We start from the raw sequence: 142916 nt of genomic DNA, 5'->3' as shown, positions 1-142916 counted from the left end.
AGAGGAGGCCACTAGCCGAAACTGGGCTGGATTGGGCTAGCCCCAGGTTCGGCCGAACCTGGTTCGGCCGAACCAATCCTGGCACCGTTGGATCCAGGTTTTGGCGTGGACGTCCAGGATTGCATCCCAATGACGGTTGGAGGGCACTTCAGACAATTCCCCTTCCACAACCATCATACCTACCTCTATATAAGGAGCTCACTCTCTTCACTTCAACACATACCTCAAGCAAGAACTCTCTCATTCCTCTCAAGTTTAGTTTAGTAGTATCTAGCTGGTGGAATAGAATTAGAATAGGAATCAGGAGTCCGGAAGCCTTCGGAAGAGTTCGGGTATGGCTCTAGTAGCTTTCCTTTCCTCTTTTGTAAGCCTTGTACTTTTATTAGAATACTCTTCTAAATACATTTCTGGTATTGGAATACTTTCCGAGTATATGAGTACCTACTTTACATTATGTTCATGTTATACTGAATATGCTGCTAGCTTATCTGGGAGATGCGTTGGTGCAGGTATAGTGTTTGCTTATGCAATTACTCTATGTCATGATGATGATATTAGAGTAGTATCTGGTAGTTTAGACGTGGTGTCTAGATTACAGGATATTATTATTTGGGGTTATATACTGCAGATGAGAGGTGGGCCGCTGATGGTGACAGCTCAATACGGATATTCCTCCGCGCCTATATATAATCCTAAGTTAATTTCCTGGGGAGGGTATTCCTCCGTATTTAGCCCCGGTTGGATGGTCATGACGGGCTGTTGTAAGGAACTCGGCAGTCAGGGGTGGCTTCTCGAAGTACCAGGAGGGCATCGGATAGAGGGTATTAGCTAGTATACCAGTTAACTAGAATTTATGTATACTATGTATATTGGAAGTATAGGAATAGATTCTCTTTCTCTTTTCTTTCCACCTAGCTTAGATTAATTATTATGAGGATGAGTAGTAATGCTTGTGTGTCACTCTACCCTTGGATTTATCTTAACCCCTGCTTAGAATATGATTATCACAATTAATATATAAGTTATTAGTTGAGTTCTCTTTACATGATCTTCCCACGGGATAAAATAAATACGATACCCTTGGAATACTCTTGGGTGAAATGCTACAATATTATATCCGTGCGCTTGCGGATGAACTCTGTAACCATAATATACCAGAAGTATTTCTGCGTCATTGCTGGGAATTATATTTCTAATAATGTCGTTAAGAAATACCAACACTTGTCTTGTCGTATGTTGGCTTGCATGTTGATCTTGTGTCTTGATCTATTGTTCCGTGTCCCCTCTCCTCCTAAAGGGCTTTGTATTTATACCCATAGGTGTCCCCTTGTCCAAGTAGAACTAGGGAACCAATATGGATACAATCCGAGTAGTCCTTGTCGTTTCCATGTAGAACTCTATTCATCCTTCCTTATGCGGAACTCCTCCTATATTCGAAGGTTGTTTCCGTATAAGACATGGTATGTGGTGGGTCCTGCCGAGATTTAGTCAACTACTATTAGGTATGTGGTATCCATAACCCTGACAGTAGCCCCCGACTTTAATGCAAATTAACGAGTTCATATTCTCAATCCGAAGACCTCGGAATAACTGTTATCGAGCTCACATGACCGTTCTTGGTAAGTTCAGAGATAACGTTAGACTTCCCTTATCAGCCTCGTGCGGGCACCATATATGTCACGCCCAGAAATTCACGAACCAGAATTTCTAAGCTGAATGGGTATTAAACCCCTGTCCAGGACCAGCCAGGGTACACAAACGACAATTGTTGACATACAGATCCACGTCTTACAAAAATATAAAGGATTACAAATGCAGCGGAAAAGGTAAAAGCGAGCTAAGCCTGAAGACTTGACTCCTGCAGCGGGCGATTCCATTCCACGGGCAACCCTTGACGGCAGCGACGAAACCAACCTCTTCAAGACACCTCCAACTGAGAAGAACTTCAACTCTGGTGTGGGGGAAAAGAGCAAGACTGAGTACTACCCACTGTACTCAGCAAGTCATACCGGAAGAGGAGGCATGATGCAGGATATAACCAAAGGAGGCTACGGGGTTCATTTGCATAAAGCAGGCATTTAAAACCAGTAGTTGAAAGATTTAAACAGTTGTAATAATTAATTAGTATCAACTATCCACTGTCCAACACTAACCCACGTTGCGACAGGCCCAACCATCCACCTAAACTATCCAAATTCAAAAGATTACACTAGGGTGAGACTAATCACGGTGAATCTGGTTGACCGCCCATAACCGCGGGCACGGCTATTCGAATAGTTTTACTCTGATCAGAGGTGTACAACTGTACTCACAAGACACAGCCCCACGACACGTTTCCGTGCGCTGACATGCCACCACGACATATCGGAAAGAGGCCGTGACAGGACCCTTCGCATAACCCCCTCTAGCCAAGCACACCACACCTCAGGTTTCACCCCCATCCCCAGTGGGCAACGGGCAGTCCCCTCTCGTGCCTAGGTGAATCCGGAAGCGACAGAGGCCGTCGCAGGGCCCGCCCCGCTCCATCACGCCCACCCTTGCCTGGATGCGTCGACTAGAGGAAAGCTACACTACAAGCCCAGCCGTTGCCCACGCTGGCTTGTGGTAAGTACGATAAGTTCTTCCAGGGCGTCCCGCGAACCGGTCCTTAACTGCCATGGGTGCGACCAGCAAAACCATGCACCCACAGCCCACCATGTGATTTATTTTAATTAACCAACACCAAAGCGGTGTCACTAATCCAACAAAACCATTAGAACCAACAGTCTAAACATTAATAGGATTTTCCCCAATGTGAACTAGTTGAACTAGGCATGGCTAAGCAATCCCTAGTCCTAACTCTAATCATGTTAGAACCCCAAGTTGACAAAGAAACATGGTACATCAACAGCATGGCTACGGCAATAGGTAAACAACCCATAGTATCATTATAAAACAATGCAATATTTGAAAGAAAACAATAGAGCATTTGCAATATAGGATCAACATGTTCAAGTGACAAGCATGACTTGCCTTGCTCTCGCACTGATGGAACCACAGCAACGTCTTCGAGAAACCACGAATCGACGAAACGGGCGAAATCTACGCGACAAACAAAGCACACAAGCAAAACATGCTATAAGACTACTGAAACAGGAAACAAAACCATTTTTAATGGATTCTATACATTTTTATGAATTTACTGAGACTTGAATGGACTTAATCGGAGCTCGGATGAATTAGTTATGATTTTTAGAAGATTATCTGTGTTTTTACTAATAAAGAAAAACCCTTAATCAATTTATTGCGCAATAATTCATCCCAGGGCTGACGTCAGCACAAGGAGGGGTGGCGCCGACACGCAGGCCCCACTGGTCAGCGGCTCAAGGGGGAGGGAGGGGTACTGGCAGGCGGGGCCCTCCGGGCGGCGGCTCCTGGGGGAAGGAGGAAGGTGGCCTGGCTCGGCTCGGCTTCAAGCCGGCCGGCCGGTTATGGCGAGGGCGGCGGCAGCAAGCGGCCACCGACGGCGGCGGCCGACGACGCGGGCGACGGTGCATCGCGGCGACGCGCATGTGGGGAGCGGCGGCGCGCGCGGGAGGAAGAGAGAGGGAGTTCTCACCGGGGTTCGGCCGGCGCGGGAGGAGACGACGGCAAACGGCGACGGTGAGCGACCGAAGGGCGACGGCGAACGGCGGCCGAGCTCCGGGACACCTTAAGAGAGGAAGTGTGAGAGGTTAGAGGGAGAGAGGGTGCCCACGACGAGCGAGAGCCATGGCCGACGGCGGCGGCTATGGTGGTACTCACCGGCGCGCGGGGAGAAGCGGGCCCCGACGGCGGGATTGGATGGGGATGCGGCGGCCGGGGTAGCTTTGGCGGCGGCGGATTGGCTCGGCGGCGGCTCCAGCAGCGGCGAGCGGCGGCCGGAGGAGTGGAAAAGGCGGCGGCGGCGGGTGTAGCGGCGCGGGAGCGATAGAGGGCACGGGAGGGAGCGGTGGAAAGAGGAAAAGGTGGAGGGGAGTGGAGGGATGGTTTATATGGGCTCGGGAGGGGCGGACGAGGCCGGGAAGGTGGCCGGATTTCTCGCCGACGTGCGGAATGGAGAGAAAGAGAGAGAGAGAGAGAGGGAGAGAGAGATTCGAATTCGAATCCCTCCGTTGCGGGGTGCACGCGCGAGTGGGAGGAGTGGGGATGGTGGGCGGCGACGTGGGCACGGGGCGCGGAGTGGGGCGCGGAAGGCGGGGGAGGCGGGCGGCGTGGGCGGCTCGGCGGTTGCCGGCTTGGGGAGCGGCGGCGGGAGGTTAGGGAAAGGGCTGACAGGTGGGCCCCACCTGTCAGCGCCCGAGAGGGAGAAGGAGGCCGGGTGAACTTCGGGAGTAGGAGGGAGGAGCGGGCCGGCGCGGGAAAAAAATGGGCCGGCGGCCCAAGAAAAGGAAAAAGGAGGGAAAAGAAAAGATAAAAAGGAAAAAGGATTTTCCCAGGGATTTACTATTGCACTTTGCTTATTTTAATTGGTTAAAATTATTTCCAAGGCTCTGAAAATTCCACTAAAAATCCTGTTAGCATATTTTGACACGTAGAATTCAAGAAAAATTCCACATGTCGATTCCGATTATTATTTGCATTTATTAATTAGGGATTCATCTCTAGGTTAAATTAAACAATTTCTTCGGACGATTTATTTTATGAATTTAGAGCAAGGGAGGGGAACTTCAGGGCGTGACAATATAGGGTTTATCTGAGTCAATCTCCGACATCAACCAAGAAAGTACAGAGCATACGACTAAGTCTCTCGTCTTGCTGCAATCGAGAATTTGGATTGAAGTCAAAAAATTTTATCTCGGCGGGTACACCATCTTTTCATTCTGTATTTCTTATCGAGATCCACCAACCGTTCTCGAATGGTCGAGAAGGCGCAGAGTCTGCGACGAAGCCTTGTCAACATTTGTCGCACTCACCTTAGTCGATCTTGGTGTAGAACCATAGAGATATGGAGTCTTCGACAATGTCGAATAGAATTTTCCTGAAATCAATACTCAGAAAAGAATATTAGATAGAAATAGCCCCCGAGCGAACGCTCAAAGGGTGACATGTTATAATATGTATGGAAAACTAGAAATGAATTAAATTTACAGACCAATGTTTTGTGTACGAGCATCTTCTCTTTTATCGACTTCGATCAGTCAGTTTGTTGAGTCATACACTCTCCCTAGCCCCCAGCCTTTCATCGGAGATAAGTTCTCGGAGGAGAATGCTCTTGGACCGTTGACCTGCCTTGGTTGAAAAAACGCTTACCCTAACCCCCAGCCGTGAAGTTGGAAAACCCAATTTCCGAATATACGGCGGAGGGCACAACACCACCATGGCTCCGATAGTATTCTCTAATTAATTCCTCGACGACTAGCTAGCTAGCTTGATTCAATTCACTGAATGGCTAGCGATCGAGCTGGATCAACGATCACTGATGCCTGGCTGCCATGTTACTACTACTCCCATCGCGAAATCTATTTCGAGAGCGCTTTTGGTTTAGCTCTATAGCGCGGCGTATCTCAGAGCCGTCTAACTGTGCACGTCGTCATGATGTCGATCCACGTGGGTGTCTTTTTCCTTTCAAATAAAGTTCACGTGGGTGTCTTTTTCCTATTCAAATAAAGTTTCCTCTCAAATTACTTATCCAATCTACAATCCGATTACACCATTGTGTACGTTACAATTAAATCTTCACAACAAGATCTTACATGATTATGTTACGATGAAAAAAATATTTATATTTGTAAATTACTTTTATTATATACATAAGTTACTTTTATCATATATATATATATATATATATATATATATATATATATATATATATATATATATATATATATATATATATATATATATATATATATATATATATATATATATATATATAAGTTACTTTTAGATTTGACTAAATTACTTCTTAGACATATAAAAGTAAATTCAATAAAGTCTAAAAGTAATTTACATATATTGTAAAAGTAACTTAAAACAAAACGGAAGTAACTTTGTCACGACATTAGAAGTAAATTCGTTGTAGGGATAAAATATGACTTTTTAGTTAGTTCCATAATTTGTGCTGATTAATTTAATTTTTAGATAGAGTTATGTTTTTATCTCTACAATGGATTTATTCAAATGACATGCCAAAGTTACCTTCGTTTTGTTCTAAGTTACTTCTATAATATATATAAATTACTTTTAGACTTACTGAATTTACTTTTATAGTTTAAGAAGTAACTTAGTGAAATGTAAAAGTAATTTAGACATATCATAAAAGTAATTTGTGATTTTTCATCAAAATATAATCATGTGAGATCTTGTTGTAAAGATTTAATGCAACGAACACGACGGCGTAATCGGATTATAAATCGGATAAGTAATTTAAGAGAAACTTCTCTAAGAAGGAAAAAAATATATAGATATTGAGTGTACTAGTAACTTTTTTTTTTTGGAAAGAAGGGTGTCTCTCTAGCACTATCCAGCTAGTACTCTCGGTGTAGTCGCGTCCTACTCCAATACATATAGGATGGAGAAGCTAGCTTACAGCGATCCGCTTAGGAGTCGAACGCTACTGATCGCTTCGGACTTCGACCGTGTACCGGATGGACGTCTACTATATATACGCTTGGCTCGTGTGGTATTCCTCGACTATAGATGGCCATAAGACCCGAGACCCGACCCAAGTATGGCACGGCATGATTGCTATCGGACCCGTGCCGGCGACGGCGAGGCCCGACGGCCCAGCCGATGTCACAGCACGGTGGGCTGGCTCAGCACTGTACGGTCAAAGTAAAATAGTTGAGGGAGCCAAAATAAACTTAATTAAGCTATATAACGGCATGGGCCAAAGAGTAGAGGGATGCAAAAAAGTCTTATTTATCCATATAAGAAACTCGCCAAAGAGTGAGAAAGGAAAATTAGACTTAATCCATAAAGAAGCACGATGGGCAGCCGTGCCTTCGGGCCGGCCCGAGTATTATTGGGCTTGGCTATGCCCAACAATTGTACAACACAATAGAGGTGATTGTTACATGTAACGATCGATAAGTTTAGGCTCAAATCTCTGTCAGAACGTGAGAGGTAGGTGACTAACTGGACCGACTGTCACAAATTCATCGTACCTCGCTTAACTTGCTAACTGGTTGCTATATGTTCAGACAACGATTTCAAAATAGCATGCACCCAGTGTGTGAAAAACAAGGAGAAAAACAGTGGCCACATCTCTGAATTTAACACATATGTGCTGTACACAAAACTTTGACGATTGATCGTATTGGAACTGAGAGAGACAGATTAGAACTTAGCAGAGATCGAGAGGGTCAAACACAAAGGTATTAGACACACGGCAAGCAACCTTCATGCATGCACGAACCAATTCATTATGATCTGACTCCTCTACGAACCTGCGCTGCATGGAGCCAAGTCTCAGAACTATTTACGAAATGTATTTTTTTTCTTTTGTGAAATTTTTATATGAACTGGTCCAGTTCCTTGCAAATCTCTCCAAAAATTCCTCTGTTCCAACGGATGTTTGTTTTTTTTAACGAAGAAAATATAACTTTTGGTCTTTTTACCAACTTCATCCCGGTGCAAAATTTATGGTTTGTTTAGACTATGGTAGCTACGAATATGGATGCACCTGTTTAAAATTCCTATAAAATCTATGAATTTAGACAAACTAGTTATTACACCAAATTTCGTTTAATTGTTCAACAAGAGTTTGACCACGATGGTTTTGCCCACTGGCAGGTGATAGATAGCTCATCCAAGGAGATGCTCTCCAGCCAATTGCATTTTTGTAAGTAAAATAAAAGACAGGTGGCACCAAGGAATAGTGGAAGCCATGGAGAGGACCAAATCGGAAGCAGTGAGAAGAGGCCGGAGAGATGAAAGGGAGATGTCAGCATTCAGCAAAAGAGACCAATCTCCAAAAGCAACCCGTCTTCTTCTCCTCCACAGAAGTTGATGCCCTGGAGCCCCCCAAGCATCTACCCTCTTGTGCCTTGGATCTTACATGGACCTAGCTCATGGACCAAATGCTGATTAGTTGATTTTCTCCTTTATTCCGCTTAATTTGCTGTCTATGCAATATTGCAATATGCTTGTGGTTTATATAGTACTCCCTCTCTCTGTCCCATTTTAAGTGCAGCTATAATTTTCTATGCCCAACTTCAATCGTCCGTCTTATTTGAAAATTTTTTGAAAAAAAAATTAAAAACATAAATCACGTATAAAAAACTATTCATGTTTTATCATCTTATAACAATAAAAATACTTATTATAAAAAAATTCAAATAAGACAGACGATTAAAATTAAGCACGGAAACTTATAGTTGTACTTAAAATGGGACGGAGGGAGTACATAAGAGATATTACACTTGTAAATTTCCTAATAACCACATTTAAAACTTGTATTATTGGACTTGTTGCTAATGAAAGTATGGAGCGTGGATTTTCAAATACATCATCATATATTGAGGTACTCGATAACGCTATGCAGTGTTGCACAGTAGCTTACAGCACTGCAACAACTTCGTAATCATGCTAGCACACTGCACCAGCACAACACTGTATAGCGCAACCGAACAAGTCCTATATAGGTGGGTGAAACCATGTATGTTTATCATATCGCCAAGCTAGTTGGCTGCTTTGGCAAGTCACTGATAAAATCTAACAAGCGAGCAATTGGCATTAGAGAATTGGAATTTTCTATAGTACATGTGCATTTAGTACATGTATTCCTTTAAAACTTTACAGTTTACTGCTCAGCGCTTAAAAACTAAGTTAAAATTCTCATAAATTTGAAAATTAAACCACATACACGTAAAATTTAGCTAATTTAACTTGTGCCTATGAGCCTATCACTATATACATACTTTATCACTTGTGGAGTTTAACTTGTACGGTTTTCTGAAACCTTCCATTTAACCTTGTCCATAGACAGCGTCCACCCAGCAGATTAAGCAGGTTAACGGCCAAGAAGAGTCCCCGGCGTCCCCGCATCTGAAACCAACGCTCACTCCTCCCCCTCCACTCGCCCGCGGAATCTTCCTTCCTCCGATTCCCTCCTCCTCTTCTTCTTCCCCTCCTCCACCTCCGCGCCCTCCACCTGTTCGACGAAATATCCCACCCACCCTCCCCCTCTCGCCGCGCACCGCCGCTACTTATACCCGCCATTTTCACCTCGCCCCCCCGCGCTTCCCGCCACTAACATTCACTGACTTAGCTCGTGGTAGTTTGTAGTTTGGAGTCGTACTGCGATGCTCAGGGCGCTCAACACGCCGACGCCGCCGCTCCGGCTCCGCCCGGCATGCCGCGTCGCCTCGCAGTGTGGTGGGCGGCCGAGCACGAGGCGCAGGGGGGCCGGAGGCGGGCCGCGCAGGGCGGTGCCGCAGCCGCCCGTGCGCCGGCCGTCCGGGGACCGCGCGTGCACGCCGTGGCGCGGCGGGGTGGGTGCCGCGGCGCCGGCGCCGGTGACACCCGTCGCCGCGGCGGGGGCGAGGGATGAGCTGGAGGCGTTCTTGGAGGTGGTGCCGGCGAGGATGAGGCGCGGGCTGGCGCGGCACCCGGAGGTGAGGGAGCTGGTGGAGGTCGTCATGGACCTCGGCCGCCGGCCGCTCGCGCGGTTCCCGTCCGGGGACTGGGTGATCTCCGAGCAGGCCGTCACCGCCGATGATCTCCACCAGGCCGTCTCAAAGGTGTGGAGGCACCAACTAATTCACAAAGATTTTGTCAATCTTGAAATGGGCTTGAGCTCTACAAGTCTAGATCAATGATCATGATGTATGATAATACCTCAGTACCTCAGAATTTGCTAGATAGTTAAGGTCATATCAATTGTGATTTTCCCCCCTTTTGTGAATATGTTGTGTTTGCTCATTTTGAAGATCGGTGATTCTTGCAGGTAGGCGACTTCTCTGAAGACAACCGATCCGGGATCAACCACTCGTTGCACAGGATCAGCGCCATCCGGAACCGCAAGGCTCATATAATTGGTCTCACTTGCCGTGTGGGCCGGGCTATATCTGGAAGTGCAGAGATGATCCGTGATCTGGTTGTGGGAGGCGGTTCAATATTGGTGATTGGACCTCCAGGGGTTGGGAAGACTACTCTGATCAGGTATATCGCTAGTTAATGCTACTAAAATCTTGTAGATCAGGCAGTTTTTGTTGTCATGTAATTTACATCATAAGCTAATTTGGCACTTTAGTTGGAAAGTTCGAAAATAAGTTGATCAGTGTTGTGATATGATGCTAACAGTTTGAGATGCTTTCAACAATACAGGGAAATAGCTAGAATTTTGGCTGATGAGGGTAAGAAACGTGTGATCATAGTGGACACGTCAAATGAAATAGGAGGTGATGGGGATGTGCCTCATTCTGGCATCGGGCGTTCTAGGAGAATGCAAGTTCCCAAAGTTAGCATGCAGCATAACGTAAGTTTTCAATATTGTTTTATATGCTTTATATTATCAAAGAATTCCCTGAAAATTTTTTTGAATAAAGTTATCTCTTATTAGTGAAGTATAATGATATATAGGAAACTTTCTTTCTGTAGGTAATGATTGAAGCTGTTGAAAATCACATGCCGGAAGTTATTGTTATCGATGAGATTGGTACTGAGCTTGAAGCAATGGCAGCCAGCACCATTGCTCAAAGGGGTGTTCAACTTGTTGGAACTGCACATGGGGTGACAATTGAGAGCATAATTAAAAACCCTTGTTTGCAAGTGCTTGTTGGTGGAATTGAGGTACAGTTTTTTCATCAATGTTATCTATTCACTCATTGTTTGTATTCTGTTGAAGCATTTACTATCTTCTGCAACAGAGCATTAAAGCACCATTTGTTTCAGTTAATTTGATAGTGAAAATAATAATCATAAGTTCATTATACAGAGTGTGACTCTTGGCGATGAGGAGGCGAAAAAGCGTAAAGTTCAGAAAACAATTCTTGAGAGAAAAGGACCTCCAACATTTTCATGTGCTGTGGAGATGATTTCAAAGACTGAGTGCCGAGTACACCACAAGTTAGAGGCTACTGTTGATGCTATTCTTGCAGGTAATCATCGAACTCTTTACTCTTTAGATGTATAACACTCCTAAATCGACACCTCTTACATGAAGTAGAACATTTATATATATGTTCAGGTTTTCATGGCCATCAATTCATTTTTTATTTCACACTATTACAGGGAAGCCTCCTAAATTTGAAGCACGTAAGATGGATTACAAGGCTACTGAGTCAGGAAGATCGTTGGTGATACCTGAAAGAGAATATGAAACAGAACCCTTGCCTTCATACCAGGAACATCATTTTGCCAAGGCAATGCCATCCGAAGATAACTTCGATGATGATTTCAGCACCCGGAGAACAGAAAGCAAGAGTGTACCATCAAATGATAATTTCAACGATGATTTTGGCTCTACAAGAAAAACAAAAGGCAAAACATCTGTACCTGGAAAATCTCCAGTCCATGTGTACACGTACCAGGTAAGTTTGAGATAAAGAACATGAAGTTCTGGATTTTACCTTTTTATTATTGGTTATTGTATTCATGTAAAGACATATTAAATACATCATTGTTATATGACCTCAGTAACTAACAGTCACATCCTGGTTGGGAGCTCACCACTTTGCCTTAGATCGGCCTTGTTGTGGGCTTAGGACTGGTGCAATGCCCATGGCAGACATCAACTGCATGTTCTTCTATACTGTTTAAATTCTTTCTTAGGTTCTATAGTTCGCAGTATACATTTTTTTAATCTTGTTTACAATTGAATGCTAGCCCCTTAGAAAAAACATAACTTAGGAAAATCTTTTATTTGTTTTCTAGTACTTTGGTGTCCCCAACTATTAATGTTGAATGATATGGTTCTCCTATATTTTCTTATAACGGATGTTTGAGTTATACTATAATCTGGTTCCTGATTTAGTGAGAGATAACAAAGATCTATTTCTATTTTCTTCTTTCAGATTTCAGAAGCTGATATCTTGCAAGTAGCAACAGTGATGGGATTCGATGATGAATTAGATGTGACGGATGACATTGGAGCTGCCAATGTGATTCTTGCATCGAGTTCTGAGATGAAGCAGAATCACTGGATTCGCAATGTCGCCAAATACCACAAGCTTCCCATATTTGTTGTTAAGGTCATTGCTTGATCTTTGTATTTTGTGGTTTCAAGTGTCAAACTCTGTTATGCTCGTTTTAACATACTCGGTTTTACATTGGCACAACAGACAAACACAATGGCTCAGATAGTAAAGGCTGTTAGAATGATTGTTGGGAGGGATAAACTCAATGCACCAACACGCAAGCAGCCTAAGGTTGTGGTGGGAGAGATAGAGATTGAAGATGATGCTCCAAAGAGGAAGCCATCATTGGAGGAAATTGATGCTCTGGAGGTAATTACTTTGCCATACATTGTCTTGAAAAATAACTAAAACTATTTCAGGTTCCATGTAAGAAAAACTGATGCCATGTAGAAGTACTATAACTTATTGAAAGATGCAGCCTCTGTAGTACAGGAATTTTCCTAACAACCACATTTCATTCACTACACTCGCAGGAGGCCCGCCTCGCAATCGAGTACATTGTAATCCCAGGTGGAGAGCCCGTAGAACTCCTCCCAAGATGTTCAGAAATAGTTGCCCGGCAACTGGAGCTTGTTGAGAGCTACCAGCTCCTGGCCGAAACCTTTGGAACTGACTCCAACTCGAGGTTGCAGATTCTTCCGGTGAAAATAACCAAGAAGAGCTCAAGCAAAGGCAGTGCAGGATCGATGCCCAAGCAAGGCAGCTCTGACCTGATCGTCAGCGACAACGGAGGCGGCTCCAGTTTTTCTCGGCTGCCCTTTCTGCCGAAATGACCATTGCTAGATTGACACTCTGATCTGATCACCGTTGCCCCCAAACTGTACATCATTCTTCTTTCCTCTGCATTGTTTTTTTGTTGTACATAATACATACCTGTGCAGTGTTGTAAATAGTGTTTGAATGTTGAAGAATCGAAAGAGCAAAGCTAATTGTAATTGCCTTCCATTCTTTTACAGAAATAAAAATATCACATTTCTGGTGTCTTAGCCAGATTAACTCACAGTTGTACCCTCATTTTTGTTTGGCTGATGTTTACTAACGCTCTTTGCATTTCTTTTGTTTGGATACCCGGATGACAACGCACACACTGTTAGGCCTCCTTTGGAACACAAAAGTTCCCCGCATCACAGCAGTCAGCAGTGACATCTTCAATTTCCCAATAAAACGAATATTTTACCTTTACGAAACCCGTAAAACGAATATCTCATTATCTAAAAAAAATAAAACGAATATCAGTATTCTTGTATATATGTATGTAAGAAGCAAAAAAAAGAAAAAAAACTTTTTTTTCTTAGGAATGTCTCAGGAGTCTGCAGGAACATTGTTTTTTTATTCTTTGGAGAAATTCAGGAACATTGTTTATGTAAAGTAGGAGAGTAAACAGTGTAAGACCTTTGCTACGAAAGCAAAAAAAAAAAAAAGGTTTCTCAAAAAAAGAAAAGAAAAGAAAAACTCAAAGTAGAAAGAGGTAACGTACCACTCCCGTGGGCCGGACCAACACTCCTTCCCAAAAAAGCCCAAAAATATCCAATCGTCTCGTAAAGGGGGCTCAAAACAAAAAGGCCCACGAACCAATTTCGCATGTGCGACCCGTGCAGCCCATCTCACGACCATCTCTCTCTATATATAGAAAGCCCCAGATTTTTCTCCTCTCCTCCTCCTCGCCTCATTCCATTTCATCCCCTCCTCTCTCTCTCAAAACCCTAATTCCCCGACCCGAGCAAGCCCTAGGTCGCCGCCGCGCCGCGAGGTAGGTCTCGCCTCCCGGGAGCTCGCGGAGGCGCGAATTGGTGCCCTGATTGGTTGGTGCGCGTTTCGGGTTCTGAGGGGTTATTTGGTTTTTTTTTGGTGGTTTGTGTAGGTTGGAGGAGTTGGATTTGGGTCTGATTTGATTCGGATTGGGCGTGGTGGAGATGGCGGAGAAGGAGGTCGGGAGGATCTTCGTGGGCGGGCTGTCGTGGGACACCACGGAGCGCACGCTCGAGCGCGCCTTCAGCGAGTACGGCAAGGTCATCGAGACGCAGGTATAATGATTGAAATAAATTTTGTTCAAGCGGATGCGTGTGAGCCTCTTTTCGTGCGGGAGGATTGTTTTGTAGGGTCGAGGAACGAAGGTTCTTTTTGCTTAATTTTTGTCCAATTCTTCTGTCTGTTTATGCATCGCATGGTTCCTAGGCAATTCCTCATGGATTTCAATTATGGTTTAACTTATAACCTAGAGGTAACCTCTTGCTAATTTGTCTCTTTTGATGAAAAGATGGTAAGTGTGGTAGATCCGCTTTTTGTTGGCCCGATTATGTGATAAACAGAGTCCCGGACTATACCTTAACTTGAATAGAGTATCGATGAAAACCGTTTTTAGCAATCAATTAATTTTTCATTAATAAGGAAAAAAAAGAAGAAAAGTAGCAGTGGAACCATGTTTATTGAGATTCACGAAAAAGGGTAAACTGTTGCCTACCTGTTGGTAACTGATATATTAGGTTATTAGGTGGATAGCTAATAAAGTCCTATCGAATTCACGATTACAGGAATAAATGCTCTACGAAGCTTCCAAAGATGGAGCACAGGGTGTTTATTTTGTTTCTGCTTTTAGTAAATGCTCTTTTGGCTTTCTTCATTTTCATTCTAATAGCAATTATTGATTTTCAGAGCCTGCAGTCCCTTCCAGTTCTATATTTTAGGAAGTTAATGAAGTTGAAGGGAAAAGAAACACATTAATCAATTGGGCCCATGGTTATACATTTTCGGGGTGATGGGTTCAGTAAAAATCAATTTCAAGTATCCACACCGTTAGTCAATTGACAGCTGTGCTCTGTTTTGTGGGCAGAAGCAGAGATCTGTCTTTGCGATGCTAGTTCTGATAACTGATGTCAGCTTAAGATTGCAGCAAATGAATTATCATTGCTATTATTAATGAATTCAACAGAATTAAACATGACTGCGAGTGTGGATGTGACATACTGCAAAAAAATTCTGCATAATGGTTCTGGATCCGTTTTGATAAGAAAGGCAGAGGCAGATTTGTTTGAATCCTATGATTAGTCAGGTGGTACAGATGATGCTGATGAATGAGTGCTATATGCTCTTACATGCTTCTCATTTGCCTGGAAGACAATTATACGGTGCCTTGACATTGCCACTTCCTTGAAATGGACATGCTTAACTGTGCACGACAAAGAAACAGCAGAAGATAAGAATTAAGAATTAGTTTAGATACTGCAAGTATTTTGCCTTGAAGGTATATGGCAGACCCAACTAACATATGACCATGTTCTTATTAGAACTTCATCTGTAACTCCTTTCTTTGCGTCTGTAGTGCTGGCCAAATACTTGATCTTTGTGTCAGTTAGTTTGATGGTGAGCTTACCTGTTCCTGCAGCACATAAGACAAAGAAGCCTACATGTTGTTTTGGCAGTGTGCAGTGCCTACCGATATCCTCTAGACTCTGGCACATACTTAAAGTTCTGATCTGGAGATCACTAGCATACTGTACCATTGGGCAGTTAACAGATTTGAACTTCCATAGGGTGTTTGAGCAGTGGTAAAAGGGGATTTGCCTGTTATCCTTTCAGAGTTGTCTGAGATGGTTTGACTGGTTGCATGCATGAAATTTGCTTCAGCTGTTGTCACTTCATGTGTCCCAATTTGTATGTGCATGCCATTGTTAGCGTTTGATTTTTTAGGTTCATTATCATTACAGTTGCTATGTACCCATCAGTTCACTTTCATTGTATGTATAGGTCGTATTGGAAAGAGACACAGGCCGCTCCCGTGGATTTGGGTTTGTTACATTCTCAGAACCTCGGGCTGTGGATGCTGCAATTCGGGGAATGCATAATGGAGAACTAGATGGCAGAACCATTTCTGTGAACAAGGCTCAACCTAGGATGAACACTGATGATGGCTATGGCTATGGTGGTGGTGGTGGTGGTGGTGGTACTTACTCATCTGGTGCTAGAGGTGGATATCGTGGTGGAGGTGATGCAGTTCCCTCTGCAAATGATGACTGCTTCAAATGTGGCCGTGCGGGACATTGGGCTCGTGAATGTCCTTATTCCAGTGGAGGTGGGGGTGGTAGAACTGGAAGGTACTCACCCCCTTCCAGATATGGCAGTGGAACTGGTGGTGGACGTGGTGACCGCTTTGGAGGATCAGACCGTTTTGCTAACCGCTATGTTGATGACCGATATGATGGTGGGCGCTATGTTGATGATCGCTATGGTGGTGGTGGACGTGATCGATATGCCACTGATCGCTATCCACCAACTGCCGATCGTTTTACAGGTGACAGATATGGTGGTTCTGATCGTTATGCATCAAGTGGATTTACCAGGGAAAGAAGCTATGAAAGAGATGGAGGACGGTCCGGTGGAAGTTACTATCGTGATGAACCTAGAGGCTCTGGTGGTTATGACAGAGGTGGCATGCGCATGGGGAGTGGTGACAGATACGGGACCGGTGGACCTGCTCGCTTTGCTGGGAGTTACAGAGATAGGCCTGCCCCATATGATCGTCCCAGCCGGGCAGCAGCACGCACTTATGATGACCGCTACTGATGGAGGTTACTTCGGAGCATTGCAGAAGACCAGAATTACAAATATATGTTCCAGTTCGCAGTTCCTACTTTATTTGCCTTCCTGTATTAGTACATCGACTCTTTGAGTGTTGTTCTTCCATGCAGTTTGTTTAATTACTAGTGAGACAATAAGGCAGTTCTTGAATTGTTAGTATGTTGGCACATTAAGCTCCAGGCAGTGGGTGATTCTGATTCCCTGTTATCGTGGTACTGTGTAATTACCCTCCAGTGTAATAATCGTGTTCCGAGTGTGCTGTCTTATATAATTTTATTCTGGATAGCATTGAAGATTACTGTGACACATGTGGTTTCTGGAACCTGGATAGATGTTACATCTGCTGGAAAGAAAATTCATACTGTTCTTATCTGAAATGCTCATTTGGCATCAACATTCCGTAGTCCATACTACATCAGATTTGCTCTTTTCTGATAGATATTATGGGCTGAGTAGAAATGGTGTTATCAGGCCTTATTTTTGTGAAGACAGTGGTAATCAGTGAGGAATGTATGTCTGCTTCCAGTTTTAGATGAGAACAGTTCGTTGAGATCAGAAGGAGCAAACAGAATCATGTACATTCAAGCATATGAAATGCCACACTGCCAAGCTTCAGCTTCACGCATGCATCATTGAAGTAGTGAAGTATGCATCCCGCAAAACTGAATGAAGAAAAGCAGAATATCATGGTAGAATTTATTTCTAGTTGCCAGGTTCACATACTGGAGATGAGTACATGTACATCCGACAACAGCACATCCGAAACTGTTACAGCACCTGAAATTTATTAACTTGCTGGGTTGGCTACAATCCAGTGCCGTTCTAACTGTTTATTATTGTAAATCAGTTGAGTAGTGAGGCAGTCTCTCCCGCGATCTCTCTGTCCATAATGACTAACTTCTTCGCAATCACCATCTTATTCTCTCGAGGATTGTATTTACTGATTTGTCTTCTGTAGCTCGTAGTAACCTGCTGGTATATAAAATGAACGCTGGAATGATTAAAAAGCACGCTATTTTGTGTTGGTTGGTAGATGGCCGATGTAAGAACAACGGAAGACTTACCGTTTCCAGCTACAGGACGGACTGTGGGAGAACCTTGTAGGGGTTCAGGATTGAATTTGGGTCGAGCAACTTCTTGATGGAAGCCATCAGTTGCACCTGGCAACATTAGAACATTAGTTGCACAATTAAATGGCAATACATAGCTAGAGCTTAATGGAGAATTCAATGTCAAAGTTAGGTTGGTCAAGTAATGCACAATGAGGATTACTCTGAAGAAAACAAACAAACAGGCCCTAAGCAGGACGAACAGCCCTTAATTGAAGTAGTTTGCCAACATAAATAAGCAGTCCATGGTGACTTATTGTTCACTAAGAAAAAAAACATAAATAAGCAGTCCATGATGACTTATTGTTCACTAAGAAAAAATGCAGTTCATGCTTGCATAAAATTCTTCGAGACAGACCTTCCACACAACGACTTATTGGTGGATGCCAAGTTGGAAGGTAACACGTAAGGACTTACTGCCTCAGATGACTTGCTGTAGTGAATCTTCTCGGCTTTCATTAGACCCAATCCATGCTCTGCACTAATGCTCCCTCTCTGTTTGGAGGTCCACTCGTAGACAAATGGTTCAATTTGTGCCAGCATCTAACATTTTCAGTAAAGCACCCAAAATAAGCAGGCTGTCCACAATCTTGAGATACCGAACTAGCTTGACTACATCTAAATTAAGTTACGAACCACACCTTGTCGCTGTACTTTGTTGATAAGATGTTCAGATGCAGGTTCCCATCACCAAGGTGCCCATAGCCCAATACTTGTCCCATATCACCTACAAAAGAAAGGTAATCAGTAGCTTATACACTATTAATGGCACAACCAAGTAGACAATTACCAACACGGCTGCGCATTTCTTCAACAATATCATATAGCTTCTCTACGGGTATGGACAAGTCATACTTGTAGACAGCCCCAACTTTGACGGATGCTTCTGATATACCCTACAACAAAGACATACTAATTTCAATGATTTTTGCCCATTATTAGACTGATTACACGAGCAATCTTAAAAGGTGAGGACATTTGATACAACTAACTTTGGACCTGCATTACAAGGTGGTAAGGACGTAAGGTTTCATTTGTTTATTAGATGCTTCAACTAAAGAGAAAAATTACACATAAGGCTAAACATATGATCACCTCACGAATTCTCCAAAAATTAGAGGCTTGGCTAATATCTTGTGCTATAACTCCATCAGCTACCAGGCCATCTTCCATTGAACGCAACAAAAAAGCTTCAAGTTTGGCTCTACAAAAGAAATGCAACATAATGACTGGATGATAGCACCTCTGCGATGTGGAAATCTACATAAATTGTTTTCCAGCATAGCTGCATTTATGTTATTTCAAGTAGAAATAGTAAATGTCAGTTCATAATGACTGATATGTTAAAAATTCAAACTAGAATATGCTCCACGGACCATTGGCTTATACACTCAGGACCACATTTTTCTCAAATCACTTTCTTTGCAGCCCAAAAAGCACTAAAAGAAGAGAAAAAAGACACCCTACACCTTGATGAAAGTCTTAAATAGATCAAAACGTCACAGGAAGAAAACAACCAAGTTAAATTGCAGTAGTGTTCTCCTAAAGATAAAATCAGTGGTAACTTAGAATTAGCAGTAGCAACTACTGACATTGTTAGTTTATTACGGTAATAAAGAATTAGCTACAAGAGCTTACTTACTTATCATATGACTCATCACTTCCTGTCGTCTCGATTAGAACATAAAAATTGAACGGTGATACAGGTAGAGGATTGTGAACTCCTTCCAAATATTTCATAGCCTTCAAAACCAAATAAACTATCAAAAGCCAATCTATATACACAAGCATACATGATTAGTGAAACGTATTTCTTATGTAGAGCAACACAATAAAGAAGCGCAAGTAGTTTCTTCTCGTCTGCTAATTGCATGAATAAGGAACCCAATATATAATAAATTACATTAAATTGATCAAAATTGGTAATGAACTCACAACTTCCCTACTTTACAGAATGTCAACATGGGACTTAAAATGAATATATAAACATATTTGCATGTAATTTCTTCTCTATGATGTGTACTATGCGTAAAAATTTGCTCATGTAAGTACCAGATTAATACAATGACGATCCATGAACTCAAATGCAGAGAGAATCTCACCCAGGCTCCTCCTGGCTGCCAGTAATAATTTCTGGATACACAAACAGTAAGAAATCACTATCTTCAAGATCACATACACATGAAGATAAAGGGCAAACAGAGCCTAGAAACGAACCGCCTATCCAGACCTGACAGCTTATGTAGTCATTGCAGGAAAGAAATGCAACATTAGTTGATGGTAGCTTTGCAGGAGTAAGTATTGCAATTTTAGTGACAATTCCTAGTGAGCCTTCACTTCCTGAACAGCTGGAATTAGTTAGTGTATTCATTACTAACCATTGAAAATAATCAATGTAAGCATATAGAGAACAGTTGAAAATAGTTATTGTATCCAATACTAACCAATAAATAAGTGCTTCAGATCATATCCAGTGTTGTCTTTCCTTAAAGTAGTAAGCATATCGAGAACAGTTCCATCGGCCAAGACAACTTCAAGACCTGAATAGGACGAAATAACTCAAGGATCTCCTCACAGTTGTCTTTAAAAAAAAGATAAACGTGCAGAAATTTTATACTTGCAAATTGCAATTCAAAGTCTTAGGGGATGGGTGGAGGGGGTTCTCTCCAATCCCATGCTGCCATGCATCAAGAACTTGTTTCAATTGTAAAATAATTTAGAAAAGGATATTTCTATAAGAATAACAGAGAGAGAGAGAGAGAGAGAGAGAGATTATGAGGAACATAAAAACCCCTTTCAAATGGAACAAAGGGACAGCAAAAGTTCAAAATACAACTAGCACTAGGAAAAAAAAAGGAAGGAACTACTTTAACTTACCAAGTACACTTCCATGAAGTGAACCGTAACGTATGAAACGTAGGCCACCGGCGTTAGTTGAAATGTTGCCACCTATGTGACAACTACCTTTTGCTCCCAGGTCAAGCGGCATAATAAACCTGAATAAGTGATAGAGTATCTTGAGTTTTCTTTCCTTGCAATAAAAATAATCATAGATGGATCTTACAAAAACACATACTGGAGTAACAAGAATGACAAAGGTACTGACAGTGGCATACCACAACCATCAGTTGACTATGAGCAGACTAATGAGTATGTGTGAGTATTATGAAATCCAACAACTCAAAATAGCCAACAATATATTTATGAACATAAGAAATCCAGTGAACATAATTTCAAACAAAATAATAATGGAAATAAGACAGGTTACCCCTTATTTTCCACATAGGAGCTTAAATTCTCCAACACACAACCAGCTTCACAAGTAAGAATACCATTTACCTACAACATATAATAGCCATGCTCAGAACTTGACAGCTGCTACGTGAAATTTTTCTGTGATTGCTCATAACAATGGATAGATAACATCAATCTCAAAAAACCAATCGATGAGCAGATCACAGAATTCAACATATTGAATACAAACTGTACCAAGTACCAACATTGTCAAAGGTTATTATTTTGTCCATACCACCAAGGCTGATGATAACCTGCAAACAAGGGGGGAGCACTTGTGATCTCAGGGCTTAAACATAAGAGCAGTAGTAAAACAGAGAATGCAATTGAACTGAAAAGGAAACAAAGATGTAATTGATATGCATGTTACATCGACAAGTATAATAAGAGATTCTATAAACTGGATTGAATTTTGTTATCAATGAAGTAAAGATAATATTAATCACAAGAATGGAAACTGAATGAGTTCAAATAATATATACTGTGTTTCTAAAAATCTAATAGATCATGCAAAATAAACAGTTCATCATGTGTCACAGTACAGGACAAAGTAAAAAGATCACCAAGGCAGCATCAGCAACTGAAAGCAATTCGATAGAAGTAGGATAAATCCTAGAGAAACAAGAAAACTAGCTGAAGCAAATTCGGACCTAAAATAATTACCAAATAATATATCTTATCATTAAACAGAGCTTGTGCTTTATAGTTACCTCATCATAAACAGGCACACTGCCACCTACAAGACCTGTGTTCCCACCCTGAGGGACCACAGCCAATCGTCTGGAGTTGCAATAAGAAAGGATCTTAGAAACCTGGAATAGAAGAATGGTTTAATAAACAATCTGAACATGAATTTTGTTGCGTCTGAATCTTAATACAAAGATACGCAAGTCTTAAGCATATTCCCCCAAAAAAGAAGATTTCTTTTATTGTGTCTAACCATGAATAGAACTGAACTAGAATAAGGGAGTGTTTGAAGAGAAGGGGATTGAGGAGATTGGGAAGATACGCAAAACGAGGTGAGCCATTAGCTCATGATTAATTGAGTATTAACTATTTTAAATTTCAAAAATGGATTAATATGATTTTTTAAAGCAACTTTCCTATTGAAATTTTTTGCAAAAAACGCACCGTTTAGTAGTTTGAAAAGCGTGCGCGCGGAAAACGAGACACAATCTCTCCTATCTCCACCTAAAGAACACTCCCTAAGTGAGCTGGAGAAAAAAGGAAAAATACCTCCGCAGTACTTTTTGGTAAAAGCAATAACTGACTTGAACCCTTGTATTTACCCATCCAATCCATATTTGCAACTGATACTCTGTCTTCATCCTGAACCACACCACTATCACCCAAGATACTCTTAAAGTAGGAGACATCATCAGAATTCAGCACTGAATATGCAGGATTCCTCTGAACGTGTGCTGCTGCAGAACTGAATGAACGCTTCTGGACTTCAAAATTCATGCGTGCGCTTTGTTGTGTGTCATCTGTTTCCACATTAGTCCTGAATCCATACAAAGAGCGTTGCTGACCTTGAATCGAATAGAATCTGCTAAAAGCATGGTTTGCGGCTCCATATTGTTTAGGATACATGCCTAGAAAGCAACATTGATCATAATATTTCAGGTAAAAGCATCTCATGAAGTTGCAGGTATCATCCAATATATTTATTGCAACTCAACTTTGGAGTTTTAACAAAGCATGGAAACTAGTGATTTTCTGTCTGATAAAATAAATTATAGGAACAAAAATGCTATAAAAATAATTAAATTGTACAAGATTATTTAGGAAATCTCAGAAACCTTAATGCTTTCACCATGTCGAAAACTAGTTGCGAACCTACTTCAGCTAGAAAGATTGGAGCATGGATAGTGCAAACAAGGATATGCGACTGTTTCAACATAGAACTATACAAAGGCAATCGTACTTGCATTATTTCCAATGGATGTGATGCCATATATACACATTTTTACCAAGACATTTAACCAGCGAGAACAACCTCTCCAAGCCCATATACACAAAATTCGAGCTAATAAAACACACATTATAATAGTTTCTAGTACACAATGTACACTTAACTACTTCCTTATACCAAACTAGAATCCGGTCGCAAACTAAATCCCATTTAAAACAACAAAACACACCCGAGATTTTTCTCCTCGAGACTAAAGTGAAATCATCCGAGATCACCAACCACCAACTGCTGTTTCAGATTTACAGCGTATGTGTTGCTGCAACTCAAAGTTAGTAGTTCACAGCAGTTCACGAACCACTACCACTCCCCAGTCCTCACTTCCCCGCACCACACACACAGCGAGCGAGCGGCCATGACCGACCGGATCGTTCGAACCCTAGCAGGGAGGGGGGGAGAGCGAGAGGGTCATGGGCAGGCGAAGAGCAAATTAAGCCAATCTCACCTCGCGCCTGCAGTGTCTCGCCGGCGGCGAGGGGCCCCAGGTGGCGGCGGAGGAGCCCCGCCGCCGCGCGCCTCGCCATCCGCGCGCCCTCGGAAGGAGGAGGGAGAGGTGGTGGTGGGGGGAGCGAGCTCGAGCGTCGAGGGCAGCGCGCGCGGCGTCTCTGCCCCTCTCTCTCTCGAAGAAGAAAACAAGGAAGTGAACGCTGTGGAAGAGAGAGAGAGAAGAGGCGTACGGCTTTGTAGCTTGTCCAGCTGGCATGATCTACTAGCTATTGTGTCATTCTGACGTGTAAAGCCCTTATCATTACTACTAGTACTACTCTTTTCTAATTTGATTGATTCTATAGTTTACCCGGGGACAGTTGGTCTCAAAATAACCAATTCCTATGTTTTTTTAAAAAAATTTACCTACTACTACTACATAAAAAAACGAATTTCTAGCTATAAACCTAGACACATGTGTGTCTAGTTTCGTAGATAGAATTAGTTTTTTTAGACGGATGGGATACTTATTAATTAATTGTGCACTATTTAGGTGCCTAGGAAGGGCCCCAAACAAACATGGCCTTATTTTTATTTTATATATAGAGTATCTTAAGATTAAAGAGTCGAAAATGACACTCCTTCCGTTTTATATTACAAGTTGTTTAATTTTCTTCTAGTAAAACTTCTTTAAGTTTGGTTAAATTTATAGAAAAGTATATTAGTATTTACAACACAAAATAGACATATTATCAAAATATATTAAATGTTGAATTTAATTAAACTAATTTAAAATTTTTAAATGTTGTTAATTTTTTCTATAAACTTGATCAAACTTAACAAAGTTTGACTAGACAAAAAGTCATACGACGTATAATATGAAACATAAATAGTATTAAACTGGTTGGCTTATAGTCATAGCCGAATTTAAATTTTAAAATTGTTGATTTTGAGTGTTTTTATAGTAGTTAGTTTTTTTAACATTTCTTTAATTGCTAATATCACACATCAAAAGAATTATCTATAAATAATTATAAGCCATAGTGCTTATTACAAGCAGTTATTATAAACTGCGGTCCGGGTTCTAATTGTTTTGCCAACAGAAGATTATAATCCGTTTAGTGCAAACAAATAATTTACGCCACTAATAATGTTTTATGTGACATTTGATTATTTATCTTATCAAAAAGTGTTGCTTATTTTGTTGTGACTTACCTTATCATTAAATGAACTTTATGCATGATTTATATTTTTATATATTTACACTAAAATTTCAAAAAGATGAATGATTTTTTTAAAAAAAAATCAACGGCGTAAGACAATCCAAAAAATAAACTATTTCCTCCGTTTTATATTATAAGACTTTATTGGCATATATGCTTAGATTCATTAACATTTATATAAATATGGACAATGCTAGAAAGTCTTATAATCTGGAACGGAGGGAGTACGATGACAAATATTGAAATCAATCTGTACGAGAGCTCGGAATCGCTGAAGTCCGTCGAGCTCGTTCTTGCGTGGATCCGGCCCTGACTCGGAATAAGCGAGATACACATATATATTGCATCTGGTCGATTGTTTTCTACCTTATATTTCTTCGTCTTCCTCTTGATCGAGAGATAACAGTGTGTGAGAGCGTACGTACTGTGAGGCGGCAGCATGATGATGACGACCCTTATCGCCCCGATAATCATCGCCGCCGCGACTACGCCGTCGTCGGTGCCATCATTGTCGCCGTCGTCTACGCAGCTGCCGCCGCCCCAAGTTATCGCCATCGCCGTGGCGCCACCCATTTGTCACGTTCTATGGGCCGGGCTTCGAGCACTGGGATTTGGTCTAGGCAAATAGGGTGCATACTTTTAAAAGAGAAGGCAACAGCAACAGATGGGGCATCGATAAAGAAATCAACACAACTGAAGCCAAGGCTTCTTCCTCCTCCAATTTCCTCTCTTCTCTTTGTTCTTCTAATCCTAGGCTCTGCTCTCTTATTCCCAGTCCCCTGCTTCTCTTCCCAATCTACATTGCTAATTCCTTCCAATTATATCCAAATTACTTGAGTGATTAATGCTGTGAATTATCGGTTGCTTCCGGTGTTGGGCATTGATCGGTGGGTGGGTTGAGGATCGTAACATTATGGTATCAGCCACCGATCCGTGGGATTCCAAACAAGGACACTATGTGGGGGACACGGGATGGAAGGGGCGACCTCTGGGAGCGGGATTTGAGCCATGGAAGTGTTGGTGCTAGTGGTGCCCGCCAGGTGTTCGGTGAAATGCCGAGCTGGCTGGGAGGTGGCGCAGGCGCTACTCTTCGTGTCTAAGTGAGTCAAGTCCTTTACCCAGTGACCGGCGAGGTACTGCATCAAATTTATAACACCTATGGAGCGGTGGTGGTGCAGGTCCTCACCACGAGCTCTTAGGGTGTTGAGGCTTTCGTGTGGTTCCGGTCATGCTGTGATGCAGAGATGACTCTTTCTGTCACCAATGGACGCAACATCTATGATGGGTGTTACCTGCTTGATGTCCAGCACGTGCATCCTTTCAACGGGAACGGTGTCGACATGACGCCCACCAAGTGTTTGACGTTGGGACCAAGCAGCATCACCACTAGGCCAGCAGTTGAGAGTTCTCTTGCTGCACCAGAACATGTGTTTCCAGCCACTATGAACTCATCCACACCCTCAACTACCGCAGCTGCTATTGCAACACCGTCACCATCCATCAAAACCAACAAAGCCGAGGGCGACATGGCTCAAGTTGAGATGAAACCAAAGGATACATTCCAGGAGTTGTGTGCCAAGATTATTGCCACGCTCAACAACATGCTTGTGACATGCCGCAACATCAAGCTTGAGTCAATCACGAGCGTTGGTATCACCAGAGTGGTGACAGCTAAAAGCACCAACACTAAATCTGTCCCCAACACATTGGAGGTCAGTGATGAGGCCAATTCAATCAGCTTGGTTGATACTAATGAGTTCTACATGGTGACAACTACCAAGTGTTTGACGAAAGGCAATGAACAAATGATCAATGATGATGACGATGACATGGCCACCGAGGATTTAGTTGAGCTCACTAAAGTGAATTCCAAGTTCACACTACTGCAAACAGGTAGCTCTCCACCAGTATCACCTTGGAGAGCGGCAATTCCATGGTACAAAGCTGAGATGACCTTAGGTTATCGTCCTTTACCATGGCATGATCCATGGTTGAGTCAAGACAGCGGAAGCGTGGTGATGACGAAGCTCTTACATCCCCAGCAACCACCTTCTCAAGCAGAAGTTAAAGCTGAAGTTGGAGCACTACAATTATTTGGCTGTGTACACTACAAGAAATTCCATTGAGGTTGATTGTCAAGGTGAGGCTTCAAAGACACCGATTTCAGAGAGGACGTGTTATATTGAGTTGAGGCCATGGCCACCACCTTATTTCCTGCTAAATGAGGTGATCAAGGAAGTATTGGAGATATGTCATCAAGTAAATATGAATGGGATTTCCAGCTATGTATGGGAGAATATTCAAGGACTATTAATGCTGGATGATCAAGTCTTTCAAAGCTCGACACAGTGGCAATCTGCTATGTATAAGGAAATGAACTGCTTGGAATTGTTGATTGGATTAGAGCTATTGCGTGGACAAATACATTCTTGTTGGAGGGAGATGGCTCAGCTGAAAATACCATGGACACCTCCTCTTAATGCATGTGTTGTTACATTACTTGCGCATGCTAGAGAGAGTTTTTCATGCAAGTGCAAGATCAAAGGAAGTTATACTATCGTGGGGTTATGGAAGCATGAGTTCTGGCAGGTAATCAGGTGTCAACAGAAGAGTGCAATTCCTCTCTTAGCTGGCAAAGTGCATAATTGGTATAACCTCAAGTATTCTTGGTCGCGTGGAACTTTTATAGAGGTTCAGGATTCAGTTTTCACTCTCTGGTCTGCAGAGTATAATGAGCTCCAACTAACAATACATGCACTCAATCCATCCTTTTGCTCCAGTTCAGTAGTTGTGCCAATGGTGTGGTTGTGTAGCAGATTCCTTGAAATATTGATGGCTTTCCATGACAAACGACAATTCTTATTGGTGAAGACTATGGCATTGTTTGGAGATGCTGCAATTTGGACATTACAATGTGAGTTTCTCTCTAGTGCAGTATTGCAATGTCTACAGCCTACTGTGAAGACTAGTGACTGGTATACAAAGAGTTGCACATATTCATGGGTATCACTGAACTCCAAGTTAATTAATCTGAATGAAGTGATTCCAGTTGACATGTTGCAGCTACCAACTTCAGATGAGGAGTTTGTAATATGGCCCAGACCCATTGGATGGTTTGCAACAAGTAATCAGTTTGCCAATCTCGGGTTGGGCTATTCTTCTTATCATCTAGTCAGGGTAACAACTAAGATTGTTTCACTGAAGAAATCTTGGTTGTGGGAAATTGTTGAGGAGCATTCCAAACCAGGACCACAGGACAAACATTGGAAAGGCAGGATAACAAGCTCTGGGAGTCACTGTTGCTTAGTGATCCTGATACACTATGCTCCTTGCAACTAATATGGGATTCTGGAGGCATCAAAGGCATCGGCTTGGGGACAAGCTGAAACTAAAGGAAGGGAGAATGTCACGTTCTATGGGCCGGGCCGAGCACTGGGCTTTGGTCCAGGCAAATAGGGTGCATGCCTTTAAAAGAGAAGGCAACAACGATAGATGGGGCATCGATAAAGAAATCAACAGAACTGAAGCCAAGGCTTCTTCCTCCTCCAATTTCCTCTCTTCTCTTTGTTCTTCCAATCCTAGGCTCTGCTCTCTTATTCCCAGTCTCATGCTTCTTTTCCCAATCTACATTGCTAATTCTTTCCAATTGTATCCAAATTACTTGAGTGATTACTGCTGTGAATTATTGGTTGCTTCCGGTGTTGGGCATTGATCGGTGGGTGGGTTGAGGATTGTAACACCGTTGCCGTCGATGATGACCATCCACCGGCCGTTCCACGCCGGCACCGCCGGAAGTTGGGCGAGAAGATACACTCGCTCCTCTGCTGCGTCTCAAGCGCAGCAGCATGAACTAACCATGAATACTTCACTTGTTTTCTGTAGCTTAGCAATAGCATGCTCAGACAAGCTAGGCGTTAACCCTACAATTTGAATTCAGTGTTTTTGCCATGCTAATCCATTCGATTTCTCAATGAATCCTTGCAAAAAAAAAAAACCTGAATGATGACAGGGCACAAGTGTTTTTTTTTTGTTGTTGTTCAGCCTTTCAAGTTCACATAGGCTTGGAGTTTGAGCTGCTGTGTTGTAATTCTAAAAGATTCAAAGATATTTTCGGGAAAGTGATTTCATCCCTCGAGGGGATATCCCCTCGTTTCGTGCATGTAACCTAAATAGTCATAAAAAATATGAAAAAAATTGGCAACATATATTAATATGAAATATATCACTCCACAAACATACAAATTTAAATTCAACTTCTACAAGTTGTAACAAAAATAACAAATATAGTTACGAATGTGCGATGACTATTTTCAGTTTAATTTGTTATTTTTGTTGCAACTTGTAGAAGTTGAATTTAAATTTGCATGTTTGTAGAGTGATATATTTCGTATTAATCTATGTTGCCAATTTTTTTTTTCAAATCTTTTGATAACATTTAGATGGCATGCAAACAACAAGGAATGTCCTCTGGAGAGATGAAAATCCACATCCGATACTCTCTATATTAGCCTTTTTATTTTGCTAGGTCAAGGTTGCGCAAGTGCCCACCTAGATGTACTACGTCAAACGGTATATTCATAAAATAAACCTGCTGTGTTATTGGATTCAAAAACTGCAAGCCAACGTCATGATTTATTACGTTCAAATATGTAATGTGTAAACTTTTTCCCATTCACACTTTGATTCATCCATCACCTCAATTCATTGGTGGAGTCCGGGCGACGAAAAGTGTTTATGAGCAATTGAATTTTTTTTTTGCATGTATTGCCCAAAAAAATTAGTGAATACACTAGCGACAGAGCTAAGAAGGCCGCCTAACTACTAGAAAAAGCATTTTGCAGATGTGGGGCTTTTTTTTCACAGGCGGACATGACCATTGGAGCCAAATGACCACCTACAAAAAATATAAACCGGGCTGAAACTCGTTATCCTCCTGCGAAAATAGAACCACTTAACTGGTCCGCCTATAAAAATACCCTCTTATGTAGTCTGCCTGTGAAAATTGGCGTGGAATATAAATAGAGGCGACATCGGCCGATTTTTTCTAAGTACCATTTCTCCTCTCATCTCCCGTTCCCACTTCCCCCTCCCCTCCACCTCTCCTCTCCTCTCCCCTGCCGCCGACCGGAGGCGGCTACTGGGTGGTGGCGGCGCACTCCGGCGCGGACGGTGGAAGGGGCGGACGCGGGGTGGCCGGCAGCGGCTCCCCTCCCTCCTTCCCTCCCTCCTAGATCTGGCCGGAGGGGGGAGGGGGAGGCCGGTGACCGGCGGCGGGGTGCGTCATGTGCTTGTCGGCCGGCGGCGGCTCCCCTCCCTCCCTCCAAGATCTGGCCGAGGAGGGAGGGGGAAGGCTGGTGGCCGGCGGCGCGGGGGGGGGGGGGGGGGGGGGGGGGGGTTGCGTCTGTGCGGCGGCGACGGCGAGGAGGGTGGAGGCGGTGGCATCTCCCCTCCCTCCTAGATTCGGCGGCACGGAGGACGATCGCGGCGGCAGCTACTGGCGGTGACGGTGAGGAGGGTGGAGGCGGCGGGGTTTGTTTTGATTTTCAAAGTTAATTTGTGATGCGTTTGATATGATTGTAAACTACTATGATGTTTCTATGTTAATTTGTGATGGTTTTGTGAATTTGATTTGGTTTGACGGGGAATGAAAACTGGATTGGATGGGGAATGGGAGGAGAATGAGAAGCTGCTAGTACCGGCCGAAACGGTGGTGGGCGGTGGCTGCCCTTTTTTTTTAATGCTGGAAGCTATTTTCGCAGGCGAACTAGTTGCCCGCCGCAGGCGTTTTTTTGCAGGCGGACAATAGTCCGCCTGCGAAAACCTGTTTAGTCCGGAAAAAAAAAAGCTTTTTCTAGTGGTGGTAATTGACCAGCCCCGGAGGTGGCTCCACCGTTGCCTTGATTCAACAACGAATTTCATTTGTTCTTGGTTCTATTATCCTCCATCAGACGTGCATCATCGTATTTGTAAATTATGACGAAAACGTATCAATGGCTCAATGCCACCAAACAAAACTCTAGATCCCATCAGCGCGTCCCCTCTCATCGCAATTCTCTTACCCCCTCTTATTCTCTCTGGCTAGATTTTAGTACTGCGACATCATCAAATAACTCTCCCTCTCTCCTTCTGCGCCACGACCTCGCTCGGCCGTCTGTGGACCATGTTCTGTGTTCCTCAACTTTCTTGCATTTTCTTCTCTTCTCAATCATATTCAATGTGGAAGGTCGTGCTAAATGGATATAAGGCACTAAAATGGACAGTGAGTGAAAATTGATGTTATGCCCCACCAGTCCCTTTCAATTGGGTGTGAGAGAGTTTTTTTTTACTACAAAACATTAGTATATGTTAAACCTACCTTGCTATATTTATGGCACCATATTTTTTAACAAAAAATAGTCGGCATATATTTACATTGTAAGTTACTAAATTACATGTAATTTTAGTATATTTACAATGTAAGTCTCAAAATTTATAGGTGTAATTATTGTGTAAGTGAGGTGTAAGTGTGGTGTAATTGGTGTGTAAGTGTGATGTATGTGAGGTGTAGATCTGTATAAAAATACAATTAGAGAAACAAAGTCATCCATTGCTCTTAACCAACGTGAGCTTTTGCTTCAGATAGCGGCAGCCATGCTTGGCTTGGGTAACGAGCAAGTAAAGCACAGCGAGGAGAGGACCAACTGGTGCCGACCATCTGTGTCCAAGGTTGGAAATCTCGATCATTTCGGTTACTTCCGATACGATATTACTTCAGTCGAATTTTTTTTAACTTTTTCATAAATTTTGGTAATATTTATTCAAATTCAACTAAATTTTGTTCAAAATTTTGGACCGAAATTTTGGTATTTCGATGAGGCCCGATCAAATCGGCCTAACCGATAGGATTAACCCTGTCTGTGTCAGCCTCGGTCAACAGCACGCATCTGAGCGTCAATTTAATGGGTCTCGTACCACTTCGGTCGATAGCACATATCTTAACACAAAGATCCAACGCACCAAAATTTGACTGAAATCACGTAAAAAAGATGCCGACATAATTTTAGCAAAGCTGTATATATATTTAAAGAAACATAGTATAAAAATAAAGCTCATATACACGTGCGCACACATGCACACCCTATATCCCTATCCCTATAAGAATCTCCGTATGACTATTGGGGTGGATCGAATATCCCATTGTCACGCACGGGCAATATGGCTAGTAAAAAGAATAATTAAATCCTATAAAAAAAGAATAATTAAACAAATCAATTTGCTCACCCCCGGCTCTCACACACGTACATGGGCCTTTGGTTCATCCACAACATGTCTCATATATACCAGCGACAGGTAGGCCGCCTCGGCACAGGCAAATACCAGGAAGATCAAGAGGAAAACCCATTCCAACGATGCAGCAGGAAGCATCATCGAAATACGGAGCAGAAAGGAGACGAGAACGAACGCCACGGCCATCACCATTCCCCTCTTCTGCACCTTGGTTACGGCGAGTTTACGGGCGGCCGGTGCCAGGATGGAGAAGATGGAGAGAGCGAGGCTCGTGAGCAGGCCGAGGCAAATCAATGCCAGGTTTACACTATAAAGTGCGCCGCCGGCGGGCAATCGCGGCGGCGGCGGTGTCGTCGTCGGTGCTTTGCCCGCCGCCGTGAGGTTGGCGAAGAGCAGAAGCGACGCCGACGCCGCGAAGAGGGACACCGTCTGCACGCTCTTGGAAACGCGCTTCGCGTCGGCGTCGGCGTCGTCGTCGTCGCGCGCCACCTGGTGATCACCAGCTGCGGCTGCCTCGATGTCTAGCGCTTTATTGCCGCTGGATGTGGCCGTCGCTGCTGCGCGTGCCTGTGGACGAGATGCGGACGAGGATGATGATGCCCGGCCCCTGCTTCGTTCAGCTTGGTCTGGTTCCCGAAGGAGACGAAGAAGCTGATGACGACGCAGAGCCTGCAGCTAGCGTAGGTTATTCGAGAGGAAATTGAAAGCTAGCATAGCTTGGTCCGGACTTTTTAGCTGCGTGCCTATAAACAGAGGTCGGAGATGTAACCCATTTCCATTATCTAAAAAAAGAGACAATTGAAAACGTAAGATCGGAAAAATGATACACCCATATATAGAGGGGTGTGTAGCCAGAATTTCTTAAGCTTAGAGCTAAACTAATCTTTATCTTACATATTCTGAGGTTTTAAAATGTAATTTGTAATGGATATATAGGCTCAGGAGTCAGGAGCAGGACTACCCTACTCCTGTTTCCTCCACTGCATATATATCACTTATCCATGACAATAAGACTGGTTCTTCTGTATATATGATGGGAGTATATATCACATATCCATGGCAGCAAGGCCGGTCCTGAACATACGGGGCCTAGGCGAGATAAAATTCGAGGCTCTGTATTTGAATGTATGTATGCACTAATAATGGTTTTATTCTAGTGGAAAAAGTATTGCTTCATGAAACTTGAACTGCATATGCTAATCATGGGAATATTATAGTTCCTTAATTAAAATTTTCTGAGGAAAATATAACACACTAGCTTAGCTAAAAGGAAAAAAGAGCTGTAGATCATGTTAGTGTATGACATTAGCTAAAGACAGCATTTTCGCACGAATAATTAATAGTATAAGATTTGGTAGGAGTAACTAAAGAACAAAGGCACACCTGGATGCTCATGGTTATGTAGAAATCAAAATAGTACAAAGAAGAATATGTACCTAGAAGCCAAAATCCTCAATCTTAAATAATCTGTGAGAGAAGTAACAAATATTACAAAGAAAAAAAGGTGCATTACCTTGAGAAAATTAGTGCAGAGGAGAATTACAAGAAACTTTTGGATCGAATCTCTGGGGTTGGTCTTACCTTGGAGAATTATTAACCATGAAGATAAGAAGGAATTACTGGTGTTGATCGTGCAAAATTGACAGAACAAAAGGCCCTTCAACGGAAACGCGGGTGGAAAGGAAGTATTGACCCATCTCCCAACATGAACGCTTCTTAAAAACAAAATATATAGAAAAAAAAATGGAGCTTCTTTGCGACGGGAGAGTTAAATTATTCATATGATCTTTTTCTTTTTGTGTCATAAATTGGATAAGGGGTTGCGATCGCATGGACGACGTACCATACGCCGTTGAAGTCGTCGGAGCCTCGTAGCAAGGGCGAGAGGCGCAGCACCGCCGGGACGGGGTTCAGCAGCGCCGACCGCAGCGCTCCGGCCTCCGGCGCGCCGCGATGGATTGATGCCCGTCGTGTTGGGCATCTTCGGCGACGACCCTGAGATGGCGGGTGACGATGAGCTGGCCATGGATCGAGTCATCGAAACGCGCAGCAGGTGTGTGCGGGTCTAGGGAAGGGATGCTTTGGCCTTTTTATAGAAGCAGTACTCTGCTCTCTCTGTGTTCCTTCTGAAGTCCGCGCGCCGTTTCGTCTCTTTCTGAGGTACTCCGGGACTGCTCATATTGCAGTCAAAATAAATCTTACCAATTTTAGTAAGATGGTACTATTGTTAAAATTTTAACAGGATTTCTTATGTATTTATTAAATTTGGCAACAAAGTAAACGCAGACATTTTTTTGAAAACTTTAAAAAAATGGTATGGTTGAAAATGACATCAATCTGAACAGCCCCTCCCTCCGTTTCGTCTGATTTTTTTTATCAAATATTTTGAAGTTTGATTAAGCTTATAGTAAAATATAGTAACATTTTTAACACAAAATAAATATTGTATCAAAAATATATTCAATGTTAAATTGTAGTAAAATACAGTAGCATTTTTAATATAAAATAAATATTACATCCCTAAAAATATATTCAATGTTAAATTTAATGATACTAATTAAATATCATAGATGTTACTATTTTTTCTATAAACTTAATCAAATCTAAAATTTTTAACTAATTAAAAAAATCTGACAACTTCTAATATAAAACGGATATAGTATTTATAAGGAAAAAAGAATGCTAAGAGACACGTAGACACAGCTGGGTCCCAAAAAACCGATGTACACACTGCAATCACACTCAGAAAAATCGATGCACATCTTACATCGATTTATGGATATCATATATGAGAGCAGCTCCAGTGTCAACCCAAAATCGATTTCGGTCAGCACCAAAAACCGAACCGTGCACATTGTGGGGGGCGACCAGGGTTTGTTTTACCGCCAACCGCACGGTTACCGTGGTTACCGGGCTTACCGCGGGGTACGGTAATATAAATGCCACGGTAACCTCCTTAAATTTAAATAAATTGAAAAAATAATTTAAATTTTTGATAAATTTTATACGGTTTTTCACGGTTACCGCGGTTATCACGTGGTAACCCTGGCTCTGGCAGTTTGGGAAACTTGTGGGCGACTGGTTCGTGTCAGATGAAAAATCGAGTTCAAACGAGAGGTCGAACACAGACCATAAAAAAATATTTGTTGCTACCGGATGTGAGAGCGAGAGGAAAGGTGAGATCGAGTTTATTTTTTCTGTGGGTCCCAGAAACATCAAACTGTGAGACATAATAATCGAATCATACCACTGCAGCCACCGAACCCTGTTGTCTGACAACCAGGAGCCAACTCAGGTCGAGTTAGTTCTAAAATTTTTCTTCCAACTTTTAACTTTTCTATCACATCACAACTTTTCTATACACATAAACTTTTAGCTTTTTCATCGCATCGTTCTAATTTTAACCAAATTTTTAATTTTGATGTAAACTAAACATATCTCGGTTCGAACCAATCAAATAAAAATATACTTCCTCCGTCCCAGAATATAGCAACTTATGATGGGTCTCCCATATGGAATACTACCATATGGAATAAATAAGTATTATCTATCTCTAATTATCTCTCTTTTCCTAATATTACATTGTATCTTTATACATTATAGCACATGTATGTAGGTCTAATCTATATGGTTTACTTTGGGGGGGCCTAATGGGCGATCGATCGCCAGGGGATCGCCCAAGCGATCAGATCCGCCCCCTCCCCTATACTACTCGATACACTCCTCCCTCCTCTCCCCCCTTCGTCCTCCCCTTCTTCTCTTTCTACTACAGTACACCACATAAAAAAATTTTAAAAAACAAAAAGTTAAAAAAATTTATGTATAGAAATACTATATATAAAAAATTTGAATTCAAATTCAAATTTGAATCGGGTATGTAAACTTTTGACTTATAAACTTTGGGTCTATAGACTTTAGGTGTATAAACTTTAGATGTATAGAAATACTATATATAGAAAATATTTGAATTCAAATTCAAATTTGAATCGGATATAATTCAAATTCAAATTTGAATCGGGTATGTAAACTTTTGACTTATAAACTTTGGGTCTATAAACTTTAGGTGTATAAACTATAGATGCGTAAAAATACTATATATAGAAAATATTTGAATTCAAATTCAAATTTGAGTCAGATATAATTTAAATTCAAATATGAATCGGGTATGTAAACTTTTGACTTATAAACTTTGTGTTTATAAACTTTAGGTCTATAAACTTTAGATGTATAGAAATACTATATATAAAAAAATATTTGAATCGGATATATAAACTTTTGACTTATAAACTTTTGGTCTCTAAACTTTAGATGTGTAAACTTGAAGTGTATAAACTTTAGATGTGTAAACTTGAGGTGTATAAACTTTAGGTATATAAATTTACTAAAATAGGAAAGTAATACGGTGCCAAAAAAGGAAACCAGGTGGATGGAGAGAGGGGGATTGATTGCTACCCCTGTCCCCAGGCGATCGATCGCCGATTAACACTTCCGGTTTACTTTTACTATATATATATTGGTGATGCTCTACTTCTTACATCCTACTAAATATAAGAGATTTTGAACGGATAAGATGCTCTGTTTAGATTCGTAGTAGTAGAAGGTATCTTATCTGTTCAAAATAACTTATATTTTAGGACGGAGAAAATAAATGTATCAGCATGCAAGGGAACCCCTATAACCCTCTAGGGGCATCCACAATGTGGTGAAAAATTCAGCCAGCTAGTTCTATTGTGCACCTAGTCCATATGAAAAAAAATATACACATAAACTACCTATATGAAATAAATAATATTATCTATCTCTACTTCTCTTTTCTTCTAGTGTTATCTTGTAGTATCTATATACATTGTAGAAATTGCTATTGTTAAAGTTTATATATATGCGATCTCATCTATATAAGATCATTTTTTGCATTAACGATGTCCTTACCGTCCGATTGCTCCATCAAAATACCTCTCATCTGGGTGAGGGTGGTCGTGTGTCAGATAATGCGATTTGAATATTCGAGCACACAGCGTAAACTATTCGAGCTCTACTGCCTCTATAAATTTTTATCAGCATGAGGGACGGAGCCACAGATCATCCGAACTTACCGAAGAAAACTCTATTAAATTTTTATGTTGTTGAATTAATTGATGATAAATTTTTTTTAGTAAATACTAATTATAGTGAAGTTTGCACATATTCAAATATCCACTGTCTACACAGTACGTACTAGGCATAACGAAATTAATCGGCCTCGTTGCCAACCCAACCGATGGAACATGGAAGTACACGGTTTGCTACGCGCTCTTGCTTTTTTTTTTATTCTTTTGGTTGCAGAGCCCGTCCGTCTTTCCCCATCTCTGTTTGGTTCGGTACTTCGGTTGCTAAAGTGGATGCGCGGCACGCCGGCACACGACACATTGCTTCGCGTCGCGTGCAACTGCACACGAGGGACCGCGTTAAACTCACTGGCCATTGTTGACCAAGGGTGAGTTTGAGAGGAGGGGAAAAGAGAAGATTGGGAAGATACGTAAAACGAGGTGAGCCATTAACATATGATTAATTGAGTATAAACTATTTTAAATTTTAAAAATGGATTAATATGATTTTTTAAAGCAATTTTCGTATATAAATTTTTTGCAAAAAACACACCGTTTAGTAGTTAGGGAAGCGTGCGTGCGGAAAACGAAACAATCTAACTCACAAACTCCTCCTGCCGAACGCTCCCCAAATGTTCATCAGGTTTCATTTAGGTTAATAAAATATATCTACACATATCATAATTTTTAGGATTAGAAACCAGTATTAAGAAAGTAGGTATAATTAAATAGGATAATGTTATGATTGGTTGAAAAGTGAAGACATGTGAGAAAATGAATGGTACATGGTCATAATTGTAGAGAAGAGAACGTTGGTGAAAAAGCTATTATATTTTAAGACAAATCTTATGAGCTAGAAGTTGTTATATTTTGGAGTTGTTATATTTTGGAACGGAGAGAGTATATAAGTAAAAACTAGCATGGTGACCGACGCAATTTACGCGGCTAGCATCTTTATATTTTTTTCCTCACATATTAGCATATATATTTTCACTTTTTAATTTTGAATTTTAGTTCTTTCTAAGTGGTATTTTTATATAGATTCGAACCTCTACTCGTAGTTTCCTTATTATTTAATTGCGAATTTCAATTAGCTCTAAATTCTATACTTTTATGGACATCTACTATTTCAATATTCTTTATTTTTTAAATTTGTAATTTAAATTATTTTTAAATTATATTTCTATATGGACTTTATTTTCTTTTTTTCTATGAATATGAGAATTTCTATGACGAGAGAAAGAGAGTGAATGTGGAAGTTTTTTTTCTGTTACTTTAATAAGTTGATAGATTAGAATCGTGCATATTAACATCATTGTTGGCGGATGGCATGAGGCCCTTCGACTAAATCTGCCGAAACCCGTGGCGAAGGCTATGGAGTAAGAACGGCGTGAGGCGAAGAGTCGTACGAGTGCCTTGCCAGGCCAGAGGCGTTTCAGGCGAAGGGTGCAAGGCGAAGACTACCTGCCGAAGGAAGACGACTTCGCCATGGCAAGTTCGCCCCCGCGAGGGCCGAGGAAGCCTTTCCGGCCCATCAAGCCTAAGGGCTATAGGGCCGGCGATCGCTAGACGACCCATCAGGGGCCCATGAGCCCCTGTAACATTATGTACCCCTATAAATGTCCCTTTCGTAAGGGTAATCATGTAAATTCCCCTGTACAACCTAAACCCTAGTAGCAAGAACCTGTAATAGGGCTATAAATAGTCCCCTAGGGCCATGTAATGGGGGGATCCCCAAGTGAAATTCGAAATTTAATACACTTAGTTTTTCCAACCACTGTTGAGTAACCACGTCTTTCGATGTATGCGGTTGTCGTTTCGACAACAGCTGGCGCCGACCGTGGGGACCTCCGAGCGAAACCACTAAGAGCGAATGCCACCGAAGAGGGTCGTGAAGGAGAAGGTTACCAGGCGGAAGGAAAGCGACGCCGGACCGGACATGGCCGCCGAGGAAGGAGCAGAGCCTTCGGCGCCCGTGGCTGAAGATGGAGGAGGACAAGCGCCATCACAACCGCCTTCGGCCCCTGCAACCTCTATGCAAGTGCCGAACGCGGTCGACGTGGTGAAGGCGGCTGCGGCGGCAAGGGCACTCCAGACCAGGGCGGAGATCCTTTCGACAAGCCAACCGGTGGTGCCCCAAGCCACTCCATCGCAGCCGGCAGTGGCCCCAATTGCGCTCGCCGTTGTGCAGGCCCAAGTCAGCCCTGACCCCGAAGCACAAGCCGAAGCCGACATGGAAGCCATGCGACAGAACATGACACGGCTCCAAGACATGCTTCGCCAAATGCAAAAACAACAACAAGCATACGAGGCGGCAAGACGGACCAAGGCCACGTCGGCTCCAATCCTTCAGTATTCGGCAGGTTATGTCCCACCTCAAGTCCATCCGCAAGTGACGACCCAGCCCTTTCCGCCACAAGCCGCTCAAGCGCCGGTGTACTTCGCCGGGCAGCAACCGGCCGTAGCTGTGCATCTGGCCCCTCACGTGCAACTGCAAGCTCAACTAGTCGCTGCCCAAGTACACCATCAACCACCTGGCCAAGCGCCACAAACAGTGGTGGAAGGGGCTTCGGCTCTGCAGGCGCAACTCCAAGCTTTCCTTCAGCGACTCAACCAACCCCACTGCATTTCAACTACAACCCCATCGGCCCACCCGGAGGGGAATACAAGTCAAGGTACGCCTAATTGGTTGCCACTGATTCAGCCGGGCCTGGGAGTTTCGCCGTGGAATCAAGGACCGCAGTTCGACTTCGTCAACGCTGCTCAAGCGCCAACCGTTCGGCAGCAAGCTCCGACTCCAGGCTTCGGAACAAACCAAGCACCAATCCAAGCTGCCATGACGTGGTCACAGCCGATTTTTGACCCATCCATGGCGGCTCAACAAGTACCTCCAGTTGGTGCCGGGCAGCCGAATGCCATGGCCCAACCTCACGCACAAGCTACGATTTCGCCCTTCGCCACACCGTACCCGCAGCAAGGTGCGGTAAACAGGGCGGGAGGCGAAAAGGGGCTACCGCTGAGTGGGGGAATCAAGACTCGTCCAATCCCACCCCAGTTCAAGTTTCCACCCGTACCGCGCTATTCGGGCGAAACCGACCCGAAGGAGTTCCTCTCCATCTATGAGTCAGCGATCGAAGCGGCTCATGGTGACGAAAATACCAAGGCAACGGTAATACATCTCGCTCTAGACGGCATCGCCCGTTCTTGGTATTTCAATTTACCAGCCAATAGCATTTACTCATGGGAGCAATTGCGCGATGTTTTTGTCCTTAACTTTCGAGGCACCTATGAGGAGCCGAAGACGCAGCAACACCTCCTCGTCATTCGCCAAAGGCCGGGGGAGTCGATAAGGGAGTACATGCGTCGCTTCTCGCAAGCCCGGTGCCAAGTTCAAGACATAACCGAGGCGTCGGTTATAAACGCCGCATCGGCCGGTCTGCTCGAGGGCAAACTCACAAGAAAAATCGCCAACAAGGAGCCACAGACGCTCGAGCACCTACTTCGCATCATTGACGGGTTCGCAAGGGGCGAGGAGGATTCCAAGCGACGACAAGCTATACAAGCTGAGTACGACAAAGCCTCCCTCGTCGCTGCTCAAGCTAAAGCACAAGTTCAAGTTGCCAAACCACCTCCCCTCTCTGTTCGCCAGTCTCAGCCGGCGATCAAAGGATAGCCGCCAAGGCAAGGCCAGGCCCCCATAACTTGGAGAAAGTTCAGAACAGACCGTGCGGGCAAAGCTGTGATGGTGGTCGAAGAAGTGCAAGCCCTCCGCAAGGAGTTCGATGCCCAGCAAGCGAGCAACCATCAGCAGCCAGCTCGCAAGAAGGTCCGAAAAGACCTCTACTGCGCCTTTCACGGACGCTCTTCGCACACCACGGAGCAATGCTGAAACATTAGGCAATGTGGCAACGCGCAAGACCCAAGGCCGCAGCAGGGAACAACTGTCGAAGCACCCTGCGAAGCAGTTCATGAGCAAACACCCCCAGCCGAACAACGCCAAGATGTACAGCAAAGGGTAATCCAAGTGATTACAAGAGCTGACCCGCCAAGCCAGTTGTCCAAACGGCAGAAGAAGATGCAGACCCGTATGGTCCACAGCATCACTTCGGCGGGTGAAGGGGCGCCGCAGTATCTGAACCAACTAATTTCTTTTGGGCCGGAAGACGCAGAAGGAGTTATGTTCCTGCATCAAGATCCCCTGGTAATCTCAGCTGAGATAGCTGGTTTCGAAGTCCGATGAATTCTGGTCAACGGAGGGAGTTCGGCCAATGTTATCTTCGCCGAAGCATACGCCAAGATAGGGTTGCCTACCCAAGCCCTTACCCCAGCACCAGCATCGCTCCGCGGTTTCGGCGGCGAAGCAGTTCAAGTTCTCGGCCAAGCACTTTTGCTGATAGCCTTTGGCTTGAGGGAGAACAGACGCGAAGAGCAAATACTGTTCGACGTCGTCGACATCCCGTATAACTACAACGCCATCTTCGGCCGTGCAACCCTGAACAAGTTCGAAGCCATTTCCCACCACAATTATCTCAAGCTCAAGATGCCCGGCCCGACAGGGGTGATAGTAGTCAAGGGGCTTCAGCCTTCGGCCGCTTCAAAAGGCGATCTAGCCATAATCAACAGAGCAGTGCACAGTGTTGAGACCGAACTGCATGAACGGCCGAAGCACACGCCAAAGCCCACCCCTCACGGCAAGATACCAAAATGCAGATTGATGATGCCGACCCCACGAAGCTCGTATCACTGGGGGGCGACATGGGCGAAGAGGAAGTTGAGAGTATCCTAGAGGTGCTCAAAAAGAACATCGATATCTTCGCCTGGAGCCCTGACGAGGTGGGGGGTGTCCCGGCGGATCTCATGATGCATCACCTAGCAGTCAACCCGGACATTAAGCTAAGAAAACAAAAGTTGCGCAAGATGTCTGCCGATCGCCAAGAAGCGGCGAAAGCCGAAGTACAAAAATTGCTCAGGGCGGGGGTTATCTAAGAGATTGACCATCTGGAGTGGTTGGTGAATCTAGTGCTGGTGCGGAAGTCGAACGACAAATGGCGCATGTGTGTCGATTTCACAGACCTGAACAAAGCGTGTCCAAAAGACGACTTCCCCTTGCCGCGAATCGACCAGCTCGTGGATTCAACAGCTGGATGCGAGCTCATGAGTTTCCTGGATGCATATTCCGGTTACCACCAGATCCACATGAACCCGCTCGACATCCCCAAAACATCCTTCATCACTCCATTCGGCACATTTTGTCACCTCAGGATGCCTTTCGGCTTAAGGAACGCAGGAGCAACTTTCGCCAGGCTGGTGTACAAGGTCCTTGGCAAGAAGTTGGGGCGGAATGTGGAAGCTTACGTCGACGACATCGTCGTAAAAAGCCGCAAGGCTTTCGACCATGCGATCGACCTACATAAGACATTCGACAGCTTGCGCGCGGCAGGCATAAAGCTGAATCCGGAGAAGTGCGTTTTCGGCGTCCGCGCAGGCAAGTTGTTGGGTTTCCTTGTTTCCGAAAGAGGCATCGAAGCGAATCCCGAGAAAATCGATGCCATCCAGCAAATGAAGCCTCCGTCAAGCGTACATGAAGTACAAAAGCTTGCAGGCCGAATTGCGGCACTCAGTCGATTCCTCTCAAAGGCGGCCGAAAGAGGTTTGCCCTTCTTCAAGACCCTCCGGGGCGCGGGAAAGTTTAATTGGACACCAGAGTGCCAAGCAGCATTCGACGAGCTAAAGCAATACTTGCAAAGCCCGCCAGTTCTGATAAGCCCACCCCCAGGAAGCGAACTGCTATTATACTTAGCAGCTTCGCCGGTGGCGGTCAGTGCTGCACTCGTCCAAGAAACAGAGTTCGGACAGAAACCGGTCTACTTCGTCTCCGAAGCACTGCAAGGAGCGAAGACAAGATACACTGAAATGGAAAAGCTCGCTTACGCCCTAGTGATGGCTTCGCGCAAGCTTAAGCACTACTTCCAGGCCCACAAAGTCATAGTGCCATCACAGTACCCCTTGGGCGAAATACTCTGAGGCAAGGAGGTCACTGGCCGGCTCAGCAAGTGGGCGGCAGAGCTATCCCCGTTCGACTTACATTTTGTTGCACGCTCTGCCATCAAGTCTCAAGTGCTAGCCGACTTCGTAGCCGAATGGACACCGGTACTTGCCCCCGACCCCGAGCCCGCCGAACAATTCTGGGTGATGTGCTCTGACGGCTCGTGGTCGCACAAGGGAGCAGGCATTGCGGCAGTTCTATTTTCGCCGAATGGTGTGCCGATTTGGTACGCAGCAAGACTGCAGTTCGACACAACCAACAACGCAGCAGAATACGAAGCCATTCTCCTGGGCCTAAGAAAGGCGAAAGCACTGGGAGTCCGGCGCCTGCTAATTCGAACTGACTCCAAGTTGGTAGCAGGCCATGTTGACAAATCCTTCGAGGCAAAAGAAGAGGGAATGAAGAGGTATCTGGAGGCTGTTCGGTCCATGGAAAAATGCTTCACCGGCATAACGGTTGAACACTTGCCTAGAGACCAGAACGAGGAAGTAGACGCCTTGGCGAAATCCGCTGCTTGTGGTGGCCCACATTCGCCTGGCATCTTTTTCGAAGTCCTACATGCTCCAAGTGTGCCGATGGACAGCTCCGAAGTCATGGCAATCGACCAGGAGAAACTGGGCAAAGACCCATATGACTGGCGAACCCCATTTGTGAAACACCTTGAAACTGGCTGGCTTCCGGTAGACGAAGCAGAAGCGAAGCGTTTACAACTCAGAGCCACGAAGTATAAGATGGTCTCGGGTCAGCTTTACCGCTCCGGGGTACTTCAACCTTTACTTCCTTGCATCTCTTTTGCCGAAGGCGAAGAAATGGCAAAAGAGATACACCAGGGGCTATGTGGCACGCACCAGGCTGCAAGAACAGTGGCCTCCAAAGTATTTACACAAGGAGTTTATTGGCCCACTGTGTTGAAAGTCTGTGTTGAGCAAGTAAAGAAGTGCGAAAGTTGCCAGCGTCATGGCTGAAGCCAAGCCGCGCCCCAGTATGATCTGTAGCCCATTGCGCCAATATGGCCCTTCGCCAGATGGGGACTGGACATCATCGGGCCGTTCCCGGTGGCGCGAAACGGGTATAAATTCGCAATTGTAGCTGTGGAATCTTTCTCTCGATGGATTGAAGCCGAACCCCTTGGGGCAATCACTTCGGCAGCAGTACAGAAGTTTGTATGGAAAAACATCGTTTGTCGTTTCGAAGTACCAAAAGAGTTCATTACCGACAACGGCAAGCAGTTTGACTCTGATAAGTTCAGAGAAATGTGCGAAGGGCTTAACCTGGAAATCAGGTTCGCGTCGGTCGCACACCCGCAGTAGAATGGGGCGGCCGAACGTACAAATGGCAAGATCCTAGAAGCACTAAAGAAAAGACTCGAGGGGGCAGCGAAAGGCAAATGGCCAGAGGAATTGCTATCGGTTCTCTGGGCCCTTTGGACGACCCCCACAAGACCTACCAAGTTTAGTCCGTTTATGCTTCTTTATGGCGATGAGGCAATGACCCCCAGCAGAGCTAGGGGCTAACTCACCAAGGGTGATGTTCTCTGGGGGCGAAGAGGGACGTGAAGTATCGCTCGAACTCTTGGAAGGAGTAAGAGTCGAAGTGCTTGAGCACATGCACAAGTACGCCACAAGCACTTCGGCAACTTACAACAAAAAAGTTCGACCCACGGAGCTGATGCCCGGTCATCTCGTCCTAAGGAAGAAGGCGAACCCAGTAGCGGTTGGCAAGCTTGAATCAAAGTGGGAAGGACCATACCTCATCAAACACAAGTCCAGGACGGGATCTTTTCGCCTAGCGACACTCGAAGGCGAGGAGTTCGACCATTCCTGGAACGCCGCCTCTCTCAAGCGCTTCTATGTCTAGAATGGGTGTCACCCAAATCGCCAAATTGTAAAAATGTACATACTGTCATGTAAGCCCTTCGGCACTATGTAAGCCCTTCGGCACTATGAAAGCCTTTCGGCAAGAAAAAAAAAGAAAAAAAGAAGAAGAAAGAGAGAAAAAAGAAAAAAGAAAACTGGATGTAGGGCTATTATCCAACATGGAGGCCCGAACCAGTATAAAATCTCTGTGTCCTCCGCCTTCTTTTTATTTTTCGTGTGATTGATAATTTGTGGAAAAACCTCAAGGCAAACGCCTGATCAGCGAAAAAGGCCAGGGGGGCGAAACGAATCGGCCAAAGCATTGCTCGCCGAACGTTGAAACCGCAACAGCTTGTCTCGGAAAATAAATAGCCGAACGACGTTACGTCCAATCAGCATAAAAGCTACAGATCAAAAACGAACGACGAAAAGCTGAAAAGTCAGTACACCTATTTCGCTAATATATGCAAAGGGGCCGGCATGTTCCGACCTAACAAAAGCACAAAAAGTGACGATGCAAACAATAGCGAAAAGGAAATAAAACACGTCTTTATTAACTTCGAAAAAAAATAATCGAAGAATAGAAGTTTCACAACACGATACAATTCAAGTAAATTACATCTTCATCCCCATAATCACTATCCCTCCCTAAGGAATGATAAGGCGAACTAGGTTCGTCATCACTACTAATATTGTACACAACCTTAAGAGGAGTAGGGGGCGAAACACAGACTAAACTGTAACGACGCTGAAAGATCGTTTCCTGACGTTTAGTCTTCTGATGGTTTCGCCAAAAGCGAGCCATATCCTCCAAACGTCTTGAATGAACAAGGTCGTAATCTTCTAAGGTTCGCCCGGGGTGCGCCCGCAGCCAGTCGGCAACCTTGAAAACCTTATAGCTGCGACCGTTTATCTCCATTTCGCAATAAATAGGCCGAAATGGACATCGCACCTTCGGCAGGTCCTTCAATGCCACAAATTTCTCGTTTTGACTTCGCCAGCTCCCGGAAGGGGGCCGAATGCACAACTTTCGGCGAACCCCCTGATAGACAGCGCAGAAAAAGCAAAACACAGCTTACATAGTAAGAATAGGCGGAAGAAGGGGGAGGTATGGCATAATGCGAGATGAGCGAAAAAAATAATATGCCAAAGACCTCGATCATCAAAAAGCAATTAAGATTGTGTCATATATTCCAAATGTACAAAAAAACCTTTTTTAAGGTTCAGCGGCAGCCTGCTGAATGTACATCATTCGCCTCTCCAGGCAAACGCAAAAGAGGGAGGAAAACTACAAAAATCCAAGGAAAGGGCGGAGGGCCTCACACCTCTGGGTGATCCTGGGCATCGCCTCCAGCCTCTTCGCCTGCCGCGCCCTCTCCTTCGCCCCGATCTGCCGCCTCCGCCTTCGTCAGTTGCTCCAGAAGGCGCGCTTTGGCAGCGGACCGGCCATCCTTCTGCCAGAACTGTTTTCGCCACGCGCGAAGAGCGGGCGAAATGTTCTGCGCACTAATCTCCCAGTCCCCCTTCGCATAGGTAGGGAACTCGGCGACGTGCTCGCAGCCGAACTGTTGCAAAAGGCCTAAGGTAAAGGCCGCCGATACGCGCGCACAGCAATTGCCGTACGTGGTGGCACAGTCCGAAACCGATCCGCCAGCCTGCTGGGTCCACTCAGAGAAGTCGAAGGCTGAGGCATACTCGGCAGGGACCCCCCGCACCTTCGCGCCCATGTCGGTAAGGGCGAGGCGGAGCGTTTGGCAAGCCGTTCTCGTGGATTCGGCGGTGTTCGCCATCTCCCGTGAAAACCGCTGCGACTCCTCCGCGGCGCTCGCTTCGACCCTGCTAGCCTTCTGGCGAAGAGCCTCCATCTTCGGCTCAGTAAGGTTGTAGTAATCGATGAGCACCGCCGAATGGTCCTTCTCCTTCTCCAGTTCGGCCTTGAGGCGATCAACCTCGGCCCAGGCCTCTTTCCCCTTGTCCAATTCGGAATGAGGCGTTTGACTTCAGTTTTCGCCTCCTTGAGGGTATGGGCCAGGGACTCCACCTCCAGGTTCTTACGGCTTATTTCATCATCCTTGGCTCGAAGACGGCTCTTAAAACCGTCAAAACGGGCCCGCACGGTTCGCTCTGTCGAACAGTGAGCCGCAAGAATCTAGATGAAAGATAGGAGCGGGCGAAAAGAACAAAAGGTTAATTGCGAGACGTAAAAAAAAAGAGAGGGAAGAGGAAAACGAAGAAAGAAGAAAAGGCATACCCGAACCGCCAAACTTTTAATGGTGGAACACCCCTCGTCGAACTCGTTAAGTTCGGTGAACAGGCTCGGGGTGCCGACGGGCAAGACAAGATTGCTTACTCCCTCCACAAAGAGAATAAGGTCTGCCCGGGTCTCGAAGTCACCAGGGGCGAAGTGGGGCGCCGCAAGGGAATACTCCGAGGCAGATGCTTCGACGGCCGTACACTTCCCTTTCGCCTTGACCAGCGGCGAAATGGCTGGCTCGCGCACAGGGCTCCCGAAAACCCTCGCCACAGCCGACACGATCCGTTCGGCGGAGGTGGCAGCTTCGGCGGCGGCGCTACCGCCTGCCCCAGCAACGCCGAGCAGAGCAAGGGGAGCAGTCGAAAGGTCCAAACTGCGGCCAGCAGGTGAAGTCGGAGTCTCGACAGAAGACTCGTCGTCGCTGAAAACGCGAGCGATGTCGACGAGTCCCTTCTTCTTTGAGATCTTCTTGACCAGACCTCCTTTCGCCGCCTTGCCCGACGAGAACGCAACTAGGGCCTTCGCCCCTTCCAAATCCTTTCGGCGAAGGGGAGAGCTGTTCGACTCCACCCCGGTCTCGTTGTGACCTGGACTTGGGGTAGGAGTGTAGCCGGGGGTGTTGACGCGGTCTTCTATCGCCTTGTTCGCGGCCTTATCAGCCACAGCCTCCACCTCCTCTTCTTCCTCTCCTTCCTCCTCGCCGTCACGTTCTTCGGCATCATCCTCGTCGTCGGCGTCGGAGTCCGACGAAGCAGGAACCCTTCGCTTCCTGGGGGCAAGCTTCACTTGTCCACGCATCCGCTTTCGCGAAGGCCCTACATCGTCGTCGGCTTTTTGGGGATTCGCCCGGGGAGGCAGTTCGCCGTTGTAAACCCGGTTCGCCCGCCCAGCTGCTTGTCGTGTTAGCAGCTGGCTATACTCGACGACCGAAACGTCGCCGATCATCCTGCGGGCTTTGGCTTCAGCCTGGTCGAGGGTCGACACTGCAAAAGTAAAGGGTGTAGCTGCGTTAAAGGTCAGACAAGGCAAAATAACAAAGCACAGGAGTGTATAGCAAAAGAACGGTCTTACTGTTCGTCCCCTCAGGAAGAACCAAGTTCGGCAAACCGTTAGCCTCTTCGCATTGCTCGACCGTGACTTGCCATGACTGGGAGAGGGGAAAGATGCGAAGCATACAGAACTCCTCCACCAAGTCACGGCAGCTAAGGCGGGAGCAAACCTTGCGCAGCAGGACGAACCGCGCCTCCATAGCCCCGTCCACGGCGATCTTGGGTTTCCGGTTCGGCGCAATCGCCCTACGCCGGCACCGAAGAGCTTTTGCCGAGTCAGAACCAGCCGCGAAGGGGATGGTGTGATAGAACCACCTCGCCATCCAATGGCGGTCCCACTTCGACATGGCAGCGTTCACCGGCCAGAGATCAGACCGCTCGGGGCGAACGTTAAAGTTCATGCTCCCGAACACTGTCTTCTTCGTTCCAGCCGGGGTAATCACCGTCTTCGAGTTCATGATGGCGAAAAATATGGCGTCGAAGAGCTCGGCGCTGGACTCAAACCCGGAAGTCCGGCACGCCCAGTCAAAGATGGAGATCCGAACTAGCGCCGATGGGCTCAACTGCGGAAGCTCCACCTGGAAAAGGCGAAGGATCTCCGGCAACAACACGTTGCACGGAAACTGTAGCCCCGCCTCAAAAAAGACGGCGAACACCACCGTCCGATTGTCGACAAGCTTCGGCACCACGGCTTTCCCCGGGGCGAAAGCCTGCCCCTCAACCAACGCCCCAGAGCTGACCAACTTCGCCAGTTCGACGTCGTCCACGAGAGAAACCCCCAAAAAGGCGGTGCTGTCATCATCGACCCGGCCGGGATCCGGTCCTTTTGCCGAAGCTGGGTTTGGCTTGCGAGGGGCCATGGCAAACGGCGTGTATGCAGTGGCGAAGGAAGATAATGGGTGAAACACCTGAGGGGTCAAGAAATGCTGTGGAAGAGGGGAACAGAAGAAGAGAGCGCACGCAGTAAAAATGGCAAGTGTACCAGTGAAAAGAAAAGAGGGGTGGGAATATATAGCTCACCCGAGCGACCGTTCGCCTACCCACCAGTAATAAAGCGCCACGTGTCGCAAGGATAGGCGAAACGGTAAATTCCCACCGTCTGAGCAGCACAGTAAAAAGCCCACGATGGGAAGGCCCAATACTGTTTCGTTCGGCCCGAGAAAAGAAAATATATATAACCACCAATCGCAGGAGGCGAAGCGCGGCAAAATAATACCAGCCGCACAAGTAACAAACTTCATTCGTAGGAATAATGTAGGTTTCGGCAGGAGCATCGGTCGAAAGGGGGCGCCGCATACCATACCACATGGTTTGCACGGTCTCGGCCGAAGCTCCAATCTCACCCTTGCCCGTGAGGGGCTTGTTGGCGGATGGCATGAGGCCCTTCGACTAAATCTGCCGAAACCCGTGGCGAAGGCTATGGAGCAAGAACGGCGTGAGGCGAAGAGTCGTACGAGTGCCTTGCCAGGCCAGAGGCGTCTCAGGCGAAGGGTGCAAGGCGAAGACTACCTGCCGAAGGAAGACGACTTCGCCATGGCAAGTTCGCCCCCGCGAGGGCCGAGGAAGCCTTTCCGGCCCATCAAGCCTAAGGGCTATAGGGCCGGCGATCGCCAGATGGCCCATCAGGGGCCCATGAGCCCCTATAACATTATGTACCCCTGTAAATGTCCCTTTCGTAAGGGTAATCATGTAAATTCCCCTGTACAACCTAAACCCTAGTAGCAAGAACCTGTAATGGGGCTATAAATAGTCCCCTAGGGCCATGTAATGGGGGGATCCCCAAGTGAAATTCGAAATTTAATACACTTATTGAGTAACCACGTCTTTCGACGTATGCGGTTGTCGTTTCGACAACAATCATGATCACGAATGGCCCTTCTTAACAAAGAAGTTCTTTAATTAAATTAGTAAACTCGTGGAGTATGGACTAAAAAGTTGGGCAGCAAAACATGGGAGTGTGTTGTAGTTCAAGCTTAGTGTTGTAGTTCAAGCTGAGCTAGGCGCCTAGGTGAGGTCCGTGCAATTCTCTACATTGCATATCTTGCAGTCGCGACATGCGAAGCATGATATTTCTTTCAAATAAGTGTCACTGAGAGGGATGAAAATCCACATTCCTTTAAAAAAGGAAAGTGATTTCATCCCTCAATGGGATATCCACTCGTTTCGTGCATGTCTCCTAAATATTTATAAAAAAATAAAAAAAATTGACAACATAGATTAATATAAAATATATCACTACACAAACATAGAAGACCAAATTCAACTTCTACAAGTTACAACAAAAAGAATAAATTAAGCTGAAAATAGTTATCGTACATTCACAACTATATTTGTTATTTTTGTTATAACTTGTAGAATTTGAATGTAAACTTGTAAGTTTGTGGAGTGATATATTTTATATTAATCTATGTTGTCAATTTTTTAAAAAAAATTTAATAACTATTTAGATGACATGCAAACAACCAGGGAATGTCCCTTTGAGAGATGAAAATCCACATATCCCTCTCAGAAGTATACATTATTTGTTGCGAAATCTATATCTATATACCTAATAAAAAATACTTAAGGTTTTCGTTGTATTTTTTCCTTCGGTGTTTGGTTCTGATTCCTATTTCGTCGCTGATCCGGGCAATACAAAATTGGGACACACGTGACCAAAAAAAAAAAAAGGAAAGCTAGCTAGCAACTAGCTAAAGCAGCAGTAGGCCAGCCCAGCAAAAAGCACTCGGAGCCCAGCAGCAAGCCAACATAGCCCCTGTTTGGAGAACTAGTCTAGAGTTATTTTAAGAGTTATTTTTTAGCACAAGAAAATAGTCCTCCAATAAAATAGCCCTAAGTTGTTTGGATCCAAGGGCTATTTTGAAAGCTATTTGGCTTTTAATGTACCTTCTCATGGAGAGAGATAGAGATAAAAGACACTTTTTCAGTGGGCCGCACCTGAAATAGCCCCAATTAGCACCCTTTGGGTGGGATAGTTTTTTTTGGGTGGGCTATTTCCAAATAGCCTTCAAATAGCTCACCCTTTTGGATCTTTTTGAGCTATTTTGACTATTTGAGGGAGGGCTAAAAAATATCCTTTGGATCCAAACAGGACCATAGCAGAGGAGCAGTAGCCCAACACAGTACTGCACGACACTGTAGCAACTTAGGAATTTTTTACATTCTTTTATTAAAATATTTAAAAAATAATTTTTTTTCAAAATTTTACAAATCTAAATGCCTCTCGCTCTTTGGGAGGGCGTTTTTAAAAATCGCCCTTCCAAAGGGCATTAAGGGACCTAAATGCAATTTTTTTATTTGAGTTCAAACCCTTCCTTTTTAGTGTTTTAATTGCTTAAAAAGTTTTTTTTGACGGCAGGCAAATAAACTTAAAAACTAATTAATAATGCTTATTCGACACTCTAGATAATGTTAAATAGAAAATTAATAAACTCTAAAATTGTAGATCTCATTGAGATCTATAACTTTTATATAAAGTTCTAGAATACCCTATATAGTTTGCTATATATTGGAACGGATGGAGCATTTTACGTGTGTTCTTTTGGAGTATTTTGCCTCCTTAAGTAAAACAAAGAGACGGATTAATATATGATTAATTAAATAATAGCTTAAAAATTAAAAAAATAATTAATATGATTTTTTACAGTAACATTTTATAAAATATTTTTAAAAAACGCATTGTTGTGTAGTTTGGAAAACGTGCGTGACAAGAGGAAGTGAATTGGGAACTATGAGTTAAAAAAGAACACAGCCGAATTCATCGTCTTCCTCTCGATCGGCTGGCGAGCGAACGGACGTGTGAGGCGGCAGCATGATGCTGACGATGACCTTCGTAGCCCCGATAATCGCCGCCGCCGCAGCCGCCACGCCTGTGCCATCGGCCAATCGTCGCCGTCGTCTAAGCCGCCGCCGCCACCAACGCCACCGCCGTGGCGCCACCCGTCGGGTCAGAGATGAACAAGGAGGAGGAGGGCAACGTACGTCGGTGACCATTCACCGGCCGTCCCACGCCGCCGCCGGATGTTGGGCGAGAAGATACCGCTCACTCCTGGAGAAAACCAGTAAAACAAAATTTTCATCTCCCACGTCCTGTTCTACCGGGCACACTCGTCCTGCGTCTTCTTCATGTGTCTCGTCTTCTGAACCATCTTCTTCCGCCGACGATGTGCCCTCCCGGCCGGACTGGGCCCAACGCACCTCTCTTCCCGACGGGGCCTTCCATTGTTTCGCCCTACATCCAAGGAGAAAATGGTCGATGAAAAACCATAGAAACTATTGGCGAACCCATAAAACAATTCATCCTTTCTTCCATTGTTCTAGATCTACTAGTTCTTCTCGGCTGCAACTGCAATGTGGGTGTGGATGGAACGAAGGAAGCCGAATCTCTTACCTGGGGTGGGGTGGGCAGCGCCGTCGCGGAGCGCCGGGATACGTCGTTCTCCACCGGCGGCAACCCGTCGGCGCTTCTTGTTCGGTTTGGCACGGCCGCGGAACGTCCGGTGGAATGGGGAAAGTGGAAGTGAAAGGGGTAGGGACCGTCGGGAGCACAACCTTGCTGGCTTGGTGGAGTGGGCTCCACGCGTGGGGCCAGGCCAGTGTATTTCTCGTATGCGCTGGGGAAAGTATGGAATACAGCAGATATTCGCTGATATACCTCGTCCGTATAGAGTGTACGCACGAATCTTGGAGCCATCTAATGGCGGTGAGCCTAGGTGCAGCTGCACCTAGGTTCAGAAAAGACTTTCCCGCTCACTCCTTTCTTGTCTCAAGCGCGGCAGCATGAATATTGAATGCTTCACTTAGTTTTGTGTAGCTACCAGCATACTCAGACAAGGGCATTCATGCATGCATGCAGAGCAAGATGGTCTTATAGCAAAATGGATATATATATTATGCACTGCATGTTATATACTGCAAATTAATCTGATCATTATGTAATAATCATTTTCTGCGAGGGCGCTAACCCTACAAATTCAGTGTGTTTGCCATACTAATCCATTCAGTTCTGAATGAATGGATCCTTGCAAATAATAAAAAGAAAATCCTGAATAATGACAGGGCACAAGTGTTCTTTTGTTGTAATTCAGCCTTTGAAGTTCACATATGACTGGGGGAAGCATCAGTGATGTGGTGGTGAATTTGTGGATGCATGACTCCACCAACCAGGGTACAAATCCTGATGCCCACGAATATTACACATATGTAGATGGGCTTTCAATAGGATTTTAGTGAAATCAGGGATGTGCGCTGGTTTTCGTCTCTTAGAGCATGTGTGAGGGGACGTATTCGCGGGGGTGTGAGTGTGGTGTTGCGTGTATAGTGGAGTGTGTGTGCATCTGCTGTGTAATCTCAAAAAGAAAAAAAAAAGTTCACATATGACTGGAGTTTGAGCTGCCGTGTTGTAATTCTAAGAGATTCAGAGCTACTATAGTTATTAGTATTACTCTCTATTCCGCATAATGGGTCAGAATAATTTTCATTTCACAGGTTTCGCAAAATAAACCTCCAGTGTTATTGGATTCAAGAACTGCCACTATTGCAGTGTGTGGCATAAATTAGATGACCCTTCAAAATTGCATTAAAACAGATTAAGACAACATTTTTTCTTAAGAAAGCCTCCAATCCGATCCAATCATGAAATTTCATACACAGTTTATCATGCTTGTGAGGGTAGCAGCGCGATCACGGGTCTCCGATGTAGGGGATGTGCCGAACAATCCACCGATCGATTCCCTCTAACCTCCTGTGGAACTCTTCAGGCATCAATGATCCAATGCACAGCTGCTGGAGTGACCTAAGATGCACAAAGCCCTGTGGCACAGATGTTAAGCTTTTCAAGCTCCAAAGCTCAAGTCTCCACAAGCTTCTCATGGCGCCATCCTCAACCTCAACCTCCCTGAGCTCATTCATGGAGCTCAGGTACAGGTGTTTCAGGTTAGGGAACCATCCAGCGCGAAATGTCAGTTTCGCCCCGTCGAAGCACCGGTAAAGGTTAAGATGGCCTAGATTCTGGAACATGGCAGCAAAAGAAGCGAGCGGATCTTCATGAAGACCAGAGAAGCAGAGGCTCAAGCTTCTCAGTTTGGTGAAGCTGGCAAAAACGGGAGGAATTGCTCCTTTGTGTAGCCTGCCACTTATCATCAGCTTCTCCAGGTGAGATAAAGGTTTTAAGTTGCCGAGATCAAGGGCGTATCGATCACGATCTTCTGCGAGAACAGACAATGAATTCAGAGATGTCATCTTGCTGATTGAGGTCCATAGATCAGTGTTGTGGGACTCCAGCACCTTCATGATACCGACACTTCTCATCCTTGTCAAGCATCCAAGGTTTTTCACTATGTAGCTATTGGCTTCTATGCTTCTCAGAGTCTGTAGATGTTCCAGGCAACTTATTTTGCTACTCGCTGACTTCCCAAACCGCCCGACATCTATAAGTAGATGGTGAAGCTTAGTTAACATTGTGGTCTCACTGGGTAACTCCAGCACAGAACCATTGAGATAAAGCGTTTGCAGATTGCTAAGCTTCCCTATCGAACTCGGTATCTCTTTCAGTTTTGTGTATCCCAAGTCTAGGTAGTGCAAGTTAAACAGCTGAGAAACAGAATCTGGTACCTTGTGAACATTGCAATTTCTCAGGCACAAGACCCTTAGCAATCTAAAGCTTTGGTAGCAATCTGTGAACCAAGACAACGATATTTCCTCTGTAAACATGAGCATGGACCGAAGCTGAGATGAACATTTTGCTGCTTGGACTAAATTGCCATCCTTTTGTAAAGAAACACGCCGTGATCCATCGGTAACTCCATCTGAGTTAGGACAGTCCCATGTAGTAGCAAATTTTTCCTTCTTAGATATGGTTAGGGATATTTCCCTAACAAGATCATGCATCTGGAATCTCTTTGGCCTTCCATATTCATTCCTATTCACAACCTGAAGCAATGATCGACTAGCAAGTTCCTTCAGGTAACATGCAGCTACATCTGTCAATGTTGTCTCAGGTCCTCTATCCTGAACAAATCCTTCGGCTATCCACAATCTGATTAACCGTTTTCTCTCAATTCGATAATCTTCAGGGAACAGGCCGCAGTAAAGAAAGCAATTCTTTAGATAACTAGGGAGATCATTGTAACTGAGATTCAGAACACTAGCGACCCAGCTCAGCTCTGGATTGTTACTGAGCTGCCACCTAAGTTGATTATAGAACAACTCCCACTCATGCTCATCCATTTCTTTGTACGATAAAAGGCTCCCTATAGCTACAAGAGCCAGTGGCAAACCTTGGCATTTCTCCACGATTCTTTCAGCGACGGTCTTCAGATTATGGGGGCAACTTCTGTCATCTAATCTTGAGAAAGCCTTTTGACAGAAAAGAGTCCAGGCTTCCTGCTTTGGTAGAAGTGTAAGCTTCAGTTCATAGTTTGCATCTGCTAGAGATGCTACCGTTTCGATTCGAGTTGTGATAACTACTCGGCTGCCATTGTTGTTCTTAACAAATGCATTATCTAGTAAAGGCCAGGCCTCCCTACTCCATACATCATCCAGAACAATTAAGTATCTCCTCCCTTTTAGATATCTTTGAAGTTGTTCCACAAGACTCACACAATCCATGGTATCAGCCCCATCCATAATATTTTCAGTTTTGCTCATGAGTTGGACTAAGATCTTTTTCAGGAGATTTTTAACACCGTGATTTTGTGAGACAGTGATCCATGCACGGCAAATAAATGTTCTTTTAATTTCTTCCTTCTTGTAAATGCTACTAGCAAGAGTTGTCTTGCCCAACCCTCCCATTCCACATATGGAGATTACACTGCGATCTTTTTTTGCATCACATAACCATTCTATTAATCGCTTCATCTCTTCTGCATTACCAACTAAATCATCATCATCATTCAAGTATGAATATTCAGATAAATGATGGTGCCTACTTGGATAACTCGCTGTATTCTCTCTTCCACTGCTTGCAAATGAGATATCAAATCTATTTTTCGCTTCAGAAATCTTTTGTAGACGATCCTCTACTAGTTTTGCCTGAGCTGAAAGCTTGCGCCATTTCTTAACTTCGATTGCTTGGTTGAATGCTTTCTTTAGGAAACTGCCAGTCCCTTCCGTTTGGCCAACAAGATAAGTGTATTCATCGACAATGTCCTCAGCTTCATGCGCTGCTAGCCTTACCTGTTCCATCCAGGCCTCAAGTACCATATCATTGGACCTGTCCACAGCCACTTGAGCTATGAATGCTTGCAACATTGAGAAGTCGCTTTGAAGTAGTCTCATTTTATTGGTTACTTCAAGAAGGTCAGGTGCTTGCTTCTTCAACTTAGAAGCAAGTATCTTCGATCCTTCTTCTGCAAGTGCCGATGAAATCTTTTGAACAACTGCTATGACCAAAGCTTCTACCATGTTCAAATTTTAGCTTTAAACCTATAACTGGAAGTCTGGAACCTTGGCTATCCTTTTGCGGGTTTAATCCTGCAACCAGAGAAAACCAATTTACATGAGTAAATGTTGAGAATAGGAGGCATTCCATAGCTGGACATTGTGGATTATGGAAAAGCCAGCACCCTTATGGACTTATGCTTGCTTGAACAAGTATTCCTTACCTAAGATTGGACCCTGAGAAAACACAACTAATACTAGGTTGGCTTTTTTTTCTTAAGACTAATATTAGATTGACATAACCTAGATAGTGAAACACTGCCATTAACTCATCACATAAACACAACTGACATCGACACCGAACGAGATAGTCTCAGCAGGTGTATCATCCACAACACTGATCATCACCGCAATACTCCGATCTCCACTGAAATGCATGTGAAGCACCAACAAAGGACTCTTCATGTAGCCTAGTGGTTGCAGTGACCTGAATAGCACCTCAAGGTCCTGAGTTCAAATCTCTATAGGAGTGAATTTCAGATTGGGTTATTTGAGGGCTAGTTCCTTGTTCGATAGGCTAAGTTCCTATTAGAAAAAAGGCTGCATATATCCGGTTGGATATAGAGGCCGGGTAAAAAATACTCTTCTCTAAAAAAAAAAAAGGACTCTTCCAATTTGTGTTTCAGCATCAATAACAACTCCACAGGAATAAAAATTACTCATCTACAGGTGATTCTTTAAGCCCCAGCATGCCATAAATTGCATAGAAACAAGAATCAACATCGCCAAGCCGATACAACTCTCCCTGCAACAGGAGGATCTCCAGTGAGATCCCTGAATCAAACCCTTCACTCACTAGGATCCACCAAGTGGAAGCCAAGAAATTAAAACCCAAACAATCTTTTCTCTACCAGCCACTCACTACCAATTATCCCACTAATAACAGGCAATCCGCAAGATCTGATCTGGTTCTTGAGATCATCTCGAGGACAAGTACGGCCACAAAATTTGACAACCGTTCAACAGATGCAACCAAGGAGAGGTGGGGAACCAACCAACAAAATCTCTATACCTGACGCTGCAGCTTCCGTTGCCTGTACGTGCTACCGGCGGCGGCGGCGGCGACGGCGGACCTCGCCGGAGCCATCCACGCGAAGGGCGGGGGATTGAGTAGACGACACTACAGCAGTGTGGCTGCACTGCAGCTGTCATCTCTGACTTGCAGAAAAGTAATCGCGAAATGTCGGCTTAATTGAATTTCCGGACATAATTTGGGTCAACCTAACAGTTAACACAGATCGAATTTTTTTCGTTTTTAGATTTTTTTTTAATATTTACATAAATAATCTATCGGCCAAAAAAAATCGCAAAAATAGACCGTGCTGCCCCAATGGTGGGCGGCAAGCTGACGTGGCAGACGGTGGGTCGACCGCGCCGTCTGCCGCCATCGGCCAAAATTGCGATTAGGCCCTTGCCGCCCATACAGAGGCCGGCAAGGGGCTAATTACAATTTTGGCCGCCCATAAAGAGCTTGCGGCCGTACTTTTTGCATCTGGGTCCCTTGCCGCCCCAGTAAAAAGTACGGCCAAAAGATTTTTCTATGTTATGTTAATAATAAATAAAGAAGTATTTATTGGTAAAACTTGTTAATATTGTTATAAAAATGTATTGAAGTTGGTTGTTGCGCAATTTCATATGTTAAGTGAGGTATTATTTTGTACCTCATTCGACGTATTAGTACTCGGATAATTAATATAGGCCTATCGCAATCTCGGTCGTAGAAACATTATATGGACTTAAACAAGGAGAATTATGTAACATGAAGAAATAGTAGTACAATTTGAACATGATACAACTATTTTCATTACGGTTACATAGATGATATTAGATTTGAACTAGGAGGGAGGTAGTGCAATAGTTGAACACAACGACGATGTAGTAATGGGACAAGGAAGCATGACAGTAGAAATTTCAATATGCCAAGTTGTCCGATAATAGCTAACCCCTACGTGAGGATCCCTCTCCTCTCTCAAACCGCGCTTTAGTAACCCTGTATTGTTCTGGTAGTTCAAACTGCACAACACGGCTAGGTGGAGTTAGAACCCTTCTGGTGTCTATCCATTCTCTGTATTGACATCTCCTTGGTGGTTCCTGGGAGGAAAGAATAGATGTAAAGCGAGTAAAGTTAGTAAATGTTGTGAGAAAATAAGGATTCATGTAATCAAAATATTCTTACCATGAAATCGTCGTCAAGAATATTTGGACAAACAAAGAACCTTCGATCCAATGTTGTAGGATTTATGGAACGAAGAACCTGACAACGATCACTACACCTGCATCTTGGACGGGCTTCCCATGGAGGGAGTGCCGTAGTTAGCACCCGCCAGTCGCTCTGTTGTTCACGACATTGTCGTTCATAAGCCGCTTTTCTCTGTAAGTATTGCTCAGTACTTTCGGATGCGAAATACCAGCGACCTTGTAAACAAGTGGTTAGGTCGAGAACGGGATTTTCTGTATCGACCCACTCGATGTATGCGCAAGCCGTAGACTATAACATTGATTGTTATGTCACTTGTCTGTGGATCAACTCTCAAGCCCCTCATTAACCATCCTTTTATAGAAGGTACACTCCTCTCAGCCGGTCTATCAATTCCCCTTTCTGATACAATAAAATCTGACAGATCTACCCCAGTTGGCCCGTAACGGACGTTTCCTGGTCCATGGTAAACTTGGAATATTTGTTTGTTCGACATATCTGTCAACGAATTAACTAGATCATATTACTCTTTCATGCAATAAACATCTACAACGTAATATCTTCTTGTGTAAGCCAATGCAACGGTAATGTATTGATTCCAAACTAGCAGATGTACGTAGTTACCGATATCTACAATACGCACTTCTAGATTAGTACAACTAAAACCCTAAAAATATAATGCATTTATTCAAACAAATTTTTAAAAAATACACACTATTTAACTCAATAGTCACATATAGGATCTATGAATATTACCTGAAATTGGCGTCTGAATCCGGCAGGGCTTCGCCCCTTCTTCTCTTCTCCTCCCCTCTCTTCTTTTATTTTCACTGGATTTGAGGGGGGAGGAATGAGGGCTGGGGGCTGGGCGGCAGGCCTTTTATAGGAAACGAGGCCTGCCGCCCGGCCAGAGGGCGGCAAGGGGCCGCCTGCAAAATGCCCGGCCCCGACTGGCTTTTTTGCATTCGGGCCCAGGGCGGCAAGGGTTTTCCTGCAAAAAACCCTCCCTCCGTCACCGCCCGTTCCTCCCCCGTTTGTCACGTCAGCTTGCCGCCCTAGAGGTGGGCAGCAGGGTCTATTTTTGTAATTTTTTTGGCCGATAGATTATTTCTGTAAATATTAAAAAAAATCTAAAAACTAAAAAAATTCAACACAGATCCAGCATGGAATTATTGCGGCCATGGTGCTCTCGGCCCGATTAAGGACCGGGCTGACCGCTGCACTTTAGGCCCATTAGGAGGTAAAATCAGCCCACTCAACTTTCAGGTAAGAAAGCCGTTGCTCATCAGGAACTTGTTCTTATGGTGTGTTCCCCTTCTTGGGGAAAAAAAACATATCAAATTTATTACCAAAATCAACCTTATCAACATTTAGCACTAGGGGTGGACAAAAAGCTTGGACTCGTGAGCTCGGCTCGGGCTTTGGCTCGAGCTCGTGAAGCTCGGCTCGGCTCGAGGACTAAACGAGCCGAGCCCGACCTCCCTCCACAGCTCGTTTGCAAATCGAGCCGAGCCCGAGCTAGCTCGCAAGCCGCTCGGTAGGCTCGTCGAGCCTATGAAAAACATGACCTGACCTGGCCCATTAACAAATTGTCTCCGTCTGGCCCATAAAAAACAGAGAACCCTACCTTAACTGCTCCGTCCGACCCTCCCCATTTCCCATCCCACGCAGGCGCAGGCACGCCGCCGCACGCGCGCACGATTGGCGTCTGGCGGCGACTAGCGAGAGGAGTTGCCGGCCGCCGTCTCCGGCTCCATCCCCTGCGCCGCCGCCCGCCGGCCCGCCGCCTCTCTCCTTTATCCCCAGTCGCCCGTCTGTGCCGCCGGCTCGCCGCCTCCCTCCCCTGCGCCGCCTCCCTCCCCTGTGTGGCTGCACAGCTTCGGCCTTCCTCCCCAGCGGCGCTCGACGGTCGACGGCTCGACGCTCCCCGTGCCGCCGTGGCGCCGCCTCCCTCCCCCGTCCCCAGTCGCCCCTCTGTGCCACCGGCTCGCCGCCTCCCTCCCCTGTGTGGCTGCACAGCTTCGGCCTTCCTCCCCAGCGGCGCTCGACGGTCGACGGCTCGACGCTCCCCGTGCCGCCGTGGCGCCGCCTCCCTCCCCCGTCCCCAGTCGCCCCTCTGTGCCACCGGCTCGCCGCCTCCCTCCCCTACGCCACCGGCCCGCTGCATCCCTCCCTCCCCTGTGCAGCTGCGCTGGCTCTAGCCTCCCTCCCCAGCGGCGCTCGATGGTCGATGGTCGATGGCTCGACGCTCCCCGTGCCACCGCGGCGCTGCCTCCCTCCCCTGCGCTGCCTCCGGCCTCCCTCCTCAGTGCCGCTCAGCCTCCCTCACAAGCTGGCTCGAGCCGGCTCGAGCTTTTAAATGAGCCAAGCCGAGCTGCACTTTTTGCTCGTTTCATTTATCAAGCCGAGCCAAGCCAAGCCTGTTCTTGACCAAGCTTTCACGGCTTGGCTCGGCTTGGCTCGTTTCCACCCCTATTTAGCACTATAAAAATTTGGTATATTTTGATGCTACCAAATTTTGATAGCATTGGATATGTTTAATTTGTAATCTTTTTAAAGTTTGGTAGTGTTTTTGTGAGAGGAAACTTCGAAAACTTACAGTAAATTTTAGTAAGGTAGAGATGAGAACATGTTTATTTTGTTACCTTAATAAAATTTGGTAACACAAAACTGATAAGGTCAGAAATGAAGTAAATAGCCCCTTAATAAGATAAAAGTAAGGTTAGGTGATGTTTGGTTTAATACCTCACAAATTTTAGTAGACTTTTGTGAGTGGAAAATTTCAAAACTAACAAAATTTAGTAGGATTGTACATTAGTACTACCTTACCCAAAATTTGGCTGGTGATGTCAAATTTTCATTTGGGCTGAGTTTATTTCCAAACTTTTTCTTTAAACTTTCAACTTTTCCATCACATCAAAACTTACCTACACACACAAACTTTTAACTTTTCCGTCACATCGTTCCAATTTCAACCATACTTCTTAAGCCATTTCTCGCCCCCGTTAGCTGACTACCCACACAGAAATGCCTGCATTAATTACGAAGCGTCTCGAAAAGAATCAAAGTTCACATGATGGATTGATGGTACAAGAATTCTCCAAAGACAAACGCAGATGACAGACTCAACTGCATCCAATGTAGTATCAATGTATGATCAGTGATAACATCCATACGGGAGTCCTAATGCCCGCGAGGGGCTTCATCACCCGACTCTACCATGCTAATTCTGACGCTGCTAAAAACATCATGCAACAACAACAGGTCGTGTCGTCTCCTAATACAACAGTCTCAGGTTGAAAAGTTTATGTACACCATGCGACTGACATTACAGGAAGGGACTCTCGTGGTCGTGGGTCACACACACTTGCCATGACAAATAAATAGCATTACACCAACTTGAGAAGGCTTTGTACATCCAGGTGTATCTCGTCAATGAATCTGGGGGGCAGTCACCTTCTCCGTCTTTTTGACTCCACCTGCTGAAGAGATTAGTCCAAATGAAATGTTTGTCTTTCAGAATCGCAGAATGGTGATTACCAAATTAAAAAAGAACTAAATAGTGCATGTACCTTGGATGGGTTTTATTTACTGTATGATTAGATTATGCATAATATAAGAGTGAAACTGTACAAGCTAAAGTAGGGCAAATTGTGCAGTATCCAAAAAAAAGGTTACAGCAATTGCCACAGTAATCAACATGCAAAAGTTCCCCAATCCTTTATAGTTGTAAAATCACACCAGACTTTTTACTGCCATATGAATAAATTGGTACTGTTTCCCAACTGGTGCTTTGTGTCATTAAGTATTGGAAATTTGTTCAACTACAGTAGCGATACAACAGGACAGACATCTCATATATTATAATAATATTATTAAGCAGCATGCCTCAATATCATTGAAAATTATGTGTAGCCTATGTTATTAAGACGACATGGTGAACCCGGGAGACCCTGGCCTTGATGTATTACCATCGCACTACTGATAGCTAAACAAATCATTAATGATAATTCAGTAATCCCAACATATCATATTTTACCTTTTCTTCGGATTGCGCTGTAGCTTCATGAGAATTCTCAGCCATCTTTCCATTTTCCGCAGTACAGCTCTGGCAGAAAAAATGCTCTAGTTTTTTTGCATCTTTAATAGTCATTCCAATGCAAGAAGGGTGAAACCTGGAAAGCAAAAGCAGCAGATATTTGTTGTGACAAAAAAATGATAAGAAAGTTCATGCAAAAGTAAAAGCAGAAGACAAAACAAATTAAATGTTTTATTATCTCAGGAAAAGGTCCATTTTACTCCAGTGAACCATCCTCTTCCCAACTTCTTTTTGCTAGTACTTTTAAGTTCAAACCACGATGGTTGATACTATCATATTCTATGCTAAGAAATATTTTCAAAGTTGTAATAATCATTTGCATAGAAGTTCATATCTCAGTCCTTAAACCGGTATTAGGTGTTTCCAACCAAGTGAAATAGTCAGGAAAAATCTTAAAATATTATAGAACACAATAGTACGAAGTAATCTGTCATACCTCAAAGTTACTACTTGTACAAGAAAAACAAAATAGACAAATGATGTTGAGTAGTAGTGTGGCCTAGTTTTAATAGTTTGCCATGTGCAATGAACAAAAGAATATGGGCCTGTTTGACAAGGCTCCAACTCCTAGTGGAATCTGGAGTGGAGCGGTGGAGCGGCCCAAGCCCCGCTTCACCCATCTAGTTCATTTTTTGGAATCAATCCAGCCCATTCCACTCCCCTTTTAGGTGGAGCTGAAACTGTTTCGTTGGGCTCCAGGTCTAGGAAAGGTGGAGCTGGATATATATATTAGGGGGTTAAGAGCTCCAGAGAAATAGTTTAGAGTAGAGTGGATTTCTTTCTTCACTTGCTAAACCCTTCCTCATCTTTTGGTGTTCATATATATATTGTACTGAAAAGTGTATATGAAATGTGAAGCCTACTCAAAAGCAATTCTATTAACTTTTGATGGTGGATTCCATGGACATGTAGCTTGAGGTCATGAATTTCTTTCAGAGCGTGTGGGGGTTGGGGTGTGTAGAGTACTATAACCGCCAAGGTTCTACAGCTAGCAAAAAACAATAACTCAGTAGGCCATATGGGGTTTAGCTTGTTTCCTTATGTTTGCTAGGATATATATCTCTCTATAGTTTTTACCAGCGCATTAATTGTTTCCTTATTTTAAATTAGAATTAGGACAAGCGAACAAGGAAATTTTTTCCTTCGTCTCTGCATTGCCACAGCAAGGAAAGAGTTAAGAGAGTCTAGTGTGGCAATTGTAATAGTGCTTATTCCCATTAACAATATATAAGCACGACCTACATTATTGGCCAAAACATCAGCCCAAAACACATGTTTCAACAAATTAATATGGCGATGTAACAACAAAGACATGCCATGCATATTGAGAGGCCCACTTTGTAGCCTTGCTCTCAGGAATTTAGAGTATAGACATTATGCAATGGTTATGCCTTTATATCTGCACAAATCTCTTTGGGGATTGTGAATAAATAGAGCCAATGAGTGATTTGTTCTGGTGTAAAAAAAATGGAAAAGCATTTATTTCTCTGACGGCTAACTAGTTGCCGCCCATCCCAATAGGCAAGAATAAGATAAGGGCAAGACACCCAAATCCATTAATAGGTAAAAAAAATTGGTTGTCCTATTCACCCAGTGGCAAGAGGGATAAAACCATAAAATGTACACCAGCGCAGTTCAGGAAAAAGATGAATTTAAATGAATTATTTCATTACTCACCAATCAGAGCATTCCTCACATTGGATCATAAGGTCATCAGGATTGTATGGCATCTCACACTTGCAGAACCTGTCATATTGTTAGTAAAGGGATGAGAAAATCAAATAAAATGATGATATTAATGCAATACATAAATCAATTTAATAGATAGCATAGGCCAGCAAAGCATAGCAATATAAGTGATATTTGGTTGAGAATGTAGCAACAGTAAATAAAAATGGTCGCAGTTCATCCACTACAGCCAAAAATCTTTATTCATGTTATTCGGATAGAACTACCATAATAAACAAGACATCCATTTTGTAAAATGAGGAATCATGGTCAAATAAAGAAATAATTGAAACCAACTAACATGATAAGGAAACACCCAGAGTGGCATACAGCATTACAAAGTGTCATATATGCTTAGGATTTGGCAACACCACAGGCTCTACCGAACAGGTACGACCATGCTGATGGTTGGCAGCAGCATCGCAAGGGCAGGGAGATAAGAAGAACGAAGGTAAGGAACCATTTTGTTATTTCTTGCTTAATACTAATGACACAGTCACGTGTCCTTATATAAGCTAGCTATGCGCCAAACATCCTTGTCAAACTTATAGGAAGGATAAGAGATATGCCTATCCAAAAGTTAGCTAACAATCTTAATGACAGTACGACAGCAATCTGTTGCTTCAGCCTATGATGCATGGATACAGACCGTAAACATGGCATGGTACTGATACAGGGAATTCGCCATCCCCCCCCCCCCAACACCCACAGACAACACAAAACGCCCACCCACCCACCAAAAGGAAACGACAATATGGTGACACACTACATATTTAAATAAAAATATTATGTATACATTATTTTCAATTGTTTGACACTGAAATAATGTATGGCAAGCTGTAAAAAAGGAAAACTTATCTCAAAGACAGTCCATAGCTCCTAGAATTCAGTCAATACTCAATGCATGCCCATATGTTCCAAAATTCCATTAGCCTGGTGAGGGCACACAGGGATGGGATTAGGGTTGAGTATCCTGGCTATGTGGGCTGGGCCGTGTCGCATACGAGTCAGAGAAAAGTTGACCACATATTTGAGAAGAAAACTAATTATTTTTTTATGTATAATCGACCAATACTTGGTCGATACCTATCTGAGTTGAACATGTCATTGGACATTCACGTGCACTGTGCACACCAGCTCCTAATCTCTTGATGCGTTAGCCAGTCAGCGGCTTCCGACAGAACCATGCACATTCACTACTGCTGCTGCCTTCAGAACATTCTATAACCTCTCACATTATGACATTGCACCCCTCCTTTCGAGCAGCTCATCCTCAAGCTTCTAGGTGGCGGCTATGGCTGCAGTCCAAGGAGGGCCCCTCATGGACAAAAAGGCTGCAGCACTGGCACCCTACCACATGAGAGCACCAGGTTGTCCAGATCGTGTCTCTAACAAATACGATTGGAGACAGCCCTAACAGGCAGAAGTAATAAATCATAACCAATCTTATCTCTAACCTCGCTAACACTACATGATCCGGACTAATCTAGTACTATGGCCAGCACAACCTATAGCCTCATCTCAAACACCAACAGCTAGATGGAAGGTACGGCATGAGCTGCTTCCATGAGCCTGGCACGCTGACCCCTCATAAGCCTTCTACCAGCCGTGATGCATCATGCATGTGACTCGAAAAGAATAGTTTTAAATGGGGCAAGGTGCAGAATGCACTAAATTGGGGCGGTGTAGTAAGCAATGGGTTCTAGCTGTCTTGGTACTTATGTGCAATATGGGCTACACCACTACACGAGCCTACCATAGACATACCACATAATATATCATGGCATGCAGTGGCTCTTCGGTAAAAGAACATCTCAAGTTTGTAAGAGCATTTTACTGTGCCTCTATTTTCTCCAAAAGCAAGTAATAACAGCAAATGTGGCAAGCTGAAAATAGGCACAAAACCTTATGCATCCCTTCATATTCCACTTCAACACAGGGAAATAGTTATTGTGACTCTTTGGAAAGATAAAACTGGTGATGCACTGAAGCCTATAGAATCTAGACAGGTCATAAGGATACATATATCACATATCAACTCATCAGAATTACGAACTTGTTGACCTTGGGATTTCACATCAAATATAAAAGGCATGTGTGAAATCCCTAAAGAAGACTGGAAAACATAATCAACAGATAACATGATATTTAAATATGGAAAATGTCATCGACATAACAGATCAATATTGTGCAGATGTCAACGGAATTAACTGCAAATACGAAACAAGTTCTTTTCAGGGCTATCACATAGCGGAGGTTGCATTAAATTCTTACACAGCAATGCGGTCGGGCACGAAGCTTCCTGTGGCTGATTTGTACTCAAAGCGACAGAAGAAGTCCTCAGCATTGACAGAATCAAGCTTTGTGTAGCTACGGAAGCTGTGAACGTTGCACTTTCCCTCTATGGTGTCAGCACTCTGTACGTCATAGTGATCCGAGAGGAACACCTCTTTGGCACCATGAAATGGACGCCTTCCACCCATGGACTCCTCTGGCCGATAGTACCACCGCACCCGTACTCTCACATTTGTGCCTCGTGACCCTGCAGCCTCAATAGCCTCAACTCTTGCCACATAGGGTGGCTTTGATGTATCAGATGCCCTCATTAGCACACAGTCCCCAGCTGCAAGAAACATATAAGAGAATCAGACAGGTATCGAGATAATTTTATGCTTATAAAAAATAGTGACATGGGTCATCATCAAGATGTAAAGCTGGTATTGGATAGTACTGGCATCACAGTGATAATCTCAGAGCAAAGGAAATGCAATCTGCTTACAGTAAAACAAAGTGTACTAAACACAAGGTAATCAAAGCATCAAGGTTCATGGATGCTGTCAACATCTAGATATGAATTATAAAATTAAACAAAGGGCTGACACTAAAGGAACCAATTAAGTCTACAGATATCGGTGTAAGTAGTAACTATGTTTATCTGGGCAGGTTTCCATACCAAAGAATTTAACAGATATCAAAACTTCAGAATCTGACACCTCTAACTTGAATATAAGTTAGATTAGCAGAAGGCATGAATCAACCTTGAACAAACAGCACAAAAGGAGTTCAGACTAGAAAGACTATGCAACATATTGATTTTGCATTTAAGGCTAGAGAACACTATCTAGCCAAAACAAAACTTTAGGGTGCCTAACTGGATAGTATTGATTACATAACTTTAAGCAGTTAAGCAAACATTTTCTTCAGTAAAAAGTCCAACAGTAGCTACATTGTGTAGAAAGAGATTAGTCTTCATGCAAATGTCAAAACCAACCAGAACTTAGATGCAACATAGGCTAGAAGGTCAAGACTATAAGCACCATAAACAATTGTAACTACAGCTGGTATTTGCAACACATGAACACAGCCATTAAGATGGTAAAAAAATCTCTAATTAGCAAAATGACGATCAGAAGGCAGATTCTAGATTATATCTAGCAGAAGGGTTCTGCCAGTAGTGCTAAATTGTAGCTCACAAACAGATACAAAACTACTTACAGACTGAACTCCCATAATCTAAAACAGGAATTCAGGAAATCAAAGTGCATTTAAGATCATAACATAGCTCAACAGCACATATATGTATTACCCTCCTAGAAACCATGAAAAATATTCGTCTGTTCATCAAGGTAATCAAAAGTTCACCAAACACAAGGTAATCTGTTCTCAAAACACACACACACACACAAGGTAATCGAAGCATCAAGGTTCATCGGTGCTATCACACGTCTGGATATTAACCATAAATATAGAAAAGGAGGCTCAAGCTAGAAGAAGCATTTAAGTTTGCATAGATTGGTGCAAGTAATATACCGGTAATTAAGGTTTATCTAGGCAGGTTTCCATCCCAAAGAATCCCAATGTGCCAATAGAACAATGTCAGAAATCTCAGAATCTGGCATCTCTGACCTTTGCATAAGCTAAGATTAGTAGAACGCATGCATCAACTTTGAATAAATAGCACAAAAAAGAGTTAAGACTAGAAAAACTAGGCAAAATAATCGTTTTTCATTTAAGGCTAAAGCACGCTATCTATCAAAAAAAAAACTTAAGATGCCTAACTGGATAGAATCAATTAGTTAGCTTAACACAAGGTCTAAGCCATGAGATAAAGATTTTCTTAAATAAAAAGTCAAAGGTAAGACACATTGAGTAGAAGTTATTGTTCTTCATGCAAATGTCTAATACTAACCAGAACTGAAACACAACGTAAGCTACAAGAAATTTTTTTTTTCGAGGGGTTAAGCTACAAGAATTACAGCACGACTATAAGCACCACAATGATCATAATGCTAACTGGGATTAGCAACATATGAATCCAAACTATTGGCGATCGTAAATTGCAATTAAAAACGCTATATCAGCAAAATGACATAGCTCATGGTGCTAAAACTGTAGCTCACAACCCAGACAAAACCATGTAGGGGCTCCACTGGACATAATCTAAAACAGAAAATCAAGATGAGTTTAAACTCATAACATAACTCAATAGCACATATATTTTTTTCTGTATTAACCGTCCTAAAACCCATGCAAAAGAGAGATAAACCCATGAACAATCAAAACCACAAAGAGTTAACGCTCCAACAGATTAAGTTAACATGCTCACATATCCCTACCATGGTTTCCTTTTCTGATTATGAATCGAGCTTACATCAACAGTAAACCAGAGACCTAAACACCATTTCATTTCGCACGGAAACATCAGGGAAATTAAAATGCTCCCCCGAAACAGAGCAAACATTTCCGCGACATTCAATCTAACCGGAGCTAAAACCCCAGAATTCCAGACCTCAACAAACCGCGACCCACCGAAACCCACGCCCCCACAAAAAAAATCCCCCCCAAAAAAACCCCCAGAAATTCCGGATCGAAGGGAGCAGCGGTTGGGGAGGTGGGAGGGGGAGCCTCACGCTTGATGACTTTGTCGGAGCCCTTGATGGTGTAGGACTCGAGGATCCGCTTGGGCGGCCGCGACTTCGCCATGGGACGCGACGGCGACGGCGAGAGGGGGTGGGAGCTAGGGTTTGGAGTTGGGAGGAGACGAGGAGATGGGGAATTTTGCCTATTTCTTTATTGGGAATTCGTGGTTTTCTTTTTGGGTCTCGAAAATATAAATACCACGGATTTCTTCGCTTCCTTTTTTACCCGCCTCGCCCGCGCTCCATTTGATGCGAGCAGTAAAAGTTGGTAAAAATTCGGAGAGAGGAGGGCGCGTCTTAGCCGTTGATGAGTGGATGTGGATGCATCCTAGCCGTCGGGAGGCTCCTCTTCTGGATGGTTCGGAAGGGTTCGAGGACCAGCCTGCTCTGACGAGGCTTTCAATTACGATGCCGTTCAGCCTGCTACTCCAGATAGGCTGTACTCCATAAAAAAAAAATCAACCTAAGTAATAGATTTGATGTGTTATTTGTTGTATTAGAAAATATCTCATCTAATATTACGTTGATTTTTTTTTTACGGACGGAGTACTGCCATTTTCTATTAAAAAATTACCTCATTTCATTTTCACTTTCTTTTATCCGGATATTCATATGATGATCACTTAAATATTAGTTTAATTAACCTCTTCAATAATCAAACAGATTTATCAGTGGTGCACTGGTGCCGTAACATTATTTTTTTATAAAAAAATACTCAAGATATGTTGTACTAGATACATTGGCGAATCATCTTTGGTATCGTCTATCGATATTATAGTATGCTAATTATATTTAGAATATAATGTTATAATATATGAATAAGCATTTTAAGCATAACTTTTGCCGAAAGTCGTCGGTGTCACCTGACACCGGTGGTAGCTTTTACTAGTTCATCCAAAGAGTGGGAGTCCAAGGGGAATTTAGTGTCATCATTTATTAATGTAAGCATGATGCTTAGCTGAATTAAATGCCATTAGATGCGTATTTGCCTCACGGAAAGTGAGGTAGAGAGCAGATAATGATAGCTATGTCCATCCTTTGTATTCATGTAAGATTACATTTGGTCGTGAGGTTTGGCTGCGTTTTTCTGAGTTCTGAAAATTTTTGTACCTTTTTGGCAATTAAGAATATTTTTTATTTATGTGATTATACTAATATAATAAAAAAAGTACGTAATATATATGTAAATTCTGTTGTTTCTCATTTCTCTTCTTTTTCTGCTACAGCAAGGCTGGTCCAGAAGGACCAATCTCAAGCTCATAGCCTCACTATTCCCTCAATGACAAGCAAGACCCACACGTTAGAACCATCTTCTTCTTTGCCTTCTTTTTCCATGCCGCTGGAATGAGTAAGGCTGTGTTCGTTGGAGGGGGTTGGGAACCCATCTCCCATGCACGAAAAACCAAACGGTCCATTAGCACGTGATTAATTAAGTATTAGCTATTTCTTAAAAAAATGGATTAATTTGAATTTTCTAAGCAACTTTTGTATAGAAACTTTTTATAAAAAACGTATCGTTTAGCAGTTTGAAAAGCGTGCGAGCGAAAAACGAGTGAGAGGGGTTGGGAACTTGAGTTCCGAACACAGCCTAAAGCGAGCCACGCACAAGGAGTTCCATCACCGCGTGTCCGTGTTGTTGTGAAAGGAAGATAACCCTGGAGAGAAAGATGAGGATAAAGATCAGGTTACGGTTAAGTCATTATTAGTATAGATGGCCATATGGCCCGAGGCCCACGGCCCGCCCAAGGCACGTCATTTTGGCCCGGTCACAGCCGAGCCATGCTTGGGCTGCACCCTCGGCACGGTGGGTTGGCCCGGCATGGCACGATCGAAGAAAAATAGTACAGGGATGAAAAATAGACTTAAATAACCATATAAGGCAACACCCAAAAAGGAGAGAAATACAAAATAGATTTATTTCTAGCCATATGAACATAGCCCACATAGTTGAGGGATGAAAAATAGACTTATTCTGTGGAGAAGCACGATGGGCTATCATGCCTTCGGGCCAGTCCAGCATGGCCCGAGTCGTATTGGGCCGTGCCTAGGCCGTGTGTGCAGCACGTGTGTGCAACACCTCGGCCCAAGCACAGCCGGACCTGGGCCGTGCCGTGCCGGGCGGCCCATTTGGCCAACTATAGTCATTAGGACTTGGTTGTGTCAATAAATTTCCCCATACAGATCTCACCCCTGTGGAATTAACAGTGGGATTGAAGTTGTGGTACCTCAAGAACGGTAAAATTTCTCTTGGATAGGTGCTATGAAATTATCAAGTCTGAAGTTCAGATCCTTCATCTCTTCCTTGGACCAGTTTTTTCAGAACTTTTAACAAAGCTAATGGAAGGACAGCTGTTTGAAAAGCTTGGACGCAGTTTAAGGGCTAGTTTGGTTTGATACCAACTTATTATACTACCAAAATTTTGGTAACTTCAATAATAAAAAGTGCATATATGGTTTGCTACCAAATTTTACTCACAGTAGTTCAAATTCAGTACAACCCAATTTGGTAGTGTCAAAACTTACCAATATTTTGGCACTACCAAGATTTGGTAGAGCAAAAATTGGTTTTAAACCAAACACGTCCTAAACCTTGTTGATATAATGCCGGTTAAGATTGCTCCTAGCTGTTAAACAATACGGTGCATGCACATGTGTATTCTCTATAAAACAGAAACATTAGTTGCTGTTGTTCCAAAATCACCGGCATCACCCATCAAAATATTTTTTTAAAAAAAACGCCGGCGTCAGTTTCAGCGACAGAGCCTTCCTCGGTAATTCCAGCTGTTGACACCATTAAAACCCTCATTGTCCGAATCAACTCTACTGGTGTTATTACTTTGGCATAAACAAATATATCAAGTAACTAATTTATTGAACTTCTTTGAAATTCAACCAACTCAATTCTAAACTCTCTGAAATTCAACCAGCTCAATTCTGAACTTGTCTGAAATTCAGACTTAAGAGTCTGAACTCAAACCAACTCATGCAGAGTACACGTTTGGCACAAACAAATGAAGCAAGTAACTAATTTATTGCCATTAGTTCAGACTACACGCAATTCAACCAATCAATAGTAATCTCAACTAAAACACATGTTTAACATACACCTGACATTCAGCAAGAAGTGTGTCACAGTAAGCCCACGTTTAGTTCCCAATTTTTCTTTAAACTTTCAACTTTTTCATCACATCAAAACTTTTATACACACGTAAGCCAAGTTTAGTTCCAAACTTTTTCTATAAACTTTCAACTTTTCCATCACATCAAAACTTTTCTACACACACAAACTTCCAACTTTTCCGTCACATCGTTCTAATTTCAACTTAACTTCCAATTTTGGCGTGAACTAAAATCGGAAGTTTGAAGAAAAAAGTTGGAAGTTTATGGGTGTGTTTAGTTCACGCCAAAATTGGAAGTTTGGTTGAAATTGGAACGATGTGACAGAAAAGTTAGAAGTTTATGTGTGTAGGAAAGTTTTGATGTGATGGAAAAGTTGAAAGTTTGAAGAATTATTTTGGAACTAAACACGGCGCAAGTAAATGAATCAGGTAAACATTTTATTGCCATAAGTAAAAAGATTACAGTTAGTGCAACCTAAGCACGTTCAATTCAACCAATCAATAACTAATAATAACTAATGATCTCAGCTATCCATACACTTGGTCATTAGTAACATGCAGAGGCCATCAGAGGGCAAAACTCCTATACATATCTTACTACTTCACTACTACTTTGGATGGGGAGGAAGCGAATTGGGAAAGTTCGATGAAATACCTTCTCTTACTACTTTACTAGTACTACTTTGGATGTTATTTGGAATAGTTTCAAATTTTTCAATCTACATAAGGGCAGCACATTTTGCAATCAAGGATAGAGGTGAGCTGTCATAATTTTCTAAGCATTGAAGCAAATGCTTGGAGGTGGACAGACGCTAAGACAAAAGAACTACATCCATGGTCTGCTACATCGGATTGGTACAAAATTTGTCAAGTTCAGATCCAAGTCAGGCTGTGTTTAGTTCATGTCAAACTTAAAAGTTTGATTGAAATTGAAGGGCCGTTTTGGTTTGATACCAAAATGTTGCCATACCAATGTTTTGGTAGTTTAAATAGTAAATGTGATGATTTGGTTTAAAGCCAAATATTTGGAAATGCCTATACTCAATTTGGCACAATTCTAGAATGTTCTTCACCATAATTTGAAATTTGGCTCTCAATTGGCATCAATCCAAAGACACTCATTTACAATTCTACCCTACCAAAATATTGGTAGTGCCAAAGCTTGCCTAGAGTTTGGCACTACCAATATATTGGTAGGGTATTAAACCAAACAAGCCCGAAATGATGTGACGGAAAAGTTAAAAGTTTGTGTATAGGAAAGTTTTAATGTGATAGAAAAATTGAAAGTTTGAAGAAAAAGTTTGTAACTAAACTCGGCCTCAGTTAATGCCTTGTTTAGTTGGCAAAAATTACTAAAGACTTTCGGCAGCCATCAGTCGAGTAGTCACTGCCTCCTGGCTCCCCTGCACCGCAGTCGTCGATACAGATTCGTTGATACTGACTTTTCAGATGTCGTTTTTAAGCATTTCAAATTAAGTTAGATTAGTTCACCGGAATTCGAGACCACTGTAAATTGATTCTTTTATCAAGTGGGTAGTAAGATGGGATCCACATAATTAGGTTTTAGTTGTTTCTACCTCTCACAATGGCTGTGTTTAGTTGGTGGAAAAATTAGGAAGTTTGAAGAAAGTTGGAAGTTTATGTGTGTAGGAAAGTTTTTGATGTGATGAAAAGTTGAAAGTTTGAAGTTGGTGGAGGGGAACTAAACACGGCCAATGTGTGGTATAGTTGGCCATTCGGGCGGCCCGGCCCGGCACGGCCCAGACACGGCCGTGCTCGGGCCAAAATCTGTCGGGCCGGCATAGCCCGACCAACACACCGGGCCGTGCCGTGCTGGCCCATGGGCTGCACCACCGGCCCAGGCACGGCCCACCAGCAGTCGGGCCGTGCCGGGCCGGCCCGAAGGCACGGGTGGTCCATCGTGCCTTTTGAAAAATAAGTCTATTTTTCCTCCCTCCTCTTTAGGCTGTGGCATATCTTTAATACCGAAATCAGGGGATCTGGCTTTTTATTGGGCCACGTGGCTCCCTAAAAATTTGGTTACACCCCCTCCAAAAATTTGCCACGAGTCAAAGTGACGGTATTCACTTCGCGAGAGATCGGGAAAACGTTCGCGTATATACGCTTGCAACGTGGGCCAGGCATCTCGCAAGGCCATGCGAGCTTGGGCCTGGCGCCGCACGGCCTTTCTCCACAATGTACCTGCGCTGCTGCGCATGGTCCTCATGCAGCGTGAAGCTAGCACATACAGGTACATATTACTAAGCCAGTTTAGAATAAAATAATATGAATAAAAAGAAAAGGAGAAAAAAATAATAGGATTTTTAGCCTTTGCATAATAATCTTTTAACAAATGCAATTTACTACAGATTACTCGGAATGAGGAAAAGTCACTTCATGTTAATATCATGTGTTTCAAGAGAATAAAATAAATAAATAGTTAAATCAAATGAAAACAAATAGTGACAGCAAGGATTGCGTTAGGAAAATTAAAAATCTTCAGATAAGGTTTACTTGAAACGAGGAAAATACCTGAATTTTTATAGAACGGAAGGAATAGAAGTGAAATTTCCATGTGAACCGAGAAGTTTATAACTACTTTCCTATTAATTCAGAGTATTTTTGTTTTTTTCTCCTCACATTATACTTTTTTATGCTAGGAATTCATTTATTTTGGAACATTGGTAAGTAACAACAATCATACTGCTATTTTTTTTATCGCGAAACACAGTAGATATAGATGTTCATATACACGTGTGTATACACACCTGTAAACGCACACATACAAACCCAATCACTACAAGCACCTTCGAAGACTGGGCCATCAGGCATATCTTAGGAGTGATGAAGAATGGTGGGTTTCCTACCATTGAAAAAACAAATAGCCGTAAATACAAGCGTCTATGCTAAGTTTAGAACTTAACTCGTATAGGTAGAGAACCTGACCAGCTGAGCTCTACATAGTAGTATATCTGGATATATGAAATCAAAATAAGTGTCTTTACCATGTCATCGTCCTTTATTTCTAAATGAAATTAGTATAAAAAATAGTAATCGAAGACACATTTATTTCGGATATGTATTTCCTACTAATACGAACTCAATGACTTACATCTATATGAGAATTGTGTTGGATATTAGTAAAACATGTATTTTATTAATGTACATCATCTTTAGTCATTTCTCGATGTTATATAGTCTGTTCAGCATGATAATACCACTAATCTAGATGGTTTTACTATTCTATCTTAGTTTGTTCACAAACATAAAAATAAAAGGGAATGGACTTTCAACAATCCTTTTCAAATGTATGATTTCTGAAGGGAAATACACACATGCTATTAACTAACTTAGCTAGCGTGCCAACTGGCACGCTCATTTTCTAGTATATAGCTAAAATAAGTCTATTTTTCCTCCCTCCTCATTGGGCTGACATATATATAGCTAATATAAGTCTATTTTTCGTCCCTATTCTTTGAACTGTGACATATAATATGTCTATTTTTGCTCCCTATTATTTTTTTGTCGGGCCTGGCCGACCGGCCCAACATGCCGGTGGAGGGGCCCAGGCAAAGCCCGGCGGCCGGGCCAAAATGTCGTGCCGTGGGCCGGGCCATCGGGCCTCGGGCCTTTTGGCCATCTATAATGTGTGGATAGTAAGATATAACCCACGTGTAAAGTAATGATTGGGTAGAAAAAAGAGAGGGAGTGAGAGAGGAGAGAGTTTAATATTTTTTATGCCTATTACCAGGTAGCAGTGCTATTACCCGGTATAGTTATTACCTCCTCTACTAGTAGCAGGCCCGTGCTAACGCTACGGCGATATTTAGTAAGCATGCATAAAAAATTTATATATGTCAACATCCATGCTAATTTAATTATTATTATAACTATCACAAACTTGGGCAGCTTTTAGTTGTGTAGTTCAATTCTCAATCAAGTGGGAGCAATTTCTTTAGGCATAAACAAACATCACTTAATGTTTTTCTATTGCTTCATCAATAATCGTCATTTGTATCAGAGTAATGATGAAAAAAAATTGTATTTAAGATATTTGAATAAACAAATTAAATCCTCTAATGGAATAACATTTGGCTGAGAAGAAGAAAAATATTTACAGGTTACACCGCAGCAGAAGAAATCATTAAAGTTGCTAGAACTATGTCACAATAGACCAATACATAACTGTTGTGAAATACAACACATTATTTGTTGCAAAAATATGTATTACAAACCTTATATGTAGTGCAAAGCGGGAAACTATTGTAGGATCCAAAAATGAACATCTGAGATGCATCCAGTTCATCCTGAGTAAAACTTTTAATCCTAATAAAACCTTTGCTCATGGTTAAAACTGGGAGCAAAAGTTTACTCAAGATGACGTGAACCAAAGATTCAATTTTTAATTCTACAGTAGTTTTCAGGTTTATATTATATATAGGGTTTGCACTACAAAGTTTTTCTTATTTGTTAGGCAGCTTCAATTGATGCCAACATTGGTGGCCTTAGCTGAGGGCATTGATATTTATTTTCCAACCTGTAGCATTCCATCTATTTTGCTCTGAAATCTAACATGAAAAGCATGTGCTGCCCAAAAACCTAATAAATGGCTCCTAGGGTTTCAAAAAATGCGAAATGCAAATAAAGCAATATTTTTTTACTAATCAAGATGTAACAGTGGTTAGCTGCCTGCTGCAAAGAATAAACATATTCCTTTACACTCATCTATTCAAATATTGCAGGAACATCAAAAAGCTACTACATATTTATTTGTACAAAATGATTATTGTGCAGTAAGAAGAATGAATGAACAGTGGATATAGAATTATATAGAATAGGCAGATTATGAATAAAATTTGCAGAGGACATTGGTCTGCTCCATTTATGCGGTAAGAAACCAAAACGTCAGTTTGTCTAAAAGGATAAACCACAAATTGGTGAGCATTATATGGTTTCTGACACTTGTATTGACGATAAAATTACCTTGTAGGCTTGTACTGGGCATTGATGGTGCTGCTTTACTCGTGATATTATCCACAGCGGACAAAGTGATAGAAGCAACCTTGTAGCTGCTAGCCAAAAGTGTGAACATATGAGCCCAAGCAGCCTACTATATATTGATTAACATGAATACTGCTCAACATTAGATTATGAGGCGCGTTTGCGCACACCCAAGGAATCTGACTTCTCAAATTATCAAACAAAAAGAGCATACAGGGACAATTACAGATTAAAATATTACATTCAATTATGGTTTCAAATTATATGATATAGTGACATCAACTCATCTAAAAACTATCTTCCCCAATTTTTAGGATCAGACTTCACCTCACTAAATAACTTTGTGCCATACATATGCATAAAACGATAAGAGAATATCTATAAGATTGGCTGGTTGCAATAAGACAACTCTTGATCAGCCGACCTCTTTGTTGAATGACTGAGAAACAGAGAGCAGCCTCTTCTTTGTTTAGTCATGAATGCACATTTTGATCAGTTAGTGTGAGGTTCAGGCAAGTCGTACTGAAAATCAGGCGTTACTATAATGAACATTTTATCAGTTTGGACAATATCCCTTCGTATTAATATTTAGTTTGAACTAAGATGATAATTTATGTAAATTCTGCTATACAATTCAATTCTACAGATGTAGTTTTTGTTTTTAACACAATGTAGCATGTTAGGATTGTACTACTTCGTATATTCTTCCCTTTCCAGCCTAGATATCTGCAGAACCCTGAACATCTAGAGTGGAGAGCTTAAATAGTGATGAAGTTTTGGCAAAGCAGCAGAGCCATTTCCTGCTTGGACCTGGATTCAGCATGCAGGATCTCCAGTACCATCTTATTGGGGTTGATCCAATACCTTGCCTGCACGTTCATCTACATGAAATCCAGCAGAGGAACCAAAGTTTCAGTGTTCAGAGAAACAGTAAGTCAGAAAGCAACGATAGATCCGCTACAAACCTGTTAACCTTTCTGAAGTAACTGAAAAAAAGGATATTTCCCTGCATATATGAGCCTGTGCTCTTGTAGAGATTATGGTGCTTGGCAGCAGAGCTCCTTTGGGAAGGACATGCATAATGTATCAGGATTATCCGGTCGCTAGCCTTCCAAGGTTATCCACCGCCCACTTCGCCACAGCCTTAATTCTCGACCGTGAGTGATCAAGAGGGAGGAGATAAACAGGCGCAGCGTCACAATTAATGGGCGAAGAGAAGCTGTGGACGGCCCAGCGAAGAGGGCAGCAGCTAAACGGTAGGGCCCCTCTCATGCCGTGGCCATCGCTGCAGAGCTCTCTCATGCCATGGCAAAGAGGCAAGGATCGCCAACCGCTAGAACGGGATGTGGCCCTGGCTCTGGCGGCAGAGGGACCCGGGGACGCATGCTCGGCGACAGAGCAGCCGGATCCTCTCGGTAGCGAGCGGTCTACGGACGCTTCCTCACCAGTAGAAGACCTCGCAGGCGTGCGAGAACGTCGACCGCGCACGAGTGAAGAGATCAGGTGATCGACGAGGCCGTTGGCACCAGGTGCGGAAGCCGACTGCTCGCGCTTCAGGATTCCGAAATTCGAGGAAGGGGATCGACAGATTGAGATGGTGGCAGGTATTTCGGGAGTGAGGCGCGCGCGTTGATGGGAAATAAATCACGCGATTACAGCAGCCTCGGCAGTACACTACTGAGGTGGACGCGATGATCGTTAGATCGGGCACTGAGGAATACTGTCCGTTAGATTTGATGAATGAGTAATGTAGGTGTAAGAGTGAGTTGGTGAATTATAGGGTAGACTACCCACCTCCAGTCCTTCACAATGGTAAAGTAAGTAGTAAGGGGTCTTACTATCCACTTGTCATCCACATTGTGGATGCCATCAGCAAGGCAAAGACAGGCAGCTGCAAAAGCCTTCAAGATGATGTTGGTCGGCATAAAACATAGTTGTGACGAACAGAGAGTTCAGAGCTCATCCATTCTTCTTTTCAAGAACTGCTAATTTCATCTTTCCGATTTCAAAGAATCTCTCCTTCATGCCGTGTTTATTTCTAAAGTTTTTCTTCAAACTTTCAACTTTTCTATCACATCAAAATTTTCCTACACACACAAACTTTCAACATTTTCGTCACATCGTTCCAATTTCAACCAAACTTCCAATTTTGATGTGAGCTAAACACATAAAGCCAATTCAGCAAATGTGTCCTATGTGGAAACACAAATACAGAGGTCATGGTTTGATTCGAAGTCGTATAAAACCATTAGTTTCTTGAACAAATTAATTTTCACAATCATCATGCCGACTTGAATGTGCTCTGCTCTTCTATCTGCAGGACCTAGTAGACATGTGAACCAACATGACCCGCAGCATCGTACGTTGCCGTGTCGAGTACCGTTGTACCTCTACCAGGCCAAGTTGCTGTCTGAAACTCTGAATCTATGAGAGTGAACAAACATGACCAAGGAAGGTCCTTGCAGCTCCTGTTCTACCTGTCAGCTGCCTAAATTAAACATGCATGTACTCCAACCTGCAGCATCTATTATGCTACATTCGTTCTAAAATATAGCAACATATGAGATACGTCCTATGTTTCATATTATAAATTGTTTTGACTTTTTTCCTAATCAAACTTCTTCACGTTTGACTAAGTTCATATAAAAATATAGTAGCATTTTTAACACAAAATAAATATATTATCAAGATATATTCAATGCTAGATTTAATTAAACTAATTTGGTGTTTAAAATGTTACTATTTTTCTATAAACTTAGTAAAACTTCATAAAGTTTGATCAGAAAAAAAAGGTCAAAGTGACTTATAATACAAAACGGAGTGCATTCTAATAATACGAATTTAAACAGGCCCCTGTCCAGATTCATAGTATTAGAATGTATCTTATTCTATACTAGGCTGATATATTTTAGGATGGAAGAATTACATTAAACCTCATGTGTTCCCCATGATAGATGGATAGGCTGATGCAGTCCCCCGCGTGTGTTCTCTGTATATACATGCATTCCTCATGCATTCCTCTTACTTGTCCAAATAAAACATAAAAGCATATACCAGCACTACATAGCTAAACCGTTACTAAGCATATACTCCTCCCTTCTCCAATTCAGCCATTATTCACCTATCTTCTCCAGCCATGCCACCTCCTCTCTATGTCTTGCTACTACTCAGTGGGCTTCTCCTCTCCTCCCTGCACACTCCTCCATGTTCCGCCGCCATTGCAGATGGCGACACTCTCATGGTAGGCCAAGCGCTTTCTGTCGGCGAGAAGCTCGTCTCGAGGAACGGCAAGTTCGCGCTCGGCTTCTTCCAGCCACAACCAACTGCAGGCATCAGTAAGTCCATTAACACCACCACCAACACATTGCCTGGCTGGTATCTTGGCATATGGTTCAACAAGATCCAGGTTTTTACTACAGCTTGGGTTGCTAATAGGGAGAATCCCATCACTGGCCCTGAGCTGAAGCAAGCACAGCTCAAAATCTCAAGAGATGGCAATCTTGCCATCGTCTTGAACAACAACAACACCAGTTCAGAGTCCATAATCTGGTCCAGCACTCACACCATTGTCAATAGGACAACAGGATCATCCAGCACAAACACCAGTGCTCTCCTCATGAACAATGGAAACCTACTCCTCATGGCTAGTAGCAATGTTGTGTTGTGGCAGAGCTTCGACTACCCTGCAGATGTTGGGCTTCCGGGTGCTAAGTTAGGTAGGAACAAGATCACCGGTTTGAACCGTCGGTTCGTTGCCAAGAAGAGCCTCATTGATATGGGCCTCGGCTCTTACATCCTTGAGATGGACACAAACACGGTGTTGCGCCTTAGGCGTCGCAAACCTCCCGTCGTGGTGTATTGGTCTTGGTCATCCGGACAATTGGCGTATACGCTTGTACCATTGCTCAATGAGCTGCTAGACATGGATCCACGGACCAAAGGCTTGCTCAAACCTGCATATGTCCACAACAATGAGGAGGAGTACTTCACGTACACCTCCCTTGATGAATCGGCTTCTGTATTCGTTTCCATAGACATCACTGGTCAGGTTAAGCTGAATGTTTGGTCACAACCCAAAATGTCTTGGCAAACCATATATGCAGAACCATCTGATCCATGCAGCCTGCACGATGTCTGTGGACCTTTCACGGTCTGCAATGGCAATTCAGTCCCATTCTGTGGATGTATGGAGAGCTTCTCTCCCAAGTCACCGCAGGATTGGGATGCCGGTGATCCGATTGGAGGGTGCATCAGAGATACTCCCTTAGATTGTGCATCTGGTAAACAAAACAACACAAGTTCAACAGACATGTTCCACCCCATAGCTCCTGTTACACTGCCCTTGTACCCTCAAAGCATGGAAGATGCTTCGACCCAGAGCGATTGCGAAGAAGCTTGTCTTCATGACTGCGCTTGCACTGCTTATACCTATAATGGTAACAGATGCTCTATCTGGCATGGGGAATTGCGAAGTGTGAATCAGAATGATGGCATTGATAATCATTCTGAAAATGTTCTTTACCTTCGCCTCGCCGCCAGAGATTCACAAAGTTTAAGGAAGAACAACAAACGGAGACCAAGAGTTGTTGCCATTGTAAGCATTGTCGTTAGTTTTGGATTACTAATGCTCATGCTTTTGTTAACGATTTGGATTAACAAATCCAAGTGGTGTGGTGTGCCATTATATGGCAGTCAAGGTAATGATGGTGGAATTATAGCCTTTAGATACACCGGTTTAGTTCGTGCTACTAAATGTTTCTCAGAGAAGCTAGGAGGAGGTGGTTTTGGTTCTGTATTCAAGGGAATGTTGGGAGACCAGACTGCTATAGCAGTGAAAAGGCTTGATGGTGCTCGTCAGGGAGAGAAGCAATTCAGGGCAGAAGTGAGCTCAATTGGAATGACCCAACATATCAACCTAATCAAACTGATTGGTTTCTGCTGCGAAGGTGATAAGAGGCTACTTGTGTATGAACGCATGTTAAATGGGTCTCTTGACGCCCATCTATTTCAGAGCAATGCTACCGTTCTAAATTGGAGCACCAGGTATCAAATAGCTATAGGAGTTGCTAGAGGATTGTGCTACCTGCACCAGAGTTGTCGCGAATGCATCATACACTGTGATATTAAACCAGAAAACATACTTCTGAATGAATCATTTGTTCCTAAGATTGCAGATTTTGGGATGGCAGCGATTGTAGGAAGGGATTTTAGCCGAGTTCTAACTACATTCAGAGGTACTGTAGGGTATCTTGCCCCAGAGTGGCTTAGCGGAGTTGCTATTACACCAAAAGTTGATGTTTACAGCTTTGGCATGGTACTATTGGAAATCATATCAGGAAGGAGAAATTCACCTAAAGTATCTGCTAGCAACAGCTATCATGGTGCTTATTTTCCTGTGCGAGCAATTAACAAGCTTCATGTGGGAGATGTGCATAGTTTGATGGATCCACGATTACATGACGACTTCAGTTTGGAAGAGGCTGAAAGAGTTTGCAAAGTTGCATGTTGGTGCATCCAAGAAATTGAGTCTGATCGGCCGACAATGGGTGAAGTGGTCCGGGCCATTGAGGGTCTACATGAGCTTGATATGCCCCCGATGCCAAGACTACTTGCAGCTATAATAGAACACTCTGATGTGGCTTCAATATAATAGTTTATAAATGCTTTTGTGGTCTACATGGTAAAAAATTTGTTTTAAGCAAATTTTATAGTTTTAGAATGGAATAAATAGGTGCAAGCTGTAATTGTTGAATTATGTATAGTCAGTCGGGCGGGCTGGCCAAAGTACACATCCTGTTTTCACCGCTAGTCTCAACTCCTCATCCTCAATGACGTCATCCTCCGCCGCAGTGGACTGCATCTTGCTTCCAGACATGTAGCTCGAGGTCCTGCTACACCTCCCTACCAAGTCGATCTGCCATCTCCACGCCCCGGCCCCCGTGCGTGGCTATTCTTCACCTTGTACACGCTCTTCATCGCCGCACACGTCGCTTGCCACCCTGGATCGCTTCTTGCACTGTCGACGTGCAGACCTTTCCTAGACTATTGTTGATGTAAAAACACAAGGCCTGAGAAATCTGCTTAACTCTAGTGCAGGTCCAAAAGCTTGCCTTTAGGTTCGTGAGCATGCCAGTTGATTTGATCATGCAATCAACAAGAAATAAAGACAAAGAAACCGCGGTTAAATCTATAAACGATAGCCGATCGGCTAGTGGCCGATGACATATCATTTATTTTTAAGCCGATGTCACATATAGATCGATCGGCAATCATAAATAAGTAAGAAAGAACTAAATCTACTCGATCGGCTGTAGATATTAACAATATGTAGCCTTTATGTCGATATATACTTAAATCAAGTGATTGGGATAGATCGGTCGCCATGCCGAGACAGTATAAATCACTTAGATCGAAATATATATTAACAATAAGACTATATATGTTCATAGCATAGCCGATCAGATAGATCTAGCGTGTCTTGGGTAATACTCCGATACCACTCTATATTAAGATATCAAAGCAAGTAAAATATACCAAACAAAAGCCTAATATACTTAAATGCAGCAAGATCTTAACATAAAGGGCAGATTTAACATGTCAATCAAGCATATGAGATAAATATAGTTAAATTAGGTAAGATTGGCTGAAACCCCGATGCTACCCTAATCGGCAACCAAAAGCAGGCTAGAGATTGAGATCCTAATCACGACTTATAAGGTCAAACTTAACTGATACAACTATAAGTATGAAAAGAAAGACAATATCTAGACAATCAAGCCGTTGGATGTTTCATAGAGTGGTGGATATCCTATATAATCTATGTCAACGTCACTACTTAACCTAATCGGCTGCCTTCTAGTAACAGATGTTAGCCGATTGGAGGTTAGATAACGATATTGCCGGAGATTATATGAGATATATGATAACTCGACGAATTACATAAATAAGATTAGAGTATCATAAAGATGGAAGCACTAATCCTGAGAACGCAGGCCGCCATAACAAGTTTTACCTCTAGTTGAAGATCGAAACCGATGCAGCTCAACCCGAAAGCAAGAACTCGTCGAAACGAAACGAAAGTAAAAGGGTGGCGATGCGCCGAGATTGTATTGAACATGTGTTAAATTGATTACATGGGGCTCGGGGTCTATTTATACCCGAGATTACAAAATATGCCCGTGTCGGACACGACTTTTATCTCTAACAAACTCTAAGATACCATAAGTCTTTGCGGCAGACTTTTGTCCAAACATATCTCTAAGGGAATTACATGAAATATCCTAATTAATAGATACAATTGCCTTCTCAGGACTCTATCCATACGTGGCAATCATCATGAAGCACATTAACCCAACCCAACAACGCATGCCGTGTCATATTGTCGGATTCGGCTTGATCGGCTAACCCTGTCCAACTCGGACTCTACCGATCCTGATCGTAGCCGATTCGAACTTCAGCCGATCCTTACTCTGTTTCCGAAACGATCTTGGACTTGGATTCCGCTTCGATCTGATCTTCATCTTCGATACTCAGATTACCAAATTTGGTCGTTAACAACTATGTCTTGATCTCGTCGACCTATCCCACAACATCGTCAAACTGATCCTCTTGGGGAAAGGCAATCAAGGTGTTCATCGGGTGCTCCGCCTTCGACCATGTCTTCCTCAAGGATGAGGATGACAACTGCAGCATCCGCATTGTAAAATACCCAAATTTTTATTTTTGGAAAATTCAACTCTTCTAGAATTCAGTAAGAAAATTTTACAAAATTCTTGGTTACATGTAGACCAATTAGATTTTCGAGCAACCAACAACACTACTGAGTACGAAGGACTCCTAGCTGGACTACAAGCAGCCACAACACTCAGGGTAAAATGACTGATTGTGAAAGGTGACTCAGAAAGTCGCCAACCAAGTGCATAAGGATTACGGAGGCTCTAATCCCTAATTGTCCAAGGATTACGAGCTCGAAGTGCGCCATGTCTATCGCAAAGACAACACCAATGTCGACAACCTCACCCGACGAGCTTCCAGGAGAAAGCCGGTGGAATCCAGCATGTTCCTAGAGTATTAAGTATTAACCAGTCCATCCGTCAAGAGTTCGCCAGACGACGACATCGATAGCACCACCGACGTTGGCTCGAGGGCTACTACTTAGATTGACAAAATCGTCACAGACATCGAGACCACTCAGGACTAGTGAACACCGCTTATCGAATTCCTTAACACCAACAAGTTGCCGAAAGAGGACACGGAAGTAGAAAACTCTCACGTTAAGCCAAGGCCTACTATATGATTGCGGACCACCCTATAAAAATGGTATTTTTTTATAAAAAAAACTCCATCAAAATTTAGCAAGGCTTCAAACCAAACATTCAATGCTACAAAACGTCAAATGTATCAAATTTTGACATTATTAATTTTTGGTAAGATACCAAATTTTGTTAATTTTGAAATTACCCACTCTTAAAAATTAGTAAAATTTGTTAAGACATCAAACCAAACACCACCCAACCTTAATTCTATATTATTAAAATTTGGCATGTTTTTCCCAACAAAGTGAACATACCCTATTCTTTTTGAAACTGAAGCAGGAGCTCTGCTGTTTCATTAAGAAGGAAGAGAGAAAAGGTTGACTGGGTTGATTTTTACCTGTAATGGTTTTGAAGCCCAGATGCCTATGTATCCTGCCACTTATCATTAGCTTCTCCAGGTGAGATAGAGGTTTCAAGTTGTCCATAGATCAAGAATATATCGATCGCGATCTTCTGCGAAAACGGACAATGAATTCAGAGATGTCTGATTGAGGCCCATAGATCTGTGTTGTGGGACTCCAGTACCTTCATGATCTCATCCCTGTCAAGCATCCAATGTTTTTAACCATGTAGCTGTTGGCTTCTATGCTTCTCAGAGACTGTAGATGTTGCAGTTGACTTATTTTGCTACTTGCTGACATCCCAAACCGCCCATCTACGAGTAGGTGGTGAAGCTTAGTTAACATTGTGGTTTCACTTGGCAACTCCAGTACAGAACCATTGAGATAAAGCATTTGCAGATTGCTAAGCTTCCCTATCAATCTCGGTATGTCTTTCAGTTTTGTGTACCCGAAGTTTAGGTAGTGCAAGTAAAACAATTGGCACTTTCTGAATATTGCAATTTCTCAGGCAGCAGTCTGAACCAAGACGATGATATTTCCTCTGAAAACACGAACATGGACCGAAGCTGAGATGAACATTTTGCTGCTTGGACTAAATTGCCATAATCCTTTTGTAAGAAGCACACTGTGATCCATTGGTAATTCCATCCGAGTTAGGACAGTCCCATATGGTAGCAATTTTTTCCTTCTTGGATATGGTTAGGGCTATTTCTCTAACAAGATCATGCATCTGGGCTTCTGGAATCTCTTTGGCCTTCCTTCCATATTCATTCATTTCCAAAACCTGAAGCAATGATCGACTAGCAAGTTCCTTCAGGTGACAATGCTGCTACATCTGCCATTGTTGTCTCAGGTTCTCTGTCCTGAACAGTTTCTTCATCTATTCACAATCTGATTAACCATTTTCTGTCGATCCGATAATCTTCAGGGAACAGGCCGCAGTAAAGAAAGCAATTCTTGAGGTAAAACCAGGTTGATTGTAACTGAGATTCAGAACACTAGTGTCCCAGCTCAGCTCTGGATTGTTTACTCAGCTGCCACCTAAGTTGATTATAGAACAACTCCCTTCTCATGCTCCTCCATTTCTTTGTACGATAAAAGGCTCCCTATAGCTACAAGAGCCAGTGGCAAACCTTGGCATTTCTCCGTGATTCTTTCAGCGACAGTCTTCAGATTAAGGGGGCAATTTCTGTCATCCAATTTTGAGAAAGCCTTTACATAGAAAAGAGTCCAGCCTTCCTGCTTCGGTAGAACCATAGAATTTCATGGTCTGCAACTGCTAGAGATGCCACAATTTCGATTCGAGTTGTGATAACAACTTGGCTGCCATTGTTGTTCTTAACAATTGCATGACCGTTCGTTGTGGCTTCAGTCAGTTCAGTAAACTGGAGGAATTATTTTTTTACTCCAGAGAAGAGAGAGAGAGAGCAGAGCAGAGTTCATCTGAAAAATCTGACAAAAAAAACTCTCTCACACTCTCTAAAAAAGAGACATTCTAACAGAGAACTAGCAAGGGTTGGGCTAAATCAATTTCAGTGCTTCTCTAGGTGACAACCTACTGCGAAGTGAACTGCAGTTAGTGCACCCTAAGTATTACTAAGTGCTGAAGGGTGAAATAAATCATATCAGAATAGAGAAACCAATCTCTGATCCAACCATCTGCAAAGACAAAAAAAAAAAAAAGCGAAGAGGCACAGTAAACAGGTGGTGTGGAACTGTGGATAACTTGCATGTTAACATAGTATCTTATCTCAAGCTTTGCCTTTTGTGCTTAAGCATTATTGACTGCATTACCAAAAGATACATAAGGTTAATTAATTTTAAATTCGTCCATGTGTCCAAGTGAGACAAGTCCTTCAGAGCTTTCTTGAGTACGGATTTGACATTAATGAACCATGGATAGTATGAATTGCATACAGCAAATTGGACCCAATACAATGGCAGACACAATCTTCAAGTGCATGTCTCAAATCTTTATTGCAAACAAAGAAATGAATATAAATGAGACACTAGTATAGTCGTGGATAAGTTTTATGGAATTAATGTACGTAGCTGAAAGCATTTCGCATCAAGATACCAAACAGGCATGTGTTAAAAACCTTTCCGATGTATGATATCACCAGATATAGAACAAATTTTGCCAAAAAGAAACAGTGTTCTTTTCAGTTCCCCAAATAATGACATAAGCCTTAATTGACACTATGTTTATGACACGCTTGTCAAGATGCATAGTTAAAAGTAGCTATATTTTGCGGGAAAATATGTAGTGCAAACCATATATGTAGTGGAAACTTGGAAACTACCGTTGGATCGAGAAATGGACGTCCGAGATTCGTCCACATCACCATGAGTTAAAATTTAACTCCCAGTAAAATTTTAACTCATGAGTGAATCTGCGAGTTAAATTTTAACTCATGGTGACGTGGATGAATCTCAGACGTCCATTTCTCGATCCAACGGTAGGTTCCAAGTTTTCAGTACATATGTGGTTTGCACTACATATTTTCCCATATTTTGCGACAGAGGATACTGAATATTTCTCCTCACAGCTATCTGCTAGGAGCCAATAACTTTTCTCCCTAGCATTATGCCATTGAGAAAACAATTGACAATTTAATCTAGGACTGATCATTTCAACTATCTCTGTATTATTATCCACTTCTGCATAAGTTCACTATTTGGTGAAGCAATTTGTGACTTCCAGCATTTCTTGGTCACTACATGAGATAAGACCATAGAACAATCCATTTTCTATATTAACTGAATATATGAAAATCTGATACAAATGTTATGTATGTTTTTTTTTCAAATGCAAATTAGTTTCTGTTGTAAACAGATCATAACAGACTCAAAAGACCCTCCCATTATTGTGCTTTTTTTCGCGGGGCAGCGGAAAGCCAGCTGAAGTTTATTAAGGGAAAAGAAGGGGTTTTAACAACTGTAACAACAAAATTACAGTAAGCAAACAGCTGAGCAACCAACACTAGAGCACAGGCAGCTCAACTCACAGCACTGCTAAGAACATACAGCAAGCAACAATCAACAATCAACCAAGAGGCCGCAACAGACCCGCGACCCTCCACACCTCCCACTCATCCTCGATAGTTACACAAAGACCCGGGTTATTATGCTTTCTAATCAACGCATGGAGAAGAAATATGTTCGCTCGGCTCAATCCTCCTTAAGCGACAACTTCAGCAAGAATTGCCTCTTGCCAGCAATTCATAATTATAATACATCTCAATGAATAGATGATCAAGTGTTTAATTACTGACTGAATTCATTTTATTTCTGAAAAAGACCATCAACCTATATAGGTCCATTTGCTAATTGCAGTTGGAGATCATCATATTTTCGTGACCTTGTGGAAGTTTTTTGCATCATAAAAGCAACTAAGGCAATGAATATGAATCATTATGATTAATGATGGATTTTATTTTATTTCCGATGAAACAGGTCATCAAAGGCCATTTCCTAATTGGAGTTGGAGATCATCATATTTTTGTGACCTTACGGAAGTTTTTAGCATCATAAAAACAACTAAGACGATGAAAATTTAAACGGAACTAATAAAACTGCTCTTGTTATTTAAAAATAAATAACCAAATGAAGTTGATGTGGCTAAACCAATAAAGCGCACAAACATAACCAAACAATTCCATGGATACGAGCTATATGATGATGTGAGACCAATCTTTACCTTGTCACACACTCCCTCGACATAATAAACTTCCAGTGTACACACCTACTCCGGTATAGATGCTCGTTTGAGTTATATCCCAGAAAGTGTTAGTTACTGGATTATAAATCTGCACTATCCCTTCCGATGGCATCTGCAACCAGAGTACTACATTTCCCTCATCCGTCACAAGCAACGGATGCACTTTCACACAATCTCCAATCCCATAGAAAGATGGATCAACATTAATCCTGTACTCTTTGGACCATGTACCCTTTTCAGAATCAGTTAGAAACCATAGATCCACCACATAAAAATGATAATCCCAATGCGCTGTACACAAAGTGTCTTTAATTCCAGCCAACATAAAATGATAGTCAAGGTCATGATAGCTAAGTCTGTCATTGGCTTCCTCAACAATGCTCTTCGCCGGCCCCTAGAGGGTCATACTCCACTGCTCCATCGCGAGGTCGAAGGAAGGCAGGCAACCTGCCTCTAGAACGGAGGGCGAACATTGGAGGATATCGAAGTTGAAGTAAGCAGCCCCTTTGAACACAACTCCATCGGTGCAGAAACAATCAAGCTGTACAGGTGGATTCTCCACCTTCCTCCGCTGCTGTCCACCGACGCCGCGGCGGCTGACGGTGATAACCTCGGACACGTAACGATCTCTCAATGTCTTCACAATCTGAACTAGCTTACGCTCTCATGTGGGAGATGCTACCTGGCCAAATGCAAACCAGGCAAGAAGCTAGCATTGAGCAGTCTGTACTGACGTCGCCATAGTGGGGTAAAGCGGACATGGATTCGGTGGTGGGTAAGGCGGAGATGGATCCGGTGGTAGGGTCGAGCAGGTGAATGCTATGCTCCTTACCGTCGAGGAAGACGAGGTCGTCTGAGGTCGCACTCACAACCATGCCTCTCCCCACTTGGGATTGGGGTTTTGGGATCAGCTGCTTGACAATGTCGCCAGACAGGTCGACAAGATCGACACAGAATCTGGGGAAGCTCTGCACGCCGATGGCGAGGAGGAGGGCGGCGTGAAGGGGGGTGGCGGGCGGCGTGCGCGGCGGCGAAGAGCGGGTCGGAGGTGAAGGAGCGCGGGCTTGGCGGGGAGGCGAAGCAAGACCTCGTGCAGCATCTCCGGTGGCAAGACGCCATCAACCACGGCTCCGAACCCCTTGCCCTCGCCGACGTCCATCGACGCGCCGCGGCGGCGAGGCTAGGGCTCACGGCGGCGATGTCTGAGGCTCACGGATGGAAGTATGGAACCGCGGCTCGCAGCAATCAAGGGGAACAAGTCTATTCTGCCTTCCTTATTTGTTTCTGCTAATCGAAACTTCTCCCTCAACCGCAAAACAAACCGGACTGAGAACTTTCTTCATCTTCGAAAATCGGTGAAGATTTCGTAAGTGGTTTTATGCTGAAACGAAACGTGGGACCCACGTGTCAACGACTCATTCCCTATCAAGGGATGTGAGCATGCGACGTTCGCTAGATCTCTTGTGGGTGTCACGCCCCAAAAAATTAGCCAAATTTTTCAGACTATTTTGTGTATAATTTCTTGTCCAGGAATCAAGCCAGGTAATAATATCATAAATCTTTATACATATCGAAATATAAATAAAGCGTAAATACTTGCAGCACAGACACTTAATCCTCACACTAAAAAGAAAGTAGTGGCGGAAAAGGAGCGATCCTGATGACGCTCTCTCTCGTGGCCCAATCTTCTGGTGAGGGGATAGCTTTCTCTTTGATCAAGCGCGACGTTTGCGATGTGGCTACGACCAGAACAAGTTCAAGACGTCGTGTAATCGCTACCCCACAAACGATATCGTACCAACCGTGACGCGTGGTTGATGATCCCTGCAATGCTAACGAGAGAACATTTTAAGAACAAGATAGGATGTAATCTAAATATTGTGAATAGGTGATTAAGCACAAAGAAATAGTTGTAATTGAAGTGGTAAATCTAATCGATTAGGCAAATCAACACACCAACTATTGGCGGCTCTCAATGCATAGTCGCCGACTAATTGAGCGAGAACTAGAGACATGATGAATGGCACTTTGCAAAATTCAACTAAACAAAATCCAATTGTTTTAGAGGGTCTACATAAACATTTATAGAGGTTAATTCGTGGAGCTGAAGGGAGACACTTCCGAGATGGCCCTAGTCTAATACAAGGCCTAAGGCCAAGTTCAGATTCAGCAACAACGATGATTCCCATTGACTCGAGATAAATTTGGATGAAACCGGATTAGGGTGTGGCAATTTCCCCGTTGGGCCGGGGACCCGCCCCTACGGGGGCGGGGCCGGGGGAGTTCTCACCCGTGGGTGAGTGGGGACAGGGCCCCGCATAATTCCGGCGATGGGGACGGGAATCGGAATTAACCCGCGGGTGACCCAGAGGGGCCCCGGATATGAGTTATTTCTATAAAAGTTGCACATTGCAATAATATAGACGTAGGGGTGAAAACAGGTCAGGTTCGGTCAGATCTCATCCTTCCCATATCCTAACCCACAATTTATAATCGGAATCGGGTCGGACACGGATAGTATCAAATACGGATATAAACTCGGATAATATCGGGTATAAATATAGAACGAATACGTACCAATACAGATACATACGCTATCGGTTACGAGTACTTATTGAGACAAACATGTATTACACGTACTAGACAATAATACCTAAGCATAGTATTATCGTAGTTAAAAATCATTTTATATTGTTGTTGGGCAATTCCTCACTCTCACACAGAAAGTCTCGATTTCTCTCTCCTAATCCTAAACAGTCATCTCTCTAACTCTCTCTTCTAGTCCTAGACAGTCAATATTATTGTTAGTAATTGTTAGACAGTCAATATTGTTATTGGGCCTTGTGGTGAATGCTTAGGGTGTGTTCGCAGCTGGTTCCTAACCCGGAATAACACGGGAAACGGAGCAATCCATTAGCACGTGATTAATTAAGTATTTGCTATTTTTTAAAAAAATAGATTAATATGATTTTTTAATCAACTTTCGTATAGAAACTTTTTACAAAAAATGCACCGTTTAATAGTTTAAAAAATGTGCGTGCGGAAAACGAGGAAGATGAGTTGAGAAAAAGGGTGCCGAACACACCCTTAGTGGGTTGGTGGTTGGTCTTTTGGCTTTATTAGGGTAGGCTTGTATTAGATTATCCGAGTAATACCCGGATATTTAACAGGGTAATATCCGTATTTTTTCCGGATAACCCGTATCCGTCGGATACCACGCTCCCAAACCCGATCCCATATCCGACAATAAATAGTTGTATTCGGACTCGCTACCTGTGAAAACATCCGGATACCCGAATTTGTCCCGAAATAATATGGTCGGGCGGGCGGTCAGGAAATATCCGTCCCGTTTTCACCCCTATATAGACCCAACAATCGCATTCAAATTAACATATAAAAGCTCAACACCCTAGTTCCCCTCAACCGTAATCCCTTTCCTTCCTTGAACCAACCCGCACCGCCGAGGGCTATTGAAATTTTATCATACTATTATTCAGTGTATTGCAATATTTGTATGGAGTATTAACTCCATCCGGCTGATGCAGGACCCCGGTCACCCGTCGGGTCCCCTGTGGGGGTGGGGATGGGTGATGTTTTTCACTCGACTTCGTTTCTGGGGTCGGGGCGGGGATACCCGCATGAGGGCAGGGGACGGGGCATTCCAACCCAACCCGGCCCTGCCCGCCCCGTTGCCACCCCTAGACCGAATGCGTTTGAAAGGTGACGAGATAAGCTTTCTATCAAGCTCAAGATCATCTAAATCAGAGTAGGCATGAGGGCGCTATGTTCGTTTGAAGTCAGTGTTATCTCCGGAGGCTAAATTAGACTTGGACGTGGAATTATCATTGGAACGTGTGAAGTTATATGCGTATATGATGAAATGATGTCCTCATCAACGAGGTTTCAGCTCCACTCCACAAGCAAAAACTCAACTGGGGGTACAACTGTATGAGCCTTGGCTCTTTAACTCCGTCTTCAACACAAAATCACTATATATGAAACTAGACCTGCCTTAACTTAATGAACAGGTTAATTAATTGATCTCATTTTATAGTTAACCTATCTCATGCTTATAGTTGCATTGCCCATTCTTATCTGACATTGTGCAGCTCGATCGGTGCACCAGCAGGTTTGTTCCGTCCCCTTTCACAATGAGAAGTCATTTTAATTTTTGGCACTTTCGACCTGTTTCGTATGGCAATGGAGCCTCCAAGTTGCACCTAAAAGCCTAAGCTGATAGGGAAAGGTGGACAATTCACTTTATACACTTCAACACTCTTCCTCACACGAGACCCCCTCAAGTCTCAGCGTGGAATATTGGAGTGGGCTGCAATTATTTTATTTAATTGCGCGCCAGCCAGGATTCGAACTCGAGACCTCTGGCTCTGATACCATATTAAGTTGCATGCATCAGCCAGTTGCACCTAAAAACCTAAGCTGATAGGGAAAGACAGTCAATTCACTTTATACACTCCAACATTATCCACCACCACGCCGGTAGTAGAGGAGGACAAGGAGGAGGCGGAGGCAACGATGACGGGGACAAAAGAGGAACAGTAGCGGCGGCGGCCAATGTTGGAGTGCTGCTGCACGGTGGCCGCCGGAGCTAGGCGGTGGCGGTGGCGGTGGCGGTGGCGCTTGTGCTTGTGCTGTCAGCCGCCGTCCTATCTTGTTGTCGAAGAATCCATCTTTTGAACCCATCTCGTCGAAATCCTAGAGCACCAAAACACCCCTACCTGGCGCGCCACTGTCGACGTTTGATGTCGCAATTCTGGTATTTGCATAGTATGGAGATCGTCGGTGCTAGGATATACGCGAGACTGAGGTAAAAGAGACGGAGACAGGGACTTTTATACAGGTTCGGGCCCCTGAATTATCAGGTAATAACCCTATATCCTGTTGGCCGAAGCCGGTATTGCTCTTATTCACCATAATCACACCAGTACAATATGTGGGGTAGCCTATCTAACTGTTGTCGACATGGCGGTCTGAAGGTCTGACTCGTAGTCGACAACAGGGTAGTCTTCCTCCTCGAATCCGTGCCCGGCGATATCAGAGAAAAAGACAATCCCTTCCTATAGATTACCAAGGAATAGTAATCTTTTTTTATAGGTGAAATTAGATTGGATTTAGATATATACCATTCCTTGATTATATGAGAAACGCTTTCGTCTCTACTGACAGTATCCAGAGACACCATAGGGGACTAGCCGTGTCTATCCCTGAAGTCGATATTCGGCGTCTTGTCTTGGTGTATGTTGTCTTGTATGTTGTGGCCTCTGTTGTTCCCTCCAGTCTATGGTGGGTGTCAATTGAGGTGGTCGTGTTGTCCGTCCCCCTCTCCTCCTAGAGGGCCTTGTATTTATACCCATAGGTGTCCCTTTGTTCAAGTAGAACTAGGGAAACCAATATGGATATAATCCGAATAGTTCTTGTCGTTTCCATGTAGAACTCTGGTTGTCTTTCCTTATCCGGAACTTCCTCCATATCCGCAGGTTGTTTCCATATAGGACATGGTATGTGGTGGGTCCTGCCGAGATTTAGTCAACTACTATTAGGTATGTGGTATCCATAACCCTGACAGTAGTAGAGAAAGAGGATGACACGTGGATCCTACTTTATTTTTTAATTTATTTGTTGACTGAGATGTCACGTGGACGTCACGTCAACAAAACCGTTCTCTAAAACCATCAAGAGAGTCAATTTACACCGGTTTTAATAGTTGATTGGTCGAGAACTCAGGGATATGCCACTAGTTAAGGGAGTCAATGTGAATCTTATTATGAATCTTATTATTCCTGGGTATCCATCCCCTTAGGTCTAGCCCAGAACGATGAGTGGACCAAGGCCCAACAGCCACGAAGTGCCGTCGCACGCCGCACCACTGCACAGATGCAGGCCTCAGGAGCATGTCGTGGTGGTTGTGTTCGGCAGCCGAGGATTGTAAGAAATTTCTCGCGTGCATACTTTTCGAACGGTTAAACGGTGTGTGATTTTTGTAAAATAAAATTTATAAGAAAGTTATTTTAAAAAAATCATATTAATCTATTTTTAAAATTTAAAATAGTTAATACTCAATTAATCATATATTAATGTCTCATACAGTAGAATTGTTCTTTTAGAAAGGCAGATTAGTAGTCTTTGTCAAAACTGTTATTACAGATTATCACTGTTCTGCTCTGTTAATTTCCTTCTAGTTAACTGAACTATCTGAAGCCACAAGGAATGGCGCATGGAAACTCTTCTGTAACTTTTGAGCTTCTTTTTTTTTAACAAAATGGGATGGCTTCATCGCATTGTACATATGGCACATTCGCAGAATATCCGGCAATGCCACGCCATGACTCACGATGGGGTCGCTGGGTCAAGTCAGCAGGGAAATGCTCCTCATCGTGCACGACATGCAGTAAATCGGAAGGAAAAAAAAAAGACCTGCTTTTCTTTTCTTTTTCTAATGAACAAGGTTGGATCATGATCTTTATTATGGATGCCAAAATAGTTTTGTCGCAACGTATTTGGAAATCTTGGGTGTCTAGTTCAAGCGGTAGGAGTAACCACTCTCTTAAAAAAAATACTACCACTAATTGCAGCGGGTTTTGTTTTTTTAATCAAGAGTGGTTTTGATTAAAAAAAGAGTTTCAGTGGAATTTACAATTTTTTAGGGCAATTATTTTTTGTGAACCACCAGATTAGTGTCGATTATAAGTGCAATTGAGTAGCTCGGACAAATCAGCCTATGAACATAGGCCTAGTTTAGTTCCCAAAATGTTTTTCTCAAAAACATCACATTAAATCTTTGGACACATGCATGGAGCATTAAATATAGAATTAAAAAAAATTAATTGCACAGTTAGGGGGGAATCACGAGACGAATCTTTTGAGCCTAATTAGTCCATGACTTGTCATAAGTGCTAAGTAACCCACATGTGCTAATGACAGATTAATTAGACTCAAAAAATTTGTCTCGCGGTTTCTAGGTGAGTTATGAAATTAGTTTTTTCATTCATGTCCCAAAAATCCTTTCGACGTCCGATGAAACATCCGATGTGATATCTTTTTTTTTTCGCAAGCTAAACATGCCCATAATTGTTGCAGCAAAGTCAGTCAAGGAGACATCACCAAAATACTTCATAACTAGTGTATCACTGTGGAGCAGTTGCCCGGAATTTGATTCTGTGGCCAACAAGCTAGTTGCAGGAAAGACGAATATTTATGCGCGAGAACACATGACTATTAACGCTGATTTGGGAATTAATAATGAGCAGTGGGGTTTGGGGCCAGAAGCAATTCATGGACAAAACAATTAATTTCTTTGCCAAGAGGAGAAAATGATATTCAGGACATGAGAATGATAGCAGTGCACAAATGCCATAAAAAGCAAATCTTCTTTCTTAGCCAAGAAGCTTTTCTTGGAAGTACTAGACTAGTACTACCCCGTCCCATATTATGTCGCTTTGAGTTTTTATTTGTAATGTTTATTCATTCGTCTTATTAAAAAGATTTAAAATTATTATTTATTTTGTTTGTGATTTGTTTTATTATCAAAAGTACTTTAAGTATGACTTATCATTTTCAATATTTGCACTAATTTTTCAAATAAAATGAATGGTCAAATGTTGCAAGCAAACAGTCAAAGCGACAAGTAATATGGGACAGAGGCAGTAATAAAGAGAGCTTAGATGATGTTTTTTTCTCCCGAAGATGAAGATTAAGTTTTTTTACGCAAAATGAGGTGGTATTAAAGTATGATTGATTGAGTTTTAACTATTACAAACTTCAAAAATAGATTAATATGATATTTTAGAGCAATTTTCATATAGAAAGTTTTCGCACGAAACACACAGTTTAACACAGTTTGAAAAACGTATCACAAAATTTTTTATCTTCATTCAATTCTTGTTGGACAAAATAACGAGACCCTAACAAGTTCAAGAACTTAAAGCCGTTTCAATGGACTTCCAAGGTTTCCGTGGAGTGATATGTACATATATTCAAGTTGCATGTTTCTACTTTTTTATTATTATATATGATAATAAATAAGACACATATACCGCATCACATTGGACATTTACTCTAGTGACATTTGTTGAAGAAAAAAACATCTTAATTCAGGCCATGCATTTTCTTGGGCATCTCAATGCAAAAGAGGAGAATGACCTCAATTGGATGCCTCCAAAGATATATTCTTACACATCACATTGAGAACAAAAGTGAACACATTGATGGCCACCTCCAAAGCCCCCACTATTTCAACGTTGAGGTACCTTTCATCGAATTTGGATAATGGTGTCGCAACATGTGGACACTTATTCCATTGACTATTGCGCATGGACGCTTGGCAGCAAACAATTTCTAATATGGGACAATTTCTAAAGCAACAAGTGCCGATGCATTAATATCGAATGGGGAAAAAAACAATGGAAATCAATCATTTGAGTCGATTTGCAACATATACCCGGTCCAACAAGAATATTTTATATTTCCCTTGTCTTGAAAACAAATTTGTTTATACAAATAAGTGACGCGGACCTAAAACTCAGTTAACCATCCAAAACTATTCATACTCAAACTCCCTTAAACTATTAATCCATCATTTCGCCTATAACTAGTTATAAGCCATAACATTTACTAGCAAACAAAAGTAATACATAGATAAAATTAGAGGTTGTTCATATTATAGCCAAAATAAACCTTACAATTTTGGCAAGTTGATAATATTATTAAAATTTTGATAGGATTTCTTATATATTTACCAAAGTTTGGTAACAAACTAAATGTAGACACTTTTTTTTGGCAATCTTGTTAAAAAGAAGTTATGGTTAAAAATAACATCATTCTGAACAACCCCTAGTATACATATGTTGTGAACTATGATGAAAACGTCAAAATCAACTTTAAAATTAAGATTAAATTCCAATTGTGATTGATGCTGATAAGTTGAAGAGCAATTTTAACTTCAGAAAATATTTTAAAAATAATTTAGGTTTTTCACATATTTTCAACCACTTAATTAGGTTAAAAATTGGCCACTCAAATCGGTTTTTACTTTTTAAAAGTATAAAGTTTTATTCCAAAAGTACTCTCATTGCTTCGGTTTACCACCTTTTCAACCACAAAAGGTAAACGGTAAGAAAACACTACAAGCTTGTTTGGCACAGCTCCAGCTTTCTTTTTCTGAGTTGGAGTCCAATCAAACAGTTTCGGATCCATCTAAAATGGGAATAGAGCTAGATGAAACATTATCACAAAATAAAAGAGGTGGAGTTGAGTTTAAACGGCTACACAACTCCACTCCAAACCTAACTCCTAGAGCTAAAATTAAGTGTCCCTTTGAATCACACGATTTAAAAAACAAAGGTATAGGGAAACATAGGATTCAGACAGGAATGCAAGTCTAAAATAAAGGATTGCAAAACATAGGAAAAACACAGGAATGATCGTTTGATTGTTGGATCACAGTAAAAATACATGAATTAGATAAAGAGAGATAGTCTTAAAAGAAATTTTCTAAAAGGTTAGAGTTTTTGCTAAGTTTCCTCCAAAATCTATATGCAATGAGCCATTCTATAGGAATTTCATATGATTTAAAAAGTTTCAATCCTTTAAATCAAATAACCACGTAGAAAAAAAGTTATATATGAGTATGAAATTACAACGTAGAATCTTTTGCTTGGGGCCCTAAGAGTGACACTACCAAACAAGTCCTACTTCTATGCTAAGCGAAACGACATATTTACGAACACAAAATAATTTGTAAATAAAACTTTTATATACGTGTAGCGATCTAAATAAACACTGAAAATTTAAATTTCAATAAAAAACCCTAAAATCAACTTTAAATTTAACACTGAAAATTTAAATTTGGGCTAATAAACATATGCAAAAGTTAAAGCCGTAAATTGCCATGTCTGTTCATCTTGCTTATCAGAACGGAATAATCTTTACACGCGTGGCATATAGCATGTTCTTGCAAATTTGAACACTCGAGGCCGCGAAAGTTCCAGAAGAAACGCGTTCCACTGCAACACGCGGACGAGCGTGACGACGTCAGCGTCCTCGGAACGCAAGGGCACTCCGGTAATTTCTCCACCCCTTCTCTTGGCCTATAAATTGCCACCTGCGCCGCGGCGAAAGAACGCAATCTCATCGCAAGAAAAGAAAAAAAATCCTATTCAAATCGAAACCCCTCTCTTTGATCTCGTCGCCGAGGAATTAGGAGGAGAGAGAGCAATGGCCGCCGAGGAGGGAGTCGTGATCGCCTGCCACAACAAGGACGAGTTCGACGCCCAGATGACCAAGGCCAAGGAGGCCGGCAAAGTGGTAAGTTTCCTGGCGCAGAATTTTGGGGATTTTTTTTTGGGGGTTTTGTTCACCAGGGGGTCGCGGTTCGTCTTAGATCGATAGGATTTTGAAGAAATTTAGGATTTAATTTCTTGCTGAGATTTGTGGCATGTGGTGAAATCGCGAGGAGATCGATTGTTTCTATTTTGGCGATTGGGGCGTAGGGTTGTCGCGGATTTGGGGATTGCCGATTCTGGTGGGGGAGATTTTAGTAGTAGATTTTCATGAATATATTTTAGGATGATATAATGAACAATTCTTTTAAAAGAAATCTGTTGCAGTAATTACAGGGCACTCTGTATTTGACATGATTAATCGTTGATGTTTGGATTTTACCATGAGATGGGGCGATTTGATGCTTACATCTGCAAGCGAATTTTCATCCGCTATCTGTATAGTATTTGACTCCATAGGCGAAATTGTTAGTGTTTAAATTTACCGTAAGATGGGATGGTGTGATGTGATGTTTAGGTTTGCTCCAGTTGTTTCATGCTGATGATTCTCTAATTTGAGTATAAGCTTTGTTTAAATATATAGATATATTCTTAAATAGTACTATAATTTGACATGATTCGCCAGAGTTGAAGGAAATCTGGTTCTAATCTAGTTCAATTGTTGTTATGGACAATAGATTGCCACTTCACATGTCTTGGCATTGTTATGATGTGATGCTTTGTACAGATAAGCGTCCGCCCTGTAGTATTGGATTTGGTTTCTTGCTGCGCGGCATAAACGAGGATTTTGACCAAGAGTATTATATTTGAACTGTATTAGATTTGGTTTCTTGCTGTGCGGCATCAACGAGGATTTTGATCAAGAGTAGTTAGCACTTACCAGGCTGATATATTGTTGTCTATGGAATTATCAATGGTTCTTGGATTTATTTTCTTTCTGTGCAACAACAACAAGGTTGCCAAAGAATATTTATCTAGTATGAAATTCTGAACTAGTGGTACTTATGCTTGTCATGCCAATAACTGTGAGGCTACCGTTATTCTTTCTTACTGCGCAATTGACCATTTGTTCATGTCATGTTTCCATCCCTAATGATGGCCTTTTCTGGACTGTTTGATCTACAGGTCATAATTGACTTCACTGCTTCCTGGTGTGGCCCTTGCCGCTTCATCGCCCCAGTGTTCGCTGAATACGCCAAAAAGTTCCCTGGTGCTGTCTTCCTGAAGGTTGATGTTGATGAGCTGAAGGTGCGCAGAGTTGCCCACAATCTTCCAAAAACATTTTTGTCACCCCTGTGATAGTGAGTAATGCTTTTCTTTATCCAACAGGAAGTTGCTGAAAAGTACAATGTCGAGGCAATGCCGACCTTCCTATTCATCAAGGATGGTGCTGAGGCTGACAAGGTCGTTGGCGCCAGGAAGGATGACCTCCAGAACACCATCGTGAAGCACGTCGGTGCCACTGCTGCATCTGCTTCTGCCTAAGAATTCTCGCAGGCGCAAGTTATCAAATAAGGGCCAGCACCTGGTGTTGTAGTAGGTATTAGCGTTAGTCATCGTTATCGTCAGTTTGGCTTGGGTGTCCTCGAATATCATGCGAAATCGATTCCGAGTTCTCTTTTTAAAATTCCTGATGATGATATATAGTTTGTGGAAATTTGGATCTGGCTATTCTGTACGAGTTTGCTGACTATTAAAGCAATTATTATAATATGATGATGCTGGCAAGCTTGTAGATAGCTTGAATTTGTCCTGAATCCTGTTCTGAGCTTATTATTCCTGCATGGCTGCATGAACGACGTTTGTTCATGCCATGAATTCGAGATGATATCTCTAGGCAGCAGCATCTACTTCTAGCCATGCTGTGTCCTTTGCTCCAATGCTACTGTTATGCTTGTTTCTGAAGTATCCAGTCGATGAGGATAAGGACAGCTAGCATTTGTTGCGATAGTAGTAATAACTGTTGTGAGTTGTGACAGTAATCTGTTCCTAACTTACCATCTCCTGATGAAAGTCATGTTGAATTGAACCTGCTCAACCGCTGGAAGTGCAATTGGATTGCGAGTTTGTGACAGGCTGACAGCGCCAAGAAGATCTCGGTTCAGACAGCATTTTGGCTTGTTCAGAAGTTCAGAGCTCTCGAGTCCGAGTGAGTGACTCGTTCAAAACTAGTAGAACACGAAGTTGAGACCAAGCGAAAAAAAATGAGAGGATAAGATAGGAGTTAGAACAAAGAACAGATGGGTTTTCAGACATCAACAGGGCACGTTAACCATAAGAGATCCACCGATTTGTTCAACCGTACACGTTGATGCCAGGAACAAGTGAACAACTGCACCTTCTATTACGTCCAAATCCAACTTCAAGTTTGAAGAATGGGTTCAAACGGACGCGAAAGATTTGTGCTGCCATCGGTTGGCAAGCCATATATATGGCTGATTGGAAATAATAATAATAATAATTTATGGTAAAACTTTTCTTTATTTGTCCTTAACGATTTAAACAAAAATACTTCAAATATATAATTTCAAAAAAAAATCAAAATCAACTTTTAAAAATCCATATTTCGGAATCTTTGCTTATAAAACCAGTCTCTTTTTTTCAGTTTTGTTTATATAAGGGCAGGGCTCTGCCTGCCAATCTATCAAGGAAGAGGAGGGAAAGGAGTCATAGCATGTTGAGTTGTTGTTGGGCTAAATGGTTCGGCCCGTCTCTGAGTGGGCCTTATCGTCGTCTTCGGGGTTAGCCCAAAATTTAGGGGTACTACATACTGAGGGAAAGAGAAGGCGACCGGGGCTCTGCTTTCCTCTATCCTTCGGTTTTTTAGTGGTTTTAACGACCGGAATTGTAATTTTCTCACTTGATTTGAAGATGTGGCTTGCAAGTTGGAACAATTAAACACTAGATCCACTGATCCACATGCATAATAAGATGAAAAAGAAAAGAAAAATAGGCCTTGGATTTGCCCAAAGATTTCCAAGTCGGCAATTTCTCCAATCCACGCTCGCGAGCACTCGGGCTAGCCAGAACTGGTGGGTGACAAATTGTGGGAGTCTGGGAGAGATTGGGCCAGCTATGGACTAAAGAAACTCAATTCGACTGTAGAAGTAATTGAAGCAAGGAATAAGTATATTTTTTGTCGTTCATCTTATGTACTCTTGCTTAAATTGTCTCCCTCAACCATAAAATCGGATATAACACATTCCTTCTCTTTGAAAACCGGTGCAAATCGATTCCTTCAATAGTACGGGAAACGGTTACTACAGGTGAGGTCCATATGTGACATATGATATGTCATTGAGATATGACAAAAATATGTGGTAAGCCCCACGTGCACCGGAAAATCTTTCGGGCCTGTATTTTACACCAGTTTTGGATCAATTATGGACCTTCCAAGCAGGCCCTAAGTTTAATATTTTGAACCCAGCGAGCAGGTTAGGGCCTATTTAGTTGGCAAAAAAAAATGTTGCCCCTCCATATCACATCAGATATACGAACATACATTTGAAGTATTAAACATAATCTAATAATAAAACAAATTACAGATTCCGTCAGGAAATTGCGAGACAAATTTATTAAGCCTTATTAATCCGTCATTAGCAAATATTTACTGTAGCAACACATTGTCAAATCATGGCGCAATTCAAGGGCGTAGCCAGCTAGGTGGCACCGTGGTCCATGGACCACCTAAGAATTTGAAATTATAGTATATGTGCTAGTTAATATAATAAAAATTGTATAGTGGACCACCCTTTTAATTGGCATATTACATATAGATGGACCACCTTTACTTTAAATCCTAGCTACGCCACTGGCGCAATTAGGCTTAAAAGATTCGTCTTGCAATTTCCTGACGAACTATGTAATTGTTTTTTTTTTTTGCATCTAATACTGTCCAAACATTCGATGTGACAACGTGAAAAATTTTGTTTGGAAACTAAATTGGAGGAAAAACATAGGAATTTTGGATGATTCCAATTCTATAGGAAAATTTTCTATGAAGCCCTTTGAAATAAAGGATTGAATTCTATCCAATCCTTTGAAATTCTTATGGAATGGACAATCCTATAGAGATTTTGGAGGAAATTTAGCAAGAGCTTCAACCTCTTGGTAACTTTTCTTTGAGTCTATCTCTCTCATCCAATTCCTGCGTTTTTCCTGCGGTTCAATCAAACGGTTATTCCTGTGTTTTTCCTGTGTTTTGCAATGCTCTATTTTCCACTTACATTCATATCAAAATTCTACGTTTTTTCTATTCCTACGTTTTTTTCAATCATGCGATTCAAAGGGGCCCTAAGCAGGCTCCTATTCCACGAACATACATACACAGTCCAACTAAACTGTACTCTTATATATACACCATTGATTTCTCTAAATGGAAAAACACAACGCAGAGCTTTTTTATATAGGTTGTGTTTAGTTCAGCGCAAAGTTTAGATTTTGGTTGAAATTGAAGATGATGTGACTGAAAAGTTGTGTGTGTATGACAGGTTGATGTGATGGAAAAGGACTGAAGTTTGGATCCAAACTTTAAATCTAAACACAGCCATAGTAAGGTACAACAGATTGCAGTCCTACTTTTATTTCAAGAGCAGGTAGAAGCTGATGAGAGAACAAAATGCTAACAACAACCCTATGTTTAGGAGGAAATTAGTACCAGCTGGCTGTACAAAAATCACTACTGGAGTAGTACCGTGCATGATTAGCACCAGTTCAGCTCGAGACAAATCAATCACCAGCAGCTGTCTGTTGGGTTGTGTTCACATCATTGCTACTTCCAAACCTATCAAAGTTTAATAGTAAGATTTAGTTCCAAACCTATTAAATTTTAATAGTAAAATCGAGTAGTTTCAGAAACTCTCTCATAAAAACATTAATAAAATACGATAAGGCTCTAAATTAAAATAGATTCAAGATAACACAAAATTGAACTACCTCCATTTCGAAATATAGCAATTTCTACTTATGTATATGCATATGCCCCTATCCAGATACATAGCTAGAAATTATCATATTTAGGATCAGATGGAGGTATGAAAATTAGTACTACCTTTGTTTCAGGTTATAAGACTTTCTAGCATTGGCCACATTCATATAGATCTTAATGAATCTAGACACACATGTATGCCTAGATTCATTAACATATATATAAATGTGGACAATACTAGAAAGTCTCATAACATTAGTCGGAGTAAGTACCAAATTTTAATAACAAAGGGAACAAGCCGTTGATTTTAATTTTCTTTTAAAACTCCAATTTTAATAACAAACTGTTGTGTTGGAGAATGGAATGACACGAAGAAGCCAAAAGGGATGGAGTGGATGAGATGGCTTCCCAGTTTGGACGGCCCAGATGAGAGCACAACTGCCAACCGCACCAACCACCACCCCAGTAGTCCAGTACACCGAACCCTGAGCACGCGCCACGTAGGACGCCCGCGTGTGAACGGAACCCCACGAGCCGGATATTTCGTGGACCAAACGCGCATATGCGCCACGAAAAAAAAGCCCATATTGCCAAATAAAATTCCATTTTCAAAAATCGCCTAAAAAACAAGCTAGGTTTCATCTGGGCGAGGCCGTAGCTGACAAAAAACGAATGAAAATTAAAAAGGCTATGTGCTACACGACACGAGAAATTTAAACATGGAAATTTATCGCAACTGGAGCAAGTTGGAATCTTCCCAGCAAACACGTACCAGCCGCATACCTACCTACGAATACGTTTTTTTTAAAAGAAAACTGAGTAATATTTACTTTTTTTTTGTAATGTACTGGGAGTTAGATGCTGCTGTGACGATGAGTAAGCACAGCGTGTGTTTTATAGGGATGTGAATGTGCAAAGGGGCTAGAAGACTTGTATTTTATTGATGAAGGAATGGTTCGTAGGAATTGTTGGGAATTTTATTTTGTTACAGTTGAGTCGTTTTCAACGAAAACTTAATTTGAGAAAAGAAACTGGTAGAATGCATTATATCATTTTTTTTTACCCTCTATGTATGGTGAGCTTCATTGGTGGCGAGGAGAGCTGACATGAGACGACAATTCAACATAAATCAAGTCTCATAATCTATTTCATGGTATTTTGGTTCGTCATGTTTACATATCGGCCTCTAGCCTTGCTGCTTTGCTAGCTTGGAACTGGATCCACTAGTGATCTTTGTTTTTTCTTTCCTTATTGGTAGCAACCTTGTGTTTCAACCAAAATATATATATTTCTTTTGTTGTTGAAAAGTGCAAATTAAGAAACAGGAAAAAAACAAAATACTATTACACACTATTGAAAACACATGTAAAATTCAATCACATGTACATGTGTACAGTGAGGTGGTTTGTTTAGAAAAACAACATTTGTTTTTTTAAAAAAAAATAACACCGGAAGCTTTGATGGAAAAGAAATATTAGAGATGCAAGTGAGGCGGGTTTGTAGGCTTTGAGGCCCACTAAGCCGTAATTGTCATTATCTTTTTTATCTGTTTATATACTAGTGGGTGAAAAATAAACTGATGTGTATGTCTTACGCATGATAGCATGCTGCCCGCTTGCATTCCTAGAAAATACTTCCTCCGTTTCTCCGTTTCTTAATGTAAGTCATTCTAGCATTTTCATATTCATATTGATGTTAATGAATCTAGACATATATATTTATTTAGATTCATTAACATTAATATGAATGTGGAAAATTGTAGAATGACTTATATTGTGAAACGGATGAAGTACTTTTGAAGAGATAATATATATTAGTGGGACAATCGACTTTGGAAAAGAAAAATTCACCAAGTAAGAGCTCTAGTTTATTCTCTATGCAATTAGAAACACACGAAAGTAGTCCAGATTCAGAACAAACCATATGTGCTAGGCGACATCATTCATTCTTAGTTAAGCTCTATAGAACCATATGCATTGAACATTCCTATACGCTTAAATATAAAACTTGTATTTGAAAAAGTCCACAGTGAAAGCTCCTAATCTTTCTTTTTTTAAAAAAATATCTTAATATAATATTTCTCCATTGTTCCTATATTTCTAGGTTCCCGCATGGCCCATATGTGTAAAGAAAAAGAAACCTCACGTCAGTGTTGTGGTAAATATGTGATGTCGTCTTTTAAAAAAAGATATGCGGTGTGTTTTTTTTTTCAAAATGTACTCCCTCCGTTTCCGGTTATAAGACGTTAAACTATTTTAAATTTGACTAATTCTACAGAAGAAAGTATTAATATTTACAACACCAGCATTGTTTCATTAAATCTATAATTTAATATATTTTCTGTAAAATTAGACAAATTTACAGTAGTTTAACTTTAAGCAAAGTCAAAACGTCTTATAACCTGAAACGGAGGGAGTATATTCTAGAGTTAATGAAAAATCATGCTCTCTTATTGGATTTTTGAAATAAAAACATGGGAATCGCATGCCTCTCCAGTCCCTAGTTGGCGAAAAGAAACGAAAATAAAAAAAACAAAAACGTTTTCTTTCTGAAAGGCAGGCGAAGAAACGCATCTGTCACGCAGCACTTCCACGCGTTGCTAATCACACAAAAGAGAGAGAGAGAAACCAAACGAAACGAACGCCAACCCAAGCCAACCCAGCCCAAGCGAGAGGAAGAAGTAAACACGGCAAATAATCAACACCGCATTAAAAATCTTCCATCCAAGTCAAGCCTCAAGCGACTCCTCCCCCCTATAAAAGCCCCCTCTCCTCTCCTCCAACTCTCTCCTCCCCAAAGAAATCGCTTCTTCTTCCGCCTCCGCCTCCCATGGCAGCTCCCAGCTCGTGGGACACCTCCTTCCACGAAGCAACCACAGCAAGGCAATAGCGCCACCCACCGCTCGCATCCACAGCTGCTGATTCGTAGGAGGAGCAGGCCAGGGAGGGATTCGTTGATTTTATTTGGCAGGGAAGGAGATCCGAGAGGAAGAAGGGGAATATAGATCGATGGGGAAGTACGTGGAGCTGCTCGACATGGGGGTGCGCATCGCCGCGCGGTTCCACTCCCACTGCCCGCAGACGGCGAGGATGTACTACCACCCGCCGCCGTCCTCCTCCTCGTCGCCGTCTTCCTCCGCCGCCGCCGGTTCGGCCGACGGCGGCGGCGGCGGCTGCGCGGGCTTCGCCGCGAAGAGGATGCCCCGGGCCGCCGCCGACACCGCGGAGATCATCCTCTACGCCGTCGTCTAGAGTTAGCCTCTAGACTCTCGATCCAGACGCTTCACGCGGAAATGGAGGAATGTATTTTTCTTTTGTTTTTCTTTAAAGAGGAAAAAAAACAAAGTGGACTTGGAGATTGGTTGGTTTATTGATGGAGTGAAATGAAATGAATGGAATGATTTGATATTTACGTGATTTTCTTTTTGTTTTCATTTAAGTTCGTACTACTACTATCTTTTTTTAATGCGGACAAATATTTTCAAAATACAACAAAAAAGAAAAGGTATGGACGGCTGAGGATGGACGCGTCACAAGCTAAGCAATCAAAATCTCAACCAAACCGAATCCTAGGAAAGCTCCACCAAAAATAAAAACAAGAAAAAAAAAAACGAGAGGCGCGCAGGACACCACCAGAGGCGCAGATCTTTACCTTTTTCCCCCGATTTCTTGGTGCTTGTGCCTAAATTCACGCCGAATTCGTGTGTGCGTGGGGGGCACGCGTTTGGGTGGGCAGAGCAGAGCCCAAGCATCGCGGAGAGCTGAGTTGCTGGTCTGTAGAGCATGTTTGGTATAGCTATAAGACTCCTAAATTTAATTTAAGGAGTTGAGTCTGAAGTAGTTTATCTTGTGAGAGAGCTCTATCCAGCTCCACTCTCAGTTTTAGTGGAGAGAGCTCCACCCAACTTGTTTCGATGGACCTAAAACTGTTTGACTGAGCTCTAGCTTCACACACGAGCGTTTTGGTGCGCACGGCGCGGGGGGGTTAGCTGTAGCTGTGTGGTCGCGGTGATGAAATGAATTTGCCAACCGATCTGCCGATACGATACGGGTGGTATATGGGGAAGGAAAGATTTTTGGAATTTTCGTGATCTCACGTCGCACATATGTTGTGCGTCTAGGGGTAGGCCGGCGGGGCGGCGATTCTGCGGTGCCACACCAATTTACTTCATCATATAGAGTACTTACTTGCTACTCCATCCATCTCAAAATAAACCGTAATTAAATTTATTTATTTTAAGATAAAAAATTATTTGTTTACTTAAAATTATTTATTTTAAGATGAAAAATTATTTATTTATTTTTTTTAACAAAAGGAGTACGGGTAAATTGATAGTATATCGTATCCTCTCTAGCAAACGATTGGGTTAAAGTGAAACTGCTACCAACGTCTTTTTTTTCTTCACTTGATATTTTGGACATATGGACGGTTTACACCACATCTCCGCATGGTAGGATTTAGTATCAAGTTTACAGCTCGAGCGTTCACCACCCAAAATCCAGTAAATTTTCTTCGGAACTTTTGTGGAGTACAACCAGGCATATGCCACCGAACACAAGGCTGTGTGTTCTAAAGAAAAAAAAAACACAAGGCTGTGCTCCATAGTTTTCTTGATCGAAAACGGTGACGGAAATTCATAACTGACGGAGCATGGTTTCCGTAAAACTTGTATTGTTTTTGCCTCTAGCCATATATAAGATCTTTTTTCTTCTATATTTTACCAATGCCGTATTGCAATCATCACTAATCACTAAATAATTAACGGGAAGGCTAAATGGCTGTATGATAGATGGAATTTCCTAACCAACACAGAACCTTTATTCCCTTACAAACAATATGGTTTTCGACTGTTCTCATCCCTTCCCGCTTTGATTCACTACAAATAAAAAACTCTGTTACTCCAAGCAAGACCTATGTATTGTTGTTAGAGGGATGTTTAGATCGAGGGACGTAAAGTTTTGACATGTCACATCGGCTATTATGTAGGGTGTCGCATAGTGTCGGTGATATGGGCCGGGGAATCAGGACCAGAGGGAGGAGGCTGCCCCCGATACCCACGTGGCACTCCTCCGAGGGGGTTAGGCCTGAGGTGGGGAGGCGGCCGCCCCTCCATGCCTGGGGGTCGAGCACTCGGGCTGCCCTGACCCCCTCCGCATGACACCGCGTGTGCGGGGTTAAGTGGACGCCCCCAACACCCACCTAACCGCATTTAAGGCAACATGAGCAGGCGCGCCACATCGCATTAAATGCGGTGCGTTGTGCGCCCGACCGGTTTGTGACCAGTCGAATGATTGATGAGACCGGAGTAGTGCGCCTGCGTGCTGCTCACTTGTCAGGCGGCGTGCCGCCTAACATGCCCCCTCACGTCATGATGATGAGAGGTTATTTAGCCTTTCATCCCAGCCGGAGTCAGTTCATCCAACCTAGTCAAAAGTAGGGTTTCCATTTCTCGGTGCAAGTGAGGACTCAGAAGTCTTCACTCATTTAATGGTGAATGGCATGGGTGTCCCCCGTGTCAGCTGGTTGGATATGACGGCCCCATGCCGCGGCGTCTGTGTGTGGCTTCCAAGTCAAGCAACAAGACATGCAATGTCCTCCTTCACCCTTAGGTAGACTTCTACGCCCATGTGGCAACCCATTGGGATATAAAAAGGAGGTCCAAGCTTGGTGAGGGAGAGAGATCGGTTCTTTGGCTAACTCACGCTTGAATTTCAGAGATTGAAGTGCGTGTATTCCATACTCGATCAACCAAGCACAGGAGTAGGGTATTACATGTATAAACCCCTTTTGTCTCATCGTTTCTGGGGCCCCGACCCCGTCTACATCACATCTTCCACCGAGTCCTTGATTTTCACCCGCTGCCCCCGACCGAACTAACAAAGGGGGCCTTACTGTCCCCCGCTTGAGGAGTTCACCCTTCGATACATAGGGTGTTCGGGTACTAATAAAAGAACTAATTACAATATACGTTAATAAACCGCAAGAAGATTTTATTAAGGCTAATTAATCCGTAATTAGCATATGGTTACTGTAGCACCACATTGTCAAATCATGGAGAAATTAGGCTTAAACATTCGTCTCGCAAAGTAATCACAATCTGTGCAATTAGTTATTTTTTAGCCTATATTAATACTTTATGTAGGTGTTCAAACGTTTGATAAGACATGGTGTAAAATTTTAGAGTGGGATCTAGACATGCCCTTATCTTCTGGATGAACACAACAGAGAACAGATCAGCATGTTTGGACCATGATAACGTTATTACCAGCTGCATATTTGTATGCTGCGTTTGCTCGCCCGTGAACCTGACTTGCCGAGCACAAGAGGAAGGGAGGAGGAATATGCTTTTGTTTTTGCTCTACCTTTTTTCTCCCATCCGTCACAGCTGCTGCTGCTACGGTTGCTTGGCCGGTAGTAGCTGTAGGTGAGGCAAAAAAAGACAGAGCACCTAGACAGAAACACACATGCATGATGACTGTGTGTGAGACATTGGAGTATGGCCGCATTCAGCAAGCAAGGCATAGACGGCACATGACGTGATACCCTCACGCAGCAGCTAGTGGCATACGTAATCCATTTGCATTCTTGCTTGCAGCTGGGTGCTAACTCCTGTTAATTTGTTTATTACAACTAGTAGTACCTTTGAGGGCTGGATTAGTTTTTTTTCTTAAAATACGATACAAACGCAAGCGTCCACAATACATGTACAACCTCCCTCTAAGAGTTATCATGAAGCGTCTTACTGTCGATGGGTAAGTCGCTTACCATTGAAAGAAAAATTACTCGTAAATACAAGCACTCATGTTAAATCTAGGGGGTTTTTATATTGTAGCCAAAATAAATCTTATTTTGGCAAGTTGGCCACTAAATGTAGGTATTTTTTATAGCCTTAAAAAAATAGTATGGTTAAAAATGGTATAAATATGAACAACCTCTAGGATTTGAACCCGAGAGGATTGGTTCCACCACAAGAAACCTAACCAGTAATTTGGCAAGCTTAGAGTACTCCCTCCATTTCAAGAAAAACATAATTCCGATGTTGATTTAACATAATTTAGGATAATTAATATGGATATGAGGTTGTCCAGATTCGTTATTCTATTTGGTGTTAAATCCTCGCTTAGGTTATTTTTTTTATGAAGGGAGTAGTAAAGAATCAATATTTTTTTTCTTCTAAAATATGAAGTACTCCTTTCGTCCCAAAATATAGCAATCTTCGAGCGGATGGGACACATCCCAGTACTATAAATCTAGAGGATATGTCCCATTCGCTCAAAGGTTGCTAATTTACTATATTTTGGGACGGAAGGAGTAACTATCAGTACTAGTTAAATATTTTGGAATAAAAGCCGTACTCCCTTCATGCCAAAATATAAGTACGTTTGGACTCTGATATGGTCTCCAAGATGCTATTTTTGACTAACAATATATATAAAAGTAAGATGTTTTAAATAAAAAGATTTGTATATTATGATAGATTGTTCAAAAATAAATCTAGTAACATCAATTTTACATGATTACTCTTTTATTTTTGTTGCAATTAATAGTTACAGTTAAAAATTTGATTTATCACCATGCTTAAAAATGACTACATTTTAAATTTTGGAGCCGCGAGATAGAGTATGACCTGACCTCTGATAGAGTGGTTGAGGAGGGTGATGTCAAAGCGGGCGTCGGTCTGCGTGGTTGCGATTTTTCTCTCACCTCACGTTGTGGAAAAGGATGGGGATGGGACTATGGGAGAGGTTGGGCGGCGGTCGGCGGAGGGTCCTCGCGTGTGAGTGCCTTCTTCACCGAATGCTTCGCATTCGCATGCACCTTTTGTTTCTTCAACGTTCAATGGAGGAGGAAAGCGTCCCCGCTGGCTTTTAATTATTTTTCTGCCTGCGAAGCTGACCGTTGGTACATGGTCATGGTAGTAATAGTAGCCTCCGTCCCCTACTATAAGCTATTTTAACATAATATTTTACTTATATTGTTTAACCACTCGTCTTATTTAAAAATATTATGTAAATGTAAAAAACAAAAAGTTATGCTTAAAGTATTTTAGATAATAAAGTAATTAAAAAAATAATAGTTCTATTTTTTTTAATAAAACGAATGGCAAACAGTGCAAGCAAAATGTCAAAATCCCTTATATTAGGGATGGAGGGAGTAGCGTTTTTACCCGACCGGGAAAAGTCTATCCCTTTAGTTTTCAATTCTTACTTAGGTCAATTTTTTTAAGTATAGTACAGTGGACATACACACCACTATACACAACATCACACTCTCACATATTCACGAAAACGCCCTCAAGCACATGTCTAATGAAATGGAAACCAACTACGCATGTCTGATCTCATTAAAATTTCATTAAATACCTACTTATGTGTGGGTAAAAATGGTGGATTTGAACCCTCGCATACCCACGACTCTATTGTTACACCATCAGATATCGGTGATGAATAAGTAGATAATTTGTGGTAATTACTTGAAATTACAAACAACTAAAGCACAGAAAGTTTTGCCTAAAGAATATTACGACGTTTAGAAGTTCAGGAAGAGAGCCTGTTAATCTATTCATCGTGAACAAAGTCAACATCAAGTTGCTTGGTTTCCGTAGTAAAATAGCACATCCGTAGCGCTACTAGTGGTAGCTTACTACGTTTGGGTTACGTACGTGGTTATCACGTTAAGTTTTTATTATCTTTCAATCCACCGTGTTCATGTTTTCTATGTAGTGGTTAATTTGGGATGACTAACGAAAGGCCTCAAGCCATTAGCCAGCAGGTAAACGTTTGTACTCCATGTGACCATGTAGTTTATTTAACCATATAATACCCCTAGTTGTAACTCGAAATATATCCAAACGACATGTTCTGCTTTTTACAGTTTCATTGTTTTGCTTATACATATGCTTATCTGTATTGCTTATCAATAACTTTTAAAATAATTTATAAGGTATTAACATAAATAAATTTGCATACTAAATAAATATTGTATTGCTCTCTCCATCCCAATTTAATCATTAGAATACTAATATGCATTACTCATTATGTAAATGATTAGATACCATACTACGATGTCATTTATTTTTACACAAATAAATGAGTATATACCGGTTAAATGATGATAAATTTAAAAAGATCACAAAAATCTTTTCAAATTGGGATAAAGAAGAAAATAAATTCATTGCATTTGTTCCCGTCAGCTACTAGCGAGACTTCCCGGCACATAAAACGAAGCAGCGTTTTAGTACGTGATTAATTAAGTTTTAGCTATTTGTTTTAAAAATTGATTAATATGATTTTTTTTAAGCAACTTTCGTATATAAATTTTTTTTTTATAAAAAACACACCGTTTAGCAGCTTAAAAAACGTGCGCGTGAAAAACAGACAGAGGAGTTGGTAACTTGTACTACCGAATAGAGACTTGGTCCTGGTCGGTGCTCCACCCAAAGATACAGAGCACCTACACACAGTGACACACCCACCACACAGAGAGAGAGAGAGAGAGAGAGGGGGTTGTGGTCCTTGTGGACTTGTGGCGATGGGTGGTGGGGGTGCTGGGGGTAGTGGATGGGCCGCGGAGAGTCGTCGCGTGCGCTTTCCGTTGTTCATTTTTGGGTTTTGCGCTTGACATCCGGCTCCGGCGTTGCTGCAAGAAAAACTGACCGTTGGATGGATGGATGGCCGTGGTCCACTGGTCCTCGATACTGTTGCCTGTTGGTACGGCACCACACCACTCTGTTTTTATTAGGCCAGTCACAATGGCTAGTGTCATTGCACGGCTACCCAAAATATTATACCATCTTCTCTCAAATGAAATCTTTTATGAAACAATCCCCACAGTGGAGGGGTTTCACTTTGACGTTTCCAAGACTAAGCAAAGCATTTAATTGATACAAGTTGCTGGGATCATTTGTACCCAAAATCCGGCGCGGCGCGGGAGAATGCGGAGGTCGCACGGCGGAGGCGGACGCAAGAGATCCGGTGAATGAAACGAATCGGCCTCAACGGGGGTTTCACTCTGTTACCGAGGACTTGGAAACGACGCTGACGAGTTTCACCAGGATGAAACTCTTTCCTTCTCTCTCATCCCCATTTCATGCAAATAATCATTTTTTATTCAGTCTTACCCCTATTAAATGTGCATGACACACCAGTGAAACCCCCATTGTGACTGGCCTTAGAGGTAAGTTTGATAGTACAGCCCACTACCAGCTCTAAATCAGTCAATGTAGTAGCTAATTCATATAATAGTTGCTTGCTATACTATTAATATCTGGTTCCACCTGTCATACACACATTACGTCTTGGAGCCTGTGCTGCAACTGGCTATAGATCTGTAGCCCGCTGCTCTTCTCTCTCTTCATTTATCTCTTTAAAATATATTTATAGCTGGCTTATAGCCTGCTATTATACCTACTCTTACTGCACCAAACCCACAAGGTCACTGTGCCTTTCGCTTCGGTAGCAGTCAGGTAGGCGCCTAGGTGCATAGGCCTCTCTCTCTCTCTCTCTATCTCTCTCGGTGGTGTTCTGTTCATCACAATTCACAGCTCATGGCTTGGCCAGTTTGGCCTCATCACTGCACTACTCAACGTAAAACAAAATGAAGTACTGTAGAACCAAGGCACAGAAGCCACGGTAGATGTCAGAACGCAGTATTACTTGTTTCATCAATCACTTTTAATAATTTATATTTTTTTTCTTTTTTACTTCCAATCATCCTCTCATATCTAACCATAAATCATTTAATAAGAGACATTATAATATTTTTTTCCTCGAACCTAATCAATACTGCAGGCCTGTTTGGATAGGTGCTGTAGTTAGCGTATAGTTTGGTTGCTTAACGCACATTAGTCTACCGTAAGAAGATAGATGCTCATGAACCACTTCGCCACTTGTTTCTTCGCTAATGTTGTGGTGCTCAAATCATTCGTCCGACTTGTGGCATGGGCTAGCTTGTGAGTTGTTACGTGGTAAATTGGAGTAGCCATCCAAATAGACCCTAAATAACCCAAAACGATAACTAATATGGTACAGATGTAGTATATACTCCCGTACAGTACAGTAGAGCAAACTTGAGGCAGCAAGCAAAAAAAACGGGAAAAGCAAAACGAAGAAACGGAAAATAGGAGCGACTTGCGAGCCCTTTTTGTACGAGCGGAGCTGTGTTCAGCAGTTCAGCACCAAGAGCCAAAGGCTCAAAGCTATCCAAGCAGAAGTCCGCGAGTCAAATTGAGTGGCGAAAGGACAATCAAGAACAGATTTGGCCTACAGCTGACCAATCGTAAAAACAATGTAGAATAAACTTAAATAATAATTTATAGATAAAAATTTTAAACATATATTTATATATGTGTTATCCGTGATTTTAAAGGTAATGCTAAAAAAAAGAATTACGATGGAAAAACCTTAAAATTAAGTTCTGCAATTCAAATTTTAGTAGCGGCTTATAAACTGAGAGGCAAACAAGATTCTGCATGAAAATGCTTCCACAGTAAACCAATTGTTTTATTAGGCCACAAAATTGGCATGATATTTTTTTTCTCTGAGACAGGGTAGATTATACTATATTAAATAAGAGAAGAAATTACAACCTCGTTGTTACAAGAAAAGAAGAGATAAGACAAATTTTACATGATACTATTGATTTACCACACAACAGGTTTTCCACAAGTCGATCAACTCTTCAAATCGTGTTGCGTGGGATCATCTTTTGCTCATGAAAGGTAGTGTGGAGTTTGATCTTCTGGACGAATATGGGAAAGACTCATGGGTGCTCTGGTATGCCAAGGGCGACGAGCAAAAATATGATACATTGGAGGGTGGATGTGAACCTGGCAAATGGCAAGGTTCAAACCAGCAATTGTTTCGATTTCATACGACTTGATGATGGATGCAGATGCATAAGTATGCTTGACAACACATTCACAATATCAACACGTGTTATTTCCGCTCCCGTTCTTCGAATTCTTAAGCTCATCCAGCTGCGATGAGAAATGCAGAGTAAGTGATCAAATGCCCAGCTCTTTCTATACAAAACAATCTTTTTATTTGGACTTCAAAGTAAGCTATCCAAATGAAACTGAAAAAGGAACAAAAAGAGACAGTTCTGAACCCAGACAGATATGATGATGTTATCAGATTTTCATAAGTTATTTTTTTCCTGAAAGTACAGAACTGTGCTTAAGATGTTAACTGTCATAATGAGAAATCTAAATTGGGTCCATCAGGATTCAGGAATACCATCTAGCTTGCTGTGTGCCAGCCGATTACTCAGCAGATGCTATAGCTATCCTATGGGCTGATGGAAAACTCCAAGACAATAAGAAAGGCACAACCATGAAGAAGGAAACATCGCTGAGGACAGAATGCTATATACAGAACTAACAAAATACAGTCAAGGAATTCATTTGTGTATTTGCACCTAAATTCATACAGTTTAATCGGACTGAAAAGTACACCACTGAAGTATTATCTGAGTGGTGGAGATCCTAAACACGTGCAATACCAAAGTGCAAGAGCCAACTAACTGCAGTGAAGTGACCACACATAAGCACCAATCTTGATAGACAAGTAAATGTTAGATTTCCATAGAGATCTCCATCTCTAACATGGCATTAAGGTTGTAACACAAAATGCTACTGTCCATATGAATAGATCGAGTAGCAATGCATTTACGCAAACACATTAAAATGCTATATATATACCTGTCTGCATGTTTCCTTGTGTGTCTCTAAAAGCTCATTATACTTCAATTGCAAATCCAACTTCTCAGCTTTGAGCTTTTCATAGTCGGATATTGATGGACCACCCAGCTTCTGCTGAACAAACCTGGGATATACCAGCATGTTTAGTTGTTGGCTTCTTCCAGGACAATCAATTATTCATGCCATCTTATAGTCAAATCAACTCACTCGACCGCAGATGAAGGCTTGTCATTCTCCTCATATAATGCAACAAGAACTGCAAGATGATAAGGTGGACTTAATCATAATGTATCTAGCCAGTGGCATAACTAGAATTTGTTGATATAAACACATAAGGAACATAATGCAAACCTTTCGTGAGAGTATCAAGCACACCACTGGACTCGAGGTACTTTCTGAACGCCTCTTTCTTGGCTTCTCTATCCTACAAAGACCATCACAAGGCCATGATCATCAGTTTGGAAAAACAAATTGTAGCACACATAGCTGCACCGTATGGAGATGAGTTTGAATTTGGTTTACTCGTTGTAGTACGGTTTTTTATTTATGTGTATGGCAGTACGGTAGTATACTAGTATGCTAGCATGTGTTCTTTCTATGCTACCAGCTTGAGAGAACTGAAGCTTTTCCATTCCAGGACCCAGGACACTAAGCTGAAATTACCAAAGCTGCGAAGCAAAATGCTCGCGGCAAATGGCAAATTGGAGGAAGATTGATCAATTCTTCCTCACAAATTGCACACTACTGTACTATACTGCACCCTACAGATTCAACCAACTAAACCAGTACTCTTTACCACAATAAATACCGCATTTGACCTTTGACATTGACTCGCTGACCTCCATCTCCATGCATATGCTAGCTATACTAATCTCACCGCAGAATCAAACATCTCTCTCACCAGGGGCGGATCCAACAAACAAACTGTTACTTGTATAGTTGTATTAAGGTTAAGGCTCTGAAATTAAGGGAAGAGCTTCTTCCAGATCTAGAAGAGAAGCTAGGGTTAACGAACGAACGAACGCAAGCAAGCAAATTCCAGACCCGATGGGAGAGAGAGATGAATCAGAAAAGAGGATGCGGATGCTCACCATAATCCTCTCCCCTGCTCTGCTCGCCAGATGGAGATCGCCGCCCCTCCCCTGTTCAGCCGCGACTCGTCTTGGCGGCAGGAGACGGGAGATTTTCTTTCTTTTACGTCACAAAGGGAAGGGAAGACACTCGAGACTCTAACTACTGAGAATTAAGAATTTGCCACTGTCACACATGTCATATACTAATAAGGACACACGTAGGACACAATTCATATTATAGACGGTGAGTAGTAAATTCTTAATTACTACCTCCGTCCTATAATATAAATGATTTTGAGTTTTTGTTTGTATTGTTTGATCACTCGTCTTATTTAAAAAATTTGTGCAAATATAAAAAAACGAAAAGTTGTGTTTAAAGTACTTTAAATAATAAAGTAAGTCAAAAAAGAATAATAATGCCAAAATTTTTTTAATAAGACAAGTGGTCAAACAGTGCAAACAAAAACTCAAAATCCCTTATATTACAGGACGGAGGGAGTACCATTTTAAAAGTGGCAAAAATTTAAAAGCCTCAGACGAGTACTCTCACTTTTATCTCAATATTTTACTACTTTAAGACTAGCTATTTCTTTATAATGACTAGTGGCCCACATTCTAAAAATTAACAAACTCGGTTAGCGATCGGTTAGCGATTTGTGTTAACAGCAAACTCCTCATACTACCAGCAACCACTAACTGTTATTCCACGCACCGCCACTACTGCTCTTTCTTCATGAGCCACCATCGTTCCTCATCACTGTCTTTGCATGTGCAACCGCACCCTCTAGTTACACTGCATGAGCCACTTTTTTTCCCTCTCCCTCTCATCATGCACACTATTGTAGGGACTCACGGAGGCAGGAGTCGACCCGATGAAAAGCGGAGACGCTAGATTCAGGCTCCTTCTTGCTGGAGCTAGCGGTTCCCTGTCAGAGGGAAAAAGAAAATGGAGAGAGAGAGTTAGTGTGTGGTTGCTGAGTCACTGGACTTGGAGATGGATGAAATAAGGTGGTCCAAATTGAAATGTACAGTTAGTTGTTCTGTAAATAAAAAGAATGGTTAAAGGATGACATAATATGAAAATTTTTAAGAATACATTGTACGAACTGTAATTTACTTTTTTTTCTTTAGCACAATTAAAGATGAGTTGTCTATTACCCGATACTTCTGTGATATACTAAGTCTTAAGCACAACTAAAGATGAGTTATCTATTACCCGATAGTCTTGTGATATATTAAGTATTGTTGGGTCAGTGTACTTGGCTATTACTAATAGTCTCATGATATGTTGACGCATGAAGATGTAGACTTCTATTAACACAGGCTGATTAATTATGGCAAGATAGATTCAGCTAAAAAAAGATAAAATTAATGCCATCAATTTTGCTCAGCAATAAAGCATTCGATTATGGTCTCCTTTTCTCACTGCATGATATACGATTGTAGATATTTCCGTAATTCTTTCATATTATTTTTTTCTACATATACATTAATTTGGACTAATATTTTTTCTCATAATTAGATAGATAATAAATCATTTTTCATATTTCTCCTATAAAATGTGAAGAGGGCATTGTATAATTTCAAAATTATATTATAAGTGTATGTAATTTAATGTGTAAGATATGAACTTATAGTATAAGATTTAACTTTTTATAAAAATGTCGCACGATAGTAGATAGGTAATGAACTAAACAACCATAAAATATATAGAGAATCTATCGTGTGTTATTGATTTTGTCCTTATTCTACAATATGTCACTAGGTTTGTCAAGTTCTAATATGCTATAGCACTTTGCTTAACATCTATAACATACCATCGTCGTCTAGTTAGCTTCCGTTAGTATTATATAATTTTATCATAATGACCGAAATAGCCATGGGACGAAAAATTCCAAATACCAGATTGTAAAATTTCCAAAGTTTGAGATGGATATCTTCTCTGCCTTGTTTATAATATGATATTTCGGAATATTCGGCCAAATTTTCGAATTTCTATCCCGGGGATATTTCGGTCATTAAAACAAAATTATACAGTGCTAACGAAGTCTAAATGGACGACAACGGTATATTATAGAGGTTAAGCAAAATACGATGGTATATTGTATAACTTAACAAACTCAGTGCCATATTATAGAACAAGGACAAAGTCAGCGGCACACAGTGGATTCTCTTAAAAAATAATCTAGTCAAAAAAGTTTATTTATTTTATTCAAAACAAAACATTTTTTTACCAAACGCGTTAGGAGAACTTCAAAAGAAGGTAATAAAAAAAAGAGGTTTAGTCATTAGCTCAAACACACATGGTTTTGATAATAATATTGCTACAATCAGCACTCATACTTGCACATGAATACTAGCATCTAACTCATATGTGTGTGCTCCGTAATATATATTATCTATGTTTTTACATGAGTAAACAATAATTATTATATTTGTTAATAATATTGTAATTATATAAGGTACCTAACTAGTTTTCTAAGAAGTGGAAAAATATTTTTGTTAAACATAATCTAGAATGCTATAAAGATTAATAATGTTGAATGCTATATAATCATATATAATCATATAATGTTACTCCCAACGGATTTGGAGGTTGGAGGAGGAGGAGAAATGGCGCGGGCGAGCTATCGGCTGGATCTGCCGCCTTCAACTGATGCTGGCGAATCTCAGAGCCGTGGAGGAGAAGGAGGATGCGTTTGCGTGAAGCCGTTGTACGGTGGACCAGTGGTCGATGGCCGCTTTCGGTGGACCGGATCCACATTAATTCCCCAGTTGGCTGGGTTGGAAACTTTTTTTCCCCTCCACTTGCTAGATAAGCGTTAGATTAATATCTCTATCTCTACTATTATAAATAGAATAGAATTGAAGATGTTTTTATTGGTATTTTAATATGTTATCTGTGTTTGAGTTAGTTTTTAAGTTTGTTTACTTTTAAAAATACAGATCTGTGTTTGAGTTGGATTTTAAACTCGTTTGCTTTTGAAAATACAAAAGGAGTCATATAAGAAATCTCTTTAAAAAAACTCATGCTAAGTTAAAGATGAAATATAGCTCACGATCTTCTAATGAATTTTACCATAACTAAACCGTATAATAATAATAAAATTAAAATAGCATTTACCCGTTGCAACGTACGGGCATTTTTTCTAGTTAGATAAAAAACCTAGAAGATAGATTAATATAATTTATTAAAACAACTATTTTACATATTTTCTAAAAAAATACATCAAATTTCGCAGTTTGGAAAGCTTCTGTATAGAAAATAAAAGAGCAGAAGTTGTGAAATGTAGAGATGTTTGGTTGGGATACACTATTGCCAAAGTTTGCCATAATTCCGTTAGCTAACACGCCTAACATGTGCTTAACAAATTTGAAGCCACACTTTAGCTATAAGAGAGCAAATTTGACATACTTTTATATGCCAATGACATGTGAAACTCATATCACAGTGAATGAATTTTGCCTTAAGTATGGCACAAACTAAACAGACGCCTAACTTAGTAAAACATGCCTAACTTAAGTTATGGTATGGTGAGGTAAATTATTATTGTGAACCAAACAATTTCGTAGTGCAGAACACAGCCTAAACCAGCTAAAGGGAATGTGGAGCTGCTATCTTCTCAAGAAAACTGTCATGACTCGGTCTGAATTCGAAGAAAATAAAATAAAATACTACTACTAATTTTTTTTCTGTATTGCATGAAATTATTCAAATTATTTTCTAAGAAGAACTAGAGAGTATAAAAATGTTATTTCCTTTTTAAACTTCTAGTATTTTTTTTAACCGTAGAGCGTAGCAAAATTTCCCAGAATCATTTGGCACAGTCAAATTCGAACAGAAATCAAGAAAAATAGAACCATTTGGCCAAATCTGGAAAATGGAATTTTTTGAATTGGATCTAACTCCTGCAAAACTTCTGCGTATAAAGATCAACGAATTAGCAATTTAGCACAAACTAAGAACAAAAACTTAAAGTTCGCTATGAAGAGGTGCTAGGAAGGATATGCAAATATACATTGCATAGGAAGGATATGCAAATATGCAACGCAATGTGACGTGACATAGTAACTTCAGTTGCAACCACATTGATTTATTTTTGTTAAGTTATTATTGCATCATGTGTTTAAATTCGAATAGCCAGAAAAGATGATACATTGTCAGTTTGTCACACGGGGTAAGACAAAATCCAAGCTCAGAATGGCAATAGCAATAATGATTTAACTATGTTTTCGGATCAATAAACCTAACCGAATGCCATTCCCTAAAAAAAAAAGGCTACACTGTTAGTTACCACAAAAGTACTAACGAACAGAGTTTTGAGAAAACTAGTAATTATATACAACTTTTTAGTTTGTTATTCATGGTGTGTTTAGATTCCAAAAAAATTTGGCCAAAAATGTCACATCAAATATTTGGACACATGCATATAGCATTAAATGTGGACGAAAAAAAATCAATTGTACAGTTTGCATGTAAATTGCGAGACGAATCTTTTGAGCCTAATTGCGCCGTGATTTGACAATGTGGTGCTACAGTAAACATTTGCTAATGACGAATTAATTAGGCTTAATAAACTCGTCTCGCAGTTTACAGGTAGAATCTATAATTTGTTTTGTTATTAGCATCTTTACAGGCGAAATATGTAAAATTTTGGCCGAACATCTTAAACACGGCATCAGTTATTCTTGAAGCACTAGGCTGCGTATATTTTTATGGACGATATAGAAGAAAATCTGTACCATAACTCTAAATTTTTTTATGCTGAGGATATACAACTGCAAAAAGCCTGCATTCTGCCAACAGAAGACAGGGTGCACGATGCTGATTTTTTAAGAATCAAAAGAATTATTTATTGGGCCCTTCTTCACAGCAAAATCGAAGATCACTCTTGGAGTGCTCTAACATGGGAACTCATCTCTCTGACTTGATTCTCAAGCCGTCCTGGGTGGCAGAAGAAATCGACAAATACTCGTCTTTCCTGCTGCACATTGCGCGAAGGTTGTTGTAACATCTGCAAACCATTTGTAAATTTGAGAGCATGACTTCTCAATCAACATGCAGAAACTACCTAAAGCTGTTGAACACTACCAATGTGAGGAAGTAACAGATGAAAAGTACCTTGGCCTTTTTATCTCGAGCCATCGTTACTTCGTTAACACAAGCAGAGACTTGCTGGTTGATTATTTCCAATTCTTCAAGCGATTGTGCTACAGGCTGTGATAAATCATGCACAAGTAAAGTAGTACATCAGAACAAACTACGAAGTGGCATGGAAGAGTAGGGACATATGAGAAGGAATGTACCCATGGTGTCAATGTTGGTTGCACATATGTAAATGGTACAGACAGAATTTGCTCGAGTGTTTGGATCATCCTGCATCTGCAAAGGAATGGAGAAAGCATGGGTAATGATTGAACCAAAGATCTAACAGTCCTATCAATAGGTGTTGATGAATGCAAAGTTCAACGTTAACACATTTCTCCTGTTGATAATTCACAGTAAAGGAGATTCAACAGTTCAACTACACAGTGCACAGAAAATGGTCAAATTTATCAAGGGGAAAAGTTTCAGGAAACAATATGCGAATATTACTCACAGTTCATCGATACATCTTTTGCGTTCACGTGGAAGAACATTTTCAAGCTCATGATGAAGATACTCGAGCTCATTTTGCAGATCTGAGATCTGCTCAACTAAACCATATGCTGAAACATATGATGGAGTCATTGCTTGAGCACCTGCAGAAAATTGGAAGGGGAATGAATTGTTCAACTTCTGGTACAGAATGTGGATACAATTTACAACCTATGTGTGCTCACCTGAGTGAGTACTAAGAATATCCCTCACAGCATGAAGAAAAGTATCACGATCATCAATAGATCCTTCTTCAAGCATTACAGATGCAGCTTGACCAATTAAATGATATCGGTCCTATGCATTTGTGCAGTACAGACTATATTTTGTAAGAATGTACACAAAGTGGATAATAATAAGAGGCTAACCAACAAAATGTACTCTCAAATAAAAATATAACATCAGAAAGCAATACCAGACGGCCATCAACAACTGAGAAGTAACCCTGCAGCTCCATTGCTGCTGCTTTTAGCAGTGAATAGGCACTTGACATTTTTGCCCGTCCTTCAATCTGGCAAGCTATCTTTAGAAACTGATGAGCAGCAAGTTGATTAACCAGATAATTGATGAACTGCAAGAATGAAGAAATGCCTCAGTGACTACCTATTTATGTAGGAAATTGGTTTGCACCAAAACAACTGACTGTTCAAAAGATACCCTTTTCTGCTGGCTTATGTAGCATTCCTGACGCAGAACCTTCAAATTATGATCCCCTGGAAGGTCACAGTAAGGAACATGCAATTATATTGCCGCAACAGAGCAAAGCATTTTCAAATGATGATTCATGAGAAGATCACACCTTGCAAAATATTTGCACCCTCAAGTTGAGCAAGGTCAGCACACAGGCTTGTAATAATCTAAAGTTAAAAAAAACATTATTTTTTTATGTCACTCACAAAGAAAATAATATGTCACAGTTAATGCATAAGATAGCCAAACGGATGAAAATGACATTAAAATTGGCTATAAGCAGCAGGAACAGAGTAAATTGAAGAAGGGGTGACAGATACATAATTGCAAAGACAAACCAGTGAACATGTCAGTTTTCTGTAGTTTGCATTTTTGGAGCAATCTTTAGCGTAACTGTACATTCTTTTTATTATTTTGCCGGGGCTGTGACACCATGTTGATAAAGTGTGCTTCATAGGAATACATCATTGACCCAAGGTATCACAGAATGCAATTAATTAAAGAACTCTGAAGCGTCTGAGATAAACCATTTGCTTATCCATGGTACATTAAAAACCAAATTTCATGTACATAATAATTTACCTCAGATAGGCATCTCTTCACTTGAAGTGAAAGATCCCTAAGCTCTTCAGCAAACTCAGAGTTTCTCCTCCTGAGGATGACATGGCAAATCCAAAAAAAAAAAAGAAAAATAAAAGCAGATACTTAATTAATGAAATGTGAAAATTTTCCGAAACATCACATGTACAAAGGTTTGTTCAAGTACTACCATACAATAAATAAACAATCCATACAACCTAAATGTTCTCATAAAAAGATGAAGCGCTTTCTGGTAGATTTCGTTCAATCTACTTTTTTTAAAAAAATATATGTCATTATAATACAATGGAACCAAGCTGTTTCATTTAGAGATGTCCCATAAGGATAGTACCATGTTCTCAAAAGTTTCAGCTCAAAATAATGATGCTGTGCTATTTCAGTACAGCTTTTTTTTTTAGAAAATAATAAAGTAGCTATGATTATCCATGTCTTGCATACCTTAGAGAATGAACATCCTGATGAACAAGTGACTGCTGGGATGCCAATTGGGTTCTAAGCGTTGAGAGTATGGCCTCCTCCTTAGCATATTCTGCTTGTGCTTCTATGTACTGTCTTTTGCTTCTAGCGAATCTGTTAACAAATAACCAAGCATCAGCATAACAATAATCATGCATCTTAAAATATCAAATAAAATGTAAAAAAATGATGTTATGTGACTATATGAAGCATATTAAGTAATTCTATGCATTGTTATGTTAACTCTTTTATGAACTTTACAACAAAGTAGGAAAGATAAATGAACAAGACAACTCTCATAATGATAGGGGGGATTGCTATGCCTAAATACTCCTTCCGTTTTTTATGACTTTTTACGATGTTGATTTTTTCCTAAAATAGATTTTGTTTTTAGGTTTTCTAGGTACTTTTTTTCCTAATTACCCTTATTAAATGCTAATAGATATGAATGCCCTTGAGCTTGACCACCTCGTATGAAGCTGCCTGCCATGCCAAAACACCTGAATGACTGAGGAAGTTGGAGACTTGGAGGCTAAATTAGAGATAAAACAGATTTAATAGGGGTAATCAGGTCAGAAGTTTTCTACCTTAAGCATATTGTTAACAAAGTTTGGGAAGTGGGTGTTTGGAAGGTTGATCCATTTGTTTTTGTCAAAAACAAAAGGTTGATCCATTTGAAGAAGAACTAACTAATAAATGAGCTAAAGAAATACCTTATAGAACTACAACAACACAAGGTGTATTCATCAGAAGGCAGAGTTCATTGAATTTCATAATGAATTTGCATCACTTTTGCAGAACTAATATTCAAAAAAAGAAGTCCTAACACAGAGAGTAGGGTTGTGGCCTGCAGGTGGGCTGGCCCACTGACCCACGTATAAGACATTAGGTGGGCCACTTGAATCTCTAGAGGCAGGACAGGTGACGACCCATGGCACAGTTTTTTTTGTAGTTTTTTTTTCCCTAATGGAAAGACAAATGGGATAGTCCTGTAACATGAAGAAGTGATATGCAATAGAAAGACAAAAAAGGGTAGAACGGTGACATCCAAAGACTAATAAATACTTACATGGAATTAATTCGCTTCAGTTCAACAGAAAGATGGTGTGACCCTTCATAATCTCCTGCGCAAACAAGATGAATGGAAAATTGGCTGTTTTCTAATTCATCTCTGCCTAAAGTTGTTAAACCTCATATTGAATACCTAACCCAAGTATACATATTAATAAACATATCAACAGTGCATAGTACATAGCAGCAAAGTGAACCATGAAACCAGTGGAGAAGAACGATATCAAACCCTTCGTTTACAATGACCCTCCTGCACCCTCTAAGGGAGAAAGACCACTCTTATATTTTCAATTTTTTAAGAGAAGCAGTTGGACAAATATGTATACTAACATCAATTTAAGGACATGCATAATATCTCCTATCATGGTTCAAGGTCAATTTAAGCCAGTTTAGCTTACTCAGTGAAGAAGACAGAATTTTTATGGTAAAATTGAACGGCACAAATTCTTCAGGCACAAAAATAGGAAATCTATATGGTTACCTAATCATGATCCTTTTACCAGGAAGCTTGAGTTATCGAATAAAATAACAGGACCTGTTCGCATTTGTTTAATAACATGTGTCCATGCAAAATTTGAACTTCTAACATTTCACATAAAAAGTAATATATTGCTGAGAATCAAGGTATCTTTCTCCAAAAACATTATGCAGACACAAGAACAAGTATTGAATGTGAAATGTATGGTATGGAGAAACTACATGCATGATGACTACTAAACAATTAAACCCTCACCTCTTGACATGTCTTCTTTGGCAACAAATTGGAGAGGTCCCTGGTTGACAAATCCCCACCCAAAAAAAAATCAGCAGATGATAAATAAAGGTTATAGCTAAATTGTGAATTTAAGATTAATTTACTTTGGCAATTTATCATAATTCCACATTTAATTTACTGTATAAGAAAACAAATTAACATACTACAGTCTTTTATAGTATTTATCAACATATGAGATATGAATCACATCAAATAGAAAAATAAGGGACAATGACCTTGAGTTCACTTTAATAATTCTTGTGTAGGATCAAATAAGCTCGCCTTTGCATGTTCAAGTATCAAGATACGTCCCAACAGTCCAACACTATGTTTGTCCCTTTAGGCATAAAATAAGTTAATACCTTCTCAAACTTCTTGGAGAACCATCTGTTTAGTTCCTTGATACAAGCCAAATTTTGGATTATGTAAGACTGGAAGTCACTGTATGATAGGTAAATTCCAATATCTGTGAGGAAAGGTGGAAGACAAAATGTATTCAGAAGAATAATAAGAAATAAAAACAAGCATCGGATTCATATGATGAGCTTTATTTCAGTATCTCTATGTGCATAGATGCAAGTCAAAATGGAGTTATCAGGCTTTCTGCACATTTTAATATCAGTAATGCAGTCTGATAAGATGAATGTAATCTTTATATAACTGCATGTGAAAGACAGCAGGAATACCAGCTTCTGAATGATAATAAGACAACTCCTGGGTGGTAGCAGCAAGTTTTCCAAGTAATGAATTCATCTGCTAGGATTACAAAAACAAAAGGAAAAATAAAATATCTGAGGGACAACCTTCTTTATGATGCACAACACTGAACAAACAGGCTAGAGAGTACCATATATTTTAATTCACATTAGTCATGGAGTGTTGATTATGCCATAAAACAGAACATCAACATGCATAAAAATCTGTGAAAACAAACAGCCCAGTGAACGCTTTCCTTTTTTCGCATCTACGGTTATAGCCTTCAATATCTGATCGCTGATAGATCCTGATCGCCAAGGGACCGATCAGGACGATTGATCATAGATCAGCCTTGATTAATCGACCTGATCGGTACTATGTATACCAGAACCTATATTCTATATAGTGCATAGTATAAACCAATCACAGTACTAATAATTGATGGCAAGATGGTCACTCACTTGCCCTAGTATAAAGCAACTAGCAGTAGTAGCACATATTCACATGTGCTAAACCTTAAGACTAGTTCTAAAAGTGATTGATAGGTGCTCTGATCGGACGATTAATCGGACGATCAGATTTCTGATCGAGCTGATCAAATGAATGTCCCTGATCAGAGTTAGGGGACCGATCAGGACAATTAATCACGATTAATCGGACGATCAGATAACACTGATAGCCCTAGGCCATTAGATCATAAAGTCTACTGGTCTGGTTAGTTATCAAACACTATCATGTTCCAACCGATTATAGGCTAGATAGGTGACAGGTTCTAAAGCCAGACATGAGTATCATGGTGTAATATGAAAAGCATATTTCAGTTCCATCTATCTCATGAAAATACAGCCAAGAACAGTAGAATACAGTAATGTGGCCTCTGATTTGGATGATAAAACAAAGGAACATTTTACCTCTAAACTTCTCTTAGCAAGTTTCTCATCTAATCTTGAAATTTGTATATTAGGATTAGTTTTAGCAGATACACGTGACTTCTTTCCCTGAGTAATGGTGGTAGCTTGTGCTGTAAGCATATCAAGCTGCCATTCAAGAGAAGCAAGCTGCCTTTCCAAATCAGAAACTTCAGCTCTGAGTGTAAGCTTTGAGTCACTGTAACAAATAATCAGAAAATCCTATGTCAATGAAGAGATCAAAACAGCAGGGTAACGAGATAAGACTAGGTGTTGACATGGAGCGAATCATGTGGGGCTGCGCTACCACTGACAGAACCATCTGTCAATCACTCTCAATGTAGGAGTTCAGTTTTACCAAAGCATCTAGACCAAATAAATTAGGGAATGATGCCATTTTATAACACGTGTTAAACCAAATAAATATTTATACTTGTAATCTGTAAACATCACAACAGAAGGTGGACAACTACATATGCAGATCCAAACAAGAGGAGCATCGAATGCTTTTCCTGTGTAAGACGAGATATGACATACCGGATGTGCTCAAGACTTTCTTCTGTCAGAAATGTGTCTTCCTGGTTTTCTCCAGTCTCTGAGAAGGCCGAAATACTGTCAAACGCAAAGTCTAAGTCCTCCCCCTAAAAGTCGGTGCTCAATTAGCAGCATGCCACTCACTAGATAGAGCTAATACATTGCGATAAGTGAAAACAAGACTAATCATACCAGTAAATTTTGTTAACCAACATGGTTTTCGCCTAACTAATAACCATCACATGTAACTCACAGTCCAAGTATTTAAGTTTATCAAACAAAGAAACCAAAAAGCTCTATACCTCCAAAAGTTTCCCTTCTAGTTCAAGCTGCTCATACCTGCATTTAAAAAAAAAAGATCACCAATTTATAATTAAGCTTTATAAGCATCATCAGAAATCGTTACACAGTAACAAAAAAACATTGTGTAATACTACAATTCATATTATCATAAGTTGGTAACGTGCAATTGATCCAACTAAACCAGCTCTCATAGTATAACTACACCTACAACCTTAACTAGATAGTGTCATGCAACTTCTGACTTCTATGGTTTATAGTACTTTATACTACACATTTGTCCATCAAACTTCAGAAAGCATGTGCAGTGCTGCGCCTTTTCTCATCAAAGCCCTTCTCCTCCTCAAGTTTCAAAAACAACTCCGATTTGCCCATCACCATTTCGCATCCCAGCACACACCAGAGTTCATCCAACCCCTCAAACCTCCAAACAATTACACCCATACCATACCCTCTCCATCCCGTTCGAATCAATCAACCCCCCCAAAACCAAGCGTAATTCCGAAAAAACGCCCCCCCAAAACATCTAGAACGCGACGATCAGAGAGAATTTCGTGGGGGGGGGGGGGGGACGGGGTTCGAGCGATGGGGAGTGGTACAGGGCGAGGTCGGTGGCGGAGAGGACGTTGGCGGGGCGGAGCCTGGAGGAGACCCAGGCGAGAAGGCGGCGGGCGTCGTCCCCCTGGAGGAACGGCCACTCGAGGCTGTCCAGATCGAGTGGGCCGTCGCCGTCGAACCCGGCGGCGGCGAGGGCGTCGCACAGCTCCGCCGCGCTCATCGATCGCCGGCGAACGAAGCGGCGGTGGGAATGGTGGAAAAGGAAAATATATTTTTCGCGAGGGGGAGGAGGAGTAGGAGGGACGATGGGCCCGTGGGCCCTGGTGGTGGGCTTGACCAGATATGGGCCGGGCTATCGGCCCAGGAGTGGCTGGTTTTTCTCCCATGGACATTTTGGCCACACTGCACAGTGTGATCTGATATTCTGATCATCGTCGTAGATTTGTACTCCCTCCGTTTTATATTATAAAATATTTTTTCAAGCAAACATCTTTAAGTTTGATTAATTTATAAAAATATTTAGCAACGTCTATAGCACTAAATTAGTTTTATTGAATCCCACATTGAAAATACTTCTATAGTATGTTTGTTGAAATTGTTGCTATGTTTTTCTTAGTTAAACTTAAAAAATTAGATTAGTGAAGAAGTCAAAGCGTTTTATACTATGAAACGGATGGAGTAGTAGTTATAGTTCTAACATGGCGTTTTGTGCTATTACTTTTTGAATTTGTAGCACAAAACAAACCAATGGAATTATGGAAAAGTATGAGTATTATTAGCCCCTTAAGAAAAAAAGTGAATAACTGCATTCTAGAGTGATTAGCATTGTGGGTCAGGAGAAAACCAAAATGGGCCACGGCTTGGGCCAGTCCCTTTAGGACACATTGTTGCTACCATGATGAAAACTAATGCTATTCCTCATGTTGTAAATATTTGACATTTATAAGATAATATTCTCTTGACTTTTGAAACCAATACTATTAGAATAATTTAAAAAAGAGTAAAAAATCTAATAAATCTGTGATATCATTATATCTTTCAAGATATATCTATGCATATCACTTCATTGTTTTTACATTAAGCATTTGAGAAATTATTATGATGGCCAAAGTCTAAAAGTATGATAAAAACTTGTCTAAAAGTTAAAATAATTTTTTTAACCGAAGGAGCATAAAGTCTATCTTAGTGGCCCGGGCGACCCGGGGCCTGGTATATACTGTAAATGTCTCTGGATATGGTATATATTAGTGCTAGCTATATGTGGGCATGTGGCCATATTCATTGAATCTATAGATACGGCTGGGACTCACCAAATATAGATGGCAATAATTCTCTCGTCTGTTGTAGAGTCACGTTATCTCAAAAGGGAGAGTAGTTATACTTATAGCGTCATATTTTCACAAAAGAACAATCAAATTGTTTTTTATATTGTATAAACTATATATTCTTGCATTTATAATTATATTGTGCCTTTTCAAATTTAAAGAGTAATTATATTGTAATTTTCATTGTGATTTTTCTAATACACGATGTATAAGAGAATTAGGATTAAAAATAATTTATTATCCATTTGGAAGAAGAGATAGGAGAAATAAGCATGTTTACATATAGGAGAGGAAGCAATCAAATAGGAAAAAAATGACCGAAATTAAGTGAAAAAGTGTGGTGTCTCAATTTTAGCCAACACATAACTAGATTAGTTTATCTAAGATGACTACAGATCAAATATTTATAATTATCTGCTTTTGATTGGTCAAATCCCTTGAGATATCAAAGGCACCTTGTAGTTACATCTAAATCTACTTACCATATATTTACGAGCAATCTTTTACGCGTTCGTGAAAAAATAAATCTAATTAATTATCATCAGCGCCAAGTCTTAAGCTACCCCTTTAGAGGCATTTATTTTCACCATGCAGAGGCATGCCTTGATCTAATATGTAACTACCCGCCTCGTGCGCAACTTTTATAGATTAACTTGTTGATATGAGTATTCTATTAAGCCCTGCGCCGGGATGTCACACAATATACCGTGGGCTGGTTTGGGCCTGGACCAAACCTGTATCGGCCTCTATTTACCATATAAACATTTAATTTTGTCAGGAAAATATCAAAGTTTTAAGAGGGTTATATGCGGCCTATATATGCATTCCTATTATTTTTCTACTGTTTCAGCATCGGCATTAATCATAGTTCAGATAGCAAAGAATCCAATAACTAATTGCAACTACCACACGCACGGTTAGTTGATTATCCATTGAGATCAAAGAACTCGATCAGCTTGTACAGCCGCCAGGACGATCATATAATGAAAATTAGGATCAAATTAATCTTGTACTTGAAATCTTATAAACACCCAATACTTATTACCGATGATGGTACCAGATACTCCGTCCGTGTATCAGAATATAACAATTTTTGACTATGTATCTATCTGAACAAGAGTATGTTCGGACATATAGTTAAAAATTACTATAATCTATTATATTATTAAAGGAATAGAAAAGGTAGCCTCCATGTTCGCTCTCATGGTTTAGAAATTCTCACATTAATCGGAGAAAAAGAAAAGGCAAAGTCCATATAGAAATACAATTAGAAAATAGCTGAAATTCGGAATTAAAAAATAAGGAATATTAGAAGAGGAGACTAGAGTCCATATAGAAATATAATTTAGAAATAGTTAAAATTCGGAATTAAAAAATAAGGAATATTAAAAGAGGAGACTAGAGTCCATATAGAAATACAATTAGGAAATAAATGAAATTCGGAATTAAAAAATAAGGAATATTAGAAGAGGAGACTAGAGTCCATATAGAAATACAATTAGGAAATAGTTGAAATTCGGAATTAAAAATAAGGAATATTAGAAGTCGAGTATAGAGTCAATATAGAAATACAATTATGAAATAACTGAAATTCGAAATTAAAAATAAGGAATATTAGAAGTAGAGTATAGAGTCAATATAGAAATACAATTAGGAAATAACTGAAATTCGGAATTAAAAATAAGGAATATTAGAAGTAGAGTATAGAGTCCATATAGAAATACAATTAGGAAATAATAGAAATTTGAAATTAAAAATAAGGAATATTAGAAGTAGAGTATAGAGTCCATATAGAAATGCAATTAAGAAAAAAAATAGAAATTCGGAATTAAAAAATTAAGGAATATTAGAAGTAGAGAATAGAGTCCATATAGGAATTTAAAACTAACTAAAATTTGGAATAAATATAATAAAATTAAAAGTAGAGTTTAGAGTCCGTATAAAAATACAATTTATAAATAACTGAAATTCGAAATTAAGAAAAACATGGGAAGAAGAGTTTAAGGTCAATATAGGAATACAATTTAGAAGTAACTGAAATTCGAAATTAAAAATTAAAGAATATTGAAAGATGAATTTAGAGTCCACATAGAAATACAATTAGAAATAATAAAAATTCAGAAATAAAAATAAATAATATTGGAAGAAGAGCATAGGGTCTATATAGAAATACAATTTACAGAAAATTCGGAATAAAAAAAAAGAAATATTAAAAAACGAGTCTGGAGTCCATATAGGAATATATATAATTTACAAATAACTAAAATTTAATATTAAAAATAATTAATAACTAACACATATATAAAATATAATATGAATATTAAACATTAGTAGTTTTGTAAAGTTATTGCAAAATTTAAAATTATGTTGTCATTTTAATATATTTGAATAATATAATGAGAAAACATATATGCTATTATATGAGAGAAAATATAATGATGCTAGCCGCACAATCTGCGCGGGCCACCATGCTAGTTTAGGATAAAGATAACAACAAATATTATCAATATCATATAAATATATAATCTTTAATTGGGGTTACATATCTGGAGGCGTGGTGTACCAAGAATTTACAATCATGTTCATACATTTTATTTCCCATTCATCCTATATACTGCTATAAGAATACGATCAAGCTTCATCTGCTAAATCTTAACTATATGCATGATCAAATTTGTGATCGGTAAACCTTATATAGAACCATATGGTATGATGGTTGACGGCAACCTAATTAATTAGTGACCGGCAGGAGCAGGAGGGCGGCAGTAGCCACCGGCGCCATTCCCGTTGGTGCAGCCGGACGGCAGCGACGAGCTCTCCATCGTCCACGACTCTACCACCACACCACTTTTCCTCACAACCGGCACGGCCGTGGTCTTCTCCATATTGACCATCGGCCGCGCCGCCATGCCGCCGGAGACCAGGAAGACGAGAAGAATGACGGCAACAATAGCTGCTACCACTGCGGTAAACCTCATGATCGATCGATCGATCAAATGCTTATTTTTTATTTTTTTTGACTGGGGATCAAATGCTTAATTCTATCGGTGCCCAATCTTGCAGTAGGTCCTTGCACTCTCTGCACATATTTATAGTCACACGGATGCATATGCATGCATGAATACATATTGTCGATCGCCTGTGTGCAGTGTCATCACTAGTGGAGTTACTGGAGTATGGGGAGAGAGAGACGTTTTGCGTTGGAATTTGACTTAGAAACAACGTTAATAATTTGTCGCAAAGGGGAGACGAAGTGACTGATTGGTTGAGCCACGGCTGGTAAATCATAAAAAGGATAAACGAAGCATCCAAAAATAATTTAAAACAATATTTTGCACTTCCACTGTTTTTTAAGAAACACAATATAAACATAGGCGTTCTTTGAATTCGAGGATAAATGAAGGAAAAATAAAGGAATTGAAATCCTATGTTATCCATGCCTTTGATTCGTAGAAATGAGAAAAGGAAAAACGTAGGAAACTTTCCTATTCTTACGATTCTAGAGGAAAAACGTAGGAAATTTAACATCCACTCTAACCTCTTGTAAAACTTCACTTGAGTCTATCTCTCTCATCTGATTCCTGCGGTCCAATCAAATGTTCATTCCTTTATTTTTCCTATGTTTTACAATTCTCTGTTTTATACTTGTATTCCTATCATAATACTTCCTGTGTTTTTCATATTCCTATGATTTTTCAATCCTACGATTCAAAGGGGCCCTTAATATTTTATAAGCAAGAGTTAGAAAATATATAGACTATATATGATGTAAAAATACCTAGATCGATCAGTAAAAAAATAACTTTCAAATTGAAATTTTGCTAGATAAGCTGTCGAGCAGAGTTGACGAGGTTGTCAATGGATATATATCATCAATTCACAGAGCGACCACGGTGTGCGACTCATCAGTGATCGGTGGTGTCATTTTCAGACTGCCGTACGTGCATGCATTTTTCCAGGGGAAGCAACATGGAAATGCATGGGTGCGCAGGGTGACCTTTTCCCTGCTCATGTGTCAAAAGAAGGAGAATGTTGTCTGCACGATCTAATTTAGCAACAGTGGATGGTTAGGAGTTTTTGTCAACTTTTAGGTGCATGTATGTATGTTGCACGATTGTGGCTTGATATTAGAAAAGTTAGCTATGTGCATGCGGATATTCCTTAATACACGTACTCTATTTCTAACCCCAGATCCTAGAATCTTTAGCAGTATAAACACTGATTAGATTCGACTTTCATCATCTAAGGGCGGATCCACCTTCTAGGCGGGATGGATGGCTAGGAGTTTATGCCCTCAAACCATTAAGGTCGAGCGACAATGACAGAGTTAGAACCGAAGCCCTGCAAGATGGTCAACTCCCTAATAACCTTTAAAATTTCATGATTTTTAATTCAAATATTAATGATTTATAGTACCTAACGTTTAACTGTGAAATCATACTAGAAAGTTATGCACATACTCATTACTAATAGGTACTCTGTTTCTAACTCCCGATCCTAGAATCTCTAGGATAACACTAGTCGAATCGACTATCATCTACTAGGAGGATCCACCTTTTGGGCTGAATGGATGATTGCCAATGTTTCACGCCCTATGCAAGGGAGTCAATTCCTCAATAACCTTTAAAATTTCATGAATTTTGATTCAAGTATCAATGGTATATATATACCATAACTATGTGCAAAAACTTGTGGAATCAGCTGGCCCGGCCCACAGGTGGAAGAACATGCAATGGCTATTGCCGAGCGACATCCCAGCTAGAAACACAAAATAATGAGGTTATAAGGTTACTTTGTAACATATATAGTCTTAACCCAAATTAACTAAAGATTTGTAACATATATAGTCTTAGTTAATTTGGGTTATAAGGTTTGTCATGGCTTTACAAAATTCATAGCTCTACCACTATCAGCCCGTCAATCCATTGATTATTATAGGACTTGGAAAGAGGATTTTTGAAGTAGCACATCCTCATAGTGCCACCAAGTTATTTTACTTCCTCTAGAATGCTACAATCATATACAGGTTAAACTATTTTCTATGAAATTACTGTAAAATCCATATTATTGAACAGGCTCGGTGAATTGCAAAATGATTAATGAAAAAGATGGAGCCAATGCATTGTTTAATATATGACATCGTTGATTTTTAGATTTACATTTGACTATGCGTCTTATATAATTCTTTTATGCAAACATTTTAAAGAAGTTTTAAAGATAAATTAAGTTATAAAATAAAAAAGAATGATGAGACATATCTTAAAAAGTTAATGATGTTATATATTAAAAAACCAAAATTATTAAATAAAAGGAACCCTAAACTTAGAAGCAAACGGGCCTTTAACCGGCAGCATGCACGTACGCGTGGCAAAAGAAAAACCGATGGAAGAAAATGTGTGCCGGCTATCAGAAATGTCAAACCAGGGCCTAATTCTCTCTTAACTATAGTATTGTCCTGCAGGCCACGACCTGAATCAAAACCTGGATGATTGGATAACCACCCATCATGGCACGGGCCTAACTCGATCACAATATACCCTTTTTCAAAGGTCAGCTGTATGTTGTCCGAGTTGTCAGTAATCGGAGCATAGAATTCAATTAAAAGGGTTGTGATTTTAGAGGCCTAATTTGACACATTTACCAAGAAAAATGATTAGTACTCCCTGTCTCAAATTATAGGATGTTCTTATTTTTAAGAAAAAAATCAAACTCGATAGTTTTTATTAATAATTACATTAATGATATCTACACCAAGTATTATGTATGTTATATTATTGTTATTAGATTCGTATTTTAAAATACTTTCATGTGATACTAGTTTTATAATTGTTGATGATATAATACGAAATAAATTAATAATCAAAATATGTTATTAAAAATCGTGTAAAAAATTATAGGCCTTATAATTTGAAACAGGGGTAACACGTAAAAATTCACAATTTCTGACCTAATTTTTTGAAATTTCAAGTTTATTGGTGGATTCGTTTAGGATGTTTTTCCATACAAACATAATCCTCCCCAGTCCTTCCCAATTTTGGATGTACCGATGGGTTCATGTAGGACGTTTTTCCATGGAAAAAAAATCATTCTTTAGATTTAGTAAACCATTTTAAACTTCAGATTTTTTTTCAACATCCGAAATTTAAATTTTTTGGTGTCCTGAAATGATTCGGCAATCCCAGATAGTGAACCCTGAGCTCGATCGCCACCCCTTGTTCTATGAGAGCTGCATGTTTAGTTCAGTTAATTGTTGGGCTCTAGGCTTTTGCAAACGTTTTCAAGAGAAAAGGAAACTTCATTTCAAATAAGTTGTTCTAGAAAATGGCTCAAAAGTGTGAAGTTGAGCTATGCAACTAGTTACTTCCTCCGTCATGAGTGGTTTAAATCTAGTATTCTTTTTTGGGTAGATGCCGTACCCCGTATGTACACACGTATATGAGCACCTGTTTTTATAACGTGTTTCTTTTTTAAAAAAATGATATGGCTCAAAAGTCTCCTTGGAAATTAAATGGCTTTAAAGACAATTCTTGATGACTCAAAAGTGTGTTTTTGCCGCTTTCCAACTTTTTTTTGTTTCGTCAGGTCGCTGTACTAGAAGCGCCTGACATGTTGACAACTGCTCATGAGTCATGACACTAACCAATATGCACATGCTGATATATAGAGATATAGCCGGTCGGTGGCGTGCATGCATTGCTTGCCTTTCGCATGGCTTCCTCAGCTGGCTCACTGCAAGAAAGATTTTGCAGAGAGTCGATTTTGCTCAAAGTCAGATCTTATCAACCAAATCGTACAAATGTGGACCTCAAGTCTTTTGACAACTTATTTTTGGTGCAAAGAAAAGTGTGCATCCAACATTTCGAAGTTATTTTCTCCTCAAAGTTTTGTACTTCCATGTGATAATGGGGTTGAACCAAATGGCAGCAGCAGAACGTAGAGAGAGACATCCAATGCATGAGGGAGGTATTTGCCATTTCAGTACTTCTCTGTACTTTTTCCCAGAATTTTGGCGATCCCGAATTCAAATATGCAGACATTCTTCGCAGATTTTGCAACAATATCAACAATAACAAGTTGATGCTTAAATACAATACCATAGGATCTGCGAACGCCGCCATACATCAACAACAATGTCACACCAACAGCCTATCGGCTGCCAGATTAGTTCTTACAGCACTGACTCGGTTACCCCCTTACAAAACCTCGACAAATTTACAACACGGAATACCACATGGTCTCTGTACCAAGGTTCTTACAAGGAGAATGCAAAAAAAATAATCCAGCAACAAACACACTGTTGTCGGGACATGATGCCGTCATCGGCGATGTGAGGTATAAATTAAATCGAAAAATTGCACGGGAATGGGAATGGATCATGAGTTAGGTTTGTACAGCAACATTCGCAGCACCTGGCTTTCCCACATTCTTCATGACGCCCTTGGTCGCTCTGGGTTTTGCGGCTACTCCAGTCTTTGGAGCACTCTTCGGAGAACATTGGGTCCTGCTGTTAACTTCTTTGGAGTTCCCAATACTGTGACGATGTAACCGGCAACATGCTGCACTTCCATTTTTACCCTCTGGTGTATGAGGGGTATCGCTGCAGCTCTTTCTCCGTGTCAATTTTGGTGATTTGGCACGAGTTGGAGGCACCTATAAATAAAAGACAAAGTGAATACCAACATTGCACATGCTAAAAGCTGGCAAGTTTAGCACATACTAAAAGTTGGCAAGTTAATGGTCGCCAGTTGAACCAGCAGCTTGCATACCAATGCTTCATGCAACATTGTGCACTTCTATTATTATCATACAGGAAAACATAAATACTGCATTTACATTAGCTATTCTTTTTCCCTGCGTGTTCGAGAAAAAACATTAACTACTTTTAAGTAATGTAAAAGCCTGGGACATCTCTCGTACTCTTATTGTTCATTCAGGGTATTCCCAATTTAATTATGGCTCTGTTCGGCTGCACTGCAATGCAGCCCTTGCTGCAGCAGCTACAGACACATAGTACTGTTTGGATTGGCTGCACTACAGTTGAAACAAGTGCAGTTGAACAGGGCCTATGTAGATAACAATAGGAACAAGCATGTAGTCGAGTATGTTTTTACAGATACGCAATCAGTTCAATTAAAGGGAAAAGATCTAAACAGTAATGGGTTGAGATATTATCACTTGAATTAAAATTGCATTCAACAACATGAACAATAATGAGCACACATCGAAAAACAGAAATAATCATTTTAGCTCAAGCACATATAGCAGGAGATCGGTGCATCACCTTCTTAAGTTCAACCTTAGGTGGGGGACCCTCTTGATAGAAGCTTGGCATGGGTTTTGCTCTAATAACCAGATTCTTCCTTAGTTGTTTCAGAGCTTCTTCTTGCTCTTCCTATAAAAGTTGATACTTGGACAGTGAGAAGGTATGGCAACAATAATTAGCAAAAGGGAAAATGACCCTGCTAATGCAAAGTTAAATTAATAAATTGATCCAACTTGTCTACTACGCTAACTGCCATGTCATAAAATTTCTAACAGTGTAGAAAAAGCAACATAATGATTAACAGTCATCAGTAACAAGACGTAGCACAAACCATTCAGTGAATCCAAATTATACATGTGGTGTCTAATAACAGGTAACAGGCCATAATCAATGTCAAATACTCTGTAGGGCTACCCTGATCATGGTAAGAAATATCATTAGGGCTGTCTATTAGAGAGAGAGAAAAAACTTGGGCTGTCAGCTGTCGGTGTCTTGTAAAGGGATGATACCTACATATGATACTTGTTTCCTCCACAAGTCAAGTTACACTAACTGATTTCTGACCATCAGTTTTTCCAAAACAAATCAAGATGGACATTTCATGATTAAAGGCAAACTAATTTGCTGAACAAGAGCAAAATCTGGTATGGGTGCTTATATATTTAAAAGAGTAAAGTGCACAGGCGGTCCTTAAACTTATAGAGGTGTGTCATTTAGATCCCTAAACTCTCAAAATGCATATCTAAGTCCCAGAAGTTGTCAAAGTGTGTCATCTAGGTTCCAATTCATCACAGCTCCTCTAGGATCCTTCGTGGCACTGATGTGGCATGCCACACGGGTGTGATGTGGCATCATCTTGACTGAAAAATGGGACCCACTTAAAAATTTCCCTTTTCTTTCTTCTCCTTCTCTTTTTTTTCTTTTCTTCTTCTTACTCTATGACCCTAGCACCCCGTGCGGTGCTGGCCTACAGTTGCAGCGAGAGGAAGAAGAAAGGAAAAGAAAAAGAAAAAGAAAAAGAAAAGAAAAGAAGAAAAAAAGAAAATTTTTTAAGTGAGTCCCATTTCTCAGTTAAGATTATGCCATGTCATATCCGTGTGGCATGCCACATCAGCGGTACGTACGATCCTAGAGGGGCTGTGGTGATTTGGGACCTATTTGACACTTTAATAAGTTCTAGGACCTGGATCTGCATTTTGAGACTTTAGGGACCTAGATGACACACCCATACAAGTTTAAGGACCGCCCATGTACTTTATTCTATTTAAAAAAGCAGAAACAATTGAACTACTAAACAGCTCCATATCACAATGGGAGACTAGAATTTTCAGCATGTTTTGTTGTGTCATCTGGCAGGGTTCTCAAGTTCAACGTTAACGGTGATTGAAAGCCATGATAGTTGGGGTCTTGGGGATCATTTACTAGACTACCAAATTGGGATGGTCTACTGAAAGCAATTCCAGTTATTTCATCTTTTTTGCAAAGTCCGAAAAACGCTTTGAGATTCCATTTACATAAAAGTGAAACTAGATAGAATGGTGTGAATTAAACATTTGAACTGTAGATTTTTGAATTTCAAATAACAAAATTTCAAAAGATAAGACATGATTCATGAGGAGGTAAAAAATGTCTGAAGCAAAACACAATTCAGACATGACATCAGAAAGGCTACTTTACAGATTTACATTATATAGGAAAAACCGAGCATGAATAATTGTGTTGCTCTGTATGCCACTATCACAATGGCTCTAAAAGAATCAAATGACAAAAGAAACAAAACCTACCTTTTTTCTTGCCTCAGCTTCTAGTTTCTCCTCTTCCAAGGCCTTGCGTTTTTCTTCCAATTTTGTGTAAAACTGAACGGTACTAGAATAATTATTACAATGCTGTCCCCTTTAACTTACAAAGCCATTTCTCTACAGTATGATGAAATTAAATACGTACCTCTCCCCTCTTCTCAAGACGATTACCACATATAAAAGTAGGTGCGACAG

The 142916-nt window shown here is 41.4% G+C and overlaps 11 protein-coding genes, 2 long non-coding RNA genes and 1 pseudogene across 18 annotated transcripts in view; 5 read left to right on the top strand and 9 right to left on the bottom strand.

Annotated features, from left to right (window-relative positions):
• The first annotated feature begins 8996 nt into the window (after positions 1–8996).
• Positions 8997–13097, top strand: LOC4342600 (protein SEEDLING PLASTID DEVELOPMENT 1). Its single transcript, XM_015789210.3, has 9 exons — positions 8997–9704; positions 9911–10125; positions 10291–10441; positions 10564–10755; positions 10901–11063; positions 11197–11495; positions 11979–12155; positions 12246–12410; positions 12575–13097. Exons 1-9 carry the CDS (start codon positions 9267–9269, stop codon positions 12872–12874), a joined length of 2100 nt encoding a protein of 699 aa, XP_015644696.1. The 5' UTR covers positions 8997–9266; the 3' UTR covers positions 12875–13097.
• A 659-nt stretch (positions 13098–13756) lies between these two features.
• On the top strand, positions 13757–17050 carry LOC4342599 (glycine-rich RNA-binding protein RZ1C). Its single transcript, NM_001422010.1, has 3 exons — positions 13757–13851; positions 13963–14125; positions 15846–17050. The coding sequence occupies exons 2-3, from the start codon at positions 14015–14017 to the stop codon at positions 16659–16661; spliced, it is 927 nt and encodes a 308-aa protein (NP_001408939.1). The 5' UTR covers positions 13757–13851; positions 13963–14014; the 3' UTR covers positions 16662–17050.
• Positions 17051–17159: 109 nt separating this feature from the next.
• Positions 17160–23702, bottom strand: LOC4342598 (probable D-2-hydroxyglutarate dehydrogenase, mitochondrial). 5 transcript variants are annotated; one of them, NR_185476.1, is made up of 16 exons: positions 23497–23688; positions 22316–22674; positions 21790–21891; positions 21286–21333; positions 21054–21124; positions 20663–20781; positions 20230–20325; positions 20016–20133; positions 19838–19918; positions 19428–19528; positions 18881–18989; positions 18576–18681; positions 18427–18512; positions 18203–18328; positions 17741–17836; positions 17160–17648 (listed from the first exon to the last, which is right to left on the bottom strand). NR_185476.1 is itself a non-coding variant. In NM_001422007.1 (16 exons), the coding sequence occupies exons 1-15, from the start codon at positions 23573–23575 to the stop codon at positions 17750–17752; spliced, it is 1680 nt and encodes a 559-aa protein (NP_001408936.1). In that variant the 5' UTR covers positions 23576–23688; the 3' UTR covers positions 17160–17648; positions 17741–17749. The 5 variants fall into 5 exon arrangements, 4 of the variants coding, with proteins under 4 accessions (NP_001408936.1, NP_001408937.1, XP_066168058.1 ...); NM_001422007.1 differs by having other exon boundaries at positions 20016–20125; NM_001422008.1 differs by having other exon boundaries at positions 17160–17645; positions 20016–20125.
• A 15221-nt stretch (positions 23703–38923) lies between these two features.
• Positions 38924–40723, top strand: LOC136357288 (general transcriptional corepressor CYC8-like). Its single transcript, XM_066312351.1, has 2 exons — positions 38924–40219; positions 40346–40723. Exons 1-2 carry the CDS (start codon positions 38924–38926, stop codon positions 40721–40723), a joined length of 1674 nt encoding a protein of 557 aa, XP_066168448.1.
• A 13020-nt stretch (positions 40724–53743) lies between these two features.
• LOC4342596 (disease resistance protein RPM1) lies at positions 53744–57835 on the bottom strand. The gene is made up of 2 exons (XM_015789724.3): positions 57707–57835; positions 53744–56727 (listed from the first exon to the last, which is right to left on the bottom strand). The coding sequence occupies exon 2, from the start codon at positions 56656–56658 to the stop codon at positions 53938–53940; it is 2721 nt and encodes a 906-aa protein (XP_015645210.1). The 5' UTR covers positions 56659–56727; positions 57707–57835; the 3' UTR covers positions 53744–53937.
• A 4114-nt stretch (positions 57836–61949) lies between these two features.
• Positions 61950–69803, bottom strand: LOC4342595 (chromatin remodeling protein EBS). Of its 2 annotated transcripts, none has more exons than XM_015792408.3 (5): positions 69629–69803; positions 66993–67341; positions 64668–64736; positions 62931–63066; positions 61950–62373 (listed from the first exon to the last, which is right to left on the bottom strand). In XM_015792408.3, the coding sequence occupies exons 1-5, from the start codon at positions 69699–69701 to the stop codon at positions 62344–62346; spliced, it is 657 nt and encodes a 218-aa protein (XP_015647894.1). In that variant the 5' UTR covers positions 69702–69803; the 3' UTR covers positions 61950–62343. The 2 variants fall into 2 exon arrangements, with proteins under 2 accessions (XP_015647894.1, XP_015647895.1); XM_015792409.3 differs by having other exon boundaries at positions 61950–62370.
• An 8121-nt stretch (positions 69804–77924) lies between these two features.
• On the bottom strand, positions 77925–79331 carry LOC112939696 (uncharacterized). The gene is made up of 2 exons (XR_003243543.2): positions 78723–79331; positions 77925–78638 (listed from the first exon to the last, which is right to left on the bottom strand). It is a non-coding gene; the product is annotated as an uncharacterized lncRNA (long non-coding RNA).
• Positions 79332–80829: 1498 nt separating this feature from the next.
• On the top strand, positions 80830–83749 carry LOC4342594 (G-type lectin S-receptor-like serine/threonine-protein kinase At2g19130). Its single transcript, XM_015790910.3, has one exon. The coding sequence runs from the start codon at positions 80894–80896 to the stop codon at positions 83405–83407; it is 2514 nt and encodes an 837-aa protein (XP_015646396.1). The 5' UTR covers positions 80830–80893; the 3' UTR covers positions 83408–83749.
• Positions 83750–90117: 6368 nt separating this feature from the next.
• On the bottom strand, positions 90118–91376 carry LOC107281574 (F-box/kelch-repeat protein At3g06240-like; annotated as a pseudogene).
• An 8892-nt stretch (positions 91377–100268) lies between these two features.
• On the top strand, positions 100269–102256 carry LOC4342593 (thioredoxin H1-like). Its single transcript, NM_001403030.1, has 3 exons — positions 100269–100454; positions 101555–101677; positions 101759–102256. Exons 1-3 carry the CDS (start codon positions 100365–100367, stop codon positions 101912–101914), a joined length of 369 nt encoding a protein of 122 aa, NP_001389959.1. The 5' UTR covers positions 100269–100364; the 3' UTR covers positions 101915–102256.
• A 2670-nt stretch (positions 102257–104926) lies between these two features.
• LOC112939666 (uncharacterized) lies at positions 104927–109367 on the bottom strand. Its single transcript, XR_003243522.2, has 2 exons — positions 109008–109367; positions 104927–105212 (listed from the first exon to the last, which is right to left on the bottom strand). It is a non-coding gene; the product is annotated as an uncharacterized lncRNA (long non-coding RNA).
• Positions 109368–116836: 7469 nt separating this feature from the next.
• On the bottom strand, positions 116837–119226 carry LOC4342591 (uncharacterized). Its single transcript, XM_015789711.3, has 5 exons — positions 119148–119226; positions 118408–118480; positions 118264–118312; positions 118057–118180; positions 116837–117333 (listed from the first exon to the last, which is right to left on the bottom strand). Exons 1-5 carry the CDS (start codon positions 119148–119150, stop codon positions 117283–117285), a joined length of 300 nt encoding a protein of 99 aa, XP_015645197.1. The 5' UTR covers positions 119151–119226; the 3' UTR covers positions 116837–117282.
• A 4346-nt stretch (positions 119227–123572) lies between these two features.
• Positions 123573–131589, bottom strand: LOC4342590 (AUGMIN subunit 3). The gene is made up of 18 exons (XM_015789194.3): positions 131376–131589; positions 130779–130815; positions 130480–130583; positions 129946–130141; positions 129025–129091; positions 128701–128804; positions 128318–128357; positions 127583–127637; positions 126496–126627; positions 126040–126109; positions 125567–125624; positions 125425–125480; positions 125183–125338; positions 124953–125064; positions 124730–124871; positions 124437–124512; positions 124252–124347; positions 123573–124144 (listed from the first exon to the last, which is right to left on the bottom strand). Exons 1-18 carry the CDS (start codon positions 131552–131554, stop codon positions 124016–124018), a joined length of 1809 nt encoding a protein of 602 aa, XP_015644680.1. The 5' UTR covers positions 131555–131589; the 3' UTR covers positions 123573–124015.
• Positions 131590–139719: 8130 nt separating this feature from the next.
• The window catches only part of LOC4342589 (protein WVD2-like 1), a 6212-nt gene continuing 3015 nt past the window's right edge, over positions 139720–142916 (bottom strand). The window contains exons 4-7 of the mRNA XM_015792190.3: positions 142867–142916; positions 142707–142778; positions 140941–141051; positions 139720–140309 (exon numbers count right to left, since the gene is read on the bottom strand). The exon at positions 142867–142916 is cut by the window's right edge and continues 47 nt beyond it. Of these exons, the coding sequence (XP_015647676.3) occupies positions 140040–140309; positions 140941–141051; positions 142707–142778; positions 142867–142916 (503 nt within the window). The 3' untranslated portion in view covers positions 139720–140039. The remainder of the gene's footprint in view (positions 140310–140940; positions 141052–142706; positions 142779–142866) is intronic.

This window comes from Oryza sativa, chromosome 7, assembly GCF_034140825.1.
Source record: "Oryza sativa Japonica Group chromosome 7, ASM3414082v1".
Classification (NCBI taxonomy): domain Eukaryota; kingdom Viridiplantae; phylum Streptophyta; class Magnoliopsida; order Poales; family Poaceae; genus Oryza; species Oryza sativa.
The sequence above is the reverse complement of the archived record's forward strand: the minus strand, read 5'-3'. Positions and strand labels throughout refer to the sequence as shown.

Coding starts and splice junctions, on each gene's coding strand:
- LOC4342600 (XM_015789210.3), top strand. CDS start 9,267: ATGCTCAGGGCGCTCAACACGCCGACGCCGCCGCTCCGGCTCCGCCCG. Junction 11,496..11,978: donor TCCATGTGTACACGTACCAG/GTAAGTTTGAGA, acceptor TTCTTCTTTCAG/ATTTCAGAAGCTGATATCTT. Junction 12,156..12,245: donor TTCCCATATTTGTTGTTAAG/GTCATTGCTTGA, acceptor TTGGCACAACAG/ACAAACACAATGGCTCAGAT.
- LOC4342599 (NM_001422010.1), top strand. CDS start 14,015: ATGGCGGAGAAGGAGGTCGGGAGGATCTTCGTGGGCGGGCTGTCGTGG. Junction 14,126..15,845: donor GCAAGGTCATCGAGACGCAG/GTATAATGATTG, acceptor TTGTATGTATAG/GTCGTATTGGAAAGAGACAC.
- LOC4342598 (NM_001422007.1), bottom strand. CDS start 23,575: ATGGCGAGGCGCGCGGCGGCGGGGCTCCTCCGCCGCCACCTGGGGCCC. Junction 21,125..21,285: donor AAATAATAACCTTTGACAAT/GTTGGTACTTGG, acceptor TATATGTTGTAG/GTAAATGGTATTCTTACTTG. Junction 17,837..18,202: donor ACAGCAAGTCATCTGAGGCA/GTAAGTCCTTAC, acceptor TAATGTTGCCAG/GTGCAACTGATGGCTTCCAT.
- LOC136357288 (XM_066312351.1), top strand. CDS start 38,924: ATGCCACCGAAGAGGGTCGTGAAGGAGAAGGTTACCAGGCGGAAGGAA. Junction 40,220..40,345: donor ACGAAAATACCAAGGCAACG/GTAATACATCTC, acceptor ACCTATGAGGAG/CCGAAGACGCAGCAACACCT.
- LOC4342596 (XM_015789724.3), bottom strand. CDS start 56,658: ATGGTAGAAGCTTTGGTCATAGCAGTTGTTCAAAAGATTTCATCGGCA.
- LOC4342595 (XM_015792408.3), bottom strand. CDS start 69,701: ATGGCGAAGTCGCGGCCGCCCAAGCGGATCCTCGAGTCCTACACCATC. Junction 64,737..66,992: donor GTGCCCGACCGCATTGCTGT/GTAAGAATTTAA, acceptor ACAATATGACAG/GTTCTGCAAGTGTGAGATGC. Junction 62,374..62,930: donor CAGCGCAATCCGAAGAAAAG/GTAAAATATGAT, acceptor TAATCTCTTCAG/CAGGTGGAGTCAAAAAGACG.
- LOC4342594 (XM_015790910.3), top strand. CDS start 80,894: ATGCCACCTCCTCTCTATGTCTTGCTACTACTCAGTGGGCTTCTCCTC.
- LOC4342593 (NM_001403030.1), top strand. CDS start 100,365: ATGGCCGCCGAGGAGGGAGTCGTGATCGCCTGCCACAACAAGGACGAG. Junction 100,455..101,554: donor CCAAGGAGGCCGGCAAAGTG/GTAAGTTTCCTG, acceptor TTTGATCTACAG/GTCATAATTGACTTCACTGC. Junction 101,678..101,758: donor TTGATGTTGATGAGCTGAAG/GTGCGCAGAGTT, acceptor TTTATCCAACAG/GAAGTTGCTGAAAAGTACAA.
- LOC4342591 (XM_015789711.3), bottom strand. Junction 118,181..118,263: donor AAGCCTTCATCTGCGGTCGA/GTGAGTTGATTT, acceptor GGTATATCCCAG/GTTTGTTCAGCAGAAGCTGG. Junction 117,334..118,056: donor ACAAGGAAACATGCAGACAG/GTATATATATAG, acceptor TTCTCATCGCAG/CTGGATGAGCTTAAGAATTC.
- LOC4342590 (XM_015789194.3), bottom strand. CDS start 131,554: ATGAGCGCGGCGGAGCTGTGCGACGCCCTCGCCGCCGCCGGGTTCGAC. Junction 128,805..129,024: donor TTATTATCATTCAGAAGCTG/GTATTCCTGCTG, acceptor CTTTCCTCACAG/ATATTGGAATTTACCTATCA. Junction 127,638..128,317: donor CAAAGAAGACATGTCAAGAG/GTGAGGGTTTAA, acceptor TTGTTTGCGCAG/GAGATTATGAAGGGTCACAC.